Source organism: Perca fluviatilis, chromosome 8 (assembly GCF_010015445.1).
Source record: "Perca fluviatilis chromosome 8, GENO_Pfluv_1.0, whole genome shotgun sequence".
In the NCBI taxonomy this organism is placed as follows: Eukaryota; Metazoa; Chordata; class Actinopteri; order Perciformes; family Percidae; genus Perca; species Perca fluviatilis.
In genome coordinates, this window is record NC_053119.1 from 11,256,632 (window position 1) to 11,400,810 (window position 144,179).

A 144,179-nucleotide genomic window follows, 5' to 3' on the forward strand; every position below is an offset into this window, starting at 1 on the left:
ATCTTAAAAAAGATCACTATACTAAGAAATAACTTCGGTCACAGGACTGTACATTGAGATTGACATTCTCAGTCATACTTTGACCAAAAATACAGAAAATAGAGTGAGATAACTTACTTTTGGCCTTCAGGAGACTCAAGTGATGCTACTTCCTGTTGATCATGTGACTTGTGGAATGACCCAACTTTTTTTAGAGAGGAGGAACATTTTATATGGGGAGGAGGGGATGCATCTGGTTAACCGGACTGAGTGAAAACCTGGGGACACGATTAAAATGTGTATTTTTATATTATGAATGTTCCATTGAGAAAAATCTATTTTATGTCGAAATGTGAAACAGTTACACTATTATACCAACAAAATGAAGGATTCTAATAATTATATTTCATGGTGAAGTGTACATGTAGTGTTAGACATTGGGGACGGTCTTCATTTTCTTAGTGTTTTTTATTAAAGGTCCTGTACATAGACATTCAGAATATTAATAAAGCAGACAAATATTTGCTATGTAAAGATATAGTGGAGTAATGGCGTCCTGAGCAGAGAATGAAGTCCCTCTCCCTTTGTGTGTGTTCTAATAGCGTGTTCCATTTGTACTCGGAAGTCGAATTTTCGAAGGTCAAAGTCGGAAAAACACACCCCCTGACCTCGGATTTCCGAGCTCTTAACTCGGACAACCACCGAGTAAAAATCCAACATGGCTGCTCCGTGCATCAACTTTTGTGAAAGCTGTAGTAACATACAGTTATAAGCACTTCTGTCTTATTTCTGTCTCACTAAATCAGTCGTACACACAGTGCTGTCCATCTTCTATCTGTGGACATGTTGTTACGCTGTTTGTACGCACAAAAAAACAGCGTCATAAACTGGCATTGCTAACAATGGCTAACTTGGCTAGAGCTAATGAAAACAATGAAAATCCGTCACTTAAGTTTTTATTTGCTGCCGACCCGTATGTAGACAAAAGTGGATACAGACGTGAGGAATCAGCAGGGAGAATGGGAAGACTGTGGGATCCTGACAGTAAGCTAACATTATGTCCGACGTTGCGTTTGCAGCAAGCATATCTATACAGATACTTTTTATGTCCTGACACTGATTCAGCAGAATGGCCCAATACCTCTTTATCATTTCAGGAGTCACTTCAAAGGTGAAATTTTAAAGAAGGAAAATACAAGTCCCAGATAGCATTATCAAACAGTGCACAAATAAGAACGTGATTTACAATGCAGAAGTGTACTTGCTGCCGAGGTTAATCTGCTTGCATCACACCCTGTGCAAATGTCAGAGCTCAAACAGAGCAAGGGGAAAAAGATAAGAAGAAAAAAAGGTTCTGCTCTGGTTGTTTGGCTGTGAAGGCAGGCCAACATTTTTCCCCTCGAGTCTGCAGCTCTGTGATTTGTTTCTTCCCCACACTCTCTCGACTGTGGTTTTAGGCATTCCTGGATGGTTGGAGACCAAACTGTGAACAGATATTACCAGAAATTAGACAGATCCCAATGAATCTTCCACGGTAGCAGAGAAAACTTCCACCCACTTTGTAAACAAGTCACATTGCCAGCGTTTGTAATGACCACAAAGCTATAACAGTAGAAGTGTTAATACATATTCTCGTGAATGTTATGTAAAAACTCAGGAGCAGCTCGACTCTGGATACGTGAAGAAGGTTCGGGAGATTTGATGACTTACACAGAAGCGTTTAATGAAATCTCCATCGAGAAGAATTAGGATTAAGCAGTACAGTTTAACCACAGTGTAGTGTCATGTAGTGCCATCCCAACTCTGAAATTGCTGTCTTTCTGAAAGTGTATTTAAACTCATTCTGGACATAGAAGATTTAGAGATTACCAAATAAGGTCCTTCTTCACTCATCTAAACTTGTTTGAAGATGCTATTGGATGCTTTACAACTATTGTTACCTACATAACAAGTCACGTTGTAGGTACCCCAGATCACATGCAGCACATTCATCTGTGACCGTCTGGGTCAAAAACATTTTATCCAGTGTTTCTATGTGTGCGTCATGTGATGCATCCTTACTGCAGTTTCTGTGTAAATGTAAGTGTGTGTGCGTAGGAATGTAAGCCGCTGCTCGACACCCTGCAACGCCCTGCTTCGCCCTCCACTGCTACTACTATTATTTCTAGTCATAGTTCTATTATCTTTATAGTTACTATAATTGCCACTGTTCATCATACCAACTGCTATAATTATTATGAATCATATTTCTGTATATCTGTATATCGGTCTCAGTGTATCTGTGTCCCAACCGGCAGCGGTAGATTGCCGCCCACCAAGAGCCTGGTTCTGTCTGAGGTTTCTGCCTGTTTAAAGGAAGGTTTTCCTCGCCGCTGTCGCACCAACAGTTGCTGCTATTACGTCATGTTAGAAACGAACATGGCTGTTTTAAAGTAACCATTGATGAACGATAGAAGCTAGTGGCCTTGTGCAAGATAATGCTCATTCATTTGTTAAAAGCTTTTAACATTAGTGACACTTCATAAATGTATTTATGGATGTCTCATGGTGTCCACCCACCTTTTTACATACTTCAATTATAAATTCAGCTAATAACATTTTTCTTTTTTTCTTCACTTTTTCTTGCTTACCTAATTTTGGGTTTGATGTGTAAAGAGTCACGTGTGAAGTACATATTAGACTATCTTTCAAACTCCATGCTTGTTGTGTAAAAATGTTTGTTCAAATAGTTCCCAAGCCCAAGCCAAGATTACTCAGTGATCACAAAGCTCCTCCAGAGCCACAGGAAGCCATTATACAACTGTTTTCACAGGCTGCGTAGTACTCGACATGACCAGTAAACTGAAGTTGACATGTACAATTAGTGTTCCTTTAAAGTACATTCGTAGTTGTATAATTAGTTCATTCAATTTGGTAAATTGATTGCACACATTGTAAACATTGTAAAGTTCAATTAAAGGTGCCCTGCCACACGTATTTCATGACTTTGTGGTAATGTCTGAAGTTCTACCATGGACTCTGTAACATTTCTTGCGGAAAAAATGCCTTGGTTACCTTGTTTCAAGCCATTCTAGCGTGGTATAGAAAGCCTGTAGGAAGACTCAGCTCGATTTGTGCCAGTTCTCATTAATATTCAACGAGCTAAGCTGCTTGACTCTGATTGGCTAACAGCTAGCCAATGAGAGCCTGTCTATCAGCATCCTTTACCCACTGCAACTGGGTGAGCTAATGAATAGTAATGAGCTCAGACAATATAATGTCAGACTGACCAGCTTTTGTAATTGGCCTAATTTCTCTGCTTATTTCTTTTCGGTGGCTAGAGCTGACAGAGGAGGTAGCAGTTCATTTTCACATTCACGACATAATACATCACACAACACATATGGATCTAACATATTTCAAAAATCGGTTTTGTGTGGCAGGGCACCTTTAACCATTTTTTGAGGAACACATTTTTTTCCATCCTCTGTATGACTTGAAATTGTTATGGCCTGGCCTGTAGAGCAAAGTCGGTGATGAAAAGCAGTGGAGGCAGACAGCTCTGAGTGAATTTCCAGAAGGGCTCTCTCTTAAAATAACTTCCCAGTCCGGTCCTGCATACCATGTCTCTGTGTGTGCTGCTGGACACCGGCCTGCGCCGATCTGACCACCACCTCCTCCTGCTCATACACCTTCATCAGGACCACCTCAGAACCACACTTCCTCTGGTCATGTTACAGTTTGGTGCCTTCATTCTCCAAAATCAACAGGGAGACCTTGCACAACTTATAAATAAATAACAAGGAGTGAAACTAAAAACAACTGCCTGCCAACATGGAAAACATCATCACTGTGTGGAGTATTTGTTTTGGAAAAGATACTAAAACCTGCTTTGCATTTTTCATGCTGTGTACATTCAAATTAATGCAATTTGTTTCCCTGCTTCAAGTAGTGACACAATAAACCCTGGAGGGACAACTCCACCCTATCAGCTGGACGGAGCAATGACATAAGCCAGATCAGAGGGCTTTCAGGGCGGGGTGACGGGGGTCCATCCTGGTGATTTCCTGCCCAGTCCAGACTCTTGGCCTTTTTTAAAGGGCATCAGGGCAGATGAGGGGATGGAGGGTGGGTAGTGAAGGAGGGGAGAAGGATGAGGTCCATTGGAGGGAGGGATGAAAGGAGGGCGGGAGGCAATATTAGACCAGTGCTGTGTTTTTCTTGGCTCTCTCTGTAGTCTGTCCCACCCTGCTGCAGGGTATTACACACACACACACACACACACACACGCACGCACACGCCGCATACACACACACACACACACACACACACACACACACACACACACACACACGCACACACACACGCACACACAAGGAAAACACAACAGAGATTTCCATGACAATAGTGTTCCAGCCAGTAGGAGTAACAAAGCAGGGTGATCACAGTGCATTTCTCACAGGGGAGGAGAGGGTGAAAGTCTCTCTCAGCGTTGGAACCGAGGAATCATCTGCTCCGCTGGTCAGGCCACAAAAACCAACTAAGTGCGATGACTTCAGAGGCAAGCTGGCGTCTATGCAGCCGAGGGTCTGTGGCAAGCGGAGGAATGAATTGTGTTTTAACTAATTACTTATACTAAAATGAAATCTAATTCAGTAGATATCATTATCATCATCTCTGTGGCGAAACTGTACTTTACATAATCTTGTTCTGAACCATATGAACCACAAGAAAATTGGACTGGGGTTATGATCATCACTCAGATTGGTGTGTAAGAGCCTTCCTACAAAGAGTTCATGTAAATCTAATTACATAGTTACATAGCCTACTGTGAGTGGAATGTAGCATGGAGACGAGGTTAATGGTTCGAGGAGAGGCGCTGCAACCCGGTCTCACGCCAGGTCGTGAAATAGTCACGTTATTTGGATTTACTGATTGGTGTACAGGTCACTATTTTGACGTTATTTTGTGTACACGCCACGAATTTTGAACGTGTACAGGTCATGATTTTCGAAACTGCTCTGGGGGACGCAACAACGGGTCAATGAGGCGCCACACGCCGGCCACAACAACGGGATGGGCCGCCACTCGCGGGACGCGCCGACTTTCGCCTTATCAATACTACTCACTACCGTCATCGTTCTGTGATCACGAAATATGCTTCCCATTGAAATACATTGCTTTAAAATTCGTAATCACCACACGAAAAAAGCGACATTATCGTGTCCTGTTCACGACTCAATAGATTCAATAACGTGACCATATCATGAACTGCCATGAGACCGGACTAGGCACACACACTACAGTATCTATGGTTGTCACAGTACAGAATACAGCATAAACAGCATAACTTAAAGCCTTAAAATTATCTTTGTCATCTCCCTCTTGTCTTCTTTCTCTTTTTTTCTGTTATTTAATCCTTAGCAAAGTCGACAATAATATGTCTGCAGTTAACAGCCAAAAGAACAGTGGGATATTTTGAAAGGTTGTACAATTAGGTGACAGAAACGTATGTGTAGTAAATTCTGAAGTGTAAGGTATCATTGATACTTTACTGTATTAAACAACATGCTAATCTCCAGCTTTACGTAAGCAGAAATTCCACAGACTTAGTCAGTATTCAGGATAATTATCTAGATCATTGGTAATCCTACTTCCTGAAATATTTAATAGGGTGCAGCTAGATGGTGGCTTCGGGGACTGACTGAATGCTGATCTTCCAGTTTCTCAATACTTTCTAACACACACATAAAAAAATGCTAAAACTAAAAGTCAATGTATCAAATTCTCACCCAAGAGGTTTATTGGTATACAGTTTGAGAAGGTTTAAGATGGGTGGAACTAAGATATTTTTAATTTTGTCTTTGACAAAGAAGAGCAGCTGTGGCCAAAAACAATTTTGTCAGGCCTGTGGATACTGGTGGTGACAAGGTTTCACAGTGCAAAAAGAATCAAAACAGCCGCAGATACTTCATCAGCAGATATTATTTCTTTGCTGTCCATCCGTATGATGTTCTGTTACGACCAGCTCATAGGCTATGGCAATAAATGGCAGAGACACAAAAGCTACAACACACACACACACACACACACACACACACACACACACACACACACACACACACACACACACACACACACACACACACACACACACACACACACACAATTGCTTAAAACTTTAGCACTTACAGTAAGTCATGCAAATACCGTGCAGAAAAGTTTCCTGAAAATTTTATCCAAGCTCTCAAAAATATGACAACTTATCTTGTGTCAAGCACAAACATTTACACACACACTGTACAGTGGGCAACAGGCTGTTCACACATAAAAAAGAAACATGTATCCCTCTCCCAGCTGTCTGTGTGTGTCCTTCTGACTGAAAGGCCTTTCTTTCTCTAGGACTGACTGCAGCGACATGGGCTGTGTTTGGCTCTCACCCTGGCCCTAGCCCAGCACATTTGACTGCTCTCCTGACCCCAACATATGGCCCCGGGGACCCACCTCCAACCCTCTCTGACAGCTGTGTGTGACCACAGGCTAAGTAACATGTGGTCGATATGACTCTGGATACTTTTACAGTACATGCGCAAAATATGTTTTTTGTACCTAGTAAATGAAGAAACCTGCTTTAGTAAAATTAACCAGTACAACAGCACAATCTGTTGTTTTACTGGTTACTTTTGCATGAAAACATTTTACTACACATTTTACTTATTGACTTATTGTCATTTGCTCAAACTCTCAGACTCCAGGGAATACACAGTAAGTACATTTTGATGGTAATAAACAGTATATTTGCCCATAATGTCAACAACATGATGGTGGGTCTACATATAACTTTTGACTAGTCTCTTAACTGGTATATTAATGAAATGGGCAATGTAGTGATCCCTTTTGCCTATCAAAAGAAAGGCCACCATGGTTCCTGATTGATAGCCTATTTGTTTTAGACACGTGCAATAGATGAAAAAATGTCAAGTGTTTTCCATACAAAGACAATTTATTTCTTATCGTTCTTAATCAACTGAGTACAGCCACTTCGTCTCGTCTTAGTTAGTAGTTAATTAGTCTATTTCAAAATCATAGACAAACAAAACGTAACATTCAATTATCATTGTTACAGCATGGTCAAAACACTAGCAAAACAAATTCAGCAACACCTATGTGCAGTAGTCTGGATGGGAGAAAAACGTGCTCTGGTTTATTGGCATTTCTTTAAACCAATCACAGTCATCTTGGGTGGCGCTAAGCGCCGTACGGAGCAACTGTGCCTCTGCAAAATAGCCTCGGGAAGGAACTTGTTTTGGTGGAACGTGTACGTTCAAAAGTTGCTTTAGTCGTGCAACAGAAAACTCAGATTGGACAGATAGTCTAGCTAGCTGTCTGGATTTACCCTGCAGAGATCTGAGGAGCAGTTAACCATAGTCCTCATAAATCCACCAGAGTTTAAAATTCCAACACAAAGGAAGCCCAAGACAACGGATATCCGGCCTAAATGAGTGAAATTTCCGTCGCAATGGAGCAATCCCAGAAGTGGAACATCGTGGCTCTAGACTAGTGTGCGGTTACCTCTTGATTATAATACCTTCTGTCTAACAGACAGCAAACGACTGTCCCAGGTGGCAGGTTTTAAAACAAAACAAAAAAAATGAACCAAAATGGCTCTTAAAGGGAATATTAATTTACACTGATGACACACTCATGTTGATGTCACCAGTGAGTGCCTAAATACATGAAAGCTTTTACGTGTGCAGCTCTGGGAAAAAAATCTTCTGGCACATACCATGCTTGTTTTACAGCAGAAATATCTGTTTTATTGAAATAAATAGATGAATACCACCCACAGAAATTCATGAATTGCAGGGCGGCAACTACACAGCCTAACACCAACTATTTTGCCAAAATGAACTTGTAGATAGCCACATCAATTAGAGAGAAGTTGACTCCGTGGAGAATTACATTTGACAGCCGTGCTGCACTAATAAGGCGGAGAGGTTTTCATTTACAGGTCGTGACTCCTGCACTGACGTGAGAGATGTAAGGTGAAGGTGAAGGTGGGAACAGCATGCACGGAAACACATCCTTATTTTGAGGTTTGTCCTTTTTGAATGCCACTTACTGCATGTCAAGAGCTGATGGAGTCTGTAGATCATATAGCAGAGTAAAGTCCAAAGAAAACAGGCATTTCCCTTCCACTGAGGCTTACTCAGAGCCTGTCTGTAAAAGCTAAAGCCAATGTCAACACAACCCAGCTCAGACCTATATTGAAGGTTAACAAGCAAACTGATGTCCTAAAACTCAAAGAGGCTGAGAATAATGCTGACTTAATTGCTTGATGCTTTGCTTGTAAAGTAACTTGGGTTATCTGGAACATTTTCTACACAGTGAAGTTTCTGACAGATAAGGTGAAAGGTGAAAGATCTGTCAGAGTTGATATCTTTATTGGCAGTTTTATTAAAAAAACAATTATACCGTCTTTTGCAATTCTGACACCCTTTGTTGGCTCTACATCCTCAACTAGAAATATGTAATCCTCAAACACAACTGGACAATAATATATTTCTTCACTGACATGTTGAGAACAACAGCAAACTTTAATGAAAGCCAAAACAATCAGATATGACAAAAGAGTTTAAGCATTTCTCTTAACGGGATCTTAAGAATGGTTTCTCCTCCTTGCTTTGTGTGTTTTCATTCCTGTTGGTTGTTAGGGAGTAAGGCGGAGTTAGCTTGTTCCAAACTAACGCTGGATAACATCAGCCAATCAGCGGCTCATTCTTTCTAACCAGGCCAAACACGTAAGAGTGCTGTCCTGTGTTAAGAAACACATTTCCATCCAAAAGGAATCTGAAGCAGAACTCAATGATCCAGTAAAAAGCCTGTGGTCATAAAGAAATGTCCAACTCTGATATACAAGTACATCTGTGGGAGTGGACACAGTGAGAGATGTCCATTGTCCATGTCCATGTCTCTACACAGAGTTGAGATTTCCAACACCGCAAACATTTCAATGTCAGAACATAAAGTCCTTCTTCAAGTTGCTTTTAACCCTTCTTAATACAAGGTTTTACAAGGCATGGCAACAAAATAGAGTTCTATTTTTTTATATTTAGATTTTCTTTTCATTCTGATCAGATCAGGCATTCACATCAGCTAATAACACACTTTTACATAATATTTTATTTCTGGCGAATTCAAGGAAAACAAAGTTGCATTTAGGCTTTGACATACTCACAATGCCCCCAAGATACATGTTTGCCCTAATTTGAACTGAAATCTACATTACATCTGTGCTGTTTAGATATTCATTATGGTTGCTAGAGTTGTACAATTACTATCTGTTTTATATTTTCTTTATTTAATTACATTTCAGTTTCAGCTTAGCTTCAATTACAAGTTTTATTTGCATTCTTTGGAAGATGCAGTTTTTTTTTCTCTCATTTTGACATCCACAGCACAGTGACTGATCAGAGACAATGACATAAGCAGACACATGTGGAGGAACAGCTGTGCCAGCAGCTTATGAAAGCTGCAGGATGAGCAGAGGCAGACCAGTGATACCGGGAGAAGACAGGAGAGCAGGAAAATGTAAAAAGCTGAGAGAAACACTGAAAAGCAAAGGCCATTCACTGGAAAGAATGACGGATGGAGAGAACCTTGTTAAATGCTGACGAATGGCTGCAAGAACTGTTCTGGTCTCTTCATTGGCCTGTTTGCACCCTAACACCACCTGGTGGTCAAAAGCACTTATAGCATATATAAAAAGCAGACAACAAAAGGTGGACAAAAAGATGTTCCCCTGGGAAAGATGCAGCACTATCTTCTATTATAAATCATTAAAACATAGACAATACTATGTCTTTGTCTTGGAAACTGTATTTTATATAAAATGAACAGTGTATTGTCTCAAATTTTTAAATAATATAGTTTGAAAGTAAAATAAACTACAAATACATGACAATTAATCCTAATACCCTCCCTAACACCTTGGCCAGAATACACAAGTTTTCCTTGGAATAAACATGCTCTGAAAGTAAATAAAATTTATAGTGAAACTCTAAATATACTATGATATTATTCACATCATGAGCAGCAACTGCTATGACCACAAATCAAGGAAATAAAATTGAAAAAAAAATGAAAAAGATAATTTTTTTTTCTTTTTAAAGACAGGCAGCCTTTTATATTGTTATAATTTTCTGGCTAAAATTATGTGAGTAAAGATTTTGAAACAAAGGTTAATGCGTTCTTCACAATAAAAGCCTTTAGCATGAAATATCAGACAGGCACAAGAGCAACAAAACAGAACTAAAACAGAAATGACATACTACTAAAGAGCAAAAACATCTGTTCAGAAAAGCAAAAGCATATGTCAATGGATTTTGGAAGATCTAATAGTGACAATTAAACTATTCCAAAACTTTGTGGCAAAGACAGCAAATGCACCGTCTCCCTTCATTTGAAGTCAGGCTCTGGAAACGAACACTTGACACTTGTTAACTGACACAAGAGACTTTAAGTTACTTTAGAAATGTGCCTTGCTGTTAAGTAATAACTAAAATGTCATATTTAGTTTTAAACTTTACTGAGAGGCGATTAAAACAGGCCATAACTGTAGAAATGTGCTCCTCCAGCTCAAATGAATAACTAAATCTAGACATGAAGGATGAATAACTAAATCTAGACATGAAGGCACACAAACATGGATGCATTTCTTAGCACTTTCAAACATTTAATTGGACGAAAAAAGCAAATTGAGAAATGTGTAAAGAATTAAAGAGCTTTTAACATAAGAACAATCAAGTCACTGACTGAAAACAATTAAAGCAGGCTTGTTGCATTAACGTTTTTATTTCCATTAGTGCCGAGAACAAGCTCAGAGGCATTCCGCAGCAATAGACATTTCTCTTGTTCCAGAATCTGAACATTGCTTTGTATTATTATTTTTTAAAGGTACCTGCAGTTTACAGATTACAGTTTAATCTCTGAAAAAGCACATAACTTGAGTATGACTTGATGTATGGGGAGTGACAGAAATAATAAATAATGAAAAATGAGGGGTGGTGATAAACTCCAATGAACTCAGCCTTTAGCTAGCAGAAAACAGAGCATGATGGGCACCTTCACAAACACACAGCACAAACAGACACAGGCATACTTTGTGGTTGATCAGTCTAATTAAATGTAGTTACATGTACCTTTGACACAAAACATGATATATATATTTCGAAAAAGTTAATCAAGCTCAAAAAATCTTACTCAAAAACTAAATATTTACACATAAAACTGGTAAGATGTGGACGTAATATCCTGAAGGAGAAACCAATACTTTTATTTCAGCTATCTGTAAGAGATGTCACTGGAAATACACAGTCTCCTGCAAACGCATCACTTCCTGAGCTCTGTGCTGTCTGTAAAATCTCAACCTACATTTCCTGCTCTCAAAACATTACAAAAATATAAGATCAATAGACAAATACTGCAAAGTAACTATTGTATATTCAGTATATGACTAGCAAAGAATAAGGTGTCATCAGTATACAGTTTGAGAAAAGAAATATACAGCAAATAGTCAAACACTTTTTAGAAAAGAAATAGTTGAGTCTTTCTTTTCTTTAGTGGATGAAAAAAGTTATCTGATCTTCTCATTGTACACTTTCTACTTCACTAAAGTACTTCATTCAACATTCAACAACCAGATAAATGAAGTCTTAAGAAGAACAAAAAGAGTCTGATTAACATTAACACTCTTCCTAGTTTCAACATACAAAATAATTCTAAAGAGTAAAATAAATCACATGATTTCAATTCATGACAGGCTTTATATTTAGCTTACATATGGAATGCTTAAAATCAAAAATAGCTGTGAAGAAAAACCAACTGTCAATGTCTTCATTTTAAATCAATGTAACCTAACCAGTTGAGCATTTTATTCATTATCCCCATCCCAGCACCAACCAGTTTTTATGAATTCTTAATTGCAGATTTGGAAACTGAAAACATCCCAGTCAGAGATGACCTCACTCCTGCCTGTCAGCCAAAAAGGATGTGTTAAAGACCAATACTACTGAAATAACCTCCTGCCTGTGGTCTACAAACTGTGTGGTAGTGCGGTCAGTGCTGTGCCAGTCCAGTGAATATTTACAAGCACTTTGGAAGCATGCAGAAATAATAACATATGGCAGACGATGACATAACTCTTGAGCTAAATTCAATCAAACCTGTGCAAGTTGTTGCAACAAGTTCTTCATTTTAAACAGTTTTTAGTATCAAACCATCTTCTTTCCACACACAAGTAAAAGTGAAATACTATCGTGTGACGACATTAAAGTCAAAGTTTGACATTTCGGGAATTAAGCTTATTCGCTCTCTTACCAAGAGTTAGTAGAGAAGATAGATACCACTCTCAGACATTAGAGTGGAATCTATCTTCTCATGGAAGATAACAAGTGAATTAGCATATTTTCCAAAACCTTGTTCTGTTCCTTTAAACTGAATTTAGCCCTGAGAAACACAATACAACGGTACCTTAAAAACATTGAAAATTAAAAGAGAAAACACAAAGAGGCAGTTTTTGATCTTCTTGATAATGCAGCATATATTTACCTCATCGTCTATGTACAAGGCTTGTCAACTATCCTGATGAACCAAAAACTAAAACCAATCCATCACAATGACTGTAAATCACCTATCCACTCAAATTAATAATATTGGCCTATGATATCATATGGAATACAATGACAGAGCACACCCAAGATACGTTTTGCAAACACATGGCATGTTTATGTCTTCATTTGTGCCCTTTGACAAAGAGGAATGATACAACTAAAATAAATAGACATGGCCTGAGCCTCCTTAGATAACAAACTGCCTCTTTCTTTGCCAATAAGAATTCAGTGTTTCATTGCCTGAGAATTTTTCCACAGTTATGCTGAGATAAGTAAATAACCAATGGTTTCAAAACATTATTTTCATTTAAACTGGTGTGGCAAGAGGTCTTTAATACTGAAAGGAAAGATTTTAGGAGACTTCCAAACACTTGAGGATCCACCTCCATCTGTGTCTTATCTCAAAGTGTCTCAGACCCAGTACTGGTTCTTTTTCAAGGCCGGGTTTGTTGTCCGACAATGCTGCAACAACTCCGGGTCTGTGGCTTTGGAGTCCATGTTGGACATTGGGATGTTATTGGCCGGGTCAGTTTTGCGAAAGGTTTCTGCGCTGGCTACCTCTCCATTTTTGGGCTTGGTTGCTGCTGTCTGGACGTCGTGCTTGCCTGTCTTGTTTTTACGGATCAGGTAGTAGGCCAAGATGGCTGCCAGGAACAAGAGGAGAAGGATTACCAGGATTGGGATGAGAATAGACCAGAAGTTGCTGCGCCGGTAAACATGTGGTTTCCCATGGGAGCTAGAGCCAGAAGATGTTGTGGTGGGGGCACCTCCGTTGGGCCAGTCCATGTTGCCCCGCCAGTGGGGGCTAGCTGGGGTGGAACGAGGAGACCCAGTCACATCAGGGAGGTCATTACCGTCCTTTGATGGGACTTCTGAGGGAATCCTCAATAGAGTGGCAGGGTAGACCCCAGAGGCATTGTAAGGGCCCGTCTGGAAGGAAAACACACATTCTGCAGGAGGAACCCCATGGGCTTTGAGCAGGAAGCGGGCCTCATCCTGACTCACACTACCTCGTGATCCAGAAGCACTATTTAGGATTTCCATAGCTACACGGCCCTCGTCCAGCTCCTTCTGGCTGAATGTGTCCACTGGCTGACCTGCACCAGGACCTCCAGACCTTACAAAACGAGCCCCCTGGGGTTGTTGGATGACAGTGAATGTGGGGGAGGTTCTGGTCTTGTTTGCCAGGGGAGTTGCATCCAGAAGTTTCCTGTCCAGTTGGACAAGAGCACCTTGGGGTAAGAGAGGATCCTGAGCGATGTTGGCCAGAGGCTGGACTGTAATGTTGAGGACAGAGGAGACATTAGCAGCCTTGCTACGGGCTATGAATGCAACGCTGTCTCGGGGTGAAGTGGACTTAACAAAGCGGACACTGACTCGACCTTCTTTGATCTGTGTCTGTGTGAAGGCGGATGTAGGCTGCCGGTCTACCATGACAGCTGCATACTTAGGGACACTTGTGATCTTGTAAAGGATGTCCTCTTCAACAGGGCCCCCGGTTGTAGCCCTCAACATCTCCTCAGTCACCAGGGTCTCATCATCGCCTTGCTTCACCTTGATCTCCGGGGCTTTGTCTAGAAACAGGTTGCGAGCTAAGACGCCGATGTGGAGCGTGTATGGCTCTGTTTGGTGTTCTCCATCGGACACGATGAATTCCATAAAGCCATCGGCAAGGCTGCCATCGCTGATGAAGCCCACCTGCCCGCGATTGACCATCTCCTGTGTGAACTCAGAGATGGGGTCCATTGTAAGTGAGTCAACCAGTCGACCGTTGATAGGGGCTTTGGTCACTTTGAAGTGCACCTCATCAGGCGGACTGTCCTCGTCTTGAGTGTTAAGATGCTTCTGGGTCAAAATAGTCATGGAGCCTTGAAGAACCTCCAAGAGCATGTCTATAGTGACTAGGTCGGGGGAGTCAGAGCCCCGCCGTTTGATTGAGATGTTAAATATCTCCTCCAGGACCACGGCTTCGGCAGGTGAGGCCACACCCTGACCCTCAGACTTTAGACGAGCTCTGAAAGAGAAGCTGTCAAAGGAAGCCCCTGAGTCATCATGGAGATACTCCAGCTTTCCTTGAGCTACATCTTCCTGCATAAAGGATGGGGCATTACGGGGCAGGTCCTGACCACCCAGGGTGATACGACCGTGGTCAGGGAAACGCTTAATCTCAAAAACCACATCCGCATCGTCTTGCTTAACTTCAGGTAGGATAGCCAGAAGGTTTGAGGCATCAAGAATTGAATCGTCAATGACTTCCCTCTGGCCTTGCACAATTTCCAAACCTGAGAGGAAACAATAGAGGCAACAACAGGCATTTTATAAATGTCATCAAATTCAGTTTTGAAAGATACTTTCTATACAGTTTTAGCTGTCACCTGTCGATATTTATTCACACAGCACAGTATATTTCTGCTGTTAGCACATTAAGAAAGGCTTGTTGTTTTGGCAGTAATAGAAGCAGAGGTGATAAGTCCCTTAATGGCTTTGGACTATTCCTGCAATATGATACCAAAGTTATTCTAAAACTCTATTAAAACTAAATTGAAGAACAAGCTGCAATTTCCAAGCATAATGGCAGATTAATCATAAATGTACATCACCGTGAATTTGACCAGAATGGACATGTTTGATCATGGAATGATTTTTTAAATGATTGAAAATGAATGATCAAGCTGCCATAGAAACTTGTTGACAGCAGATTTGTTTTGAATCCTTTTATGAGAATTTCACATACAGTATTAGTCTTGAAAAAACATGGAACAATATACAACACTTAGCCTACTTTAGACATTTACAAATTTAAAGTGATACTCAACCCAAACTGTACTGTATCAGGGTAACAGGGAGTTGCTGTATGTGTGCTCAGCAAATCTACACTGTATGAATAAAGGTTAAATATATAAATAAATGAATAGACATACAATGTTACCACGGCTGCACCTGGTGTAAACAATATCTCCACAATGTAACTCTTGTGCTATTATTTTAGACGGAGCCCTATGAAGGGGCTTTACAGGCTTAACCACTCATCTCTGTATTTCAACATCTGCGGAAATCTTCATAAAATAACTACAATTGTGGGGTACATTAGAGTGGTATTTATTTAGATTGTGAAATTAGATATTAGATTGTACCTTTGTTCTTCCACAGCTGTGAGGAGATGTTGCTGTGAGCAGCATAGTAAGAGATGGTGATGGGCAGAATGTGACGGACATCTGGGGCTGGTTGGGATGACAGAGTTAGCTCTACGGAGTCCCTCATCACCCAAAAAGGCTCCTCAGGTAACTGGTGCTCATAGTAGACTGCTCCTAACTCCAGCTGTGTGTCAGGGGAAAAGAAATATTATTCAAAATCACTAATTATGTTAAAATACCTATAGGACACTGAGTATTTTGTTTAAGCATCTACTATATCCTCAACAGTATGATTTTATCCGTCAATATGAGCTTTCTTTTTGACCTCCCATTTGCAGTCACTTGTTACTGACTTAGTTTTTACTTGAGGGATTTTAAAGTTAGTTTGCTAAAATATATATTATAATAATATATATTGCTCTTTTTTCCCTCTGATGTTCGTAAAAAGCACAGTAAAATGGGAGCTCAAATGGCTGCAGCAGTGGTTTGGCTCAGCTGTAGGCCTATACTGGGACACAAACACGAACACACACACACACACACACACACACACACACACACACACACACACACACACACACACACACACACACACACACACACACACACACACACACACACACACACACACACACACAGTGTATTCATGCATGCACACACAAACACACACTGAACAACTGAATAACTAAAGTCATCATGTTTTCAGCTCGACGTAGTGTTAGATTTTCCGTCACACTCTAAACAGAGCAGTTTTGCAGGGCAAGGATTTGTTCTCATGCTCATCCAAGCACGGTCAGATGTCAGGAAAGAAATCAGACAGAGACGGAGTGAGAACAGACAAACATTGGGCCTACGGTGCATGGGTGGTACAACATGATCAAGTTGTCTACCTGTACCTAATAATCCTTGAAGGGGTGATAGAATGCAAAACCTGTTACCCTGTCATAGTTGAAAAATGACAGTTTGGAGGGTAAATAGGACATACATAGAACCTCAAAATCCCATTGACACCTTTTTCCTCTGCAAATCTCACAATTTGAAACTGCCTATGAAAACGGGCAAATCTCAACGAACCAGAGTTGACATCAACTCTAGTCTCTAACTTTGTCACGCCCCAACATTACAACACTGACCTAAGGTCAGCTTAGTCTTCTGAATCTAGTTCACGCAGATCTCAGAAATGTTATACATTGTTCATCTGCTTTTTAATTACTAAATTCACTTCTGAGACTTTTTTATGCGAGAAATCAACTATGTAGAGGTCAAATATGGGCCGTTTTATGAAAATTGATGGCTAATTGCAAATTTTGTCCGACTGTGTGTCGCTGTTCAGCAGGAGCTCAGCAGGCTAACGTGACAGCGGCCGGTGCTGCCTCGCCGCCTGGCGTGTCCTCCTTCACAGACCATGGCTCGCTGTGAGCTAGATGGATCTCCGTCATGACCGAAAGCCCGCGGCACTCCATACCCGCGCAAAGTCACTGTTTCTGGGTTACTGGACTACCAAATGCCGAGGCCCTGATGGAGCTCCAGGGTCTGCAGCTGGCCGCGATCTTTACCCATAGAATTGAAGGGACACTAGCAGCTAACGAAACCCCTTATATTCACAAAAATGCATTAAATTGAAATCAGACACAAGCGTTAGCTTTGTAAGACCTTATGGGTAGCTGTAATATAAGTGGTGTGACGAAATTCAAACTGTAAATATACTATAGTTATGCACGCAGCCGACCAGCTCCACGGAGCCCCGAGCCCCGATTGTCCAGTAACACAGAAACAGTGACTTTCTCCTGGGTATGGAGCGCAGCTGGGCTGTCGCTGTCTTGTCAGACTGTGTGGACCTCCTGAAGTCCGACACGTCTTACCAAATTTGCAATTAGCCATACATTTTCTTAAAACGGCCCATATTTGATCTTTATATAGTTGATTTCTTGTATAAAAACGTCTCAGAAGTGAATTTAGTAACAAAACATTGCAGTGTCTGAAATAAGAGACCTGCTGTCTTGTCTCCAATGTATGTGTATGTCAACCAATCAGTGCGCAGCTCATCTAAATATTCATGAGCATACCATATTTGGAAGAAAAGCTCTCGTTCCAAATAGGGCCAAAACACAGGGATGCATAAGGGCCCATAAAATAGCAACCGGGCAATTTTCAGCCCAATTAATGTTACATACCCTATTAGGGGACCTTAAGGAACATTGTGAAATACCCTATATAATCATTCTATCACCCCTTTAACCAAATAACCAAATCCAGTAAATGCAAAAAATACCATCAGTAATGTTTTAAGAGATAAATCTTTGGATATTTGATTATGTAATCTGAGTAAACTGAAAAGAGAAGTGCCTCTTTGTTTTACAGACAATAAGTAAACTAAAAATAAATAAATCACGGTCAATGAACAAAGGAGCTCTTTGAAATCAGGGGCCACACCCTGATGAAAGGTTCCTTTCTTAAGCATGTAGGTGTAAACCATTACTGTTAAAGCCTAAGGCATTTTATTATACTTCAGGACTCAGAGTGCCTGGAATTTTACTTTCTTTTAGCATGTTACTTGATTATTGCTACTTACTTTGAGGTTACTAAAAAATGCTGCAATAGATTTCCTAAAAGTATCATTCTGTGCCTATGGCTCCAGTGTCTATTTAAATCCTCTACCTTTGACAGAGAAATTTCTTTTTTTTTAACAATGATACAATTTAATGCAAGACTGCGGTCACACAGTCTTAAAAAAAAAAGCTTATTACCATGAATGCTCATACTAATGGTGACCCTAAACCTCACAATGGCACAAAGTCATATTCAATGAGGCTCCCTGCTGGTGAACAAAAGGAACATGTTGCACTCATATTGCACACGTGTACAAAAAGGACTGCAGTTATAGATTGTGTTAATGTTTGGTACACATTGTCTTATGGAAAACAGCAACAGTGTATGTGAAATTAACTAAACATAAAAACAAGTGTCTGTGTGCACAGTTTCAGTACCTTTAAGTACATTTCAAATAGGAAAACACTTTATTATGTGATGTTAGGTGAGACAGAAGAATGTGAGGACATTATTTACAAATTTATACATTTTCTGTCATGTCAGCAAACACAAGTTTTGGCTGTTTTAGTCTAGATTGAGTGAGCTTTACTATCACATTTATTGCATTGACTTTTCGAATATAAAAGAAAAAATCCTGCATGCTGAGTAAAATATACGAAATAACAGCACAGTTCTGAGCAGACCTTTAAAAATATTCAGACGAGTGAAAAGCTCCAACCGCAAGCATTTAAATGACTTTATTTCCACTGGGAGAGGGGTGAGTTCCACAGCAGTCTGTGTTGAAAGGAGGATTAGCTGTGTTTCTATGCATTAAAGCAGCATTATGTCTTCTCACATGTCTGTCTGATGGTCTATGCAGCAGACCACTGGAGTGCCTCAAAGAGCTATGACTGCTTAGTAACAAAAACCTGCTATTAATAGCAATGTTTAACCCAAAGATTGAGAGGATTTATTTGAATAATAGTTGAATTTACAGGGCCCCCTTAATGCAACTGATTATTAAAGAAAAACTTCCATCGAAAGATGCTTTGTCTTTTGTCGTTCCTGGAATTCTTTTTTTATCTACACAGTTTTTCATTGTTTTTCTTCTTTAATGTGTTTTACTGTTTGCTTTTTTTTTTTACTGTTACTAATAATTTGATTTTGATTTATTTATCTCGAACAATCAACAACGTTTCAAAAGAAAACAAAACTACACAAATTAAAACCACACACAGAAAAAGTAATTACCTGTGTTTGTGAGAAGCGGGTAATTTCTTCATACTGGTTCCTGTCATTGGCCAAGATGAGCCTTCCCAAACGAGGTGGGCGGATAAGAGAGTAGCTTATCTCATTTCCATCCTCATTGGTTACAGCCCCCAGATTGGCACTTGTTATAGACTGCCTTGTTCCTGTGAAAACACACACACAACGCACACAACACACACACACACACACACACACACACACACACACACACACACACACACACACACACACACACACACACACACACACACACACACACACACACACACACAATTGCTTAAAACTTTAGCACTTACAGTAAGTCATGCAAATACCGTGCAGAAAAGTTTCCTGAAAATTTTATCCAAGCTCTCAAAAATATGACAACTTATCTTGTGTCAAGCACAAACATTTATTATGAATGAGCTGAGGTTATTGTCTGTGCTTACACTTATGATAATTAAATAGATTCACTTCTCAAAAGTTTCACCTGGAGAAGTTGTGATGTTTTTTAACCACTAGAAATAAAGTTAATGAATTAACTTAGGTTCGGGAGCAGGGCCACGCCTCAACCTCACCTCTAATCACTGACCAGCCTTTCTATTCCAAGCCAACCCACTCAGTGCAGTTCGCCTCTGCATTGTCGACCCACCCTCCTTTCCCATTTGGCGCCTCGAGTACTCGTCTACCTAATCCCTTTATCCGCTCTTCCATTCGTCCCTCATCCATTCACTTTCCCCCTTATCCCTTCATCCCCTCACCCCTCCTACACTCTTGCTTCCTACTCAGTCCAGCACATTCCTCTCTCATTTCTCATTCTAACGTCCAGGGGGGCATCTTATTTCAATCTCACCCACCATCCAAATCTATTCCTATGTTCTTAACAATCATTATAATAAAGCATTCATTAAATCTTTAAATTACATATTGTTGTGGCATGGTCCTTGCTAGTGAAGCAACATTTTAACAGGCTTGGAACAAAACAACTTCTCTTTGGTGTACTGGAACATTTTAAATCAAGTTTGGACTGTAAAAGGAAGAGTACACTTAAAGCTAGACTATATCACCTTTGTAAGACGCAACTAGACAATCTTCCTCTTGTGAATGAAATGAAATGCATCCTCGTTGTATTCACCACACTCAGGGTTTTTGCTTTTTCTTGAAAAAAAATTTCTTGAAAACAGCGGACTGAAGAGTATCTTAAGAAATTAAAGCAAAATAATTGTGCTGTTATGTTGTAATTACTACTTCTGGCCACACAGTAGCCGCTCTTTAGCAAAAGTAAGTCTCAAATCAAATTCCTTCAGCTTCAGTATAAAAATTGATTGGTACATTTACTTTGGCACAAAATTAACACAACGTCTGAGTCAAAGTCTGCCAAATGTATATTTATAATAGAGAGGAAGTTTTTTTTTTTTTTAACAATGTATTATCAAAGTTTTAAAATATACAGTTAAATGTTACTCCATGTACTGTAAGTGTAACATAAGATCAAAACAAACACCCCAGACCAACTCAAGAAGGATAGAGGGACACTATATCAATATTCTGTAATCAAAGATATTTGGAGGAAAGGTGTATTTTGTTTCTTGTATTGTTTATTATGATCTTCCTTCATGTCCTGAATATGTTCACTTGGTACAGTATCTCACAAAAGTGAGTACACCACTCACATTTTAGTAAATATTTCATTATATCTTTTAATGGGACAACACTGAAGAAATGACACTTTGCTACAGTGTAAAGTATTAAGTGTATAGCTTGTATAACAGTGTAAATGTGCAGTCCCCTCAAAATAACTCAACACACAGCCATTAATGTCTAAACCGCTGGCAACAAAAGTCAGTACACCCCTATGTTAAATTCCCATAGAGGCAGGCAGATTTTTATTTTTAAAGGCCAGTTATTTCATGGATCCAGGATACTATGCATCCTGATAAAGTTCCCTTGGCCTTTGGAATTAAAATAGCCCCACATCATCACATGCCCTTCACCATACCTAGAGATTGGCATGGGGTAGATTCCATAAAATCATCTCTCTATCATCTCTTTATCAGGATGCATAGTATCCAGGATACTATGCATCCTGATAAAGTTCCCTTGGTCTTAGGAATTAAAATAGCCCCACATCATCACATATCCTTCACCATACCGAGAGATTGGCATGATTTTATGTCAGTTAGCCTAATAGCTAGTTTGATTTGCATTGAGACATGATTTTATGGAAAGTACCCCATGCCAATCTCTAGGTATGGTGAAGGGCATGTGATGATGTGGGGCTATTTTAATTCCAAAGGCCAAGGGAACTTTATCAGGATGCATAGTATCCTGGATCCATGAAATAACTGGCCTTTAAAAATAAATATCTGCCTGCCTCTATGGGAATTTAACATAGGGGTGTACTCACTTTTGTTGCCAGTGGTTTAGACATTAATGGCTGTATGTTGAGTTATTTTGAGGGGACTGCACATTTACACTGTTATACAAGCTGTAAACTTAATACTTTACATTGTAGCAAAGTGTCATTTCTTCAGTGTTGTCCCATTAAAAGATATAATGAAATATTTACTAAAATGTGAGGGGTGTACTCACTTTTGTGAGATACTGTATATTCCTACTATCTGTAACTTTTGGAGTGAGAAGAATAATACGCTGAATATACAATTGTTGTGTCTCCACTAAAAAACATTGGACAAACTGTACATCAGTTTTTTCTCTTTTGACCATGTTTTGTATGTCTGACATACATACAAAACAGAAAAATACAACCGTTAACAAAGACCTATTATTATACTGCTGCAGTGAGTGGGTTGTCGAATGAGTGATCACACACCCGTCACTGTGGTAATCCTTCCATCACTGCCGTCTTCAGAGCTTAAAATCTGAATGATTTTGGCATCTTACCTGGAAATACCATGAGCTCCTCCTGCGTTACCATGGTGATGGTGAGAGGCCTGGCTGTGACAACAAATTGGTAGAGAGGAGATGTGTGCTCTCCGTCTGTCACTGTGAAACTGAAACCACCGGACTCCTCACCTGGAGGAACACAAGGGTTTGGATATGCCATACTGGTCATACTGATACTGATACTAATTTATATCTACTACATGTTTATTATATTACTAATTACACAACATAATGTAATTTAAAACTGCTATACCATTGTAGTTTTTCGTTCCCTTTTATTTGGCACAATAAAGGGGCAAATAGATTAACCTCAAGTATACTTTTTACTGTCCCATGAGGCACAAAAATGTCTCTGGGGGTTTAATAGGGTTGTTGATCAATACAAGTGACTTACTGATTACTTTGCCAGGTATTCACAGAGGGGGAAGGAGTACAAAAATAGTCTACTTGAGTAAAAGTACTATTACTTTGATGAACATTTACTAAGAGTACAAGTAAAATTACAAGTAATAATTAATGTAATGGACAATTCCGCTTCCAACCTGTAAGGGGACCGAAGTGGGAAAAGTTACCTAGTGTTGCTTTAATATCCTATTTATAGTTATTTAATGAAATTGTAGTCTTTTGCGATTAGAAAAGGGCACAAAGACAATTCAATTTTAGATTGTTGACAGATACTTTGCCAAAGCAACGGTGCAAAACAACGTTAGAGACATTTTTTATTTACTTTTTTTACTCAGTAATGTATGCGATTTAAAACGTAGCAAAGTACAATATTTTCAACAAAACGTACTTAAGTAAAAGTAAAATTACAGATTTTAAAAACTACTTTAAAAAGTAAAAGTACACAAAAAAACTACTCAATTACAGTAACATGAGTAATTGTAATTCGTTACTTTCCACCTCTGGATATTCAGATTTCTGCTTAGACACTCAGACACTGTGATAGGTTTAAAAAATGCTGTTGTAATACCAGCAGTCTAAGATAGAGGCCGGTAGTAGTCATAGATTAATATACAGTATACCAATGTAACAGGAAAAAAAATTTCAGTGGCCTCACCCTCGTGAATGAAGATGACCTCCCCTTTGTTTATGTGAGCCTGTGTGAAATTTAGGATGCTCTCCTCAGGCGCCTCTTTCAACGCCACCATCCCATTGTTTGGCACATCAATGTGGTAAACCAGTTCCTCTGCAGGGGTATCAGCATCCTCAGTGTTTAGCATGCTGGAGGTGATGTCCGCTTCCTCTCCAGCAAGAACCTGTGAGATATCAAAGACAGTAGGAGAGAGACAGAGAGAAACAGAGATGAAAAGACACCTCAGATGACCCAGTCTGAGTTATGTTTGGAGGAAGGTAATTCAAGGTAATTTAAGGTGTCAGGCATTCATTTGAAAATTATTGGAGATTGCTTTGTGTATAAAAGACAATATGATGCTGTACATTAATGTATATCCAAAGAGTAACAAAGTAATTTCCAAAGAAACCAACCAAAAGTAACAAAAGTAACAAAAGTAACAAAAGTAACAAAAGTAACAAAAGTAACAAAAGTAACAAAAGAAATTAAGAAATAAAGAAATAAAAAGAAAATAAGTACAAAAGCTGTCTTACAAACAGCCACCTCCAAAGAAACAATTTAAAAGGTTAATTATTTCTCAGTGCAGTCTGGTCGCTCCTGTTATCAGAAGATGGAGCACAGCAGCGAAGGCTGAATGACTCTCCCTGGGTGGAGGGGCTTTAATGGACTTCTAATGGTCGGCTGGCTGAAAGGAACATTAATTGAAAGAAATGGGCCAGATCTCCAGAAAGACATTCTTAAATAGCCGGATTCAGTTGGGAGAGTGAGCTCAGGGTGCCCTGCGGTAAGAAGCACATATCGATCTTGAAAACCATTCGCCCCTGATACCTCTCTTCCTGCCATTTTCTCAAGACTCAAAATGAAGAGCAAGAAGCCTTCTGGCAGGATGGAGAGGAGAAAAAAAGTCTCAGTTGTGGACATTAAAGCTTTAGGTGTCAATCACTGAGAGTCAGTTATATTTAGAAGTTAATTTATGATATGTTGCACATATAAGCATGTATCATCTACGTATAAAACATATGCAGAGTATATAAGAGTTGAAGTACTAGAAGTGGTGTAATTAACTTTTTTTTCTTTACTTTCACTGACCTTAGAGAGTGGGCATGAACTTGTGGCATTCACTTTGTGGGTTGCATGTGTAAATAAAGAGTGAAAAGAGAGAGAAATAACATAGATAAAGCATGAGAGCAAGACGTTTTCCAGCTGTGAAACTGCAAAACTTAAAATTCAACCTGTTAAAAAATTAATATCTATGAAGGAGTAACTCCTGCTTTAAAAAAAAAACCTGATATTAAATTGCAGAAAATGTTGCTGCTATTCCTGCGGTTATCATAGCTGTGCTATATAAACATTTGTGCGATGTCACATTGTCTACATATTCACAGTTTTCCATTGGAATTTGAAAATGCACCACCAAATAACGCAAGCGAGCCAGAAAGGCATATGGTACATTAACTAGGCTATAACTGTTTTCAACAGTGATTAAGTGCTTTAGGGAGAGCTTTCTTTTTAATTGACTGTAATAGCAGCCTAAATACCAAATTTAGCATTTAAGTTCACACTGTAGGCTATGTAATCCAAATGTAGATCCAGACACTTAAGTTGAAAACAATACAGCACTAATGCAGAAAGTGCCTAGTCACTCAAATATAACACATTAAGCAAAAGAAGACCAAAAATGTACAGCTACGCTAGCGACTGTGACAGGCTGTACTTTTGCACAGCTGGTGCTTTGGGCTAAATGCTAATGCCAGCATGCACAAAATGACAATGCTAACATGCTGATGTTCACCATGTTTTAGCAGGTATGTTCATCTCTACCTTAGTTTAGTGTGTTAGCATGCAAATCAGCACTAAATACAAAGCCGGGGATGATGGGAATGTTGCAGGTATGTGGTCCTAAAAGAAACTATTACATTTTGAACAGATGATGGAAGTCTACAGTAAGTTGTTACAATTCACACTGAGGGGGACATGGGTGCGTGTACTAAATTTCATAGCAATCTAGCAAATATTTATTGAGGTATCCACAATCCAAAATTTCAGCAAATGACCAGCTGACATCCCGTTAAAGTGGCTACAATACATATGCTCCATTTCTCTGTTTTTCACACTTTCAAAGTGAGTTAAATTCTCTGAGACAGTTGTTGTAAAACCAACACAATTGCTGCCTCTTTCAGTCCTCTCATTTCTGGTATTTTAGACCCATCTAAATTATTTCAATACAACACATTTGTTGTGAAGTGTATAATTTGGTTGCCTTGCAGTCCACTTAACATCCCATTCAGTTTGACACTCCATCAAAGATCTATCACCAAACAGTTCAAAGCCATAATCCACCATAACACACTTTGTGCTATTTTTGCTGGTACATTGCATCATTGTTCCTCTCAAATTATAATTTTTAACAACTGATGATGACTTCACAGATAAGTAGGGTTTGAGTTGAAGTGAAATCAGTTCTGTTCATGTTCATGGCACAATTTATGCTGCTTGTATAGCGACTGCAGAGGTAATTGAAAGTAGGCTGTCATTTTCTGTTTGAAGGTCCTGACTCAGAATTGCATGTATGTGTGCTGAGTTTCTAGCCTGACATGGTCATACTCAGATTCTAGTCCCGACCTCGAATGTTATGGGCGGGGCTAAATTCGGCTGGCATCCAGGCTACTGAATTTCCATACAAAAGAGACATAGGTAAGATATAAAGAATAAGCAATATGCAAACTATTAAAATTATTTGGCAGGACAAAGACAATCTTCATTTCATTCAGACTTCATTTTACACTTTTTGGCCTCTGGTTGGATGTGGTTGTAAATGTGCTGCTGTGCTCCAGGATAAGGATCTTCTAATGTGGCTATTGTGTACAAGCTTGTTCAAATCGGATAAGCACTGATTTACAGGTCAAAATATCAATTCCCTCAGGAGTGTTTTCTGTCCTCATACCTAAACATAACGGTTGTGTTTTTAAAAACGTTAACATTATGAAACGGTTGCATTTTGATAAACTTTAGACACAAACCTTGGTTAAGTTTAGAAAAAGATTGTGGTTTGGATTAATATCAGTACATTTGTAATGTTACTTCACTTCCATGTGTACTTACATGACAACATAATTATGCAAGAGAACGTGACATCGTTCCATTTGCTCCATAAAGTTAAAAATGACTCGCCATTAACTTTAAAAAATGTAATGCAACACAAACACGAGTCTCCTGGGTGAAGTTTGTTTGACATATACACCACCCATCCCACCCACCCATAACAGACATTCTAGGTCTTAATACCACGTTACATGACTTCTGTCATACTTCGGCCACTAGAAGGCGATGCCTAACAATAAAAAGTAAATATGGGTGATAATTGCTGCTTGTACAAACAACCTATGGTTTCGTTTTTGGGGGAGGACAGTCTTCAGTCTTTATCCCTGTTTCACTCTGAATATAGTCATTTAAATTCTTACTGGGCTGCCTTGGGTGCCAGTGTGTGGAGAGCAGAGGTGCTGATGTTTGGAAGTAAGCAGGTTGCTAAATTTGGGATAATCCCTGACTTGGAGGGGATTGAGGCCCCCAGCTACAAGCCCTAAAGTACAGCATCTGTATACAGTATATATTAAGAGTTCAGCTGGAATTTTGTGAAACATGGATTGATACCAGAAGTTGGCAGCTCACCCCCTGTGGTCCCACCAAGACTGCTGCACATTAGATACCTGCAGTCAGAGACATGTTAACTCTCGGGATAATAACCTTCCATGTGTCAGACACCTCCATAACAGAATGAGGGTAACCTGCCTGGATGAACTCGGTAGGTGGCGTGTCACTTCAGAGGAAGAAAGTCACATCATCCTACTGGAAATGAGGGTTCTGGCTCACTTCAAGCCACTGATAGGTTGCGAGGATATTTCAGGTAGAACTGACAGCAGCATGATATCGGCAACATACATCAACAAACGGGGCAGCATTTTATCCATCCTGCTGTTAACGCCTGCAGAGAACCTGTTATATCAGGCCTTAGAGAATCACTACCTCCTCGGGGCAGTTTATCTCAGGACTGCAGAAAGCAGAGCCTAATATTTTGTCCGGGAACACACCCCTGGTGGGGGAGTGGAGACTGAACCCAAACATTTTGAGCCAAACCTGAACTCAGTTGGTGAGGGTGGAAGTGGATCTGTTTGTCTTTAAGGCAGGAAACCCACTATTGCACCATGCATCATAAACAACACAGATGCTAAATGCCTTCCTTTCCCTCTGCTGTATCCCTGTCTTTATAGAAGAGAGACATGAGAGGCTATATATATATATATATATATATATATATATATATATATATATATATATATATATATATATATATATGTGTATATGTATATGTATATGTATGTATGTATATGTATATATATATATGTATGACTATGTATGATATGATATGTTATATATATATATATATATATATATATATATATATATATATGCAAAGGTAACGAGCAGCATTATGAAGCATTATTGCAGGCACATTCTAGTGTTCAACACATTCTCATGAACGGGTGCATTACTTCACCATCATTCTCCCATGACTACTAACTGAGCTGATGCTATCAATGATTTATTTTCGATGAGGGTGGGAACAATCTCCTTACAAAAGGCAACAGAAAATATGGTGTTCATTTTGAAAACATTTGCTCCGACAATACCGCAGCCTCGAGACAAAAGCTTCTTGTCATCTCAACCATGGTTTTATTTGTTTACAGTGTCAAAAGGTATCACCGTTTAATGCCAACTGGAGGAATTTTAAAAGATTCACAGACCTAATCAGAGAGCAACATAAAACAAGGCTGAAAAGCAGTTTGTCGCTGTTATCTTTGGTTGAAAGTTTCACCTTTGACCACATGTGACATCCCTGATGGGAGTGTTTGGGTGTGGTCAGAAGTGTGCTCTGTCCCACCTGTAACCACTTCCACCAGTGATACCCATGTGTTCCTAGAGAACACCTGTACATCCCGGCAGGAAGGTGGGAAGTTAAATAACTGAAGGTCAGCAAAAACAAGATTTTCAGGGGGTGTTACAGTAAGTTACTCTTTTATCTTCAGGGAATGCTGCAATTTGTTCCAAATATATCGAGCCCAGAATCAAATAGCAGCACTTCCCACATCAGCATCACAACTTCTGAGTATACATACAGTATATAGCCACATGGGGAACTCCAACTCTGCATTTAGTGTGAGATAGAAATAGTAGTTTGAGAAAAGCTCTTATTCTACTTATTATTCACTCCTTCCTTCTTGATATCTACCACAGGCATTTTCAGTTAGTGTTTTAATTAGCTGATGACTGCACAGTAGCCTAATTCAGAAACACATTTTTAGAATCTTCTGTTTAGAACATGTGGCAAATTATATCTGTTTCTATTTGTTATATACATTTGCACAAATAATGTGTCAATAATTAATTGACATTCAAGCTAAAGACAAAGAAATATAGAAAACAGCGCTAATTACAGTAAACACCCACACAGCAGGTATGATGTCCCGTGGGATAGACATGTTAAAATGCCTGCAGTTACAGTAAAAGGCCTTTGCTTATTTTCGTAGCTTGTCTTTCCATTTATAAACCACTTGTGCATTTTTTAAAAGAACATGTGATGAGTGTCTCTGAGCAGCTGATGTGAGACAGTACTTTCTCACGGTTCTTTTCTACACACATGATTATACTGGCTTGTGATGTCCATGACGGGGATGATAATAATCACCATGTATGCTACACTAATTACCTATTATGCTGAAATGCAACTGTATACACCAGACTTTCACTGGTGTCAAAATTGTAAATGTGGTCACATCACTAAGGTTTCATCAGTACTAGTTCTGATGTTTTTCTTTTACAGTGCAAAACCCAATGCCTGACACTAGATGGCCCCATCAGCCTACTCTACACTCCAGGAAGGCAGCAGGCAATCTAGGGCAGTTAGTCTGAAAATGGCCTTGTAAATTGATGGTTTATATAACAATCGATGCATATAGCACCTAAGAGGATGGGCTGCAAATTCAATTTGATTGGACACAATGGCTGATATTTCATTTGGAGGCAGTAATGAAGGAGCTGCCATTGGCCAATGACTTAGTTTGCTGATCACTCAACAGGATACCGCCATCTTTTAAATTTGAGACTCTAAAGGGCGCCATATGTCTGAAACTGTATTCCAAAGTGCCCGGGCATCTGAAATCTTGGCTGATTTAGTAAGTTCAGGGGACAGCAGTGTGTTTCCAACTCTATATTTGGGACTGGGGAAGTAAAGGCAACAATTATTCTCAATGCCTAAACTGTAGTCTATGGCCATGAAGAAAAGATGGGAGTTTCCATTTTGATTTCAGCTCTCCCCCGTTTGCAGCTGTGGTATTTCTCTCTGAGAAACAAATTAATTATCCAAATACTTGGTGTGACACCTCTCCTGCTCTGTGTTTTGATGGGGGATAAAAGAAAAATACTGTGCTTCAGAGAGAGAGAGAGAGAGAGAGAGAGAGAGAGAAAGAGAAATAGATAGATGGATGGATGGATAGATAGATAGATGGAAACAGACTGTGAAAAAGTTGGACTGACTCAGAGGGACAACATTTGAGATACAGCTAAGTCAAGTACAACCAGAAAGAGACAGACAGAGACTAGGGTAAACCCTAATCGAGACCAGCTGTATCCTATAGACTGGGCTGACTGGGATCAATGGTGAGCTTAAACAGAGCCTGATCATGGCCATGTTAGTCACCATGTCTGATCATCTGCTGCAGAGGTCACTACACACACACACTTCCTGCTTTAAATCAATCCAAGTGCTGCTGCTGGGCCAGCCCTGGCTCTGTGTGGGGAGACATCCACATATCATTATATTACATTCTGCAGCCGCAGCAGAGGAGGCACAGGGATTGGATGCCGCCCTCACTGTGCCAGAAAGCCGTGGTCTCATCGACCATCTTGGTTTTCCAAAAATACGGGTTGCCAGGGAGACGCGGAGCCGCAGGCAAGAGCAGGGAGGGCTGAATGACACAGTTGGTTTCCAGTTCTGTGAGCTGATTACTGCTGGCTTTTTCCAACTGCCTGCCTACTCCTACAGTAGATTCTACTTAATTGATCCTCTAAAACTTTTCTTTCTGATGTAAATCAGTTAGAAGGTGAGTTCCAAACACACTCTAAAACTAGACTCAATTACATAAAAATGTTATTCAACAAACACCTTTCTGTTTTAATAGTCAGTACATTGGGATGAAATTGAGCGTATTTAATTAGAGAGGAAATATAAGTGAGATGTTTTCTTTCATGTACTATTTTGCTATTTTGGATGTATCTTTTTGATCAACTTTTAATGTATTATTTTCTCTGTGCTTCCACTTTTGGGGATTGATATATTGAGGAATTTTATTAGAGCTTTCAGTGAGTACTTAACAGTGAGATATCAGTGTCACCGGCATATTGATATGAGTGTGGTGCACTCTTCTACAAATATCCGACTGGGAGTCAAATGTTGTCTATTTCAATAAATAGCAAATGAGTCAAAAAGCTATCAGAATGATCATATCTAAGAATCCAGCTTACTTCTAAATCATTATACCGTAATTTTACTTGAAGCCTGATCACAACAACAACTTTCATTTTACCCTTTTTCCACAATTTTTTTTGTAAACGTGGAAAAACCCGCTAAAAACAGGCAATGGACTACTGCAATTGCCAGTAGACGAGTGAGCCTTCCTGTTTTTTCTTCTGGCACGTCATGTTCAACGTCATGAATGTGCCGGAAAACAGAGTCAACAGTAAACATTAGAAAGCAGCATGGAGGCCAGTAAAAAAAGTTACTAGGTATCTGTTTAATATCTGCTAGGCTACTTATTCAGTCTCTCTTTCAAACTGAGTGCCAACAAATTTGACATGATGTTCAAGTGCTGCTTGCTCGGAGACGGACGGAATTTGTGGCTTAGATTAATGTGATGAATAATACTCTCAAGTTAGAGTTATACACAGTTGTATTGTGTAAAAAAGACAAATATAAATCACAAAAATATAAACTAATGTCAATTGCAGATTACATATTACATATTTCACATTTTATGAAAGTTGACTATTCAGTATGGAATTTTGAATAATGCAATAACAGTTATCTTTGAGATACAGGGATAAAGAGGTACTGTGATAATAATATTGTGTTCCCTCTGTTCTAGTGCAAACTAAGACTGTATTGAAATGCATACAGATACTGTTATACTGTACCTAAAATACAGCTCAACGCTGCATTGAGTGCATACAGTATTGAATCACTGCCCTCTTATACTTGTAGGGCTTACATGATTCATTGGCAACATTATGGAGCAGTCAAGCTGACAATATGCTAATTCACTTCTATTTTATGGCTCTTTATAAAAACAACCATGCTGTGGAGGCCACTGCTATTTTCATCGTCTTCGAGGTCAGTATCCTTCATTGTCTAAGAAAAAATTCACTGCATTTATTGTACTTGCATCATTAAGTGAAATTTATTCTCACTTCATCCAGGATTCATGACAGCGGACTGTAACTGCAGCTGAAGCTATACAGTATAGATGTGAGAAAGTTCATTCCGAGTCCATTAATTCTTAAAACAAAGTTTTCATATCAGCTTGAACCTCTAATGAAATAATCCTTCCAACACAAGGCCTTTTGAGTGTTGTATTTCTCGGGACTTCTATATTAGCAGTTACACGCAAAAATAAAGCAGTCAAGCAGCACTACGAGGTAGTTAAAGAAAAATTAAATTACCCCTTTTCAACATCTCAGAATCTCAATCATCATTATTATTGTAAAGCCATTTGTCTGCCGTTCTTTTATATTTTGTGTGGCTTGGGCATCAGACCAATCATGCAAAGTCTGGAGCATGTGGGAATACCCACAGCCTGTCAATTATATGGAGTTGGACTAGTTGTTATTTTCAGCATATTGCAGGAGCAAAAAGCAAATATATACACAAAGGTAACATGAAGTGAACAGTTTTGTCTTCTCAGTATAAAGTACTCCCTTGTTTTAAAAGGTCGCAATAAAATGTTTGCTCTTTCCTCTTCGCACAATGTGAAGCTTGTGGTCAGCTTGACTTCTCATCAGTTGAAATGTGCTAAAGGAAAAAAAGTATTCAACAAACTAAACATGTACTTTTAATAGATATATAGATAAAGATTTTCCTACAGCAACAACGTTTACCGTTGGAGGGAAACTCAAAGTAAGAGCAAATGCACAAAGAGCAAAACATTACCTCCAGTCCCGTATTACGTGTCAATTGTGGCGGCTCATCGTTGACTGGTATGACAGTCACCGCGATGGTGACAGGGAGGCTCTGGCGCTCAATCTCATAAGCCGAGGCAGAGAGTGTAAAACTGTCCTCTTTGCTCTCGGTGCTGTCATGCATGTAGTAGACGTGTCCAAGTTTTATCTGGAGAAGACAAAAAAGGATCCTGTTGTCACTCAATTTTGAATCAGACCTGAATGGTAGGAAACATCATAAAATAGGCAGAGCCTGGGTGGGCCTAAAAGGTGGAATACAATTTTACAGTGTGACTGTGTCTCTTAATGCCCATATCCAAAGAAAACAGCTTTTGAGAAACCACAAAACCATCATATGTGGGTTAACCTGGACAAACTCCACCAAGAATTAGAAGAAACTCAAATTCATGACTTGTTTCCATCGTAAATTCTAAATGTTTTGGAGCACAATATGATCTTCTCAGATAGCTGTCTTGCCCCTGAATTCTAATAAATATACTCATAATAGTCAGTTTACTAATCATTTGGGGTACTAATCTACTCTGTCCTTTGTGTCTCTTGGAGAACTTATTATCTCAGCTTTTGCTTGGAGACTACAAATGTATAACAGAAAGGCTGTGTAAAGTGGAGTTTGTCACATGGGCGTTTACTAGACAGGGAGTATCTAACACAAAGATGCTGCTGGGAAAGCTAGGATCTAGGGTTTGGACCTTTTTCCCATAGCCAAAGTCAGAATATCTTGGCATCTGCTGCTTCAATTTCCACCAATGTTTTATAAATCTGTCTCTTGTGAGCCCACCAACTTTATGGAAAAGAGTAAGTCACTAGAATACCCATTTCTATCCCATATTATCTCCATATACAGTACTTGAGGATTATTCTTTAAAGCAAAAGTTGGTTCACTCGGATTGTTAACTTGCTTGATCTTTCAACACCACAGTATTACCTAATATAATCATGAATAATGTAAGCATGTATCTAATTATGCTTTTTTGTTTTATTGCCTGGAGTTAGATGAAAGTTAGCCAAGCGATAGTTAGCCTAGCTTAGCATTAAGACTGGTCTTCTGTTGCCCAGTTTCTCGTATGGATTAAACAAACAGGAACAAACGTGTTTATAGCTGCTGGTTGGTGGATGTCTGTGGACAGAGCCAAGCTAGCTGCTTCCAGACTTTAGCCTCATATTTAACAGACAGATATGTTCCTTTTAACTATTCCTTTAAGGCTTTACAGTACAGGCCAAAAGTTTGGACACACCTTCTCATTCAAATGCGTATCCTTTTATTTTCATGACTATTTACATTGTAGATTCTCACTGAAGGCATCAAAACTATGAATGAACACATATGGAATTATGTACTTAACAAAAAAGTGTGAAATAACTGAAAACATGTCTTATATTTTAGATTCTTCAAAGTAGCCACCCTTTGCTTTTTTATTAATAAGGGAAACAATTCCACTAATTAACCCTGACAAGGCACACCTGTGAAGTGAAAACCATTTCAGGTGACTACCTCATGAAGCTCATTGAGAGAACACCAAGGGTTTGCAGAGTTATCAAAAAAAGCAAAGGGTGGCTACTTTGAAGAATCTAAAATATAAGACATGTTTTCAGTTATTTCACACTTTTTTGTTAAGTACATAATTCCATATGTGTTCATTCATAGTTTTGATGCCTTCAGTGAGAATCTACAATGTAAATAGTCATGAAAATAAAGAAACACATTGAATGAGAAGGTGTGTCCAAACTTTTGGCCTGTACTGTATGTTGTCAGGAGATAAGAACATTCTGTTTCTGTTTAACAGACCTTCATTTCTGTACAGTATACACCAGGGCAGGAATTTCACGGCTGTTTACATAGGGTGATCATGCTCAAATGTAAATAAAAACAATGATGAAATCCAATTTTTGACTTTGATTGACTTTTATACAGAACGCTGTGTAGCCTACAAAAATAATAACACGATAAGGATTCCCCCCCCCACTGATAGTTATACTTTGTATTAAAAATAAAATCATTCTGTACACTTAAACCAACTTAAACCGTGACAACAAAGGCCAAGTGGCCTTGTCCCTAAAATGATGAAATTCCAGGCCTGGTATACATTATCTCTTTTGTTGTCCTAAACAGATATATATATAGGTTTTCAAAAGTTTTGAGATAAAGGCTATAATCAGGTCTCTTAAAGTCTAGCAGCAGCACATGAACAAAGAGAATCTCCCTTGTAGTCCGAAACCTTGAGGGAAACCAGATGCACAAAGGAATCCGTCATCCAGTGTCATGAGTTAGATGGAAAACAGCACCTGCGGCCGGGCCAAGCTAACTCTGTTGACTTTCTGCATACAGAAGAGGAATCTCAGCACCCAGCATCCTGTGTTCTTGTTTCAGAGTCCTGTAGTATGAATCAAATAATCTGCCTACATAACTTTTTTTCATCTTCAGATACTTTCTGACAAATTTCCAGAGACTCTGGATCTTTCTCTGCAGGAGGACAGTTGGAACTTTGTCTTGATGAAAGCCAGTCAATGGCTGTGAAGAGAGGACCCGCTCTGAGAGCAGGAAGTGCCAAATGGATCCCATATGACGGGCATCCTTCTGGAATAACAACTGCCATCATCATTACTGATCGGGGAAAGTGAGCGAGAAAATCAGTCTGCTCACTGGGACAATAAACACTGGGTGGTTTTTGGACACGTGGCCTTCAGATTTACTCAGAGAAAGACGGATGCAGGTGTCAATATTTATTTTATTTTCAGTTTTGATTGATGTAAGATCTCAGGCTCTGTGCGCCTACTGTATTTTGGAAAATTTTAAATATAAACTGTATACAGTAAGCTTGCTCACTTTGTTCCAAAACCATTATGTGGAAAATAAAAATGCCTGTTTGGACTGTAATAGTCTTCCACAGATGGAAGACCTAATTGAGACCCGATGGAGCTTAACCTGATTCAAGCAAAAGGTGTATCAGAGTAGTGTTTCAGATTTCCTACATTTCCTCAAGTTGATCCCACTCAACATTGCATATGTTACTAAATGTGTTCATGACTTTTTTGTTCCAAGCCGGAGTATATCAGTGCTGTGGCTACACAGAGTAGCTTTACATTTTTGTGGTTTCCGTTCATGTAGACACTATCGAGCAATCTCAGCTTTTCTCACTGTACACCCCAGATGTAACTGTACACTTAACATGACCTCAGTGAACTACCCCAACTGATGACTTTATCGCAAAATTACACAGTTAGTCCAATGTCTGCTTGAAACAGCATTGAACTTAGAGGAGAAAAAAAACAACAATACAGAAAAGCACACACACATCCGACTTTACTTTTGAAACAATTATGGTCTGGTTTAAATGCTGCGCCGACTGAGGCTTGGACATTTATTCTTCAATGTGGTACTCATTTGGGAGAACTGACTGTGTTTCATTTTCTGAGTATAACAGTAAATTAAAACAGAAAAAAGTGTACACACAGAGCACACATAAAAAAGCAGTATAAAGAAAAGCTTTTTTCTGTGACATTTCCATCCTGGCAGATGATGATATCTATGTTCATTTTGGCTCAGTTCATCGTTGCTATGCACTAGACCCATTCGAGTTGCACATTGGGATATTTGAGCGACAGTATGACTGAGTCTGGCAGTAGCAAAGCGCGGGAAGCTTGTGTGCACTCACACATTATTATAGGAATATACTGGGCCAGTTATTTTGGCTTCAGGTGGTCCAAAGGCATCGTCAGTTTTTCCACAACGCTTCAGCAAAGTAGAGAGGAGTAGAGGCAGACCCGGGCTCGATGTTGGAGCTATAACATATGTGTCTAACCATCTCCAGTAAGCTATGTGGTCTATACAGAATGCATGAGGTTTTTTTCCACCGGTAACTAATCGTGCATTTTTAATATTTTCCAAACACCGGGGCTTCTGAACCATACGGAGAGAGACCAGATAACTGTGCTACAGCAGCTCCCAGATTCTCCCTCTCCTCTCTATCTGGTACAACAAAACACATCCAAAACAGCACTGAGAAGTAAACGGGGAAAGCTTTATGGTGAAGCGTGCAGCGGTAATCCTCCTGAACAGCCACAGTGATCTAGTCGTGAGAGGAAGATGTTATACTCCCTGGAGCTATTAAAACAGGATCAAATATGGATTATTGGGTTTTTTGGGGTCTTATGGGAAGGTTTTGGTCGCAGACTGACAAAAACACTGTATAAGAATCTCTCTCCACAGAAAATCTAGGAGCTTTAAAGAAATGATTAATCAAATCAACTTAATCCTAAAAATGTTAGTTAAAGGACCCAATGTTTCGGGTATGTTGGCAACACATGTGATACACATTTTTTTGGCATTTTCCTGCCAATAACCAGGGCAACAACAAATGTCAGAATTCATGGAATTCTTTTTTTTTTTTTTATGATTCAAGATTTTGCAGGTACTCCTGTAGTATTTTGTGATGATGTAGGTAGTTCAAAGTGGCAAAATATGCTAATTAAATGCAGTTATAGAGATTGGTACATGCATACACAGAAAATATCATATTTTAAAATAACGCAAAAAGAGAAGAGGAGCTGGATCGTTGACCTTCCTCATTAACCAGCGGCTAATCAAGCCAGTAATATAACAGTAGCATAGCATGTCACCATATTGGCAAACAAAGACACTTTACTTGATTGTTGATTAAGAAGTCTCATATTATGCTTTATGTCTTTTTCCCTTTCCTTTATTGTGTTATATATCTTTTTTGTGCATGTTTTAGGTTTACAAAGTGAAAAAAACCAATGTCCACCCCAAAGGGACTTACCATCTTCCAGAGAAAACACTGTTCACAAACTGCTCCAAACAGCTCTGTTGTAGTCCAGCCTTTACTTCAGAGACAAACGTGCGTCACTTTGTAACACACGTTCTAATGCTCACCTAGCTGCTAGCATGGCACTTTCTCATACTCTGCTTCTGACTGGCTAGTAGTCCTTACCTAGCTACTGTGCATGTGCAACTCCCAACAAAGATGGAACAGAAGTGAGATTCCTCACTCTGTAGCTTAAACAGAGTGCTCAACACACAGGGTGAAAATAAGCGCTGCAGCAATATGCAGTACAACAAAAATATGGTAATTTTTGAAAATTAAACCATGTAAACCTATTCTGATATAACCTCTAAATACAATTATGAACCTGAAAATTAGCATAATATGAGCACTTTAAAACCAATGGTGATATACAAGAGAAAAAAAGAAGTAATCTTTCAGTAAGGAGGAAGGGAGATGTGACTGTTTGGAGAACTTTGGTGATTTTTTTTGTTGGCATATGTAATTGATCATTTCTACATTTCTTTTATTATATCATTACGTACCTCTTCCCATGTAAAGTAAGTAAGTTTGTCTCCATCCAGGTAACGGATGTCCCCATGCTGTGGTGCCTCTTCCACAACAAAGTAGATGTTTGCTAAGCTGTAGAAGGGATGCAAGATGTTAAGAATCTCTGCGTTAATTGCTCTGCTGAGGCCTTCCTTCACTGTAAAGTTGAAGGTCTGGATGGGGATGAGCTGGGGCACAATGTTCACAGAGATGTGCAGGTCCTCCACTGTCGTAAAACCATTACTGACATCAACTGTGAAGGCGTCATTGCCCTGAAAGAGATGGATGTTCAAATAAGTTATTGATATACTAAAAAGAGACCTTGAACCTTAGACTCATCAGAGACTGAGGTTGTCTTTTGTCTGATTTTACTCTCAGTGTGAAAATCACAGAGAACAAGCTGCCACATATGATTAACGTCAACGGAATACATTGAATGACAATAAACCTGGATGGATGCAGACACATAGAGAATGTGTCCCTGATCAATGTCCTCTTGAGTGAAGGAGTGAATGTAGTCGAGGACAGGCGAGGCTGTGCTGTCCGAGCTGTTTGTCAGCTTGACCACATGGCCGAGACGAGGAGGGTTTTTAATGGTGAACACCATTTCTGTAGGAAGAATATCAGCTTGATCCACCTAAAAAACAAAGGTCCATTAACATCTTAATATTTCATCTCTTTTTTGTATAATGATCATACATACATACGTACATTACTCAGCTTTCTGGCTAATTAAATATATATACAGTATATACTAAAAGTGCTTGACTTTTAGTTGATGACAGACACTGTTGTCCCCCAGTGCATGCTGCATGCACTGGGGGACGCCCAGTTGGATGCCCTTTCTCATTTCCTTTTAGTACAGGAATATTATTGTAGTATTAGTAATGTGAATGTCAGCATACTATATTCATTTGTTGTATATTAACCACCAAAATAGAGCACTGCCCACTTTATTACAGTATATACCTAATATACATGCATAAGAGTATTTAATTGTATAACTGTGACTGTATGGTAAACAGAAACTTAAAAAAGACATCCGTGACATTTGGTAACGTTTAAAGTCATGCTGCAGATTTACACACAGGCAGATTTATGGTTACCCTACTGAGAAGCTTTAATAAACTCATTGGAGCCTGAAGCCATGGGGTGTTTAGCAGTCAATCTTGCATTTCACAATATTTCTGAAGATCTTTCCATTTCTTAGTAAGGACACACATTGAAAAAAGCTCCCACAAGCCAAGTCAATATTTTACCTGATGTAAAAGCCATGCTGTCAAGGCTATATTCGATAAATATTTAAGTAGTATGTGTACTGGGTGTCTGGGTTCTTCTCTAGTCAAGACCGCAGATTTAAAATGTGTGGTGAAATTAAAGTTTAAATAAAAGAACATTTTACTTTCAGAAATGTCATTTTAAAAGTCAAGGTATATATATATATATATATATATATATATATATATATATATATATATATATATATATATATATATATATATTTCAGCCATGTTATGAATGGCTGAAATTTTAAACCTCATTAATTGCCTTTAAGATGGAGTGCAGGCAGGCTCATCTTATAAATTACAGTAGGCTTCAGGAAGCTCCTCTGGGGATACTTAGTGCTCTGTTTTCCACACTTAATAGACTGTAATTTAGTACATAAACTAAAAGCAGCAACTGCACAGTCATATTTAGCCCTGCTTTCATGTGGCTACAATGTAGATTAGAGAGAGAGAGTATAAAAAAGACAGTATGCTTCAATGAGTCATGTGAACAATCTATTTCACAAAGAGAAAATAAACTTGAAAAAGACAAAGACAACGTTCTGTCACATAATTACTTGATAAATAAAAACAAATGTGGGCTTTAAAGATTATGTGTCAGCAAACAAAATGAATGATAGATTTTTGAACTGTAGCTCTTGATCACATACAAAAATATAAAATTTCGCTCAACATATTGTAATGAGTCAGTAAACATTACCTTGAGATTATCCTGGGTGATTACGGTGTGCTCTCCCTCATAGGAAATGATGACCTCATTGGTTATTACCTCAGGCTCAGATAAGTAATCTTGCTTGAATATTTTAATTCTGAATGTGCTCTCTTCAGAATGTCCTCTTGCTTGGACAGAGAAGCTGAAGGAGTCCTTGGACCTCAGACTCTCATAATTATGTTCATATGAGACAACGCCTTTTTTCAGGTCCTCCTGGGTGAACTCTGAAGCCTCAATCCCACTCACAATAATCCTGCCGTCGCTGGGTGGCGATATGACCTGGAACTTGATCTCACTGTTATCTCTGATGTCCATGTTGGTGTCAGCGCTCAATAGAGTGGTGTTAAGGGTCTTGGTGCTTCCATGGTCGATGACAATGATTGTGTTGTTTACTATTCGCAGGTAGGGCTCGCCTGCCTGGATATCAAGCAGCGCGGTGGTCTTGTGGAAGCCATCTGACACCTGCAGTGAGAAGCGTTCCCGGTCTGCTCCGTGGTGAATGAAGAGGATGTTCTTATCTCGTAGGTCGGCTTGTGTGAAACGGAAAAGGGGCTGAGAGGGATTAGTTGTTGAGACAATGTTGCCTGAGAGGATTCCCTCACGAGCGTAGACAATTTGGGTGTCATTGAAACCTGAGTCGTCATCCTTAAACTGGATGACATCTGTTGTAAGCAGACGCTGACCGTGGCGGACTATATTGAAGACTTTGTCCACAACCCTCACAGGAGCATGCTCGTTCTTGGATTGGATAGATATTCTGAAAACACCGTTTACTATTTCCTCATTGTCTGAACTTTCCGCTGCTTGATCAAATGCTGAAAAACGGAACTCATCACTGCTTGTCTTGGAGCCATCGTGCTTGTAAATAAGCCTACCAAACTGGAGGTCTTCATTGCTAAATACTCTTATTGCCCCCTCAAATCTAGGCTGCCCGGGTGGGGAGTCCCTTATCAGTCGCCCATACTTTGGCCCCTGTGTGACCCGGTACACAAAATCTGTGGAACCTGGAGAATGCATCCAAAGATTGTTTTTGTTCAGATTATGCTCACCACCCTGCAAGACAACCAGCCTCTCATTGGTCAAAAAAGGAGCATCTGCATTAGCGCGGATGGTTATCGGAAAGGTGTATAGAGGGGAATACTGATCATCAGCAAAAACTCTGAACTGGAACTGGTCTATACTATCCCCAGCTCTTCTCACACGCAAAGCACTGTAGCTAACAGCACTGTTCAAAATGTCCTTTTGTGTGAAGATGTCACCCTCAGCCAACTGCCTGTCTGACAACTGTAGACTACCGACTGTTGGAGGCTTGACAATGATGTACTTTACAGTTTGTGGATCTGGGTTTTTCCCTTTAACTTGGGCTTGAAGCTCTGTGAGTCTGATTGTTTGCTCTTCACCGGCCTCCATCTCCAGTGGAACCAGGTTAGAAACTTTCACTTGGGAAGGGATGATCTTGACCAAGAAGGTGTTGTTCCAGAGGGAGAACTGTCCCAGGTGGACGTCGAACTGAATACGCTCGCTCACGATATCTTCCTGGTTGCTCGAGTCTTTGCTGACGTATCTAAGGCGTTCTTGATCCAGATCAGATTGATGGAACGTTGTAACCTGCTTGTACATTCTATCACTTGTCATTATCTGGAGTTCTCCAAACATCAAAGGTTGTGTGACGTTATACATAATATCTCCATTACGAGGATGAGCGATGACAGCTAGATTTTGAACACCTATGGATGCGTTGCTTCCTTGAGACAAGAGAAGGCCGGTGTTGGTGACAATAGTCATATGTGGCTGGGTCACAGATAACTTAAAAGTAGTTGAATGGCTTACTGACTGTACATCAGACACCTCCAAGGTAATTTCAGCAGCACTACCCCCTCTGTGTATGAAATATATATTTCCATCTTTCAATTCCCTGCAAGTGAACTCTGAGATGCTTCTTCCTGGCTGCTGACCGTTTTCTAAGTAACCAACTTCCATGGAAGGCTCTGAGGTTACAGTTACTACTAATTCATCACAGCGTGTGTCAGAATCCACGATTTTGATTAAGCTGGGACTCAAACGAGTTCTGCCGTTTTCTGTAATGGTGATTTCTCCTCCACCAAGTTGTGATATATCATTGACGGGCAGAATTTCAACTGGGAGAACATAATCCTGAGGAGTTTTTAAACATTCTGGAAGGTAGTCGTCACTTTGAGCAACTACCTGCAGCTGGATTTGATCTGCAAGCCTTTCATTTCCATCATGCATATACTTAATTTTCTTATTGACAACATCGAGAAGAGTGAACTTTTGTGTGCGTTTTTTATAAGTGTTCATATCAATCAAGCCATACCAGGGATCATTCTGGAGAGTAAAGATTATCTGAGACTGACGCATTCCTGCAGCACTGAGGTCGAATGTAGGGCTTAGGTTGTTGATATCAAGAGAAGCTTCCCCACCTTCGGTTACAAGCAATGGGGTGACATCAAGAAGTTTTGTCACATTTTTGAACATCTCTGGCATGCCATCTGTAGGGTAACAATGCTGATCGTTGATGTCGACAGGTGGAGAGGTTGCAGTTGCTTCTGGGTAGTCATAATCCTCTCCTTCACATTTAACGTGAACATCTTTGGTCACCAAAGCATCCTGAAGGCTTCTATCCTTTTGATTTACTTTGATTTCGCTTAAACACCCGATGAAGGATTCGGCTGTCATGTCCTCCTCTACGTGAGTTAAGGACCCACTCTCACGAAAGACATCCTTCATTTTCCCCTGGATACCTCCTAAATACAAGTTTCCCACCAAGTCCAATTTTTGTGATGAGTCAAGAGGGAGGGAGGAAGACTGGCTATCTACATTAATGACAAAAGAATCTGAACTGATGTGAACCTTAACTCTATGCCACTCATCATCATCCAGCTGCACATGGGTATTCTCCAGTATCTTCAAGCCACTGCCGATATCCAGCATACCTTTGAGAAAGCCTTTCACAACACCAATAGCAATAAAGTCTGAATCTCGACCAGGGTGGAAAACAAGTAACGCATCCTCAATGGTGGTTTTCATTAGGACTTCTAAGACCCTTGGAGCACCACTTGCCCTGCTCCAGGTGGGGAAGGACACAAAGGAATCAGGAGTGCTGAAACTAGTTGCCTCCCCATCACCAGCCTCAAACTCACTGCTGCAGGATTCCTTTGTGTCGTGGCATTGTTTAAACGCTGTGCTGAGAATATCAAACTGGTGGGACTCAAATTTGACCTGAGTCATGCAGCCGCGGAAAGGGGGAATGGCATTGCTGAGGTAGGTAGCATCCAGGTCTCCTGTTCCTCCAAGCCGAATGCCCTGGTCAATATTGAGCTGTTCGCCATGGTCATCCACAGGAACATATGTCGGGAAGAGCTCATCAATTGTCATTGTGAGTTTGCCATCTTGCAGTGTGAGTGATATTTTGTGGTCCAGAAGGTTGTTCAGCTGTACTCCTTGGGATGAGGACAGTGTCACCTCGCCAGCACCCATGTTCATCCGTGCCTAAAGGAAAACAAAAACACTGTACGTATTGTAGTTGTGTAGTATTATTGTGTCATATGGTGGTTATCATTATTGTGTATTCCATTGGTAGCCATTATATAACACATGGGCAGCACATGGATGGGATTCAGGACTAATGTTTAAAGAGAATGCTTTTCATAAAATGAATAAACACGGGTTACAACAATTTTGTTCAATCCTGTCAATATTTATGAAGAAACTCCCTCTTTAATAAACAAATTACAACCCAAATATCCTTATCAATACTCATTTCTGGATCCTCTCACCATTTATGTGGGCTATTTTGCTGACACATAAAACACTTGAGTTTAGGCTTAATGTTATTGTAATATTTCCATTTATGATCTAGGCAGTGTATCTACAACCCCAGAAAATTCCTCAGGTATACTCAAAGTGTTGACTAAGCTGTATTTTATTATTTAGTTTTAAGCAGTTTCACTGGTAACATCAGTGATCTGCATTTTGTTTCAATAAAGTTAAAAGACATGATTCCTACACATGCAAAACCGATAAGGCTATTTCAGTTTTTACAAGGCATTAAATGTATTTGCTCAGTGCATCTCATATCATTTTGAGGAACAGAATGAAGAAGACTAAAGATAATTATTCCTTTTATTACACATACCCTGAGACTTCACCTTATTGAAGATGCAGACATGTTGTGCTTTCTGGGGAAATTAATCTCTTTCATCGCACACCTGATGTTTTTCAATGCTTTTGTCAAACATTTAATTTTAGATGTAAAATGTCACAGTTCCTCATTTCAGTAGTACAACTAGAGGAGGCAACAGAACATTTAAATCAGTTCAGGTTGTTTTCAGATATAGGCATCTATGGAATGTGTCGTATACATGTCTTGAAGCGGAATGCCTCTCAAACATTATTTTTAAATAAAATGTTATTATCACATTTTAAATAAATTATTTAAATTTGACCATATGGCCTTCACCATAAAAACGCCATTCTTTAATGTTGCTGACTGTCATTTTGTGTGTTTTTTTTTAAAGGTATCTGTTCAAGCACCGTTTAGGCACTAAACTTTTAAAAAGATTTTAGTTTAAAAACCCAAACGATACCCAACCCTAAACACGACTCACTTTTCCCCTCTAAAATCAACACTGAATCTCTTTGTGTATTTTAGGCCATTCTTTGAAAGTTATGCAGGTTTTGGAATGAGTTGTTTTAGCCCCAAGTACAGCCATGATCGTCTTGCGTCCTCTATTGAGCATATTTAGTGATATTTATCTTCTATTTTATTTTCATTCCAGTAACTTTCAAGAACGACAAAATTGATAATGTTAGCATAGCAAACCTTGGCTGCACCATGTGAGCTACTAAACTCAAAGGGTGCAATATTTCAGCCTCCTTCACAGTTTGTTAACCATTTACCTGAATTTTCCCATTTTGGAGCTCAAGGAACAGGTAGTCCTCTCTTCCTGCAGCCAAAAACAGCAGCCCACTTCGCCGATTTGTCTTGATCTGCAGTGACAAGTGAAAGGAGGAGACATCTTGGAAAGCTTGTAAACTGCAGTAGCTGTCCCCAAAGTAGGATTCTGTGAAGAGTGAAAATAAGACATTGCATTTAAAGATGAGAAAGAGGCATAATGTCAGCTTAGAACTCAGACATGCTGCAACAATCAGTGATTTTCACTATATGTCATCCTACACACATGTATATGGATATTTCTTTTTTTTGACTGTGCACTTCTGAAGACAAAATTCCACTTTTGTCCATATTCCCTTTTGACATAAAATAGCCTGATCTCACAAGTTGCATTCTCTACACCGTGGCAACATAACACGTGTCACTAGAAAGGAAGAACACAAAGAGGCACCTGAATATGAAGCTATAAACTCATCCTACAACTGCTAGATGGTAACTCTGTGAATTCTAATTTGGAAGATTGAGAAACTAATTACTATATATGAGCATTTTTCTCATCAGTCTCACATTACAGTGCAACTTGCTCAGGACAGATTTTTATTATCAGGTGTCCTCCAGCTGCTCCTGGCTGAAGAGGAGCTCCTCTTGCCTCAAAGGGATTCTCTCGCTGAGACTTCAGTCATTACCCCTGCAGAGGTTTTCCGGGCATATAGAATCTTGGGGTGCAGGATTTCCCAGGCTTGAGCTGTCTCGTTTTCAATGATATGCAAATTCAGCCACATGCCTCGGAATGTGCTCTGCGAGGCCCTCGACAAAATGTAAACTACTGAGGCAGTCAATTATTTCCCAGTGCACATGCTCTGAAATTAAACTGGACCACCTCCAAAAACCCTGTTTCCTCAGCATGGGATTTCCGTGGCCTTAGCCATGAGATATGGAAAGGGGGCTTTCCATTAGGCAGCCACTCGCCCTCACAAGGGACAAGACACAGAAACTCATTGGAACACAGCGAAGAATGCAGTCTTCTCATCACACAATGCTAATGCTTTGGAATATTTGGAATAGTGAAGCAGAGAGAGATATTGCTGTGTCAAAGTTAGAACATTCTTATGAGATCATGAGGACCAAACTATTCCCTCCTAAACAACAGTAGCATCCAGTAGCCTAGCTGGGCGGTGGGTTTAATGCCACGAGGCAAACATCTCACAGAATAACTTCTCAGACACGACTAAGTCAGGGAAAATAAGACATTCCAGTTGATAGCTATAAATGGAAAAAGTATTTTCTCAAGACTTTGTTGGGAGGTGGCCTTCTGTGTGTATGTGTGCCTTTAAAAGGCAGATTGTGTCTATGTTGCATCTACATTAATGCCACGCTGCCAACTTCAAAACACTGAAGGCTACATTTGTCCTTTGGTTTCTCATCCTGTAAATGAACCCCTCCATCCCAGATCTGCAACAAACACTGGGAAACGTGAACAAAGACAATCATTTTGATTTCAGCAAGGACAAAAGCAAAGCTTTTATCATGGTGCCCGTGCTTTTGTGATTTCACCACGAGGCGTTTGCTTTTGGTTCCAAGGCTGCTCTGTCATGAACAAAGTCAGTGATGAACGGTCTCAGCACAGGGCCAAATACACAGACATTCAATTATACACAGCAGCATAGCACCAGTCTCCTGCAGCCTAAGAAATACCATGTTGGTGGCTCTGAAAAATAAATGTCACAGAAAATTTTTTTTTGCATGATCACATACTGTATTGTGTGAATTATAACTAATGAACTGAAAAAAAATAGAGAAAACTATCAAAACTAAAGCAAGGAGATCCTTCCAGGCAATTCAAAATGAGAATGGAGCTGAACATGCAAATACCAGTTGTATTACTGAATCACTTCAAATTATCAAAGTTACACATCATCCATTTTAAAAATGTCCCTTTTCAGAGGATATTGTCATTAGCTGTTATTGACTGTGCCAGAGGCTATTATGGTACAGTTCAGAGAGTTTCTGGTAAGGCTAAGGTATTCCAAATGAAACACTAGTGCTAATTGCACAGAAGCCTTCAGGCTGAAACTGAAAAATGGGGGAACAGAATCTTTTCTTACAGGCAATTGCAATAACAAAGAAAATCGCAATGAGCTCCATGGTTCTTAAACCCAAGCTTTTGCTGGCTTGTTCACTGAGCATGGGGATAAAAAGCTGAAGGAGAAAGCGATGCCAAGACAATTCTGCCTGGGGATTTTCTGGTTCAAATTCAGCTTGCTGCTGTTGCCTTCAGGAAAAGGAGCACATTTTCTAATGATACACACAATAGCTTTACTCTCTGCAGTGTACCTGGACCTGGAATTCATTAGTTCCTCAGCTAAGCTCTGTAAAGCTCTGTACAGAATAGGCTTTGTGGAGGAAAAGCACATTTTAAAGAGTCTATCTGTATAAATGTCCTGCTCTGTGACACTTCTTTTGTCTCTGCACTCTTGCTTAAACCTTTGCTGTGTTCACACTGTCTAACAGGTATGCAAAAGATTACTCACACCTACAGGATGAAGGAAAAAAATAAAATAAACGTAAACATGAAGTGCTTTTGAGAATGAGCATCACAAGACTCACAACATAACACTCAGCTATACTGTCCATCTTCCAGGGACTTGGGGCTGGGTGTAGATAGGAACTAGCTGAGGTGATTTTGCTGACAAGGCATCATTATCTGTAAGGGATCATCCCTGAGTGTGAGCTGGAGCTGTGACGCTGCTGCCACACTTGGTGTCAGTCTGTGTGTGGAGGTTTAACCACCAAAGAGGACAGCCTCTGATCCCATTTAGCTACCACACCGCACATCACACTACTTTATTGTGTGTCAAGCAGAATCCTGGTCTCAGGCCAATGCAGATGGCTATAATTTGATGACTGACTGCGCTTGTATTTATAATGCTCTGAGGAAGTCTTCCTCGCTTTCACCAGTGACTGAATGAATTACCCTGTTGTCTTTCTTTCCCTTTCCTCCTCCTCCTACTCTTCTCCATCCTCTTTTGGTCTCAATCTAGAGACACATGTCCGGAAAAGCTATAGGGAAGGGAGACACGCTGACCACAAGTGCAGGAAGATTGGAGACATTCAGACGACTTTGTGTCCTGTGACTTGACTGTGCCGATGAGTCAGAGTAATTTTAAATGAGCGTGAAGATGCACAGACAAGATTTGGGACTTTGGGATGCTTTCTTGTTGCTTGTATTGTCACCAAAGAAAATACTACAAATCACAAGCACAATACCATGTCTAATGGTTTGATTTATCATTATGAGTAGGCACATTTCTTTAAAATAATATGATTTACATGTTTAAAATGTTATGCAGAAGTAAAGTTGTTCCTCTACTCCAATTTTGCCATGGTAACACTGCCTGGAATCCAAACAAACCACCTACTTGCGTAAGTTATGGTTAAACCATGGTTAGCTTTACTATAAATAGTGGCTATGTTGGTCATTTGTTTCCTTTGCTGGGCTGTGTCTGTTACAACAGTACATACTGGCTCTTGGATATAATTATGCGAAGGATAGGGTGTTGTTAACCATAAATAGAATTGGAGAGCTTTTAAGGGAGTAAAGGCATTTACCTCCATATGGCAACACAACCATTACCATGATGAGCAATTACATCACTCACAAGGGTCAATAGCACTTGTGCTTGCGATAAACATTAGTTTTCCAGTTATGTTTGCAGATAGCAACCCACTGGACTATCAGAACATGGATTATGAATAGTTGTATATCAGACATCTACTAGGTGCTGGGTCAATTAAGACAATTGATCAACAATTTCAATAATTGATTCACTGTCATATATGAAGCAAAAGTGCCAAATATTTGCTAGTTTCAACTTCTCAAACTTCTCAGAATGTGCTGCTTTTGAGCAGACTTGGGAAAATCTTGAAACAATGGAATGTGATAAATTGTCTTTTACAGTATGATTATGTTTAGCCACACAAATCACCTGGTTATCTTAAGCAAAGGTCGAGGTCTTGGTTAAGGTGCCCATATTGTGCTCATTTTCAGGTTCATAACTGTATTTAGAGGTTGTACCAGAATAGGTTTACATAATCAAAAAACATAATATTTGTGTTGTACTGCACATTCCTGCAGCTCCTCTTTTCACCCTGTGTGTTGAGCTCTCTGTTTTAGCTACAGAGTGAGGCATCACAATTCTATCCCATCTTTGTTGGGAGTCGCACATGCGCAGTAGCTAGGTAAGGACTACTAGCTAAGCTAGCGCTGCTAGCGGTTAGCCACCTCGTTCTCAATGGCAAAACACTGCTACAACACTATATAACTACTTACATGTCCCTGTTCTTCAGGTATTCCACGCAAAGTTGGGATTGCGCCCTCGTTTAGAAGAAGTCTCCCGGCTAATCCTGCCTTGTACTGACCATAGACGGAGTTGGAGAAACAGCTAGGTGATGTGGTATTAGCTAAAGTGGTTAGCACACACCAAATATTTCGGCCGATGATGTAGAAGATTTTGACCAGCTCACCCGGAGACTTAAGGCAGGATACATTCAGAAACCCATATCTCACTCAAAACAGCATGGATGTATATTTTTTTTTCAAGTTTGTATGCATGTGGAAGCACCAGAGACACAAAATAACACCCCAAATATGGGCACTTTAAAGTTGTTAGTGACTTGAATGATGAGCCAGAACATGTTGTACTATATTACCATTTGACCAAAAAACACGATTTTTCCTCAAATTTAACTAAAGTACTTTTGTAGCCTAAATCGAACAATACCTGGGAATCAAGACACCTGGGGTTTTTTCTCCCACCATCCCGACCACCTCCCTCTGACTTGCATGCTTTGAAAAAAACTGAAAAAATACTGCCACTGTACATAATCCATGTTGCAATTACATAATTAGCAAAACAAATGAATAGTATATCTATTTAGGTAACAGAGTTGTCAGAGCATTCATGTGGACAGTCAACCCGTTCTCATTCCCTACTCGCCAAATACTGACGCTTGGTCAGTGGCTCTCAGCGTCAGATACTGATGCAAAAATCACCCTTAAGCGTCTTTATGTAACGCACGGGGCAGAGCAGCGGCTCCACCGCTGCACTGTAAGATGACGTTGTATTAAGAGCGAGGGGGTTTGTGTCCCGTTCTTGTCCCACGTGTCACTTAAACGTACATTTTTTAACCCCACTCACAATCTTTCCCTAACCCTAAGTGGTTTTACCCTGCACATTGAAAGTGACGCCAAATCGGTCCCAACCCAGAGCATCAAAAAGTGACACCAAGAGTCCCGACTAAGCACGTTGAAAAATGCCAAAGTGGCTACCATAGGTTAGTGTGTCAAAATGTTTATTGATAATTCTTTGATAATTGGAAAACAATTAAGTGATGAACTGAAATGAAATGAATAACTAGAAAGCCAACAAAACAATATCAATATTCCCACAATGATCACAGCACACTAGCTGCTTTGAAAAGGAGATGATCATGTTGGTGCAACATGTTTACAGATCTGACTCTGAATACAGCAGTCTGTATAAAACATACTGCTAACTCCAGCACTGTTAAACAGCGAGAGCAGAGCCACAACTCTGCATACCTTGACAGCGCTGCTTTATAAGGACCCCCTCTTCCCCGCTGACTTTTCAGAAGTCCCCAGGGACACACTTTTACAAGCTTTACAGAGCTATTTCTTAGGCCAGACTGTGTCAGTGTGAAAGCAAACACAACATTATTTTGGTCCTCTTTCAAATCCCCAGCTACATCTGCATCCCTCTGAGACACTCCAGCGCTAGCCAGAGTGAAGAGGTACAATACATAAAAAAAACAGGCTTGTGGAGCCTCAGCGGGTGGCCTCCTCTAGGGCAATAATTAACTTTTCAGGCTCCCTCTCTGTAAAAATCGCACTTGCACAGCAGACAAGGGGTGGCAGCAGCAACGAAAAATTATGACCTTTCCTTGTGAAAGGAGACTGGCGGTGTAATGTAATTTCAGTTTAGGAAAATGGACCTGTGAAAAAAGGGAGGGAAAGCATGGAAAGGATGTGAAAGACTCAGTGTTGTCTGGGTTTGTGCTGTTAATGCGAGAGGGGCTCTGAAGGCCAGGTTTCTATACAAAATGAATAGCGAAAGCCCACTTTCTTTAGAGGGACACAGAAAAAAAGGAAAGGGCCTTGTTCCTCTATAGCAAACTGGTTTTGTTGAGGATGACTGACTTTGTATGTGCTGCCATTTTCTTCCTTTATCACTGGATCGAGATGAGATTGAGAACAGGAAATCAGAGATGTGGAAGGTTATGGAGGAGTAGTTGAAGACCACACAGCATCCAATCATATCATTGGAAATCACTGTGGAATAATTCCGAAACTTGCCATGAACTCCTCTCTGCGGTCTGTACACTCTCCTGCACAGCTGCCAGTGAAAACATTTAAAATGTTGGCTGCATTTCAGTTTCATGTTAACTTCGCTATATATACTGTATTTCAACAGCGAACAAAGAAATAGTGTGCTACTTCAAAACTTCACAATGGGACATTCTCAAATTTTCAGGTCGGGCTTCAGCTACAAGGTAAACATCTTTCCTCAAACCCAATATTCCAGCCGAATAAGGCGTGTGACGAATTCACAGTTTGTTGGCTCATCACTCTCAACTAACAGACTTGTTGGTCATAATGACTTTGGACTGATGATCTCACTCACCTAACAACATAGTAAGACAAACACAGCGGTGAACAGAAGCACTGTAGTGACTCAGGGCTCTGCTGTAGTTTATGACTGGCTAATACAAAGCGTGCCTCTGTCAGCCCAGCCGAGCTACGGAAGCCATCAACCGCCAAGGTCCCAGTGGGTGGGTCCTGTTAAAATGAACCCCCCGTGACATCAGAGGACTGACCCTCCCTTCATACTGTTTCAACCTATATCCCTCCTCACACCAACTGACCCCCCTCCACACTCATTTACACACGCACTTTCTTTTGCCAAATACTCATGCACTACAAGTACCATTCTAACAAGTGACTGTTTATACATCAACTGTGACTTTCTCTGTTTCCCCTCAGATAAAACAAGGCTGTTTACAGACTAAGCTGAAGTACATTTTAACACACCGGTAAGGAAATCCAGTATGAAATCTCACCATGTGGAAAGTGTGTCGAGGGAGAGAACAGGAAGGTAGAAAGCAGTGCCACATAGCGATGGAAATCACATACAGACTATTAGACTTTAACAATGATACATCTGTCATCTTGCAGAATACAAAGTGCCCTGTACTATTTAAAGGTCAAAAAAGGATTTTCATTATCCTACTGTACTTTATATAACGCATGACTGGCTAGACTGCTCTGGCTTTGTTCTACGGCAGTGACCGTAGAAGCCTAATTGCAGGAGGAAATTAGACAGCAGTTAAGTACACCCACTTAAATTTCTAATATTTACAATGTCAACACAAAATGGGAGAGCAAAGAGGGTCTGTGTCCTGTTGCTACATCTACTGATTAGTACGGATAATTAAACTAAATTATTTTAATATTAGTTATTTTAGGCCACCAGTTTGAAGCCCTCATTTTCCTATTTGATGCCACTTGGTTAAGGGCTTTTTCTATTTTTTATGACCTGTTCACTTTGTGTCCTTCTAAATTGCATCCGTTTTTTTGCTCCTTCACTCATAGCAACATTAATTTATTTCATTATCAGCAGCTAAATACATTACTTCCTTATGTGCTATCACTGTGAGTATCAATGTGGATTATAGTGCATGCATGGAAGTCCTATAACATTTGACAATGTTTACACCTGGTTATAAAATGTGTCTTGGGCGATCGGATCACAAGTGGATAGCCCTAAACACAAGTGTAAATGACCACCAAGATGCATTGTGATCCGATGACTCGTACCACTTGCCAAGACGGTCACCACCACACATCTTTTGTAGCGTAAACGCAATTTTACACTGATTTTCAGTGGAGTTACATGCTCTAACTATTTAATGGAGAACAGCTGCCAGGCAGAGTAAGCTAAGCTAATAGCCTTCAGGCTTCATCTCCATACATACAGTGCAGAGGCGTGAGCGTGCTATTGATCTTCTTACCTATCTTTTGGCAAGAAAGCCAATAAGTGTATTTTGTAAAATGTCAAACGTTTCTGTTAAGAGCACTGAAGAGAGCACAAATATATAATATTATAGATTTTCAAGTATTCTTTTAGTCCTGAATTTGGGATTTTCCATCTTTGACGTGAGCATGTAACACATTCTTCATGTAGCCTGTGTTCCTGTGTTGTGACTCAAAGGTCCCTTAACAATTCCTGGTACTTCACTTAATGTCAGCATACTGCACTCTTGAGGTATTTTTGTGGGTTTTAATGTTTCTATCATACATACAACCGGTACACTGCTGCACACTATTGAAAGGGTCTGAGGCATTATTTTCACTGTCACAATTTCAAGTATGACTGGGCAGAGAACACTTAACAGCACTATGGTTTGGTCTCGTCATTTTCCACCTTAACACTTCTTTGTGGGTATTGAAAAGGTATATGTTTGCTCTCATCCTGATTCTTTCTAGGTCTGGCTTATTCACCGTTAACAGTCATTTCGGATATATCAATAGATCCATTCAGCTTTCGCTGAGTGCCCTTATGACTGCAGTTATGAGAATCAGTGCAGGCATCAGTCACTACACCACTAATTATCAACATGACATTGGCTTTTTTTCAGTGGGCTGGAAAACACTAGCAGCTCACTGTCATAAATCATTCCACCTGAATGTCAGCACAGGGGAAGAGATTTAAGACCTGGACCCAGAGAAACTTTGCTCAGCTGGGGTCCGATGCAGGGGAACTTTTGATAGAGATGGGGTTTAAGTTGGGCTTGGCTGCTGCAGAGGCTTCAAATATTTCCCAGCCAGATCTCATAAATTAACAGACTCTCTCTTTTCTTTTTCTCTGTTTTCCCCTATTTTTGTATTTATCTGTCATTAGGGTCTCATTTATCAAAAATGCCAGAAGATTGGTAGATTGTAGATTTTGATATCTTTGATACAGATACCGATACCAGTATTGGGTTTCGGGTCCGATACTGTGCTCACTGCTAATGTAGGCTAGTCATAGCCTACTCATAAAACTACTTTGTGACCAGACCTGATACCACTTCATGCATCACTGCTTGTGACGCTAGTTAGCACTACACTTGGCAGCAGGCAACGGTAACCTACCGTTGGCTAATCGCTTGCTTAAACACGGTTAAAAAATCTAAAAGCCAAAGGGTCTAATGAGTGGCTGTATTTCACTTGAAAGGGGATGTGCAACAGTCTGTAGCTATGACAGGTAGCTTACCCGGTAGCCTACAGATTCATTCTTCCAGACACCATGACCACTGCCAGAGTCGGAGATGATGGGGAAACAACAACACTGTTAAATCCTCATGCTTCCCTTAAGTCACCCGTGGCAACATTTTGCCTTCCCCATGTAAACAAACCACCGATGGAACTTGTGCACTTGGTGCATTAAGTACACCTCGGAAAGTCATTTTGCATTAAAGTGCAAACAATGCATGTTTTCAAATTAATTTTTAGAAAGGTAATGGTATTATTAAGTAGGCCTACTCATATCTGTACTCGGTATCTGCAAGTACCTGAATGTAATTACTTTCACTTGTACTTGTAGCCTACTTGGTCTGAAAAAAGTGGTATCAATGCATCCCTAACTACAAAAATACTTTTTGGATACTTACCTAGAGAAATGTAAACAATGCTTTTCCAAACTATATTGGGCAGCTGTAGCTCCAGCGGTAAAGTGGTAATGAAGCTAGGTAGTAATGGAAGCTTCATCCCTGGATTCTCATGTATCCACCATTGACTTAACAGTCTATGGTATCCACAAGTTTAAGTGTCCTTGAGCAAGACCCTAACCCCAAGTTCCTCCCAATGGACTAGTCAGCGCTTTGCATGTGTGTGTGAATAAGTGAATGAGAGGCAATTTGTGAAGCGCTTTGTCTGCCAAGGTAGTAAAGCAGTCCATTTACCAAAACAAAGCCCCTCAAATTGACATAATTATGATTTAAATCAGTGTTGAATACATGTTTGGTCCAACAATAGGTAAAGAAGTGTCTGAATATAACCAAGCATTCAATGCTAAGTTTTGGTACATATTTCAGGCAGTGTCACAAAAGTAGCCTTAGTTTTCTGTTGAATTCAATTTTAGTATGCATAAAAAACCTGTATATAAAACTAGATACTCTTTGTCACATCACTTTCAAGCGTCATTGTTACACACTTTTCCATGACCAGATTTTATAGTGAGGCCTTTCTATAAATGAGGCCCTTAGTCTCGCTGTGCTCCAAGGAGGGAAACTGTGATACAGAAGCTGCAGTGAAGGGGCCTCCCAAAACCCATATCCGGCTTTAACCTGGGTCTGCAAAGTCAGTGTGTGTTTCAGATCAGAGCGTCACATTAGCCCCATAATAAGAACCAGCTGAAGACACACACCACCAGACTGACCCTATCCAGCTCAGACTGGCCCCCCACCCACCCACCTCACCCCTTCCCCCCAAACCCTGGAGACACCTCTCTCCTTCCTTACTCTGCTTAGGTCCAGATAAATGCTTTATCCAGATGCTTGCTCTTAAACCCTTCCATCAACCCGCGTTACTCTAAACTATTCCATGCACACACCCAAAGACAGAGGTACATGGTGCAAACATAAACATTCACCCTTGCACAAACACACACACTCACTCACTCACTCACTCACTCCTCCACTCACTCTCTCTCTCTCTCTCTCTCTCTCTCTCTCTCTCTCTCTCTCTCTCTCTCTCTCTCTCTCTCTCTCTCTCTCTCTAATATGAGTTTTCGTATTTTTTTTACGTCACCAAACCTGGCAGTCAGTTCTCCACGGCCTGCTGGCTGAGTCAGCCCACCGTCTCTCACCATTCACACAACTGTTTTCCAACAGGCTACTGTCGAGGAGGCCCGCCCTGCTCCACCCAACCCATAATGCCACTTTTCACTGAACAACAGCTCAACTCTCATACAGGAGAAGTAAGGAGTGCTCTCCACCCCCCTCCATCTCTCTTTCCCGTCCCTCTATCCTGCTCTCAATCTTCCTCTACCCGCCGCTTTCAACCCCCACAAACAGCCTATAAGATGGAAAGCCCGGGAACGCTGCGAAACAACTTACATGTAAACAGCACTCTAATCTTCCAGCTGCAACTTGTATATCCATTTAATTTTTCCACAGTTTGCACAGTTTGGTTTCATTATTCAAGTACGGACTTGAAGATGGATAGCTCTGCTTTCAGTGGAAAAAAAGTGGTCCATGGGTGAAACCCTTTGGAGATTTAAATTTTGAAACAGGCTCCTTTCTCTCTCCTCTTAACCACAAACAAATGTAATTCTGTAATTGATTTTTAGATTTTTTTTTTACATTAAGAGAGAAGTTCTTTATTTACAATCTATGTGATTTTGAGCTTCATGTTAGTTTATTTTGGTTGTGGCAGTGACATGTGAATTACCAATCTAAAGTATGACTCAAACCAAAGCAGTCAAAACAGTAATGATTATTTGGAAAGGCACTAAGTGGCAAAAGTGGGGATTGGGAGCAATGTGAAAAATTTGTACTTTGTTTATTTAACCTTTTTTTAAACAGAGTAGATTCACTGAGCGTGAATTACTTTTTCCAGGAACGCCCTGTTCCACACAGTTACATACACACACATGGAAGGTAACAATGGGGGGTACGGTTCTTGCTCAAGAGCTCCTTATAGTGGGTAATGACGAACGAGCAATCACTGCTCTTTGCCGTCTCTCTCCCGGATTTATTCAGCTGGTCCGGGTTGCAAACCGGCAAACGTCTTTTTTGCATCTGAATTGCCTCAGTCCAAAAAAGACTTGTGCCGTCTGTCTTGTGAAGTCATCCCTGCCTTCACAGGGCATATACGGCTTCAACATAGAATACACATTTAATGTAAACACTGGACTTGTTGGGCCTAAACACTCAGGCCACAACTGTGGTAATGGTTTAAACATGTGGTGACAAAATTGTCCCAGGGGGGAAACTAACTCTGCGTTCCTGCCAAATCATTCACTGACAGCAGCCACTCTGCACACCGCAGTGGGCCTGGAGGGATGTCCTGGCAACATGCATCCTCTAACACAAGCCACTGTTTATGGTACATAACTCACGCCCTTTGGCAGCTTGTCCTGTGTACAGACGTAGCAAGAGAAGAAGTCCAGCAGTGTAATCTACAATGGCTGCACTAACCTTCACCTTGCTGGTAAAAGAAATGAAACTCTTTTTTTTTTCTTTTTTTTTTTTTACAGCCATCTGTCATAATTTTCAAAACAAAGGCATTGCTGTTGCTGATAACAAATTCACATATATGTGTTTCCTGTCAAAAACCACACAAATGTCACAATTATGTTTAGATGTTTTTTTGGTCTTTTACTCAAGGTCTGAATACCTCCGGTATGGCTGCCAGCCATTACTTCACGTGGAAGCACTTTCTTCACTTATAGTTTGCAACATTTGAGGCAGAATCATCCATCTTGGACACGAAGGCACAGGATAAAAGCAGGGCGGGAAAGTTCTACTTTGGCTGCTGCATCCTCCCTAAACTCCAAAGGTGTTATTTGAGACAGGAAGGTGAAGATAAACATTTTTTTGGTTGTATACAAAGTGACTCTACATCCCTCTTTGCTGCTGACAGCACAGTCATTATTTGCATGACCTGCAAAACACTCACCAAGAAAACGCGAACAGAGATTGTCCTGAGCATTTGAATGAACAACGAACTTTTTTTCTAGTGAAGATTGAATGTGTGAATCCTCAGAGAAAGGGTAACTTGTGACACGGGTCATGAGTCAGATTTGAAGCCACAGTGCCACGAGTTCATGTGCATCATAGCTTTGCTGAACCTCAGGGATGGCTCAAAGACAGAAAGCACAAAAACCTTCAGAAAAATTTAGAAAGACAAAATGTTCTGAGTGAAAAAAATATGACGAAAAAGACCCAGAGAAACTGAGAAGCATGCTTCTGGGAGGCTGGAAAGAAAACCTTGTGAAGTACAAAAAGTGAGTGCAGAAAAATTAAGAGCAGCATCTTCATACAGTCTTTTTCTTTTTCCTGTTCCTGTAAGTTGGCACAGAACATTAGCAGATAGAAACACAAGGTCCTTATTACACCCAATTATCATTTAGATGATAACAAGAGAAGGGAGTTTGTTGTCCCAACAACTTCACACAGTATCCATGAGATGTAATTACGAGTAATGCACCTCATTACTTCTGACTGATTACAGTGTTATTTCTTCATTTTATCTGAGAGAAGTTGTTCATAATCTTCTTTTGTGTTACCCCCGAATGTGCATGGCTGATTCAACTAAATGCTCATCACGGTGTTTGACACGACCATATGTATTGCACGACTGTGGAGAAATAAAACTCCTCCCATATTGTGCCACCCATATTGATGATGACAGAGGATCAGCACAGCTATTGTTAGAGGTTGACTGCTTCTCAACTACGGGACTGATCTACTGTATGGAGGTGTGTGTCCTTAAAGTGAAACTATTGTACCACAGTCACAGATCTGTCTAAAGTGCCAGAACACTGGATAGAAGGATTATTCATTTGTGACAGCTGAACGTAGCCTTCAGGTATGTTCAAAAGCTATAACGCATATTCCCGTGATCCTAAAAGGGTTGGTTATAAGAAGAAGAAGAAGAAGAAGTTGTGAACATGTTGCACTATTTATGTTGATCAAGACATTTATTAGGGAAATGGTAATAGTTATTTCAGGGGTCTAGGATTTCTAGATGTAGAAGTCCCATTAATTATCTGCATAGATAATGTTAGGTGACTGGCAGTTGGAGCACTTGGAAGGCCGAAAGTCGAAGGTACTGTTCAAGTCAGTGTAGTTAAAAACATAAGGACAGAGGTAATAAGACTCACCTGGAACATTTTTGGTCAGATATATCTAACCACCAAAATTCTGTCAGTGAAGCTACAGAATGTGCTTTGTAGAAAACTGATAAAACACTCAGATTGTGGGTCTATTACATGCACTCAGCTACTATGGTGCAGGGTTTTTGCAAAAAGGAAGCATTTTGAATTTAGATAAGCTGACAAATATTTTGTTCAACAACAACATACAACAACAACAACAACAACATACAACAAACAATATATTCCATGAATCTTAGCCATAGGCTGTTGAAATATCATGAAAAGTGCTGTTAAGTGCTAACAAAAAAATCATTGTTTTATCTTTTTTACTGCCCAGTACATTAATATATATCCATTTAGCTTTGAAACGGCTGGAAAAAAAACAGGAAGATGTGGGGTGTCCCTGCACCTTAAGGGCTGCGATGATCACCATGGACCACAGTGTTAGAAATTAAAAAAAGAAACCAAAACAGGGGCATGTTTCAGCATTTTGGAAAGACAGCTGATATAAAGCATCAACAAGACTGAGTTACAAAAAGCTAGTGGAACATAAGCTAATTTGGATGGAAATTTAGTTCTCCACATCTGCGTTTAGTGAACAAGATTTGCCATTCTGCCGATTTCGTTTCTCAACTGTCTCAAGACTTTTGTATCTCAAGGTTGCTTCATCAACAAACTATCATAGCATCCATTTAGATTTACGGTTTATGTTTCAGGGTTGTTGTTTATTAACTTTGTTGTGTACACTGTGTTAAAATGTATCTGATAATCCAAACTGTGTGCATCTTGTGAGCCATCCATCATCTGTGAGACAATTCTTTAATCTTGCCACAGCACAATTGATGGTGCCACAGGCCATAGGCACAGATGGCTTGCACAGATTTTGCGCATAACACCCAAATCGCTACACATAGTTTTACATACAATGCTAACAGCTCCTCAGCTATAATTGGATATATGAAGACACATTTGTTCATCTCATCAAGGTGCTAGATGGCTTGTTGCCCCCTTTGTGTGGTGAATATTGACAAGGCTGTCAGACCTTGATGAATCCCGTTGTTGGAAGAGCGCAGTGTTGAAACATAGTGTGAATGAGAGCAAATGAGAGCGAATGAGAGCGAGAGAGAGAGAGAGAGAGAGAGAGAGAGAGAGATCATCAAATCATTAACGAGTGAACTGAGCACTGGCAAAAGGGGATGTGAGGAATGTGTTTTTTATTCACTGCTTGAGGCTGAATCTCCATTGAAACAGAGTCACTGTCTTGACTGAAGACTAAAACAAAGCCCATGACGACTAAAATCAATGCTTGCCTTCACAAGACCCTGTAGCCGATAACACAACAGAACCAGATAGAGGCAACCATTGTAAACCTTGATGTTGTGGAGAAAAACATAAAAACAAACCCCAGAGGGTTTAAAGTATATTCCTTAATCCAGATATTGATTGTATGAAAGGTTTTACTTGTTAAGTGTGGGTCTATAATTCACTCCTGTTTCATACACCTCCCCTGCATTTATGTACTGCAAGACTTGTCACAAAATGATCTGAACAAAAAACTGTTGGAATCAACAGCATGTTAAGCAAATATGCAGTAAACGCAGAGCTACTATCAATTAACCCTTCCCTTAATACAGTCCTCCGTAGTTACTGGTGCTATGCCAATCAAGCTTTCCATCCCAGCACTATATTGAGCATTCTATAATTACAATGGTGGCAGATTCATCACGCAAAAATCTTGGCAAATCAATAAACAATGTGTCCTTGATTTCAGACAGAAATAGACCAAAGCTGGCGTCTCGTTTCTAGCTGGTGACCGTGTGTTTTTCCGGATGTTATGGCAACTGTTGCTAGCACATTTGAATCTTGTTTTAAGATAAGAACCATGTAAAATGGTCTTAAATATGCTAAAAGCAAGTCCTAGGCATCCTCACCAGTTAATACATGTAAAAGACATGGAAATAAAAAGACAGAGTTAACCCTCGTATTATAGTACAGTATGATAAGGAACATGTAATGTAAGACTGTTATTTCGTTACAACATATTCCCTGTTTAAATCGCTGGGTTACTATAGAAAAACCCTTGGGCAGCCAACAAAAGTTAAATTTATGAACGTGATTGTAATTTCATCGTACTGTGAAATGCAATTACATGCACATGAGTCGTGCAGTCTACAAGCAGCATACTAAGAACAAATTGTGTACCTTGTTTAAAATATGTCAATGAATTTAATGAAGGAGTCTACTTCTCTGCTCCTGCTCACTGTGGATGAGTGAAAGTATGTCATGATGGTGCTATTACAGATAATGTCCCCTTCTGGAGCCAATGTTCTGTCCTTCACCTTCTTTCTTCTCCATTTCCCTCCTAATGTTTTATGAACATGTGCTTAACATGCTGCCATTTGGCAGACATTGACACTCTGCCCACATGTCTTGTTTAACAGACTTGCAGGTCAATTACACAGTACTGTATGTTCAACAGATCGCCTTTCTGATGGAACATTTTTATTTTATATCGAATGCTTTTAAATGTTGACAGGCGGCTACAAATGGAAGCAACGGGTGCTTTAAACGTCAAGATCTAACTTTGGTATTCAGAAATCAGTAAGCTGCACCAACTAGTCTGTGATTGCTTTAAATCAAAGGATGCCAAAAAATGATAACGTGCGGCCAAAGATCTAACGTTTTCTAGACAGACTGCTCATTGCTTCTATCTTTCTCTTAAGTTTCAATCAAGTGACAACCACCATGAATCGTACAGCGTCTTAAGATGCAGGAAATTAATGAGGACTCTTCTTTAGTCGATACAAGTTTTTCCCAAGAAGTGATGGCTTCAGTTGCTAACTTCATGCCGTCTAGTGTGTATCAAGATGACATTTTTGACAGTTGCTGTTTCATTGAGATGACATCAGGATGTGTAGAGGGTATGTTTGCTGGTCGTGTGGACTTGATTGACAGGTCTTCCAGGATTCAACTGTTAACCATGGTAGTTATGACCTGTTATGACAAAAGCTTGAACTCCATCATGGTTCCTTCGTTGTTTCCCACATTTTAATCTTATGAACAATTGTAGTGAGTAAAACAGTGCGTGGCATCACAGTACATCAGATAGACAGTAGAGAAAAGTCCCATACTGTATTCCCAACATCACAATTTTACTTCTACAGTTAATTATATTTCTCTCTGTTACGGTCCCACTTTAGTCACATTTGTTCAATAAGAAATTGAAATTGTAATATACAGTGACAACTTGCCTAATGTAGCCTTAAACAATACAGCGATTTCACAGTGATTCACTTTAATCAATGTCTATTGATGTATGACTTTTAACTTCCTCAGCTCACTCATAATCAGTGTGTGTGTTAAGATGTAATACAGAATAAATGATTGTTACAATAAACTTGATTGCCTTTATATTCCCTCTGCTAGTAGGCACAGAGGAGCACTTCAACCTGTTTAAGAAACACTTTGATCTCAATCATGGAGACAAACATCCAAAAGTCAGGAAAATGGCGATCCATTTTTTTTTAAGGTAAGATTTTTTGGGGGCTTAAAAGGCAGGCTTTCCCTTTTGGGCTGTTATGCTCGCTCTTCTTTTGACCTCCTGTATAACCCCCCCTTGCGCACCTACAGTATGTGGAACTCTCATTGTGATTCATTAGCTGTTACTTGAATGTTGGCCGCATATAAAACTCCTTGAACTTTTTCCAAAAAGGGAATTATCGTGCTTTATGTTCCATCTGGCGCAGTTGGGAAAAGGAAGAATTTGTGAGGATTAAACTTTTCCGTTCTCTTCTTCGCCTCATTGAACAAAATATGATATACTTTCACCTGTAAAACATGCGGGAAAGTTGGACAGGAGGCCTCTTACAGTACAAACCCAAACATAAGCCATCTGCTGATGTGTTCACTGCCGCTTACGCGCTAAGTAAGCAAACGTTGCAGAATGTCAATATGTGTGAGAACTGATGCACCACATGTTCCGAGCATGCATACATTGCATCTCATACCTCACAGGGAGATCAAATTCCACGCCAGCACATGCTAATCATAAATGCGAGGATTAGCTTTTTGAGTATCTGGATGATCTGTCAAGCTGGCAACATACTTCCTGTAAAAAAAAGTCACGGGTCTCTCACAGCCTCAAACAGACAAACAAATGATAAAAACCCAGTTGCTTCATTATATAAAATAGATCCCCCACAACATTTCTTACACTTGATGAATGGAGAAATTAGATGTTTTCTTCGTAGATTCTTCTTTTTTAAGTCAATGAGAAAAAACTAAATATTTCACTCATTTCTCAAAAGATGCCTCTATCAAAGAAAGACAGAAACAGAGTGACGTGTTGAAATCATTTAACCAACCAGTCAATCAACTGATCATTACCAGTAGCAGACATTCATCTAAGACCACTGAAACATGAAGAGACGTCAGTATGTATAAAATCGAGACTGGATTCAAATACTCAAAGTCCTTTGACTGGCTAATATAATATGGTAAATATGTTTAAATGTTTTTTGATTAAAAGAAGTCACCGACATCACCTGTGATGTTGTTGTCTGCTTGTTTACTCCGGTTTGGAGTTTGCGTATGAAATGAAAACAGCTTACAAAACCATTAATTAACCATCCAAACAACACAAGCTAACCCAGTTAAAAGCTATCTGAGTGTAATTAAAATTCCTCTGGATTTAAATACATTCTCGAGTGTGCACGCTAACGGCCCTTTTGGGAGCTTCTTGGACTAATCAGAGCGACTGAGAAGAGTGTTCCTTTTGCTAATGGGTGAACACATGGATTTCACAGCTCCCAATGCGATTATACTGTTATTAGGGTCAGACATTCATAAAGACTCATTATCACGCAGTTTTTCCCATCATGTGTGTGGGTGATATCATTTCTATCTCTTTTGATGTGTGCAGCTTTGATTCCAGTGACTCAGTCCCTTTGAACCAATTTGTAAGTCACTGAGAGCTTGCACTCAAACATAACCCAAACTTAATAACAAGCAAAAGTCTAACCAAAAAGACAAAAAGGCCGAGAGCCTCTCTTGGCTGGTTTGATGTTGCAAATGTTCAGATGGTTCCATTCGAACTTACTTTGAGGTATCGTGAGATGGTTGAGATAAGATGGTTTCTGACTAATTAAAACCCGCTATTTTTGGACAGACAGCTTGTACACACTGCTGTTTTAGGCAAATAACATGCCAAGCAATATACATGTTGATGTCAGGAGGAAGGATAAGGTTGGAAAAGCCAAATCACGAGCCTCAGTCTGAGGAAACCTAGCTTCACTTAACAATTATAGTTATTTGTGACAATAATACCTTTCTTTTTTCAATACTGCTTTGTGCTCTCTTTTAAATGAAACTGCTAAAAATAAAGAGCCACACTTCAGAATATTGGCAGCCCACCTGCAGAGATAGTTTACATTCGAGTTAATTGAATAATGTGCAAGTGCTCAGCGATGGCAGGGTTATTAATGGTTAACAAGCCATCACTACAAATAGTTGGCTGCGTATGTGGCTCTCTTTCTCTGACAAATGAGACTGGGTGCTTAAGGCAGTTTGGTCAGCAGGTTTTTTTAAAAGCTGCAAGACATTTTGTTTCCTTTCTTTGAGTCATATGAAGGGTGTGGTACTTGATCCGGCACAGATAATTCTCAGTAAGTTCTTTATTTGACTATATTTGTTAACGCTGCATGATGTCAGTGTACCATTTTATAACTTGTATTATCAACTGCACAGTTACACTGTCTAAACATTACCTGATATATTGATGTGGTGCTTTTTGTGGCTGTCCCTAGTGTATGCACAGATGAACTGGTAAAGACAATAGACTGCTTTCACCAAATGCATAATGGTTGTCATTATTGTGAGAAACTGGTTTGTTATAAAACTTTTTCACAGAACAACAAAGGACATACATATAGTTAAAAATAAAACAACGGAACTGAATATATTGGCAGCATCAAAAGTGAGAAGCTTAAAATGTATGACTCATCCATCTGTCTTCATGCTTCAGATGGCCACACATGAAAACTCACACATATAAACACACAGGGATCCCCATTTCCTGTTCTCACAGAATCCTCCCAATGAGCCACAGACACGCTCAATTCAATCCACTCAGGCAAAAACAAGCACAAACACACAGCCTTCGACGCAGATAAAGGAACTCCTGATTAAGAGAAAGCATAAGCATGTACTGCTGGCATGAAGGTTATAGAGGATGGTTTATGACTGCAGGGATGTCAGTTTGAATCCCCAAATGAGATGGGGGTTGAGTAATGCCGTTTCCTCCCACTAAAAATTTCCAATGAGGTGCCTTTGAGCAAGAAATGTAAGCCACAGTTAACACTGGTGGCTCCCCAGTGTAAATGTGCCTAATGACATGAATGTGAAGCCGGGTGTTGATAAGTGTTGAAAAATGACTCATCTCTCAAATTCTCAACCCCGTATACACCTGCCGTATGGCGAAAATATCAACATTATTGGTTTTGCCGCATGATAAACAAACATACTGTACATACAGGGTGTGGTGAGCAAACATAAAGTGTGAGACTTACAGTGAGTTGACAGAACCTTTGGAAAACTGAATTGCACACATGGATTTAGTTCACAAACACACAGCCTTGCAAGCACAAGCAGCACAGTTTTGCGTGGCTGATGACATGGAATGTGTTTGCTCCTTTTTACTGCGTTCGTCCTTTAGCTTTGCCAAGCTTTGAGGTGGTTTTGGATTAAGAAGAAGACTCTTTTTTTAAACATTCATAAGCTGCAGGGCAACTATGTTGTTGGCGATCCAACCCAGGCTGAAAAGAACCCCAACCCCCCCAAAGAAAAGCAAACAAAACAAATGACACTGAAAGTTATTTTTCAGATGGCTACTGTAAAAGGAGTCTTTGTGTCCTAAAAAATCTGCTCCAACCGACACTTGACTAAGTGCAGCAAAGGAAAGTACAAATGGAAAGAAAGACTCAAAGAAAAAAATATGCAGTATACCCAGGGGGAGGTGGGGATTTTCTGGTGAGCAGCAAAAGATGTATTTTGGGCAAAAGAGCTCCTTCTGGAGGCTTCTGATCTGCTGTTTCACCATAAGGCCTTGGCGTTGTGTCAGGGCGTTGGTCTTGTTTCCAATAGCGTCACTTTCTGTGCGACAGCAGCTTCACAAGACCTTAATAATGTGTTTTATTTTTAACTGCCGCAGTTATCTGATGTGGCAGCGCTAACTGCAACAGTCATGTTCAATGAGAAGCTGTAGTTAAACTGAAACACACACAATCTACAAGTGTGAGTGCATTTTGACAGACAACTCTATGGAGAAATGTGCTGTACTGTTTATCCATGGGGAACAAACCCGAGTACACTGAGCACCTCTCTTTTTGCTGCAGTGCTGAACAACGAATGGACATCGATGCTGTCAGCCGTAGCCGAGCGACAACAGAAAAACCCCTTTAAAGCATTTTAGCCATTTACAACTAAATATATACGTGTAACTTCAAGCCTTTGGTGCTCTGAGCACTTAACAACATGCTCTAAGAGCTGTCATGAACATACAATAAGCCATCCTTCCTACCAAAGCCTGAAAGCATATACAGACGTGCTGAATCCCCCAGTACAGACATCCATTTGAAAATTAATATCACTCACTTTGTAATGCAGTTCACTCAAAGTTCTCACATTTCTTCTTCGCATGCTTGTGAAATCAAAACATATCTAAATCAAGCCATTGCTGTAACTGCCTTTGTTTGATATGCCTCTGTTGATGATCTTGTATTATGTCAGGATCCTAGATATTACATTATAATGGATGTGTATGTAACGCAGTATATGTGGAAGCTTTTTAAAAATTCATGACACTCGACCTGGGAATCCGATGTAAATGAGTTCTGGCCTTTAGTTACGAACATATTCACAGTTGTTTATTAGAATTGAAATTAGGCTGAGGAATTGAATTCCGCAGGCCAAATGAAGCCGCCTATATATTTCTGACTACTAATCAACGCTGTTCCGAAATGTATACTGATTCTCGATAATCCTGCCAAAGGCATCCAATGCCATCCAGCTGGCATTCAGATGTTCTGCGGATGCACTCGATTCACCAAGAATAAGGCCCATGGATATTAATGCATCAAGAAAGCAGCACTGCACAGTATGGAATGTGCGAATGATGCATTCTCATAAACATACTTAGCTGTGTGGCTTCCAGGCTAACGGTTTGGATATGAGTAACACTGTAGAGATACAATAGTCTTTTTGTTGTTGAGTGTCTTGGTTCCGCAGGTTCATGTAATGCCCCATAAAGTCAAATGAGGTAACCAATGTTTTCAACATATTTGTTGTTAATATCCACTGTGTATATTGTAGTGGAAATGACAGAAAAACATATTTAAACACCTATGTTCCAGAATGTAATCTTTCTGGAAAACATCTATACGTATTTACATGCTCTGGTGAAATTGTATAAGGATGTGCTGCTGTACACTGAAATATCTGTACACCAAGAAAGGTGTTCATAAGTGTATTTCAAATGTTAGTTATGCAAACACTTCTGGGACATACAGTAGGCAGAAATAATTTCAGTTAGTTTAGTGGAATGTTATTGGATGAGGCCACAAAACCACAGACTTTGGGATAAGTAAGATGGAGGGGAAGTGTAGTGAAAAAGCCAAGAGAGAAAAGAGGAGGTAGCTATTATTATGAAGTCTGCCTCTTTGAATTGAAAAACTTTGTCAAAGCTGTATTTTTGTTATTTCATCATGTATGTCATAGTTATTATTATTTATAAAATGAAGTCACGGCATTCATATTTGTCATGTATATGTTGACTTGCATGGCGTGTGAGGAGGAGGCAGAGAAGCGCTGACACAGAAGGGCGAGGCAGGGTGGAGCACGGGACGGCAGGGCTGCTCCTGTTGGATTTGGCAATAAAATGTCCAGCTCTGCACCACCACAGCATCCACCTCACACAATGTGTGTTCCATGTCTTCACAGTGATTCACTAAAATCATGCCATGTGCCCGTATGGGATTTTGGTACGCCTGAGTTTCAGTGGCTTAACATCATTTATATAGATATATTTCACTCAACAATGCAATGGGACTTTTTTTTTTCTAAACAATATATATTTGTAGCTCACGACTCACAGGAAGGAAGTATATAATGTCTCTAACACAACACACCTGCTCACAATTAAAGCCTCATTCATAAATCCAGTACAACAGCCTGTTACAGTACATGCTATCCAACTCCTCTAATTCTCCACAGACAGTTTTGGGGCCACTAAGTTTGTTTCCAAGTGACCTCACCGTGGAACAATTCAAGAGTCAGCATTGAGTTCACATGGAGACCACCATCTATAGTTTATGACTTGCATTTGAAAGAGGTCTGTTCTGGTCAAGGTAAAAGCATTATGGTCTGTGAATGAATCATACATCTGATAGTAAGACTTCACATAACCCCACCACACAGGTCTAAAACCATATGCTTTGGAAAAAAGCCGTCTGATAATAACGATAATCAGGCGGTGTATTATCTCAGTATGTAAGGGGGTCAAATAGAATTTGTGACTAAATGTAGGTCCTGCAGTAAAGCCCTTATGTGACTTTTGTGATTAAAGTAACTTTTTACATGCCACATAGCTCCATCATCACGCATTCCCATCAGCCTCAGCTGTACGTTGTGTTTAGTGCTAAGCAGCAAATGTTAGCCTGCTAACACAATTAACTAAAATGAATATAATGAACGTTTTAGCTGCTTAGCATTAGCATGGTAGCCCATACAGATAGAGATACAGAAAACTTTATTAATCCCCAATTCATTTTTACAGTCTATCCCATCCATGTCATAAATAAGTACAAAGGTAACGACAACAATCAGCATCCACATCAACATCAACATGCCAGTGACAACAAGAGCATAGATCAACAATTTGTGCTCAGTATGGCTGAAAGAATGAAAGAATTTGCATACCGATTTGTTTTCCGTGCAGGAACATAGTAGTGCCAACCAGACCTGCATGGTCAGGTTAAGTTAATATTTTATCAGCTTTCAGGGGCACTCCCATTAGTAGCGTGGTAGCATGATGACATTGGGATTCAGCTCAAAGTGGCCTAGTGGAAATTTTGACCTGAAGGTGGCACTAAACAAAAAGTCAGAGATTCTTAAAAATCTGTAGAAACTGTTGGGACTTTGAATATCCATACAAAGTTATTATGGTGATGTAACCAGTAGTCATAGAGATAACTTGCTTTGGACCAAAGTATTGGACAGGCTCACCTCACCATCCTGTTACATTTTTGGCCCCATAGTAGGGCAGAAACATAAATCATTTAAGAATTATTTACAGCCTCCTTTCAGTTTATTCTGAAAGTTCAGAATAATTTTTTTTGCACAGAACAAGTACTGTGGATTTCATCCCACATCTTTTACAATGAAATCACTTTAATTATTCCAGTATGCAGGAAACCATACAGGGCCCAATCAGTCTAAGTATTTGCCTCAATGTAATTACAACTAAATACTAATACTAAGATAGACTTAAAAACTCTTTATAGTTTTTTTTTCTCTTTTAAGTTTCAGAAACAGCTGCTTCAATGTTGTGTACAACACAAACTCTTCAGCCAGATCAAAATCCTAACTTCACTGACACCTCTATGCAGCTGTTGAAAGTACTTCTGAGCTAATTCCCTGCATCAGCTTCCAAACTCAACTCATCAACGGGCTCAGGAATGCTGGTCTGCATGCACCAAGACAGATGTCAGGTAAAGTCTGAACATTCCCTGGCAACAATGCACTATTTCAAATATCCAGAAACAACCACATCATGTTTTGTTAGAATGTGCTCTGGATTTTACCTTTCAGCACAGCACTATAGGTGTCACGTTGAAACCAGCCTCTTCTACAGTGCTACATGGAGGCCAGCGTTCCCAGTAAAAGATTGTGAATACATTTTTTGGGGAGGTACAATTGGCTGCTCAGCAGAGTAGTCAGTTATAAGAGAGACTGAAGTTTTCGCCATTAAAGGAGAAGGGAAGGTTACAGCGATGCCAACATGAACATACTGTAATTTGTTATGAGCTGCAAGCAGAAGTGGTAGCCTGAAGTGGTCCTGTTTGTGTTCAGATTGTGCAGCCTCTAATGAAGATGTCTGTGATTAAACCTAATCAACGATCTATTATTTAGGCCTATTCTTGATTGTGAACAATTTCAGTCATTGTTATGAAGCTGATTAATTTTACTGGCATAGGATGTTTACTTTCAATTACCAGGATAATTGCAATCCCTGTTGTTTACTTGTCATGTCAATGCATCGGGAAAGCAGAAATACAACACATACAACCTTTAAAATAACATGACAGTCTCCTCTACCTTTGACAACCATGTTTAATTACGTCTAGAAATGAAATCCACAATTTGGCAAGGCAGTGAACCCAGGTTATTCCACTTTCAGTGGCCAGGAAAAAGTAGCTGCATGTTGGATAACATTTCTCTGCAACAACAGCTGCTGAGCGAGTTAGTGTTAAGACTTCCACCAAGATACACTATATGACAAATTACCGAAAGCAAATCTTTACTTGTGCAGAGATGGGAAAACATCTTGCGGTTATTTTTATTTTTAACTTTTCATATTTTCTCTTACTATGATTGCTTGTATCAAATCTCATTTCTGTCCTATCACCACCACCCCTCAACAAACTGATGTGCTATCTGGTTTGATAATGTCTAGTTGCAAAGTGGGAAACATACATTTTGTTTAGATAAAGTGTGTTGAGGGTGATGAGAATGAAATCTAATCACGGGAAGATATTCCTATTTTAAAGTTTGGACCACATTTTCAAGGGATCAGATATTTCTATTTGAAACTGCTGACCTCTCTTTCACTGTCTGCTACAGTAAAAGCCTGTGTGTGTGACCCACCCTCCTTAAACTTGCTTCCCCATCCATCATGTCTCAATTGAGTCATAACTTAAAGTGATGGTTCGGAGTAATTTCACCCTAAGGTCCTTTGCACCATGACCTTGAGCCAAACACCCCCAGAAGTTTTTACCCGGCTTGAACATTGGGAGCGTAGAGTATATTATCAGCTGAATAGCTTAGCGCGCGAGCTAATGGATCTGAAGTAGAGTTCAATAAGGTATACTTCACTATAAACAAATGGATTGAAAATTAGTATATTATAATAAAATAACACTTGCCTGTTGGCTTCTAGTCTCTGCTGCTGCTGCTGCTGCTGCTACCTAAGGGGCAGTAAGAGTGCTTAGGGCCGTCTACAAATTACAACACCGAAAAGAGATGCAACAAAAATATTTATTAATTTAATTTTTTTTTTAAAGTAAGTGCTGTAGTATAACTAGCAGGAGACACGTTATAATTGAGGTAAGTTTGGAGACATTACCTTATTTAATCATTAAATTAATAAATATTTTTGTTGCATCTCTTTTCGGTGTTGTAATTTGTAGACGGCCCTAAGCACTCGTCTAATTGCCGGCAGAAGCAACAACAACAACAGCAGAGAGCAGAAGCCAGCAGGCAAGTGTTATTTATATACATTTCTGGTGTACTTACAAACTTTCCAATCCATCGTTTTATGAGTGCATTACCTATTTGTACTAGTGTTGAAGTTTGGTATCATTTCGGGCATTATTAGTGGGGTCATTTACGAGATACATCACTGGATCCATTATCCCCTGTGCCAAGCTATTCAGCTGATAACGCTACTCTACGCTAACTCTCCCAATGTTCGAGCCAGGTGAAAAAAGCTTCTGGGGTGGTGTTTCGTTCTAGGTCATGGAGCAAAGCACCCCAGGGTGAAATTACCCGAACCATCACTTTAAACCTGATTAAAAGGGTATTCTTCTCTTCACTAACATCTCCCATTTGAGACTAAATTCAGGATAATTAGTTGACTCAATTAAGGATCATAGCTTTCACTTGGATCCACTGGCTGATGTGGAAAGAGCACATGGTCTTAATATTAGCAGTATATTGACTTTCACAGATGAAATAGTGAGTTTAAGTGTTAGTTCAACACCTCATGGATCTAAACCATTTTAAGTATGTAACAGTAAATGCCACTCACCAGACAGTCCCTTAAATAAACTTTCACTAAATGGCCCTGCAGTTACATAACATGTTTTAACTTTTTCCCTTATGCATTTAAAGCGCCCATATTATGCTCATTTTCAACTCTAGAGACAGTAAAAGAGAGCCTGTTTCTCCAACTTCGGTCAGTTACAAGGCAGGATTAGCTGGGAGACTTCTAAATGAGGGCGCACATGTAAGTAGTTCTTTTGTAGATTATTGTGAACTTGTGTGTGTTGTAGCAGTGCTTTGCTATTGAGAACGAGGTAGCATGCTAGCGTTAGCATTAGCGTTAGCATGCTAACGCTAAGGGCCGTTACAGAGTCAACGCATCGGTATGTATATGCGCCTGCAAGGCTACGCATCGCTACGCTTCGGCCGCCATTATGCGTTGATGCGTAGCCAAATGTGTCGTCCCAGTTTTTGATACGTGACGTGCCGATGCGCACAATACTATGCGTTGTCGGTGGGGGCAACACTGCACGTATTGTACATTACAAAAATATTGAATCAACTTAGCTGAGCAAATTCATCAAACATATTACTACTGAGTCACATTTTTCGGTATGTATCAACGTTGTGTGTGTGTAGTCTATGCTGTGTGCCCTCCTCAAGAGGCGAGAGAGAGACCCAAATGTATTTATATATTTTTAAAACCTGCTAAACCATGTTTACCCAATCGTAGCACACTGTACTGGTGGGGAAACACGCCAGCATCTGATAAAAAGAAGTCAGCCAGCCAGCTGCTCCCTGACAAGAGCCACTCTCCGGGAGGGTCTGGCTCTGCCGACCGAACACCGTGGAGCACTCTGCTACCCCCTATTGCGTGGGCGGTGTATTGCATTTCACGCATCGCCCGTGAAGCTTGGGTCTACTTGCGTCCGCTGTTCAGACTATGAAAGGGAGCGCGTCGCTCGCGTTGCTTGTTCGTGTTGCTTGTTCGTGTTGCTTGCGTTGACTCTGTAAAGGCCCTAACGCTACGAGCTAACGGTTGCGGTCAGCCAGCTCGTTTCGGATTGTGATGTCACAATCCGGGCCGATTTTGAACAGCTCACCAGGAGACTGACGGCAGGACACATTCAGAAACCGTATCTCACTCAAAACAGCATGGATGGATTTTTTTCAAAGTTTGTATGTGTGTGGAAGCACCAGAGACACAAAATAACACCCCAAATCCCAGAAAAAGTGATTTTTTCATAATATGGGCACTTTAATGGAAAGAGGGCAAAGAAACACCAGGAGCATGCTCATTTTTCTAATAAATGAATATGCATTAAAGAATCAGGCAGCCAGAAAAAGCAAGTTCATTACCACCCCACCTCCCCTCAGGCTGGCCTTAAGCTAATTGCCATCCAATTGTTTTTGGTACCCTTATGTGTATCAAAACGCTCTCTCACACTGCAAATTATCTATACAGCCTCTGGAGGTTATTAAACAAGGGTTGGGGCACATTTCTGTTATATTGGAATACCTGAACAGGCCATGTGTGTCATTGATTTGCTTGAAAAGAAGAAGGGACTTTTTTTTGTTGGGGTGTTAAAATCTACAGTACTTTCCCCTCAGAAAACTATAAAACATACTCTGAGAGAATTGCAATTAAGCTCACTAAATCTAAACTGAACAACAATGTTAAAAACATCTAGAGTGTCTCCTCCGTGGTCACTTATACAATAGAGATTTGTCAGAAGAGAAGCTTGGGAATGCATTTTTGGCTGTAAAGTGACAAGATGCACCGGGGTCACGCATGGTCAGCTTCCCTTCTCCGTAGCTTTACATTCCCCAGAGCATATTCCCATGGCCTAGTCTGGCACACTATGAAACATCAGATTGCATAGTTGGCCACAAAAATACTAGTTGTTCTCGGTGCGCACTCATCTCTTCTATCATCTGCATTTCTTCTGGTTTGGCCGATCATTTGTTGACTTCAGCTGCTGTTGTCAGTTGCTCAAAGATTCCAATTCTTTTTCTCATTTCCCACAATCTTTTTTTTCTGATGCACAAGATAGTTCACATTATCCGCCGTTTAATCAAGCATGTAATCATTTTTGAGCTTGGTCTCCCCAAAGGCCATGATAATGTGAATATTGTCTGGAAATGCAAATATGTGTGTGGAGGCGAGGCACGAAAAATTAGACAGACATGTTTTTTTTTCAAGGAAGAATGTATGAGGCAGACTCAACTAGTGTCCCTCATACATTCAGCTAGAAGTGTGATGACAAAGCAACATGTTTTTTAAGATAAGAGTGGTGAATGGATGTTTTATTTTATTGAATTTATTGATAAGTTTGATAGAGTTTTTATATTTTAATTTCTGTGGATCAGTGTTTCAGCACATCTTGTCTCCTTCAGGATAAAAGCCAATAATTGCCGGACTGACATTGTGTTCAACTGGAGTTTCAAATCAGAGAGAGGTCATTTAAAGCCCTAAAACATAAATATTTCCACCTTCTAAGAACTAGCAAAAGGAAAAATTGAAAAGAAGGGAACATTTGTATACTTACTTACAAATTAATAAATAAGTGTACGAAAGATATTAGCATATGTTGTCCTCTGCACTTCTATCATAAAGGGTCGAAAACATTGATCCATAGAATCCAAAATAAATAGATTGCATCATCATTTAAAGCAATGGTTCAACATTTTGTGAAAGATGCTTTTTTACTTTCTTGCTGAGAGTTAGATGAGAAGATTGATACCACAGCAGCTGCTTAGCTTACAGTAGTTTAACACAAAGACAGGAAATGGGCAGAAACAGCTAGCCTTGCATTATCCAGCGGTTTTACACTTTGTTTAAAAAAAAAAAAAGGATTACACAAATGAGATATAGTGAGCTAAGGCAAATTTTTACCTTTGGGCGGTTTCCAGTGTGTGTGCTAAGTTAAGCTAACTGGCTACAGTAGCTTTAGCGTCATTGGTATTTTACAGACATGAGAGTTGTTATCAGCCTGCTTGTGTAAGATCAAGAAAGCGAATATGGGTATTTCTCAAAATGTCTAAATATTCCTTTAAGGGCTACTTGTGCACCTTAATAGAATATATGTCGTTTCCTTCAGTTCTTCGCTGATGACTTTATGTCCTGTCTCAGCCACAACCCTATACATGCCTAAACGGATTCATGAATTCAATTTTCTATGTGACAAACGGCAAATAATAGATTCTAATAATTTAATTATCATAAAATTGACGCCCACAACACATAATCTGAATCTGTGCTCACTTCACAATTTTCTATGAAACTACGCAGAACTTTTTAGCATCTGTTTTGCCACAACTGTGTGAAAGATTCAACACATGATTGCACAAGGAGCTTGGCTGTCTGGCTTGGCAGACCAGTTACGTGTGCTTCAGCTCCACTGTGCAGCTGTTCTCAGCTTCATGCTACTGCAGGCGGCCGTACAGTCAGTCCAACCAAACTTCATGGGACACATCCTTTCCTCTGGTTATTTTAAGCCTTCGTAACCAGCCGGATGACGACATTTGCTCGGGCTCCCTAACATTGGGATCTGTGTGAACCACAGCATGCACACAATACACACCCTCACACACACAAATAAACACACATGGATGAACGCACACACAAAAGCCCCACCCTGGATCCCCTTCCCTCCCCCTTCCCTCTTTCGTCAACCCCATGTGAAGCAACATACTCTTTTGTTGGTTCTCTCGTCTAGCTATATTTATCTGGTGCAAGCTATTCCAGACTGTCATCTGCCAGATCCCAGGCCTGGTGTTACCCCCAGCCCCCTTGATTCTGTCTGAACCCAGCCTGTAATGAGGCCGCCTGGCGTCAAATTACTCCCAACACTTTATCGTCCCTCTGCGTTGCTGATGAAGATTTTCAACCGGATGGAAGCTGGCGTTGATCAGTGCCAACATGCTGAGAAAATAAATTGGCCCTTCTAACTGCAGCCTTGCACTGCCATGTTGTGGGAATGATAGAGAAGGAAACTAGCTATTTAGATAAACAAAAGGGGGATGTTCATATTTTTTTTATTTATTTTTTTACGTAGCCCAAAAGCATCCTCATGTGAAATAAAGACAATAAGGTAATTTTCTTGGTGACGTTAGCTGTCAGGTGTTTGCCAAATCTCAAAACTTTGTTAGTGTCGAAACTTTGTCTGTGACCAAAGACTGAGAGAAATATTTTATTTCTCTCAGCAGATTAACATATCATAGCCCCTTGCGGCTAAAGCTCAATCCCCGATATTGGAGCAAAGGCTAATAACATCTCGGAGTCGAGAACTAATTAAAAGCACAAAAAGCTATTAGTTTGGAGTCAGATGTCTCATGATTAACCACAGCGGCCTTGTGCTTATGAGTCATGCACCCTCTGGACTGGAGGGAGTCCCCGCACTTACAGTTGATTTCTCTATATTTAAAATAGTGAGTCATATTCATGTGCTTAGGTTTCTAAGGGATAGTGCTATGTAGAATGAAACTTAACACATGTAAAAAGCAAAATACAACGTATTAATATTAAAGATATTTTACAATTTTGCTCTTTTTCCATTTGATGTATTTGAGTCACGCCTGTATGTGGCTTACTGTATTTAGAACTTGCTATAAATTAGTTCTCAGGAGTTTGAGGATTGCTGAGAGAACAAACATGAAACACATCTGATAACAAACTGCACTCTCAGTGCCTGTTGTAAGAACTACTTCAGATCTAACACCGAGCATTCTTCCGAACTTGGCTAATTGCGGCACGCTCACATTCTTTCACCGCAGTTGTTTTGTCTATATTTGGTAAAAGAAGCGGAGGGACAATATGATTAAAGCCTCCAGCTTTGGCGTGCTACTAACTGACCAAGCCGACTCCAGATGTTGGAGTGGAAACCTTAGGCTTTTCCTAACACGTCTCAGATGAGTCAGCCCAACACTGGAAACATTTCCCATGATTCACGCTGCTTTTCCAGTGCCTGAGCAGCCTTTTGTTACCGCACTGGCCACATCGGTCTGATTCCACTGATCAGGGAATGCGAGTTACATATGATGCAGAGGGTTCAACAAAGCAAGTATCGTTCCTAAATCTGATATAGATATTCATATATATCATATGATGATGTAAGATGATATTACCAGTTGATAACATTCACGATAAACAGAAAGGGAGGATGTTGAGAGCTGATCTTGGGGGGGTAAACTGACTGAGTAGTTCCATAAAAGTGCTTTGGGGTAAGGGCACATTTTGTTTTTCCTTTTTCCTTTCAATTTATTTTCACTGAATAAGAAAAACAATGACAGTCAGAATAGAACTGATTCCCTCTCTATTCAAGCAAAAATGATAAAACAGACTATTCTCTTTAAAAAAAAAGGAAAAAACCCATAGAGGCCACTCGTATCGAGACATCTGGTCATGCATAATTCCTGCTTATTGAAAACTTGGCAGTTCTGTGATGATGAGCATTTTCTCTGGAGTTTTCATTTTGGGCACTAAACTCCCCAGCAGCTCTTATCAGAAATAAACATGCACAGTTCAGTTGCTGCAGTGGGGGAGGAATATAAGCCTGTGATTATCAGGGTCATAACACACACACACTTTGATTTTAAATGTTCCACTTCATGTCTTGGCTCCTTTGTTGTCTGACAGGTATCCTATGTGCATGATGGTGGACCTGGGTAGGTAATATTTGTCTTTCTCATCTTTTTTTTGAAGCGCTATTGGTTTGTTTTATTGTTATTTTCTTTTATTTCACAGCATTTACTCTTTATTTTGTTCAGTAATTGACATTAATCTGATTCTAATCCATATCCTGTTGCCTGCTGTTTCAAAGACCCAATATCCTCAAAAACATCATGAACCAAATCTAATCCACTTTCCAGATTTCCCATGATATCAAGCTTTTGGTCAAGGACACAAATGTAATGTCGCTCTGTTTGATTTTTCTATGACTAGCAGTCTCGGTCTGTCCACCACTTTGGTCCCGACTGAAATATCTCAAAAACTACTGGATGGATTCCATGAAATTTTGCACAAACATTCTTGGTCCCCAGAGGAAAAATCCTATTAATATTGGTGATCCTCTGACTTTTCAAGTAGATTCAAGTATCTTTGTGAGAAGTATGATGAGCATACAGTAGCTATTTCTGTTCTGTGTCCACACAACAATCTGGCAAATGAAAAAAAACAGCTGTTAAACTTTATTATCCTGTTCAGTGGACCGACACAAAAAACATGAAAAACCCTGGCTGGCCCAAAGCCTATAACTGTAAAACTCCAAATATTAACAAATGTGAGGAGAAAGATTTCTTTTTTTTTTACCGTGCAGTCCTCTGGAGTAAATGTTGACTATTTTCCTCCATCGCCCACGCAGCTATCTAACCCCACGCTGCTACTGCTGTAGGTAGACTGTGTCCTTAGAATTGCCTAAAATTGCATGGCGACAAGGCAATCACAGTTTAACAACAATTTGAAATCCCCAAATTGCCACTTACACATAGCTCATATCTGGGTGTAGGCCATTCGTCACTAAATTGCAAAAAAAAAACTTCCACTGTCTTATCTGATTGACGTGGAAAGGGCTAAAACAACACGGTAGCACACCATGAGATGGCCTTTGACCTTCCACCTAGGGAGAGAATCTGGGCCTGTGTTTATGTACAGAAACTCTTTTGTGTACACACCCAGGGCTAAATGAGGTCTGTGTGTGGGCTGTCTGCCTGCTCTAAGCAGATCATGGACCTAAAATATAATCCGAGCAGCCTGCCGTTGACAGCCAGCAACCTCAAAGAGAGCAATGTGGGAAAGATCATCTGCCAGGGGACTATAGAGTCCTCAAGGCGCGGGATATGGTTTTATTTTTTTAATTTTTTACTGTTCTTGCATCACAATGAGAGTAAACTGAGTTGTGATATGTGCTTTTGAAGTCACTAAGTCCTCTGCTTTAAGTGTGACAACAATGCCAGTGATGCATTCAAAAGGAAGGCAGAATGTCTCTTTTATTTTGGGTGAGGTTGGGATCTAACAAACCTTTAAAAAAAAAAAAAAAATCTTTTAACTTTGATCTTATTTTTGTAGTTTGGCCCTCATTCCTGTCAGTAATTATTCCATATGACTCTTTGGGCCCTATTTTAACGATCTGAAACGCAAGTATGAAACGCAAAACGCAAGTAGCTTTGTGGGCGGATCTCGGCGGGATAAATGACTCTTGCGCCCGACGCAAATCTAAAATGGGTTGGTCTGAAGTAGCTAGGTGTGGTTTGGGCGTAACGTGCAATAAACCAATCACAGCGTCATCTCTCATTCCCTTTAAGAGCAGGGCGCTTGTTCCATGGCGGATTACTATTATGACGGTGGATTTGCCTGGCGCACGCCAGCGGGAGCTGCCGATGTGAGATGCGGCAAAGTAATAAATGCCCGTCTTGGCCGGGTGGCGATGTTGCTGCAGCCACTCGGGCGCATCTCCTCAAGTCTGGAGAGGATTGCTGCAGCCATGGAGCGTGGGCCTCCAAACGCACCACCTGCACCTGTTGTGCCCCTTCCTCCTCCCCCCCACTCCATCTCCGTCCACCCACTCCATCAGGAGCGCATCGCGCATTACTCCCGGACCAGATCCCGCCGGAGTTCAACATCACGTCTCCTTAAGTCCTCTAATATTTCCTCATTTATGTCATCAACACATCCATGATTCATGGAAATGTTGTGTAAAACACAACAAGCCACAAAGAATGCTACGACTTTTTGAGGACTGTACTGTAAAATGCCTCCTGATCTATCCAAACACCTGAAGCACATTTTCAGTAATATTTTCCTTTGTAATTATGTATGGTTTGCAAAAATGGGAACTGCTGCATCCATTTAGATGAGAGAAGTGTATGCGCGTTGTGCACACGCTACATTATGGCCAAGCATGCGCCCCTAAAATAGCATCTGAATAAGGCGCTACTGACTTTAGACTAGCACCACTGACTTTAGACCAGGTTTTTCCTGGTCAGTGGCGTAATTGTTTTCTGAAACTGCAGAATAGCACCAAGTAACGTTTGCGCCGGAACACGCCTCCTCTTTTCGCTGAACCGCCCCCGGGAGCGCAAATACATTCCCTAATTTACCGACGTGCGTCTGTGGAGGGAAAAGTCCGCTGTGCGTCGGGTGCAAAATAGGAATGATACATGCGTTGGTGTACAAAGGCAATTGCGCTGAGTGCAAGATAGGGCCCTTTAAGTTAATCGTTTAGATGTGGCAGGCTAAAACAAAGGAGAAAAAACATGAGCAGTCAGATAATCAGACAGGGCTATAAAGAAACCCATAGGCGGGGGCAGGATTTACTAACTATGGGAGCCTGGGGTATAAATGTGCTTGTGGGCCCCTATCGATCAACACACAATTAACAACATACAATAAACACAATTACTTAAAGGTATGATATTATATAACTACAATCCAAATGAAAATAATAAAGGTGTTAAATGTGATTGTAACTATTTGGACCCCATCTACAAGTCAGTGCCTTAAGAATACTTAATGATACACTTGTATTGTGTTTTAGAGGACCATGGATTATTATCAAACTATCAAATTGCCACTAAGTAATAAGCACACAGTGAACCTGGAGCCTTTGGGACTCCTGAGCTTCCGGGGCCCCGGGCAGTTGCCAAATCATTTATCTAGCCTTGTCCCAAAGTTAGCCAAATTTATTTGAAAGAGAAACCAAAATGATTCCCCAAACTGTCGGCTGTAAACAACCATCACAGTTTACAGACCGTTTTACTAGTTCAACTTTGACCTACCATACTAGTCGTAACCATGTGCATTCTGGGCTTGATCGCTTTCAGTTTTACCTCCAAATAAAGTTGTTTAGATAATCTTGCTAAAATATTGTCTTATTTACTCCCTGTCAGATTGTTAGACCACCGGAATTTTTTGCCCTGTGTTGCTTTCTTTTTGTAGAGATGTCACTGAGTTACTTTGGTGAGTATGTATTCATTACTGATACAAATGATGGCAAAAACAATGGAAATAAGATTAAGTAATAAACCGGAATTATCCTTTAACTAACTGTTCAGTGAAATAAATGATAAAATGGTCATCAATACTGTCTTTTCTTAGGCACTCTTTTGCATTTAAAATTTCTGGCTTTATTATGTATTATGACATGCTTACAGCAGCTACCAGTGAAAACATGTCTGAGTGTCTTGCTTAAGGACACCTTGAGGAGTTATTGCTGTTACAGGAGTCAGACCCCTCACATTTCCATCATGGGACCGACCAAGTGTAATCACAGACATGCTGCCCACCCTGTTGCTGCAGGTCAGATATAAACTTCTACCTGTAGTAACAAGATGAAGGTATAGAGAGGAAAGGAGCGGAGTGAGGCAGGTTGCCAATACAGCTAACTTTAGATTCTTGCAATGTTTGCCTCGGGCCAGAATCCCCCCAAAAATAGTTAATAAACCATGACTCACTGAAACTTTCTCTGTGAAAGTGCCAGGATAAAACATCAGGCAGGCAGAAGTGAGGGAGGTTATATCATATTAGAAGCGTTATCAATATTGATCGTCTTCCATGCTCAGAGAAGTTGTGAGAGTCTCATTTTCATGAAGCCAAGGACAAGCTCATCAAAGCGCAGGATGTCTTCCAGACTAGAAGAATGACGCACGTACTGCACGTAAGTTAGTGAAGAAATGCACTTCTGCAGCAGAACCAGAGTTTATTCTCGTTTAAAGAAACAACATACGTTACTTTTGTGCATATTTTTTGCAAGTTCACTAAAACTATCTATTGTTTTACTAATTATTTTCATCTTCCTGCTCCTTTTGGAATGTCTAGTTTGTTACAGATTACAGATTATTTTCGATGTTGTGTTAGAAGTGTACCTTGAAGTAATTGAAAATAATATGTATAACTCTCTCCTTAGACATTTTTCACAAAGCTGAAGTGACCACAATTCAGTCACTTTTTGAGGGATTTCCATAGACAGAAAGCAGGCCAGGGATTGCACATTCTGCTCTGCATATATAAACACTCTGATTTTCTTGTTTGGATTTACTCCAAATGCCCCATTTTTATTCTGTCCTAACATTGCGTTGTGTTTAAACTAAGAGGTGAGGGGAGGGTCACAAAGTGTGTCTGTGGGACCAGCACAAGCAGCAGAACACTAATCTCATCAATTTCCCATTGCAAATATTGGATTTATTAATCTTCTGTGCAGACACTTGTTGTCACACCATTCTCCCCGCCAACTCTCAAGGAACACATGGAGACCTTGTATACAGACACTTCACAAAGCCCAGGCAAATTTCATATTTATTTTCTCTTGTTACCATAGTAACATTATACTCTAGGGGAGATAGCGGGCTTGTATGCAGTCTTGGGATGCAAATGCTCTCGTTAAGCTTTGCAAATGAAAATGCAAACACATTCAGGAGCAAGACATCTCTAAAACAGTTACAAATATGCATAAACTATTAGACAGTGTTTGTAGTAGACGTTGTTGGCTTATTATATGTTATTTGAGCAATATAAGACTAGCATTTGCAATTAGGCATGTGGTTATTCAATCAATGCTCTTTTAGTGTCATCTGGTAGCTTTTTCACAACATACATGATTAGTTCTGCCAACAGAGTTGGACAGAAGTTTTGTTTTCTCTCCATTTTGTCTGTTTGCCTGTCTCTTCATCTGTCGGGTCTTATTTGTATTGTAGAAAACGTCAATATGTTATAAATGGATTTTCAGACAACACAAGACAAAACAAAATAACAAATAGGAGAAAGTAAAAAGGTTGGTAATGGGGCAAGAAAGATATCATTAACTTTTCACACTGTTTGGCCAACAGAGAGGAGTGGCAGTGGCTTTGGCTTCCTTAGGAACCTCAAACTTTGTGTGCCTTTCAACAGACAGCAAAACAGGAAAAAACCTCTATCACCAAGCCAACCAAACAACATGTAAGCACTGGAAAGAAATGTATCTATGGTTCAGAAATAACTGCCCTGCCAGTTTTTCCAAACTGTGGTAAATGACAGCCTTAATAATGGCCACTGAAGAGATACAGAGCTACTTTTTTAAAGACTCTGCACAGGAACATGTCATGTCCAATTTCAGATAGAGTCGTTATAAAGTGAGCATCACTTGATTTGAGAAAGAAAAGTGCTCCCATATGGCCACTGAATGCAGAACCCTGCTGGTCATCTACTTTTAATGCCAAAAAAGATGTGTCCCTGATAAATTCTATGATGTAATAATATTCACTGATATACAGAATTTGAAAGAGTTGGCAGGTGCTCAGTAAGCTTGGCTAGGTGAAAGACGGTGTTCAATCACAGGTGCAAATGTTGAATTGGGGGCCATGACATTACCAGAAGGCTAAACAGGCTGATCGTCGAGCATCTCACATCTTAGCCTGCTTACATTTTCTTCCTATATTCTGCATGCAAAGAAACTTAAAGGATTGATTTGGTGAGCTCCTGCGTATGCTCACACTGCATCAATATTGTTCTTGAGGCTGTTATGTGGGCAGAAGAAACACAATTGTGGATGACATCAGACTATGGGAAAGTGGTAGGTTGCATCACTGAAGAACACTTATGGAACAAGCTATTATATGGTAAGGCTCACTGTGGTAATGATTTTGCTCAAACCACTTCTGCTATTGAACAAGACTTTCCTGACGGTAGAGAAATATAATAAGAGTGGGTGCAGGTAGACTACCTACAGTAAAACTTGGAGAACAACTGCATAGTGCCTCTGTAAAGAAAAGTGCCAATGACTCGAAGAACGCCCAGGGATCTGGTCGTCATGTGGCGCGTGGCCTGTGACATTTGAAGATGTAAACACGGGGAAGAAATAACACCCTCTGTAAACGTTCTACGTAGTTGGTGGAAGAGTCCCCCGACAGCTTGTGGCAGGCATTTTGTGGAGCGGGGGGAAAATCTAATCAGTGACTCGGTACATCTGGTCAACATTAGCAATTAGTTCTCCTGGGTCAGTGGGTGAGTGCTGTTCACACTGAAGCAGTGAGGATTGTGCCAGCAGATAATTAGATGAGGAGAAATTTTCCCCGTACAGTTTTCCTGTTTTATTCTGCCATCATTTTTGATTAGAAGAGCATTTGGTTTGTGGAAAACTTCATCTACTGCACCTTTTAGCCAGTCAGCACTAACTATAATCATACTGTATGTACTGTGTATGTGCATTAAGATACTGCACAAAGGTTTCTATGAATCATCACCAAATGCAATGTGACCACACTCAGAGAGCAGTTACTGTTTGCTCAGTGTACGGCTAATTCTTTAGCGGAGGTGTCGCCGTCACACCAGTCGGTGGGGTTTATCTATAAATGAGCAAACAGAAGGGCAGATGACTCTCCTCATGCTCGTGGTGAACAGATCACAGCGCAGACGATCTGAATCCAGCTCTCCAGCTGAGCTTTGATTCTGTGCCACTAAAACAAAGCGATACTCCCCTGTTCAGATCAAAAGACACTTTTTCACTTTAGCTGCCAATGAGACACTCATGGAGAGGTTTGCCCGGGCTTAATTGAAGTGGAATTTGCAGTGAGAGTTTGAAGATGTGACAGCCGGCAGAAGACAGTGGGCTCAACAGCTGCTCTAAGTCCAAGGCTGATCCTGCCAACTCGCCATATGTATAATTTTGTGCTGAGGTGAGTTGGTTAAGCTGTTTGGAAACACTTTCAAATTCCCATCCACATACCAGATTTGCCTCACCCAAACACTGTAGCTCCCACATTAACTGTACTCACACTCAGGGGGAATAAGTAGAAGAAGTAGCTGCATCATGTCATACTGAGAAAGGTACATCTGTATCGGACTTTACTCATGCACTATGGGGCCATTGTATGGGCCTTGGCCTCCCAGCATCCTCCTCCCCAATACACACACTGCCTCTCTCTGTCCCCTACTAGCCCCCTCTCTCTCCCACACTTTCATCTCACCTCTCTGGGTGTATCAGGAGCAGCTCTGCCTGCCACTGTGTACTTCCCTGAAAGAGCCATTCATAGCTGCCGGCTGAGGCACCTCAGCTCACCTCCTATCCATAGAGGGCTTCAAATTCACTACCTCCTGCATTTTGGCAACACGCCTTTCATGCAAACATTCTCAAGGTAAATGCTCTTACACAGTCAGCTGGGCACAGACTGAAAGGCAAAGAAAAAAACTGCTTCAGATGAGAAACCTACAGATGTTGTCTCAGACCTTGGTCCAGGGTTAGACCCTTGGCACATCTTTTCCCCCATGTATTAGAAATGTAGTTTTATCCAGGAAAAAGAAGGTTTCACTGCTGAGCAATAAATGGCACTAGGACTGTGAGGGTGAACAATAAAAAAGTACAGAAAATAAAATAAAGAAAACCTGATTTAGAGTTCACTCCAACTTTTCGCTCAATGCAATATTCGTGAAGGTTAAAGTTTCACTACTTTAAGTTTGATGTATTAACTCATCAGCTTGTCATGCTTTGATTTATGCATTAGGGAAGCCTCAGGCAAGAACAGTGATCTGATATCCTCCCGTGCATCTCTGACAGAGGGGAGAAAGGGAAAAGGGGGGATCAGGACAGAGTGATTTGTAATGGCACTTACCTCCATGACTGGGACTGGGGAGGCAGAGCAGCAGGGTCAGGAAGGCAGCGACCAGGACCGAATGCATGGCTCTAATATTTTCGTGCTGAAAGTTAAGTCCTCCACTCTCACGTTAAAGACACTCCATTCAGAAGGGGACTGAATGAGTTTCCAGTTTTAGGACCGGCTACGGGATACTCCTCCATGGTAAGGGGCAGGGCTGGGGAGGGACCATGAGAGGGACGCCCTCTTTCAAACTCACCCTCTTTAGCACTCTACACACACACACACACACACACACACACACAAAAATTGAAAAATCATATTGTGTCTCTTCCTCCTGCCCCTGCACCTATACATTCAAAAGCGCAAGACTGATTACCGCAATACACACATCACACACATACAAACACATTTGCAGACACACACACACACACACACACACACACACACACACACACACACACACACACACACACACACACACACACACACACACACACACACACACACACAAAACACACACACACACACACACACACACACACACACACACACACACACACACACACACACACACACACACACATTTTGTCTCACTCAGTAATTGGAGTGGCCTTTGGAGACCAGTTGCTGCCTTCTGCAAGGATAAACCTTTTGCTTTTAATTAAAGACAAATCAGGTTGCCCAACTCACTTGGTGCTTTATCTTCCTAGCCTTTGGCTTGATCAATGTCTCGTTCTCTATGTTTTTGTTTAACAAACCTGCTCCCGAAGCTAATTAAGCTCACATCTTAGCGTGGAATAGAGGTGGTTTGTGTTGGCTTTGCATTCACTATCTCTCCTCTATTGATAGGACAGGGACAATGGAAAAGTTTTACTGCTGAAGTTATCTAAGACACTCAGAGAGAGACTTTCATCGTGGTTAGTGTCACTGATTGTTCTCCCCTTGGCTTTCCCTTTTATTTTTTGGTAATGAACATGCACACACTCCTCACAGGGATTAGTACTTTCTGGTTGGATGCTAAGATTAAACCTCAAGTTCACTCTCAAAGCCTGAACGTTCAATTTCACCTGTCTCACAGTCAGCTGGTTGGCAAATTATTTCTCGTTCTCTCCGACAGCTGAAATGGGAATACAATTAGAATTTTCTAAAGACTTCCTCTCAGGTGTGGAATAACTTTACAACAGTAATTCACTGTTGAGCGCAGCCCATGTAGTTCAATTCGAGTTTTTCCCTTCCAGCTGAGCAAACAGTTCCTCAGAAATTATCTTCAAAATAGGTGCATATAAACTAAGATAAACCATTCCAAAAACATGAAAATGAGAGGGGCATTTTAAGTAAAAAGTGGAGATATTTTTATCTCAGAAACTTTTCACATTGTAACAGAAACACACCCAAAATATCACATTTTACTGAAACTGATATCCGCACGGGGAATATGGCTTTCATCTGATCTGTGCAGACAAGTTCTCCCTCAAACAAAATCTGAATGTTTTTCCTTTGATTCAACAGCACCTCTAGTGGCAAATACCTTAACAGCTCCACGCTGAGGTGGCATTCATTTGTAGTGGACAGCTCATCGCTTTACCCTGCAAAAGTGTTTGAGGCTGTAAGAACACCTGTACAATAACACATGGCTCCTGTAACACAACACTATTTATTGCAGGCAACCTTTTCTGACACCATAGCCTCCCTGATTATTTCAGCATGACACGAGCTACAATTAAAACGCTCCCTCTGAGCCTAAGCCAAGCGCTTGCACCGATGACATACTCTCGTCTCTCTGGGGATGCATAAATTGCCCTGGAGGGATGTCACCCGCTGATATGAGTGGGCTCCTGCACTATGTATGTGAGAGCACAAGCTGTTTTATGTAATCCACAACACCAGTGGCCCCCCCTTAGCACATCTGATGATGCAAGTAGATGTGTGTGAACCCGCTTTTATCAAAGAAAGTTGATGCAATTCATGAGATTTTTTTTGGGGCTTAATAATGCATGGACATGCTTTGATTAAAGGTGTCCTGTGGAGTCTTTATTGTAAACAAACATGGGTTTGTTTACATTCAGCTATTCTCACCAAATATATTATATGTATCCTTGAGGCTTAAAAACACATTGAATTAATTCCCCAACGCATAAAACATCTGCAAACCCTTTTTGAATCTTTTGAAACTTGATTGTTTACGTCTTAATCTTCTTATCCTCTTTTATAGCTGTATTGCTACATTTTACTGTGAACTTTGTATCCAGTTAAGCCCCTGCTCATGTTGTGCATGTGCATCCTTATTGTGTGTACTCAAGATAAAAACAGTATGAAAACCCATTTACAAAAAAACATTACATTACAAAAACACTAGTGGTCAAAAACTACATTGCATAAAGGAAGTTTAAAACTGCATTAAAGGTCCCATGACATGCTGCTTTTTGAATGCTTTTATATAGGCCTTAGTGGTCCCCTAATACTGTATCTGAAGTCTGTTTCCCGAAATTCAGTCTTGGTACAGAATTACAGCCACTAGAGCCAGTCCCACAATTTCCTTAGTATGTGCCATTTCTGTGTCTTTAGCTATTGAGGAGGAGAGAGGGTGGGGGTGTGGCCTTGACCAACTGCCACTTTGCTTGTTTGAAAGCCATGATGTCTCTCTCTCATGGGCGGGCCAAATTCTCTGGGCGGGCAAAGCAGAGAAAGGGGAGGTAACCTTGCTCCTTATGACCTCATAAGGAGAAGATTCAAGATCGGCCCATCTGAGCTTTCATTTTCTCAAAGGCAGAGCAGGATACCCAGGGCTTGGTTTACACCTATCGCCATTTCTAGCCACTGGGGGGGCCATAGGCAGGCTGGGGGAACTCATATTAATAGACCTTTAATTTTTTTGGCCCAGTTGGGGCAGCAGAACAAGCTCAAAAATACATCTGACTTTTGAAGTTGTTGCAAAACTGAAAGGCAAAGAAAAAAACTACATTTGACTATTTACACATCCAGCAGACAACATTGGCATTCATTTGGAGTCGTGTTTTCGTCTATCTGAAGAATCTAAGTCCTACATTGCCTGCATTTTCTGCTCTGCTTTGGTGTCCAACAACTACTGAGGGAAATTTCTGGTTTTCAAGTTGCTAAATGCTCCACTATGTTCAATACAACCTGCCCACCAAACAGTACACTGATAAAGAGACTATCAGAGCTTTATTTGCTGAAACAACTGCCGGTTGCTTCTGGAAAGGAGATTGATGAGCTCAATCTGCAGGCCATACAACTAAAACAATGAATTTATGGAGGCTAAAAGGCTCCACATAGTTGGTGATAATTCCCTGTTGGCTCCTAACTATGAGGGCCACTTAGTAATTGTAAACATTGTTAATATAAAAAATATTCATTGCATAATCTTAAAAAGGTAAATTTGCATTATTTCAAGTCTTTCTAAATACATTACTCCCATGCCCATATGAACACTAAAAGAGTTACTAGTCACTGTAATCATTCCTCCTCTCCATAATGGCAGTGAAGTGATCCCTTCCCAGCATAGGTTTAATCAAACAGATTGGGGACAAAATCCACAGCCCTGTTGCAAAAATGGCTTCCAAAATTAAGATGAAGCTAACACAAGGCCTCGGCAGTCTAACTTATACATTCAACGATGGTATTCTTCAAAATGTTTGATTCTTTTAAGAATTAAATTCCCTCTTTGTTTTGTCCGAAAAAACACCAAGGCAATGTTTTTACTAAATAAATTAGAATGCCCACTTGATTGGACTAACTGAGATTATCCCCCATCTTTTACATGGTCACTTTTCTTTTTTTCTTCTTTAAGATTATTTTTTGGCTATTTTTAGGCCTTTATTCATACAGGACAGCTGAAGGCATGAAAGGGAGAATGACATGCAGCAAAGGGCCGCAGGGCGGAGTCGAACCTGCGGCCGCTGCATCAAGGAGTAACCCTCTATATAGGCCTGCTCTACCAGGTGAGATACCCAGGTGCCCTACATTGTCACGTTTCTTCACAAAAGAAAATCTAAACCTGTCCTTTGAGTTGAAATATTTGTGCACTTCTTTGTGCAATATATACTATTTGATTCTACCATCCCAGCACATTACCTCGCAGTTATATCACAGTAAGGAATTCTTATCAGATCTCAGTTCCCTCCCAGTTGATGTAATCTATCACACAGAGCAGTAACGTGGGACATTTTGCCAAAGTATCAAGTCATCTTGGGCAGAGCAAAGAAGCTCAGCTTTCACCACACGGTCTCAGATATCACCTTTGTGTGTTTCTGCAGCCGTCTGGCCAGACCACCGCTATGCTCTCAAAGCTCCAGACTTGATTAAACCGCAGCAAGTATGTCAGTGTTATTCTAAACCTTTTTTTCCCCCACTGTCAGGATAAGAACTTTAGCCAAATGCCAGAAAATCACAGTGGTCTGTTTTGATCACCATGATTTACTGCTTTTAAAATATGCTGTAATAATCAAGTGGTCCCTGAACAAAGAGCTTTAGTGGCATTGGCAGTAGCAAGGACCCCGTTGTGGGAAAACAGAACGGTTTCATTATAAGAGATTCTTAATTTTGTAAAGAGGTATCACTTTTCTATGCTTTTTCAGCTAATGTGAGCCCACTCACTCTTTGTCTCTTTAGTACAGTATAATGGCTCACTTTTCATTAGCTCCATTGTTTGACTAAATTCATAATACAAATTAGTAATTTTTTTCCCCCCCTTTCAGTGACAACCTAATTGAGAAGAAACTGAAACCACCTGCATAACATCAGCACTCCCCGTGCGGTATATGCCTCAAGCATGGTTGCTGGACAGGATTTTATGAGTGGAAAGGTTTTTTTTAAGGAGGTTGCAGGTTGCAGCCCCTGTCATTTAACTGCAAAGGTAAACACTTTGATGAGTAGCTTTGAGAGAAAGCAGCACACCGAGAGGCAAAGTTCATGGTGACATCAATTCTAAACAGGGCAAAGAAGGTTACTTTCAAAACGTAACCTGGTAAAGATCAATTATTATTGTAAAATAGCTTTAACATATGAAGTGGTGAAAGGGGAAACTAGTACATCATTACAAACTGAGGCTTTTATTGGTATCTACAGCAAGTTTGTTGAATTACAAATAGGATTAGTCGTTCAATGGATTAATAATCGCTAACTATTTTGATAACCAATAAACCACTTCAGTAATTTATCAAGTAAAATGGCAATACATTGGTGTTTTGGACTGTTGGTCGGACGAAACAAGACATTTGAAGATGTTGCCTTGGACTCAGCAGATGAATCATTAATGAAAAACCATCAGCCTTATTACATATTGTGTCAAATAATAGATGAGTTATTTCGAGAATATTAATCTCAACCAATAACTCTGACTTTAAAATCATGTCATTTTAGCATCTGAATCCATATGTTATACTAACTTTCTACTCTCACTACTTGTGACCTGATGCTTGGCGGAGATTTAATGAATTTTAAGTGTTTGTGTCCAGGAACGAGCTCTGGAGTCCAGAGAGGAATGTGTCACATACAGTAATAAGATAAGATGAGCGTTCCAGCGTCTGTATATAATTCTGTACGTGGGCTCGCTGTCAAATAGCTAAATATGTCCTACACTGGAGATGTTAACAGGCTTATATGGAGACATTTTGCTGGAATATATTTCTTCAAATAAGCTGTGAGAATGCATGTCCACCCAACCCTCGGATGCAGAGGTGTTACAGTGTGATTAACAGCCTAACACTGACACAAAGGTGTTGATTGCACTCAGATTATGATGTTGTAGCCTGTTTAATGTCAAGTAGGTAAATTGAAGCTCTAAGAATTGATTGAATTCATTATTAAGGGATTTTAATCAACAAATGGTCCAAGATGCATGTTCTGTACCCACAGTGATGTTTTAACGTGACTGACAGTCACTGATAAAGTCAGTTCACTCACAGGCCACATTTTTCCACTTTCAAAAGGACTCCCAATGACCAACAGCCAACATTTGCAGATAATGAAAAAGCATGGAAAATACAATTTTCCAGGCTTCTATTTTGTGCTGCAACATTAACAAACGCTAGTTGTCAGAAGTACTTTCTTCCCGCTGTAAGCCTATTACAGTCCTTCTTTGACAATTCATCATCAGTGTCAACTTAATTTGCTTTTCTCACTTCAGCTAATGCATGGCACCACTGGGAAACGGTTGACTCCTTTGCGATGTTTACACATTGAATGCTGTGTCCCCCGTATTTTTTAATGATGTGACAATATTTGTTTCACCTGCAGTTTTTTAAAGTGAAATAATCATCTTATTTAGAGATGGTTGCTCAAGGAGAGGGGAGGATTAAGCTTGCCAATCAAACAATTCCAGAGCAATTTAAAGCAATGAAACTTGATAATAAGTGGTTGCAGCCTAAATTGTGTTTTGGCACTTGCTGTATCATTTCAGGGTCTTAATCTCGATTAGCATGTAGTGTTCAAAGGCACAGGGCTCCCTGGCTAAATCCTCACCACATACAGTTTGTTTATCTTTTCCCTGACAGCTTTGTGACTTTGAATCTCCGTCCCTAATGCAACGCTCTGGGGCGCATTGTCTGCAGATAGATGGGGATCCTCAGGTATTAAATGATGCTTGTGCAGAAAAATACACAGAAATAATTTAAACACATAGATGCATGGAAAACGAAGGACACATAACTAAGGAGAAGTGTTATTGAAAACAGACTTAAAGCTGTCAAACTAAGCACATATACCCAAAACATCTGACAGTAAACAGAAAGCATTTTATGTTCCATCTGTTTCCGATACAATAGCTAACTAGCCTAACTAACCAGCAATTGTTTTTACTCACCAGGTTACCATTTGAAGCGGTACCAAATTTGTTAGAATTTCAAGGTTAAATTCTAACATATGCTCGCTTCGTTGCCGAAAGAAAATGTTTTCCAATCTAATTTCTTGACACACGCATAATACTTTGAGGCATAACTTCACAGCTGATCATCTAAAAGTGGATTTTCCCTCCATCAAAGCCAACAGATCATCAGTGTGACAGAGTGGGACAGAAATCTTTCTAACAATCAATTGTGTGCCAGTCAGCGTGCACACAAAACTAAATTTAGAATTTCACGCGCCGTTTCACTTGATAAAGAGAGGAATGTCAGCCGTTCGAGATGCTCGCATATGAACTTGCTAAATGGAAGGAAGGAAGGATGGGAGGGGGCAAACATTGTTACTGTAACACTGAGTCCCCCTGCTGTGCTCTGGACATCACAGTGCTTTAAAGCTGCAAACATGCAGCAGGAAGTAGTCAGAGCATATGAAGCAGCTAGTTCCCCTTGGAGAGTGAGCCAGGCAGTGATTGAAACACTCAGAAAAGAACAGTCGAGCCACATGCGACTTTTTTGTTTGAAGTAAAAGGAAACATCCTTTGATTTCTCACCTGAAATCAATAAGTAATGTATTGCAGCCAATTCCTGAAACAGCACAAACAGGGGAAGACTGCAAGCTGTGCATGAAACGTTTGTTTCTGCTGTATAAAACTGAATCCACACGATTCGTAAGAAACTAAAACTAATTTTTCTAATTTATGTCACGTGGTTTTTGTGTTAGGTGTCTTGTGTCTGTAGGGTAAAATATATTCTACAGCCAGCAGCCGGTTCGCTTAGGTTGAAAACGAGTGGAAAAGCTAGCTTGCAGTCCAAAGCTAACAAGAAATGACAACCAGCACTTCAAAAGCTTTGTATTTACCCTACAGACATGAGAGTGGTATCGATCCCATCCACATCTATGAGCAAAGAAGAAACTATATAAAATATGATTCAGGATGTAAAAAATGTGATCAAAGATATCCAATATACACTTTCAGACTTAAAATTCATGTTGGCTAGAAACTAAATCTAACCTTGATATGGACTGGCAGTTATACAGATGTTTTCTCTTTTCAGATTTATATATTTACTGTCGAGTGGATTCCATGTTGAGGAACTTTGTGGATTAGCACATCATTGCTCTCTGAAAGACATAATTCTACATTTAACTAGACATATTTGTCCTCCAACATATCTTCAATGTTCCATTTTATTAGTTCCGGAATAGAAACCATATTTCTATCACATAATTTGAAGTGATGGCGCAGTTTGAATGCCATGATGTGGGTGGGCAAGTCGGTCGAGGTCAGGGCACAGCGTTATATTAAGTTTGCAGTTATACAATTCAAAAAGAAACTATTGACAAATTGTTGTTTTTATATAATACACTTAAGTGCAACAAACAATTTGAAATATGAAAAAGGCTAGAGATCAAGGGAATGGGTTTTCATTCTTTTCTAATATTCCTATAAAAAGTAACTCTAATACTTCATAAAAGCAGCCTTGTAATTTCTTCCGAGCTTCATTGTGCTCATAGGAGACTTAATCGACTTAATTACCTTCTCTTCTGTAACGTTGATTGAGGATGCCATGTGGAGCCAAGTATCATTCATTTTTTAAACATTTAAAGAAAACTTGCTGGGAGCCTTTCAAAATCTTTTCTCTTTCTTTTGTGTTTGGGCCTGGCTTGTTCCGACACAAAAGACACACTCAAACACAAAGCTCAGCACAGTGCGACGAGCCGATTATTAAAAAAAAGCTCACTTTCTACGCTCTCAATGATTCTGCGAATCCCTCTGTTCTTGTATTCATTTCTGAGAGGTGCTGGCACACATCCGAAGCACCTCCCAGCTACGCTTTGTGAAAAAGGAACAAGGGTTTATAGGAAAAAGAAAAGTTTCATCTCACACTGTCTGATAGTCAAAGCTGCACAACACCTAGGTAGTACTGTACGTTGTAGGAATACAGAAAACGCCATCAATCTATTGGACAATTTTTACATCTGCAGCAATTAGTGGATGTTTTGTTACTTGATCCCATCATGCACAATATTCTGAGCGTGCCGAGTACAAATTACCACAGCTCTGAGGCGCAGTAGTAGGTGGGATGAGATGCAGCCGCTGCATCACTGGGGAGTCGAGCAGTGCTCTGAGGTCAAGAGAGCACTTAGCACTGCCCTCTGGTGGAGGATCAAATGAGCTTTGATGACCACCCATCAGGCCTCTTTGCCTGCCCTGCACACACTTGAATGTGTAATTATAATTATTGTAATGAATAGATAGTTTTTCCCTATATTAGAGGCTAATAGATGACTCACCAGAATCTGCTCCATGGGAAGAAAAATTTACATTAAATGATTGCAGTTCACAGAGTAGATACTTTTAGGGTTGTCGAGTGACATCAGACCCGCTCATGGAATGAATCAATGTCAACAAACATTGTGGTGAATAAACAAGTCATTTCCGGTGTTTTTTTACATGCAAGTCAAACTGAGATGGTCATGAATGCAATGTCTATCTCAGGGTCCCTGGGAAAGAAACAGTGAAGGATGCTTGTCAAATCAATTTATGCATCTTTATGTAATTTAATTAGCTAGCTGCAGTCGAAGGTTGCCATGATTGAATGGGACCTGAATGAATCAGAGAAAAAGATCTTGTCTCACATGCGCAGTGTACCCGTGCTGAATTAAATTTAAGTTTTTCTTTTAGCTGATGTTGATTTCTCACTATTTGCAAAGGACAGCTGCTTCCATCCCTAAAATCATGTTCTTTTATTAATACAAATCTCTTCACAGCTCATAATGTCAGTGGCATTTAACAGTGTAGTGAACAAGAAACATTAATCATCATAAATATTTGACTTAAATGAAAAAAAAAAAGAGGAAAATCTTGTCATTGTAACTTAAAATGCTGAATATATTAGTTGGGCAAATAGTGGGTTTGACTGTAGACATTAAGCACAAATTATTTGGCTTTTTATGTATTGATTACTTTCAGTGCAATATAGTTCAAATCACTTTCACTCAAACAAATCAGTTTCTCCATTTTCTAAGTAAAGTCAACTAGCGTAGGTGTTGTGTGAAATCAACACCCACTCCTGTGTCCCGCCAGCCTTGTAACTCAGCTCTATGAATACACCAATGTTGAGACAATTTGTTATGTGTTTTTGATAGATGGTGTTTTTTTCCTTGCAGACCTTGGCCGTCTCAGTCTCTCTCAATCGCTACATCTCTGTCTCTTTTCTTTCTCTCCCTCTGTCTCTTTCTCTTACTCCCTCTCCCTGTCTCTTCCTCCCTCTCCCTGTCTCTTCCTCCCTTTCTCCTCAGTGCACCGGGGCCATTGTAAAACACTGGCCTGAGTCCCAAGCCCTCAGGAGGCTCAGGGGCTCAGGGTTGACTGATCGCTGGATTTCACCACAGGATCCAAGAATGAGGATTGTTCAAGAAGCTTTTCCTTCCCACTGAGACCCCTGTGGATTAAGGATTCCTGGCTTCTGTTGCAATAATAAGGCCTCACACGCTGCCAAAAGAAAAGACTGCAGTAAAGCTCTGCACTGCTTCATATGTAGATGTTCTGGTACCTCAGAGTAAAAGACTGGAATTCAATTCAATGTGTTTGTAATAACCAACAATCATGTTGTTTTTTATTTATATATATATATATATATATTTATACACATTGTTTATTATTTACGTAAAGAAGTTCCATGAAATGGGTGATATTATCAAAATAATATGCCCATTAATGGCAATTAAATGCTTATAGATTGGCCTAACTATTTTAAAAGGTGCAACATGCTGTGCATATGTGTTTGCATCATTACTATTATGAAAGCTTTCATTTTATTTTATAGTTTGCAGCTGAACAAAACACACAAAATAGCATGTAGAGTCAGTATTTATAGTCTGAGTATTATTTCTTAGAGTGAAACACCTTGAATAAGTAGATGCAGACTGTAGAGATTATAGACTTACACCCACATGCTGACACCAGTGCCCATGTATATATAAACACATCGATGGATGTATATATCACATACGCAGACGCCATGTCCTTTCTGTGGGGGGAACATATGGATCTTTGCAGCTAAACTGCTCCAGAAAAGATCCATATGTTCCCCCATGTCCATCTTCATAAGAACTTTATTACTCACTCAGCACTCTCAGCTGAGTGCCAATAGTTTGAATCAGAAAGCAAAAGTGAGCCAAATGCAATAAAAATTAACAAATCCTGAAGCCAATAAAGATAGTAAGATGTAAGGAACAATGCTGGATCTGAGGAAGAGCCTAAAGAATGTTTGCAAGCATCTGCTTTTTTTCCTTGAGGTTCCTTGAGCAGGTAGGAAGATATGAAGACACTTCCTACCTGCCCCAAGGGGTGCTTCAGTGCTCACATGATCAATAACAATATTTCTTTCAGAAAACAAAACTCTTTACAGGAATATAATTAAAAACTTCACTAAAATGGGAAAGAGATTTCTGTAAAAAGATAAGATGTTGTGGAAATCCATAAATAATATGATTGACTTAATGTATCGCACAGCTCAAGTAGATCAGTAAAAATTAAATTGTTAGTCTTTCTGTAGTCAAATATAATAAAACAATATATTTAGTTAATTATAACTGATAGGATGAATAAAAAGGTCTTTGGAGATTATAATACTCCTATGTAACCGGCCTGGCCTCAATACCGGTTATCTGCGTTGTGTCTAACGTGTGAAGCAGATGACTGGAGACTCGGGCTTTGGCACAGGACATTTATTGCTGCTGCAAGCTGTTCAGTGTTTTAGAGAGGAGAAACACAGCGTTGGTCATATGCCCCGACACACGCCGCTCTCGGCCAGATCCAACATCGTCTCCGAAATAATTTAATTTCTCAATAAAATAAAATTCCCACATATGAAACAATAAATGCAAAAATACAACATAAGAATATACAAATACTTTTGTAATATATAGCCTATGTAAAACTGCTCTCAGATGTCTCACACTCACACTTTAAATGTAACCTCACAGCATTACAAAATACACATTTTAAATCACAATAAGTCCTGTGCAAATAACATACCTGTTCAGTGTTTTAGAGAGGAGAAACACAGCGTTGGTCATATGCCCTCAAAACACGCCTAACAACATAAAGAGAATCTACATATACTTATACGGGCGCAGTGCACAAAATTTGTAAAAAAGGACACAAAATGGCGAAAGCCAACGAAGATACATGTAAAAACATAGCATGTAAGCTAGCTCACCAAAACACTCAGAACTGAATAATAAACAAAAATACACAGAAAAGAATGAAGCAGTACAACTGCTAAAAATCTATACTAACCACAATCAGCCTGTCTAATCACTTAAATATACATTAAACATCGTATTTTATACATCCGTCTCGCGCTACACAAAGTACCTACCGCTCTCGGCCAGATCCAACATCGTCTGACAAACAGTACGTCCACAAAACAAATAAACAAATAATAAACAACAATGAATACACAGTAAAATGAAGAATATTTGGTGGAATACAAACACTTTTCCATACCTGCTACACCTATACTCTTCAAGCCTCAGCTGAGTTAGCAGGGCCATAAATACACAATGTAAAGCACTGCGGATAACTACTGTAGCTTACAAGCTAAGGACGGTGGTGCCGAAGAATAAGAACCACATTATTTACTATATAAAACAACCGATGTTGACATTTTTAGGCATAAGCTTTTTACAGTAATGTGTAGCTGACTAGCTAATTAGCTATCCAGCTTGCAAACTGACACTAGCAGTGTTTTCTTTTCTCCGTGGGTGTTTGTTTGCTAGCTGGTGCAGGAGGCCAAGACATGTCCTAATGCTTGTGAGAGACGAAGGATAGTGTGGGTTGCAGTTCAAAGTCCGAGACTCTTTTAGCGTTTTATCACCGCCGCTTTGTCAACTGTCACCATCATCAAATGATAGAAAATGGTGACTTACTGCTATATGCAAATACGTTTGAATAGAAATGATTTGATTGGCTGTGTGTAAACAATATGTCTGTCAACGGCGACAGAAAAAGAAAAGCAAACTTGAAAGGGAAAAAAGGGACCGGAGCACACTGATTTGCAGCCTTTAATTGTGCAAACAGACTAATGTTTGGACACTACTGTGTCTTCATCAGAGTCAAAATGGACAAAGACAAGGTCCTATAAGTCCTGATTTTTTATGGCCTGTCCAAAGTACATAAATCCACTAATAACCCCCCTCCCTCTGCCCGATTGTGGCAAAAATCAGTATTCTTACGGAGCCTCTGTCACAATATGTTGACTTCTTCGTGACTTCAATGAAAGGTTGCAGTGTGTTCTAGTCCCCTTTTCCCTGTTGGACGTTTGTTGTCCTTGAACAATAGAGTTAAAATCTCGTAGAAATCGAGAAAAAAAAGATATGACACAGAGAAGAGATGGAGCAACCAAGACTGAGATTGGGATCAAGCCACTGCCAGCCGCCACCACACGGTGGGCTCCTCATGTGATGTTGACTGGCTTAGGTACAGTAGCAGTACTTATTGCTTATGGCATATTCAGGCCGCTGCCATTGGGCTGCAGTTCCAGATGGCTCTCTGCGGTGATTTTGACGCCACAGCCTTCTCCGTGCAAATTAGTGGCAAAGGCTGACCAACATTATGGAAGTCAGATTCCATTAACACCATTGATTACATTATTGTAGAGTGCTTCAAACAGCCATTGCCCCCTCATCATCATGCTGTCTTTCTAGCCCCACAATAAAACAGAAAAAAAAATCTGCATCTTGGGCACAGTTATGAATGCTCATATGGAGCCTTCTGGAGCCAGCATTTCAAGCTTGAAATAACCAGTCAATACAAAGAGGTGACATTTAATATAGAGGAGGAATAATTAAAAAACTGGACAGTAATGACAAAGTTGGACTTGAACAACATCAATAGCACTTCTGACGTGACCAGATGCTAAACCCTTCAGACTGATGTCTCCGACTGAGTTTCTCCATGCAGAGGTTTTCAAAATGCATTGATCTTACTGGCCTCCATGAACATGAGCAGTGAAATTCTAATGTAAACTGGTGTGAATATAACGAGAAACCACTCCCATCGCGCAATAGCAAGGATTACAGAAGCCTACTTCTACCGATATCCCTAAGGCCCGAGGAATAATAATTGCTGGACTTTTGCACTTGATAAAACCAAGCCAGAGACAAATGGACATGGTTTCTGCTCAAAGTAAAACTAGTTAATAATTCCTCTGTTAATCTGCTCTCCTTGCTTTGCGATCTCTAAAGAAGGACTTGAAAGACTATTAAGAGGAGGTGGAGAGGGAAAGAGGAGGATCATTATTTCTCTTCTGAGAATGGAGTGAAAGAATCTGCACTCCATAGTTGTTTTGTGTATTTTAGTTTTAACTGGATTGTTATTAACTTGGCATTCTGCTTTCCACTGTAGACATGTCAAACAGCGCTACACAGGTCTCCTATTTCAATACCTATCCAGATGCTATGACTGTGGAGAACTTGTTTTACTTTCTAATGACTGCAAAGTAGTATTGCTTGCTTAGTTTTAGTACTGCCCTGTTGACTATACTTATTTTACATCCCTCAAAAGCAGATCTTGTTTGCAAATGGTGATAAAATAGCTACGTCTGTGCAGTCGTATGTACACAAGCATACACCTATGCAGAAATTCAAAGAGTTTTTCAAAGGCTCTAATGTCTGAATGCCAGTGAGTGCACAGAATAAAATTTGATGTAATAAAGGCTTAAGGTTTTTTCCACTCATCTATCTGCACCATTCTCACTCCACCTAGATTTTTGCAAAGCTTGTCCCAGCACATTAAATTCAAAGTCACATAAGCTCACACGATTCTTTTCAGCTTTGAAAGTGATTGCAGCTCCATCCTTGTCAGCCTGCACCCACAATCCATTACTGCACAATAAATGTTGCTGTAGTGAAAAAGATTTTTTTCTTTCTATTGAGACTGAAAACAAACCCCTGCCATGCAGCAGGTGGTAAAAAGTATACCGAGGAGGCAGGATACTTTAATTTCACATATGAAGGCTACAGCTACAACAGATATAAGACAACAAAAAAACAATTGTTCATTCATAAATACAGATAGATTGATGTTACTGACAACAACACATGAATAGATTTCAAATTGTAGCCGTGGTGGTTTGCAATAACCTGAAGCTAATGATATTTATAGTATTGATTCTCAGAAAGGCATTTGATTGATAAATCAGGCAAATACTAGTAGATAGCAGAGATAATGTTTGGGAGAATTATGTTAGAGAGGTGCTCAGAGAGACACAATACATTCTCAGCTTTAAGCTGGAGGGAGAATGAGAGAGAGAGAGAGAGAGAGAGAGAGAGAGAGAGAGAGAGAGAGAGAGAGAGGGGGGGGGAACGAGACACAAGGAGACAGAAAAATAAAAGGACGTATGAGGGCAGGTACCGCTGGCAGCATAACAAGTATCTCAGGAGGAGCAGCTTGTGCGTCTGAACTGCTCTGATATTAGGAACTGAAACAGTGGTTTGATATTTACAGCTAGTAGGATATAAAATCCATTTGGGTCATCCCTGGCTCATTAAGGATGAAAACAATGACAAAGAGTTTTTATACTCTAAAATACATAAAGTGCAGTGTACTGAGAGGCTTTGCTAATCTTAATTTTTTTTTTTTACATTTATATATGTATTGTACTGCAATGTTAAAGTTATTCTATGTTTGGTCCAGATACTCTTGAAACACTCATATTGTCACAGACCTGCTCTGTGGCGAGTGGCCTTCTGACTTTTTGTGTCAGTGTGACGGTATGTCTTTAGTCGCCTTTATTCCAGTGATTATTTCTTGAAGGTTTCTTTCCTGTTCATGTTCCTTGTTTCATTCAATGTGTCATGTTGAGTTTTCAGTGATTGCTCTGTGTTCCTTATGTGTATGCCCTGCCAGCATGTCTATCCTTGGACACCTGTTTTGTGTCTAGCCTCGTCAGCCTGCCTTTGTGTTGCCAGTCCTCGTTGTCTGGTTACCCAATCAGTGCTTCCCACTTTAATCCTGTTCCCTGCCCACTCCAGCTGTGCCTTGTCATGTGATTAGCTCCATGTGTATTTTTACCTGTCTGTTCTTTGTCAGTTTGTTTGTTGTGATTCCATGCGTTGCTGCACATGTCCAGCCTGTCCTAGTGGTCCAGTTTGTATTCCTTGTTTGGAGAATAAATAGTTTGATCTTTATTTCATGTATCCTGCCTGCTGCTGTCTGTACATTTGGGGTCCAAACCTGCAAAACCCCTGACACATATGAAAGTAGAAACATATATACATGACACATCATCAAATATATATTTGACATAACACAGAAAAAGTTTACCTAGCCATCGCCATCACAAATGACACCTGCTTCTCATGAAACAGAATGATACTATTCAAACCGAATGACTTATTTTATCCTCATCCATATAAGAGTTTGGCTAAAAAAAAAATGGTCCAGTTTACACACACAATAACATTATTCAAATGAATTAGAACTTTAAATGATGTGTGCATTTAGTGGCATTTTTCTCTATAAAAGTGCATCTTTCATCTGAGAAAATTTTGAATTTAACTGCACTTGATAGCATATTCCAGAGGTAATGACATCTACAGTAGTTGGTATGTGTTAAGGGATCTACACACACATAACTTCTAAAAATCACATGAATCTGAGCACAACTACAGTTATGAAAACAGGCCCACAATAAGAAAAAGACTGAAGACTCAGTCTGCACACAGATTAGCCTCCCATCTGTCTAACACAGTGTGGTCAGTAGAAAGATGTAGTATGTGTTCAGATATCCATGGCTGTCTGCTCTGTTTCAGGAGGGAGAGAAGAATATTGCAGTCCACATTCCCCCTTAGGGCACGTCTGAACAGTGGAGTTCAATAGTCGTAACACTAATTGGCCTTACTTCCTCCTACATTCTTGGTGACAAATTTCAGAGCTAACCATGCTCTGAAGGGGAAGCTGTTGCTTAAAGCTCAATACCTGTATGTCGTAATCAGCAGAGCCCCACATTCTGACATTTTATCAGAATACAGCATAGAAAATCTGTTTAGAAATATAGGAAATATTGGATAGGATAGAACAACACAATGTAATTCTAAATAAAACATCACATTCATTATTAATTTCACTTGTTTTCATTTTAAATAAATTATATATCCGAATACAATACACATTTCCTATACTATTGGCTCAGTCTGCCACTTTAAAAAAAAAATTCCATTATCAGAATTTTCGATAGTCATCATGGAAACATTAATTGGTCATGTGACAAGGGCTGGGAAAATTGGCAGAACAGGCAGCCAAGTGACAGTACTCTGATCCAATGGAAATTACATTTGACAGATTGACAGCCCAGTAGATTGGGGGGTACCAATCATATCATCAAGGGGGCGGTGCCACCTTGTGCCCCCCTTCTAGCCCCGCCCTTGGCTGAGCTGAGAGAGTTTGTCACACCACAGCTCATGGGATCTCACAGACCTCATTTGCAGTCAGACTGTCAGGAGTTTAAGCACTTAACCTGATGGAGATAGCTCAACAGCTCACCACAAGATCCATACCCTCTATAAGACTCATGGCCTTTCAGAATCTATATACAAAGCCTTGTTGCTTTAACAAATGGCAAACTACTCATTTGACAACTGTTTGATTTTCTAAACTTGGAAAACAAAATTAATCTGTTGATGTAGGAAAAGCCCTCAAAAGGAAGAAAAAAAATTGACCATGGCAACTACACTTAAATTACTTTTTGTATAATTACAATTTGAGCCACTAAAACTTAAAACTACAGGAAAAGCCTACATGAAAAGTCTTTCAATTATATTTCACAAAAATAACACAATATACCTCAAAACGTTATGCAGAAATTAAGAAACATTAAAGTTGTGGGCCTTGAGCTTGTTGGATGTTTGACTTTCTCCATGAGCTACTTGCTAACTGTACTTGTCTGTCATTGGGTGCTAAGCTTTAGCCTACAAATGTTAAAAAAAAAAAAACATCCGCCTCCAGCTGACTGAAACAGGGTCCATTAAAGCAGTCACCGAACGTGCTGTAAAACCAAAACAACAAGCTAAAAGACGCAATGATATGCTCTAAAGTGGTAAACATTTATATACTGGAGTTATTTCTTTAAGTTCTGTGTGTTATAGTGTTATAGTGAATCATACACACCTTAATTATGATACTATTTCAGGTTGAAGCTAGTCTGGCTATAACCAGACCAAGCTCAATCTTTTAAGATTAGTCTGGGGAGGCTGCTCTGTATTTTCAACTGCCCAAGAGGCGTGATCAATGGGCATAGTTTAAATGACTCTGTACGCAATTGGATAGTCCTTCAACCAATCAGACCAACAATCCGGGTGACGTAGCAGCGACAGTGGCATCAACGGGTTGCTGAACTTCGGTGGCTGAATGTAAACAAGAAGCTGCTTGGTTGCTTCTCTTATCGTCATCATGTTAAACCTGCCAATAGCGCGGCAGGTGGATAAGCTAGTTTGTGGTTGGTCCCCGCAAAACTGTAACGGAAGCAGGATAGATAAACGTACAAGTTTCCAGCCTGAGCTGCAGGGCGAAATCAAATTGCCGGCAGCTCGGGCTGGGTTTACCCAGTTTAGGTTGAAGCATGAGTGACAGCAAGAATCAACACTGCTGCTGAATAGGGGTGGAGGAAAAAATCTATACAGCATAGTATCGCGATAATTTCCGTGGCAATACCGTATCGATACACAGACGCCAAGTATCGATCTATTATTATATATGTGTTGGTCAGTGAGATGAACAAACATAGAAATGTATCTTTTTAAATAAAAGGGTTGACAAAGTTTCCTTTTGTGGTTGGAAAAAAGGTAATAAATTGCAATATATCGCAGAATATTAAAATCGCAATAATATCGTGATGATATTGTATTGTGAGGCCTCTGGTGATTCCCATCCCTGTGTCCTTAAGTTGTGAATTGAATCTCCACCAGCTTCTCAGGAGCTGTCCTGTACCTCAGTTTTACTTCTGACCTCCATGTGAAAGTAGACAACATTCCTCAATGAATGGATTGATGAAAGAACAATAAACCAATAAACAGGAGTCGGCACTGCTCCTGAAGTGACCTAATGATGAAACACATTTTACGAAGGTCCTTTACCAACAGGCAGTGACATTCACATTTAACAATGTGTGCTGAGACACCAGAGACACTGCAGCTTAACAAAATCACACTGAAACAGATCTACTGTGACATGCAAATTAATATGTAAATGACAAATTTTCGAGCCTCTCATCCACTCAGCTGAATTAAATATCTGGTCCCAAAGCATGACAAGTGACTTTTCCTACACGGACCTGGGACTTTCACAGAAGAAATGCTACAGTGAGAACAGCCGTTTCCCTGAATCACATCGTTTTCTTAAGGTGGAATACATCAAACCTGGCCATTATTCTGGGTTTTGTTGGTTTAGGAAGTGTACTTGGTTCAGTAGTAGTTTCAATTATATTCCACATTTTTAGATTTTAAATATAAATACATATTAGGGTTTCTTTTGCGCTTGGGAATAAAACCACAAATATGCCATTTCCCTGACATGACAGGTGGTTTCACAAGAATTTAACATCATCTCATTCCTACAGCTCATGTAAACATTATTAAGCCGTTTCATGGAGAAATTAGTTGAGTATTACATGTTTTTCTGTATGTACCGTACAGTAATAGACAAAATGTCCTGTGACAAAACAGACCTGGGTGTTTATTTTTCCTCGTTTAAAGATGCCACAAGACATTTTGGAGAAAAGGCTCCAGTAAAATGGAGGTAAGACACCACCAGCACTTCAGTGTTGGCAGTTTGTTGTGAGTCAGCTGGTAATCACTGAAACAGATTGCACTTTTCTTTCACACCTCAAAAAGACTGAAAAAAGCAGAACTGCCATCTTTTAGTCTCAAGGAGATTGTCCTTTTGAGTCAAAGCCTGATTCTAGTGTGTGAACAACAACAACAACATGCTGCATCTCCATATTCAGCTCTGTGGGAACAAAGAAGTAAACCATTTGAGACACATTTCCATCATACATCTTCTCCATGATAGAAAGTAAATTTGAGTTTGAAAGCCTTGGAACCTTACTTAGGAAACATCATTCTTAAATGAATAAATTAATGAAAGTGCAGTAACCAGATTGTAATGTCTGAGTGACAAAGTAATGACAATATTTCTGCTTAGGTTCAGCAGGATTCTGGCTTTCAAAACTTCTTATCAAACTTTTACCTAGATATATGACAGACAAGTATTAACACATTCTTATATATCGTGATATACAGTATAACTCCCAATTGATAATTCATTGCTGCTACAAAGAGCTGGCTTAATCTTTGTCATAAAGTTGTCACATTATAATTACTGTAATGTCATTTGCCACCACAAGGTTGGAGATCTTCTCACCAATAGAGGTTGTCTAAGTCAGGATAACTTTAGTCTATATCCTTGACGTTCCACTTCCAGGATTGCTCCATTGGCGCCGGAAAATCCGCCGGATTTTACTCATTTAGGCCGGATATCCGTTGTCTTGGGCTTCCTTTGCGTTGGCATTTAAAACTCTGGTCGATTTATGAGGACTATGATTAGGATTGGGCATCATTTAGATTTTAACAATTCTGATTCCAATTCCGATTCTTCCTTTCGATTCCGGTTCTTATCGATTCTCGATTCCGATTCTTTGAGGGGTGGAGTTGAAACGGGTCACATGCTTATTTCACAAATAAGAGGAAAGTTTTATTTTGATTCAATGGTGGGTTGCAGTTTTCCCGGGCTTTTTCAACGTAAAGCCACACTAGAGCGCCGCTTATTGTGCTCCAAGGCTGCAACACAACAAGTGCCTGGACGCTACGGAAACCAAAACTTGCGTATGTTAAATTTGGAACCCATGATCAGATTTGAAACCAAATCCTCCAAACAATTCCAATAAAGAAACGATTCCACTGGAATTGCAATTTTTGAATCGATTCCAAGTAGGAATCGGTTCTTGATGCCCAAACCTAACTATGATTAACCTCTTCTCAGATCTCTGCAGGGTAAATCCAGACAGCTAGCTAGACTATCTGTCCAATCTGAGTTTTCTGTTGCACGACTAAAACAACTTTTAACTGCACACAAGTTCCTTCTGAGGCTATTTTGCAGCGGCACCACAGCAAGACAATTGTGATTGGTTTAAAGAAATGCCAATAAACCAGAGCACGTTTTCCTCCCATTCCCGAATGCTATGTGGAGTAACCAGACCCTCCTTCAGCGTGCTTTGGAGGAGGGTCTGGCAAAGCGAGACTAGGATAACTTAAACCTGCAATTGCTAAATATATTTGGCCACTTGGAGGCAGCAGAAACGCAGAAAAGTTGTAAAAACAACATTGACATAACATCACCTTTTGAGTTAATATTTACACATCCAGCAGTTACAGAGCAATATAATCATTCATTTGGTAAGTAAGTCTAGTATTTATGCTGTTTTAGCTCTGTTTTTAGTCTCTATAGACTTGTGAGGGAGTCTCTGGCTCTTTAGCTACTAAATGCTCCACAATGAGCTGAAACTTGTTCCGAGGGGGAGATTTGGGTTGATTGATTGAGTTTGGGTGATAATTCTCTGTAGGTTCATCACTATGAGCGACTCCTTTCACATTGTGTTTTATTTTGTTGTAAATTGTTGTGATAATAATAATATTGGGTAACACTTTATAATAACCATCACTAATAAATGGTAAATTGATAGTTAAAGTGATGGTTCGGAGTAATTTCACCCTAGGGTCCTTTGCACCATGACCTCGAGCCAAACACCCCCCCCAGAAGCTTTTTTCACCTGGGTCTAACATTGGGAGAGTTAGCGTAGAGTAGCCTTAGCCGCTGAATAGCTTAGCGCAGAGGCTAATTGATCCGAAGTGTCTCTTAACATTACCCCACTAATAATGCCCGAAATGATACCAAAGGTCTACACTAGTATATATATAGGTTATGCACTCATAAAACGATGGATTGTAAAGTTTGTAAAGTACACCAGAAGGTTATGTAAATAACACTTGCCTGCTGGCTTCTGCTCTCTGCTGTTGTTGTTGCTGCTGTAAGACGAGTGCTTAGGGACATCTACAAATTACAACACCGAAAAGAGATGCAACAAAAATATTTTTTAATTTAACTTATTTTTTAAAGTAAGTGCTGTAGTATAACTAGCAGGAGACAAGTAATAATTGAGGTAAGTTTGGAGACATTACCTTATTTAATCATTAAATTAATAAATATTTTTGTTGCATCTCTTTTCGGTGTTGTAATTTGTAGATGTCCCTAAGCACTCTTACTGCCCGGTAGTAACAGCAGCAGCAGCAGCAGAGAGCAGAAGCCAGCAGGCAAGTGTTATTTACATAAACTTCTGGTGTACTTACAAATTTTACAATCCATCGTTTTATGAGTGCATAACCTATTTGTACTACTGTAGACGTTTGGTATCATTTCGGGCATTATTAGTGGGGTAATGTTAAGAGACACTTCGGATCCATTAGCCTCTGCGCTAAGCTATTCAGCTGATAACGCTACGCTACGCTAACGCTCCCAATGTTCGACCCAGGTGAAAAAAGCTTCTGGGGGGGTGTTTGGCTCGAGATCATGGTGCAAAGGACCCTAGGGTGAAATTACTCCGAACCATCACTTTAATTAAACTTTAGGTATTTTACTGTTAAAAGACAATGAAATGGTGATTTATAATGTTCCCTCATTATTAGTAATGTTATAATTAATGTTATTTTATCATTAGTTTAGTGTCATGTACAATAATAACTTTATAACTTCAGATAGATAGGTAATACTTTGTCAGTGGTTAATAATTGTTTTGTAAATTGTCTATAAACATTATTTGAATGGCTATTATAAAGTTGCAACTAATCCTTATAATAATAAGGTAATGATTAATAAATGGTTTATAAAGCATCAAGTAAAATTAGATCTTTATTTGGCGATCTATAAAAGAGATGATTATTTTATTATTTGAACACTGATAATAGCTATATAAATAATGTTTATAGATGCTTTACAAAGTCTTTATTAAAACATTATTAATTATCAATTTGTTGTTAGTTAACAGTAAAATAACTATTAATTTAAGTTTAATTAACTATCAATTTACCATTTATTAACGATGGTTATTATAAAGTGTTACTGTTATACCATTGTTCACACCAAAGATTATTGCTGTAGCATTGCTACAACAAAGTCGAAAGAAGCACGAGCAGTGACACAATCTGATTGTTGTAAGATTGTGAATAGCTTTAGCCAGATTAATTACTTTGTCTGGAGATTAAATAAAAAAGTGAGAATATCCAAAATGTCAATAATAATCATTCATTGCAGAGGAAAACTGTATGCATGCACAACTAAGGCAAGTGCAGTAGGTCAAAGTTGACCACAATGGAGAGTTTTCATGGAAGCCTATAGGGGACTTTATTCAAATGATAATGTTAACTTGAAAATGAAAATGTAATTCCACAGTAGCATTATTCTTCCTCATCAATAAATAAATGTCAATATTCTGATTATCATTTTCCACCAGTGCATGTGTTTTTTGAGTCAAAATGTAAATAAAAAATACAATAATCCAATTTTCATTTTCACATCTGTGTATAGGCATTATATGACATTAAAAACATAATGAATTTTAATAACAATATGAAAATTTAAATGAAAACTCCATTCGACTTTTTTATTTTCAAAGTCTTAATATGCTCTATGTTTTGATACTTATTTTACCGTTCCTCTTGATTTTATCTCCCAAATGAACCAGATTCATCCTTTAATGCCACTTTTTACTTTAAACATGTAACAACTAGGTAGGAGAACTTGAGAGATCAGTGTTCAATACAGTATTTTGTGATTATGTAATAAATCTGACATGAAGGCCCAATACTAGGTTATAGGTAGATATGGATGGTAAAGCCATCAGGAGATCCTCACACAGAGTTGAGGATGACTTTACTTGACCATAATGTGAAGTGATCATGGGTAATCCCATTTTATCTGCCACGTTTCAATGTGAAGATAGTGTTTTGGCTGCTACATAAAATACAATCATATTCATGGCTGACAGCACTGCTGGAAACCTCTCCATCATAGATGCAGGCTGCCATTTAAGTGTCTTTACACATGGCAAAATAGTTGTAAATTGAAGTGTATGAATTCTTTTGCTGAATGTCTGTATTCATTGCTAGACGCAGATTACAACCTCCACTCATCTTGCATCTTTTGCGGGAATCTGTTCAGTTTTGCATCCATTTTGAGCTGTGTGTTGGCATTCGTTTATGTAGCCTACGGTATTCAGCAGAGGCATTGATTCAGGCCATCATTTTGAACTGATGCACTTTACCCTTTCATTGACATTTAGCCATTAGTATTTTAGGCTATATAACCAATTAATTGCGTAAAAAAGCAATATACAAAAATACAAACGCAAAATACAGCAAGATTTGTCGCAACCTGGCCACCGATTGGTTACACCTGTGGTGTTACTGCTTTTATGTACCAGTCTACCCCTGGATTTAGGCTACATAATTGTTTGTCTGCAAGGCTACAACAAAGCATTCTTATTTGTCATCACTGCCATTGAGATCTTTTGTGCAGTCTCTAAAACTACTATGGATCTGTTCTTACCAATGTTAGGAAACCTCACTTCAATGAAATATGTAAAGACGAGGTACTTAGGATCTGCAATTATTTAAAAGTCCACCAAACATCTTACAATAGGACAAGTGCATACACACTTAAAAAGACAGTGGCAAGAAAGATCATCTATCTGAAAAGGCATGGCATCACTAAGTGTTACTGCTACAATGGCAATGTTTAAACAATGACTTTTCTTGCAAAAATAATATATGCTCTTATTTTCCACACAGTACCCATGGCATATTCAATTTTTTTTACTATTTAATAATAAATCTCGCACAGTTTTGTTTAGTATGTGGTGGTTTTACATTACATCTTAATATCCATTAATATGCATTGTTTTATGCATGTTATTTTTCCTCTTTATTATTTCCTAATATTACTAGTATGGTTACTATAGTATGATACTAAGTTTGTGAGAGGCTGCTCATGTCCTTATTTTCCCTGTTGTCACCTGCATATATTCGTCTGGATGTGGCAGAGCTTGTTTTTGCTGCCATTCATTCTTGTACAGTATGAACAGTAACAAAAACAACTTCCACCGGAGTGAAATAATCCATCACAGCAAACACTAAGCCTAAATTTGGGTTTTTGGCTGTCTATGTGTGCTGTTTTATTGTGCTTGAGCATTTTTACATCATTGCACACATTATGTTATGCTCTACTTCCTGTCAATCACCTGATACCCACAGGAAGAACTGGAATCCTCTATTAGCATGTGGACATAACATACTTTATTAACACATTCATTATTTTGTTATCTGGAGCAGCAGTTCATTTTAAAATAGGTTTAACAACATAAAGTTTGTGGTTAGAAGCTTACAACATAAGAAAATGTTAGTATATTTATTCTTTGATTGCATTTGGCATGCTATAGTTCTAAGTAGCAACTGTAAAGCAACTATTATAGTTGTTTATAGTTATAGTTTACAGTGCCAAAAATCCCATGGCTTTGACATACTGTAAATATGTGCTGTTTTAAGTTTTGGCCGTTGGACTGTTAGACAAAACAAGACATTTGAAGACGGGGCTCTGGGAAATTGTGATGGGCAATTTCTACTATTTTCTGACATTTAATTGTCAGAAATTAACAGATGAATCAATATTGAAAGCTGTTAGTTGGAACTCTAATTATATATATATATATATATATATATATATATATATATATATATATATATATATATATATATATATATATCAGTATATATTTCAAACAGACCATTGACTGTAAATAACAGTCTATGGTACAGATACACAGTAAAAAGAACCATTGGGGGGCCTGGGTAGCTCACCTGGTAGAGCGCGCGCCCATATACAGAGGTTTACTCCTCAAAGCAGCGGGCGTGGGTTCAACTCCAACCATGGCCCTTTGCTGCATGTCATTCCCCCCCTCTCTCTCTCCCCTTTCATGTCTTCAGCTTTCCTTATAAATGAAAGGCCTAAAATGCCCCAAAAATATCATAAAAAAAGAACCATTGTGAGAACACAATCAGTCCATTGGGTTGCAAATGCACATAAGCCCCTTAGGGTTCCACCAGTGACAGAAATGCTAAAGCTACGATGAAAAAATATAGAAGTAATAGCTGAGAAATGTATGTTAATATTTACAACGTACCTCAGGTTATTATGACTTAGCCTGCTGTAGTTACTATTTCTGTTCCCTTATGAAGGGCAGACTGACTTTTGGGACACAGGATGTTTTTTTACACTTTTTTACACACGCAGTGGATGTTGCCCTCTTGAACTGCATGTGAGGCCCTGGTGGCCCTGTACAATGTCTCCTGCTATGCACTAATGTTACACACACCATCATACTTTAATTTAGGTATTGGCATATGTATATGTAAGATATGACAATGTTTCTTATTTTCAGAGGGAATACATTCTTGTCTTGTCTTGTAAGCCATATACATTTACAGGCATTGTACTGCATGTGGCCAGGGAAATCAATTCAGATATGCCAATGTTTTATTTTAATAAAATATATCCATGCACCCAGAAAATGATACAATGTTACTGTCACCTTTTCTACCCACACAGAAGTGACACATTGTGTCAAAAGGATAAAATCTTACCACAGGAACTATAGTTATAATGCATGTGCATTTAATTCATGTAGGCTACATACTGATTTGGTCACTGTGTCAAACTCATATTTTAAAGCTCCATTGTGTAAGTTTTTGAGTTGATTCTTAGCAAAAAAAACTTTGTTCTTTCACAAATTTGTGCTCATTCATGTGTAATTACTTCCACCAACTAATCAAAGTATTCTCGTACGAGTAGAATCTGCCATTTAGAATCATTCAGAATACAAACGAGCGAGTAGCTCGAATGACAGCCGCCATTTTGCGCCTCCATCTTTAAAATACATTAGCCAAAGAGGGACATACCTCCGCCTTTCGCGCTTTTACACTCAGTGGCACTGTGACGGATGCCAGGGAGGGGGAGAAGATTACTCGCGACTCACTGCCGGCAGATTTGAAAGCCTGTTGAAGACGTAGTATCACGCCTATTCTCGAGGACATGTAACGGAGTCGCCAAGGAAATTAAAAAGAGAATTAAAACGACAACGTGACAGGCAAAGCAACAAGATAATATTGGAGTGGCTTTTCCAAGATGGAAAGAGCTTATTAGGAGAAAGGATTTTAAAAAGGAACGCCAAAGTTGCATGCTTTCTCTTCAAAAGGTAATTCTGCCTATTTGTGTAAATTCAAAGTTTTATAGTTGCTTGGCTAACTATAGCATGGTTGTGCATAACACTAGAACGACGTCTAGGATACCTTTCCTTCAGAGGTGTCAAAAGTATTCACATTCATTACTCAAGTAGAAGTACAGATACTAGGGTTTGAAAATACTTTTGTAGAAGTTGAAGTATCAACTCAAGCTTTTTACTTAAGTAAAAGTGTAAAAGTACTGGTTTCAAAACTACTTAAAGTATAAAAGTAAAAGTAATGTAAGGCAGAGATCTTCAACAGGAGGTCCTCAGAGTCATTGCAGGGGGGCCTCCAAATTATTGTAAATTTTTGAGTCTTTAAAAAGAAAAAAAAATGAAAATGCCTTAACATAACTCCAATATATTATTAGCAAATATAAATTCCCACTGATGATAGGCTTACTGGCCTATAGGTTAGGTAGTCACTAAGATATCAGCCCACAGATACAGTTAATCCTAGATTTACTGTGCCACATATGTAACATTCAAATATGATTTATAAAATAATGCCAACATTAATATTTTAATAGCTTATGAAAAAAGGGTATGTAAGAAGGCTTCAGGTTGCCCTAACAGTTATTGTAGGCCCAGTTTAATATGCAACTTAATTTCATACAATATGTAATAGGGGGTCCCTGCTACATCTCACTTTAAGTTAAGGGGTCCTTGGCTTAAAAAAACATTGAAAACCCCTGATGTAATGCCATTAAGGACAAAAGCTTAACCCCAAAACGTGGGGACAAAACCCCACTTCCACAAAAAACATTTTTCTAAAGGCCATAATGACTATAATAGCTAAGGTTATATTAAAATCATACCTGCAGACTCAGAAGGGCTGAAAAAGGTGACACATCTCTTCTGTGTTTTTCAGACAAGGGCAGCTACAGTCTGTTGTTAGAATCCTCTCCAGTGAAATACAGACACACTTTTACACCGTTTAGCTCTCAGAATTTTAACCGTGTTTACTCCAGCTGCTAGCTAACGCTAGGCTAACGTTACCTGCTGCCAACTGTAGTGTTAACTAGCGTCCCGTGCGGCGATGTTTCAGTTCCCTCTAACGTCCGTTTTCGGAGCATCAGAGAGAAGCGCAGTTATTTAAGTGGCACCTAAATAAGGCAACGGAATCCGCGTTGCTATTCGGTCCGGTAGATAACGGTCGTTAAGGCACCGGTGCCGTATTAGCACCGGGTCTGTGCAGGTGCGATTGATCGCGTACAAACCAATAGGGTGTCGGAATGGTATATGTTTATACTTCTCATCCAACCACAATCACATTCACTCTCTCCGGATGGAGCGATCGGGATAGTTTTTTTTGTTTTTTTTTGTTTTTGAACAATGACAAGCCGGAATGAAAACAAGCCGAACTGAAATGTGAGTAACGAGGCTATTTTTAAAATGTAAGGAGTAGAAAGTACAGATAATTGCGTGAAAATGTAAGGAGTAGAAGTAAAAAGTATGCTGTAAAATAATTACTCCAGTAAAGTATAGATACCCAAAATTTCTACTTAAGTAAGGTAACGAAGTATTTGTACTTCGTTACTTGACACCTCTGCTTTCATTGCGTCAATGATGAAAAAGGATTGTCTACCTTGTAACATAAATGTAATCATACAGTATTTGTTGTGATTTCCCTGGTAGACAACTCATATCATGTGCAGTTGTAACACAGACTAGCTACAGCTAGAACAGCTGCGTGTAAACGATGGAGATACTAAGAGCTAATTTTGGTTTCATTGACATTGTTCATACTGCTCAGAGAAATATATTAAAAACACAAACCTCCGTTGCTTCTCTCCTACGCTGTAAACATTGCCTTACACTATTAATCTCGTACAAAATATACAGAATAATGATAGCACTGATACTTTACTAACATTAGCTTGCATATTTTTGGGAACCTGATAGCTGATGTTAGCAATGAAATGCTACCAAAATAAAGCTTTAAAGAGAGTACACTAAAACACATCAAAACACAGAACATATTTTTCTTCGGCGTTGCTAGCACAGTTTCAATCATTAAGATCCCTGTTAACAAAATCAATACAGGACATTCGGATATCAACTGTGGTGATTAAAGCAGCCGTCGAAATATAATATGCCCTTGATACAGTTGGATAATGCTGGTCTGTGTTCAAAATATGGCTGAATGAGGACTTATCAATGTGAGTGGTACCTGGCTACACTTTAATCACAGTCATTGTGGAGGGAGAGCAAGCCAGCAAGATATAAGACCAAGAAGGAAAGTACTGTAAGTGCCTCAGGGAGAAAGACAGATAGAGAGATGGTCAGAACGTTAGAGAGAGATTGAGAAAGGAGAGTAGACACAGAGCCAGAGGAAACCAATTAGGACAGTGATAGGCACTTAAATCAGGCTGTTATTCAATACTGCACAGTCTGTGTGGGAGTATTACAATTCCCTGAAGCTTGATGGAGTATTGCTTGTCTCTAGTTGACAAGGGCTTAAAAAGGAGATAATACTGATTTTTATATTTGTGTGTTGCTCTTACACTCCAAGAAAACTGTCTAGTGAACATTTTCTGTAGCCTCTTACAGTCAGAATGGAAAACTTCTTGCACTGCTGTCTTAGCTAGGATATGACACCTTTTGTATATATCCACACTGTACTGAACACTTTTTAAGAAGAAAAGCTACAATTTAAAAAATTTTGTATTGTAAACTGCTTTTCTTTAGCACTATTTAGTCATAAAATACAACAATGTTGGGGATTTTTGAAATTTGAGCAAAAAATTTACTCGTGCCTTATTTATTGCAACAATTATTTCAGCAAGCCCAAGTTTAAAGCTACATTTAATGGTTTTGGCCACTTTAGGGCAGCGGAAGAAGGCTGAAACACACCATTGTCAATATTATGTAATAATAGTAACATAATTACTATGTTAGCAAACAACTGCCTACTAACACATCTGGCAGACACATTTCAATTGAGTTTGTGGTCCTAAAAACCAAAATAATGAGCCTAAATAAGTTTCTTTTGAACTGATGGGAACTGCAGAGTTTGGTAATAATTCTCTTTGAGTTCATCACTGTGCAAGCAAAATCTTTCACATACATCTAGTCACTTAATCTCATAAATATGAACATTTTCATTAGTGTCGCTTTAAAATAATTAGCTGGTTCAGTAAGCGTAAATGTGGATTCAGTTACTTTTTTCACCAACTCATCCAAACCTTAAAGCTTTCTCAAAGTTGCTACACTGCACTGATAGAAGCTCAAACTGGATGCAAACTAACTTTTGACATGTAAGGTGGGACCTTAAAGCAGTATTATGTTTTTCAGTCTCCTGTGGGCACAAGGACAAGCTGACAAGCCTTATAACACATCAGGTAGTGGATTGGCTGCAAAACTAAATCAGATTCGAAATGTGGCTTCTATAGCAGTTTTTTCTTTGTATTATAATACAGTACATTTTGCAGTTTGATACCTATTAAACATATTATCCTAAACTCTCTTTTCATCTAGATACAGTGCCTTGCGAAAGTATTCGGCCCCCTTGAACTTTTCGACCTTTTGCCACATTTCAGGCCTCAAACATAAAGATATAAAACTGTAATTTTTTGTGAAGAATCAACAACAAGTGGGACACAATCATGAAGTGGAACGAAATTTATTGGATATTTCAAACCTTTTAAACAAATAAAAAACTGAAATATTGGGCGTGCAAAATTATTCAGCCCCCTTAAGTTAATACTTTGTAGCGCCACCTTTTGCTGCGATTACAGCTGTAAGTCGCTTGGGGTATGTCTCTATCAGTTTTGCACATCGAGAGACTGACATTTTTGCCCATTCCTCCTTGCAAAACAGCTCGAGCTCAGTGAGGTTGGATGGAGAGCATTTGTGAACAGCAGTTTTCAGTTCTTTCCACAGATTCTCGATGGATTCAGTTCTGGACTTTGACTTGGCCATTCTAACACCTGGATATGTTTATTTGTGAACCATTCCATTGTAGATTTTGCTTTATGTTTTGGATCATTGTCTTGTTGGAAGACAAATCTCCATCCCAGTCTCAGGTCTTTTGCAGACTCCATCAGGTTTTCTTCCAGAATGGTCCTGTATTTGGCTCCATCCATCTTCCCATCAATTTTAACCATCTTCCCTGTCCCTGCTGAAGAAAAGCAGGCCCAAACCATGATGCTGCCACCACCATGTTTGACAGTGGGGATGGTGTGTTCAGGGTGATGAGCTGTGTTGCTTTTACGCCAAACATAACGTTTTGCATTGTTGCCAAAAAGTTCGATTTTGGTTTCATCTGACCACAGCACCTTCTTCCACATGTTTGGTGTGTCTCCCAGGTGGCTTTTGGCAAACTTTAAACGACACTTTTTATGGATATCTTTAAGAAATGGCTTTCTTCTTGCCACTCTTCCATAAAGGCCAGATTTGTGCAGTATACGACTGATTGTTGTCCTATGGACAGAGTCTCCCACCTCAGCTGTTAGATCTCTGCAGTTCATCCAGAGTGATCATGGGCCTCTTGGCTGCGTCTCTGATCAGTCTTCTCATTGTATGAGCTGAAAGTTTAGAGGGACGGCCAGGTCTTCGTAGATTTGTAGTGGTCTGATACTCCTTCCATTTCAATATTATCGCTTGCACAGTGCTCCTTGGGATGTTTAAAGCTTGGGAAATCTTTTTGTATCCAAATCCGGCTTTAAACTTCTCCACAACAGTATCTCAGACCTGCCTGGTGTGTTCCTTGTTCTTCATGATGCTCTCTGCGCTTTACACGGACCTCTGAGACTATCACAGAGCAGGTGCATTTATACGGAGACTTGATTACACACAGCTGGATTCTATTTATCATCATTAGTCATTTTAGGTCAACATTGGATCATTCAGAGATCCTCACTGAACTTCTGGAGAGAGTTTGCTGCACTGAAAGTAAAGGGGCTGAATAATTTTGCACGCCCACTTTTTCAGTTTTTTATTTGTTAAAAAAGTTTGAAATAGCCAATGAATTTCGTTCCACTTCATAATTGGGACCCACTTGTTGTTGATTCTTCACAAAAAATTACAGTTTTATATCTTTATGTTTGAGGCCTGAAATGTGGCAAAAGGTCGAAACGTTCAAGGGGGCCGAATACTTTAGCAAGGCACTGTAAAGACACAATATTGTATGAATTCACTCAGGTTTGATAATGAGATGAGATAAAAATTTACTTCATTGCTCCCTGAGGGGAATTTTCCTTGTCTAGCTTAAAATAAAAGCACCCACACATACCATGAACAAAACACCACAACAAATATGATCTAGTAAAGAGCCAACAAATTAAACTGCCTGCACTTGTTATCCATTTAAAATACAAAGGATGTCAGTGGAGGAGTGTTAGTCTGTAAACTGATGCAATGAATTGAATTGAATTGAATGTGATATGTTTGTTTGGCCCACAAAAACTGATTAGTTAATTTAAGAATAGAAGTGTTCCTTCCTTTTAATAGGGAAACTTAGAACAGTAACTGACATTTTTTTTTTTACTGTAACTGAGACAATGACATGCCATTATGAACTGTGAGCTCTGCAATTCTCACAGATAAAAGCATAAACTGTGTGATATGTTGCAGTTGTAATTACCTCCAACACTGATTTTCCCATTGATTACCGCAGTGCACCCTCTCGTGATAATACCTCTAATCCAAATTCAAACTGATGTAAGCTTTAATATTTACTGCCATTAAAGCTGATGCACCTAATTAAACATGAGCAGGATTCAGTCTTTGTTTGTTCTACTGGCACTTAAATCCCCCCCCACACACACACACACACACACACACACACACATACACACACACACACACACACACACACACACACACACCCTACTTTCCTGCCGCCATGAGAGATCTAGTAGAAATACTGAGTGTAAATAATAAGGTATAAAGGGGAAGGCTTTATGTCCAATCACCTAAGATCTGTGAGGGAGGACACGATTAAATGGACAAATCTCTGGGATGGAACACAGTCAGCGTCAGTTTTTATGCTTAAGTGACTTGTGTTTGTGGACCTGCCTCTCTCACAACCCCGTCAGATTGATCCGTTAGTGGAGCCAAAACTGGAAGAAGCAGGGGCCCATTGCCCTATTTCAAAAAGACATCTTCATTTGTATTGATTTGACCAAAGAGTCTGCCAAGAGCCCTCTGTATCCCCTGTCATGCATTCTTAGTCTTGTCCTCAACAGACCTATATTTGGGCACAGGGCACGTCATTGCAAGCGTACATTTCTCAGAGGTCAGCATTTCGGAAACCGCAGAAACGGATGCAGGATGCAGGAATTTCATCTGTCTTGCCACTCAGAGGGGCCATAGTTGGTTTGTTAGCAGATGATCCTGGACATGCACACACATAAACATACACACACAGATCATTGGCTTCAGTTTCTATAATCCAAGTCAAAATATCCTGTCAGCAGCTAACCAAGTAGCATGAGCCGAAACAAAGAAATCACTTATAGACATTAAGCAGCGAAGGAGTTTACCTAAAAGTAATGGTGTTCCCTTCATTCACACTGCAGCCATTTTAAATTGATCACATGGCCTGCATGGAAAAATTGGCCAAAATTATAATTCAGTGATGAGCAGACCCTAGGCTTGATCAAATCAAAGGCTTCATATTAAAGGCTATAAAGAACAGTCTTGTTAACTGGTTTACCATTACATTATATTAATTAGCAATATTTTTCTCATTTATCTCAAGACCAATTCTAAATTCATATTAATTTGCAGCAAAATCAGCAAACTACACCTTTCAGCAATGTTTTTTTGGATTAAAATGATGTATGTTATGTGTCTTAGCTGCATTGGCTAGAGATAAACAACATCAGTCCGGTAAAATTGCCACTGCAACATAACAGAAGATAAATACAATATTAACCACAAGAAATAAGTTATTGGTAATGCAAACAGCCAGCGGAACTAAGCAACTATCAATTGAGTTGGACTTTTTGGGTAAATTGGTGTATAAATTCCACTCATATCTTTTGTTAGACACATTTTGAAACAGTACTTTTTCAAATAGAGGTTGCCCCTGTTAAAATGTATTGTTATGTTATTGATATATCTAATGACGTAGTCCACAGAAACTAAATATAGCTTCAGCGTGGTCACTACAAAAGCTCATCCTGTATGGGTTGTAGTGTAGGTTTACATGTCCCTCTGTACCTCATGTTAGCATTGTAAGCCTTTGTTGAAACTGAATATCACAACTATGTTTACAAGGTAATCAATCTCAGGTTGCCATGGCATTATGATCACATTGTAACAGAGTTTATGATTCCACTCACTGATGACTCCAACAGTGTTGCACAGACAGATCAGACATGGTAATCCCGCGGGGTAAAGCCATCATTATTTCCATTTTAATAGCCCTTATTGTCATTGTCAAGGTTACAGCTGCAGCTATGCTTGCTGACATTTTGTGTTTGCGAGGTGTAGATGATGCATATTCACCCTTCACTGCACATGGTTATTGGATTCCCCGACCATATTTATGTTTTTAATCCCCTGCGACAAAAGTCACCAGAGGGAACACGCACATATAACCAGCCATATCTGCTGCTAACCACCGGGTCCAGTAAGAATCTGCTTCATTTTACCTTCAGATATATAGAGCAATACGGCTGGAGGCCTTGAAATAAATAGCTGTACAAGTTTGTTTTGACTTCATGAAACATAGATATACTCAGTTAATTTTAGATTGCCCTGAGTATGGCTGTTTGGAATCACAGGGAATATAACTGTCACTATCTCTAACTGTAAATGACACAGCACTTGAACTGACAAACTTAAGATATGAGGATTTTGAATAATCATTCGTCTGGAAAATGAAAGCCTATAATTTTGCCCCTCAGGGCTTCACTTGTTCCTTACCTGCAAAGCTTTATCTCTCATGATGTGTTGATAATGGCAAGCCAAGCACTTAAACATGTTGAAGAAGAAATGGAACTATTCAAAGAACAGTTTTGATCTCAATATCAGCAATCTGAGGATGGAGCTGATGAGGTGTTAATAATGTAGTTAAAAAAAATGGTCTACAGTATTACTTTTTATGTTTTACTCAATAATTGATAAATGTAAAGCTACACCAGGAATATTCAATCGAGGGTTGCTCCAGAAGAAAACAAGAACAACTTTAATAGAGAAAGACTTGGTTTTCCTCTCTTCTTTTAAATTTGACCACTGCCTGTGCATGGAATTCATTTCATGGAATCAAATTAGAACTGAAAAATAGTGTCAATCTTTAATAGTCCGAATCAATAGGGATAGGCCACTATTCACTGTTGCAGTGTTTTTTTTTATGATTTGTGTTGATGAGTAAAAAGAGGAAACACAGATGTAGTAGGTAGGTGCTGGAGTATAACAGTTAAACATAGATGTAAACATTCAAATACACCACACAGTGTTCATTTCCTCTGCATTTGTTCAACTGTGGCACATTTGAGCCCTACAATAGTTAATAAATAAATAAGCCATGATGGGCGCCCTCCTTGTTTTTGATCTACTTAAGAAGACATGCCTTACACATTTATTTCATGTTAGGTTTCCTTAATGTCATGCGAACATATAAAAGTCTGCATAATTGAATTTGCCTGCACACAGTTGGAAGGTCATGAGTTATTGATAGACTGGTAGATTAATCATGATGTAGTCTGGCTCTGTTATAGTCAGTTAGGAATGGAGTATATGGAGATGTTTCATGGATCATCATCAATCATCAGTTTCATGAATCATCAAGTTCATTGAAGCATTACAGTTACGAGCAACAACCCTTGAGTGACACTACCTGATACCTTCATATCATTGCTCTTATATGCTCATATTGTGCTCTAAGAAAGGTTCCTGAAGATAGCCAGAGGTGTCAAGTAACGAAGTACAAATACTTCATTACCTTACTTAAGTAGAAATTTTGGGTATCTATACTTTACTGGAATAATTATTTTACAGCAGACTTTTTACTTCTACTCCTTACATTTTCACGCAATTATCTGTACTTTCTACTCCTTACATTTTAAAAATAGCCTCGCTACTCCTATTTCAGTTCGGCTTGTTTTCATTCTGGCTTGTCATCGTTAAAAAAAAAGAAATAAATTGCGCCATCCGGATAGAGTGAATTTCATTGAGGTTGGATGAGAAGTATAAACATATACCATTCCGACACCCTATTGGTTTGTAGGCGATCCATCGCAACTGCACATGACACAAATCATGTCACACTCCAGGAGGAAATAGCAGACGTATGTACCCTAGTACGAAGATGTCCGTGGCAGAGACTCAAGAGAACTCGAGCGAAATGTCCCAACAAAGCACCAGCAAGGAGGTTGGTAGCCAGGAAGACCAGCCAACCCTTCTACATCCCCGGCCGTACCTGGAAGAATTTTTCGAAATGGTTGAATGCAAAAACAAGTCCTTTTGAATGCGCTGCAAGCTCTGCACACCCAAGTACCACGAGCTAATTGTTTCCAAAACTCATCGTCTAATTTGAAAATATTTCCCTTACATTACTTTTACTTTTATACTTTAAGTAAAAATCCCCAAATTGGTCCAGTCGGAACACGAGAAAGAAAGGGTTCTAGGAATTTTATGTTCTAGGAACTGCAAAAATCCCTCCGGTCGGAAAGCGGCTAATGTGAATACTTTGACACCTCTGAAGATAGCATCAGTATGTTCAGGTGTATAGTGTGATGACCCCTCCCAATCTGCCTGCCTGTCATGTTCTGCTCCTTTGTTTGCAGGTACTGGGAGTGTGCGGGTAGGTGGAGCTGGGAGGGTCTTCTGTACCTGGCCATCTGGGCGTGGCTTACAGAAGGCATAAAGGACTGCTGGCCAGACGGTAACAAAAGGGAGGTCACACACAGATAGATTAGTCAAAAAGTAGTTTATTTAACTAAATAGACTAATAACACAACTTAACTCAACATAAGTGTAATGTTGGGGTGTGTAAGTGTAGAAGACATCAGTCATGTTTGCCATGTGTGGATGTGTGAATGAATGGTGTGATGTGTGCTGTAAGGTGCAACAAACCAAAGAACAAAATGGTGGATGGGTGCAGTACGACCAGCTGAGAGAGAGTGAGACTCCCAGGAGAGCAGTCTTTTATGCCTTCTGTAAGCCACGCCCAGATGGCCAGATACAGACGACCTTCCCAGCTCCACCTACCCCCCCAATCCCAGCACCTGCAAACAAAGGAGCAGAATGGCAGGCAGATTGGGAGGGGTCGTCACAATAGTTTCTATGATACAGTATAACGTATGTTGTCATGCAGATGCTGAGCTTGTGTCTGTGGCTCTCAGCCAATGGGCAGCTGGCAGCCAAAGGACTTGTGTGGCTGATGAGGTCGATGCGGGTACAAAACAGATGGTAAACCAAGTGCCATGATTCATACCTGCAAAATGTTAAAGGTATGTGATAAAGATTGTTATTAGAATGAGCTTATGTCACTTCCTACTGGGAATGCAATTGCTGAGAAAATGAAGATTCCATTTTTTTTAAAAGTAAGCTATATAAAATGCAAAATAAGCAAGGACCTCCTGAGTCATATAAATGCACCAAATCTATCCTCATTTAACACCCAAACAGATGTTTTTCTTTTTTTATGCTTACCATCCAGGTCAGGGTTGATTTCACTAGCCTCTGGTGCCTCATTAAAGATGCAGTGCATCTGCAATCTATACAACACATTTGTGCCTTGATATATAGCCAAAATTGGTGATTTCTATGTTTTTCTGGAACTGCCTTTTGTAAGTTTGAACTCCACTAGCAAGGACCCATAACCTTTACACACTGCTGCATCCTGTTCTCCGGCGCTGCTAGCAAAATGAAAGTAAAGCTACTTTCTTTGATGTAGCTGTTGAGGCCTGTGATCTTACTTAAACTAATTAATTAATGGCATTCAAAGCCTTTCAGTCGTCATCCCGGCAGATTTACTTACAGCCAAACCACGTTTGGTGTGTAATGATCAGCAGCTCTGGTTTTCATTTGACATTGGCTGTCTGACTTTTCCTCTCTCTTTTTCTGTCAGTCTTACTTTCGCTCCTACAGTTCCAGCAGCTAAACCACCAGTTAGTTGCTTGCTTCTCCCTACAGTGTGGTGGCTGTTAGGGCATGTCTGAATGTCCAAATGTGATATTTGTCCTAGAAAACTGATCACTTCAATCAGAATATATCTACATTATTCTTGCGAGCCCCCACACTTCTCCACAGTTCTCTGGCACAGGGTTTTTGAAGGGAAAGACAGGGCAGCTGTTGTTGACTGGGTGGATGAGACCTAGTTTCAATGTGGCTCTACTCTGTCAAACCTGCCAGGAGAGGGAGATGGACTCTTACCTTGGCAGAAGTTGCATCCAGCTGGGGGTGACGAGGTAGAGCGGGTAGCAGACTGACAGCTGTCATCAATCACTCTCCCCACCAGCCAGATGCAGGTTGACAGGAAGGGCCACGTTGGCTAGAATAGCGATTCGTACACAGTTTACCGGAGATGTCTTTTTGCCAGCCAGTCTCTGGTGTAATGCTGTCTGTCATTAATCCATCCGACCATATATCAATCAATTACTTGTCCAGGGTCAAGCCTGTATGTGACATGCTCCATTTCACAACGATGTTACGGAGCTGTGGCACTGCTTCATTGATATTTTCTAAGCCAACATGCTGAAGAACAAAAACTGCAAGTGTCCAACAAACATCACATCAGACTTTGCAACCAAAAACAAATCATAATCATGACTCACCAGACAATACAATAAACCTTTCTTTATGCTTAAGATAGAGAAAAACTTTGAGTAACCTCTGAAACTTTGTCTATTCTTAAGCCTATACACTACCATGCAAATTTGGAGACAAGGCATTATAAATGTGAAAGAATGGATTACAAAAGCCAAGTGAAGAGAGGACTGAAGGATAGACTGTAAGACGACCAGAAGCTAAACAATGCCAGTCGAGGTCAGTTGGATAGACAGGAGAGAGATACTGCTTTGTCTCTTAGGAGTTTCCATTGGTTGAAGCGCACTGATGCTGAACACTCCAGACAGCTTGAGCTAACTCTCAACAAATCTAGTTTTCTCAGCCTCCACTATATAGGTATTTCTTCCATTTCCCCAGACGACATGTATTCATGTTTACAGTTGGGCAAACAGCAATGAAATGAATGCATCCAGGGCATGCGGATATTAAATGTGAAGGCCTAATAGTTTACAGTATAATGCAAAGTTGCATAGTAAACATTCATAATTGAACACTTTAAAATTATAGAACATCTAGAAAACACTCTTTAATAATTAATCATATAGTTTCGACTTAACTTCACTGCGTAGCACATCAAAGCCTCATTCCCTTGTGCACTGTTATTTTAACCCATAATGAAGTTGTTTTCTCAGGATTGTCATACTAACCAGGGCGGTCACAAGATCATTTTTAGAGGTTGAAGTAGAGCTATCGCATGATTTCATGTCTAGGATCTTTGTCAACGTCCTTAGTAAGTTGAAGAATCCCCAAAGGCACCGCTTATTCACAGGCCTGGCTCACCCCATGGCAATGTAATGCAAACATTCCTGCTTCCACTCTCCGCTCGCTGCAGATGCCTAACAGGGTCGTGTCTGTTCAGCGATGCCGCAAATATGCTGTTGATTACTTTGCCTTGCTTGTGGTTTAATATGTGTGTGAAAATCCACGTGAAGTCAGTAAAACTGCCAGATGATACCCTTAGAGATACTTAATCCACAAGTCCTTACTAAACTTAAATTGGCCACACCAGGTGAGGTTTGATTCATGCTTCTTTGTTTAGTAGGATCATGCATGGTATTAACAAGCGCTACATGGTGGCAGGGTGAAACAACATCTCATTCAAAGGGCACTGGAACCTGCAGTTTACCTGAGGAGAAGAAGGTCAACTTCCAGTTTACAAGTTTGGGGTGTATTTATTGGGTTTAAGTGTCACAAAACACTAAGGTGACAAGCTCTTTGGGATGTGATCAAGCACAAATATGATTGGAGTGCAGTGGAGCAGTGACGCCGCTGCCTCTGGGATAGGCTTTGATTATGACTGGAGCTGGCTGCTAAATCAATAGACCCTGACGCTATCGCTGTCTGCACAACAAACACCCGAGTTTTCATGTACCTGTCTTTTCTGGAAGCAGCAGACAGTCTGTCCAAACTAACTCACAATTCTGTGAAATGAAATGTCTCTACCAACGCATTTTCAAATTTTTTTGATTCATTTTTGCACAGGCAGCTGGTCACCAGGTTGTTTTCATCTTAAATGTCACATCTACTGAAGTGGAGGATGCACAAATGGAGGAAACAGACTTTAAATGTGCTGTGATTCTGCACAGGCGTTCAGCCATGACCAGGTTCATCAGCTGGCCTGGTGTGTTTGAGCAAAATTTTTAATAACGCTGTCTGTTCACAGCTGAATGATGACTTTGTTGCCCTTGGGCAAAACGGTGCCATACACAGAACAACAGCATGGCACGGATCCTTATTACTTTGTCCTGAGGGCAATTAGTCTTTTCCATTTGCTCAGCTGAAATTGTGCTTTTGACAGCAAAAGACAAAGGACAACCTGATGTTGCTTAGGAAAAATTTGAAGCGCTATCCTGCAGAAAAATCTAAATCGCACCCTGTGCGGTGTATTGAATAAAAATAAATTCAGTTTTTACAACCTGGTCCTTAGTTGTTATCATTTTTTCCAGTTGGACTCTTGTACAGTTGCATCATCACATCCCCAGACATCAGCTGAAAATATTTCTTTTTGATTTACTGTTAGTAGTTGGGTGTCCCGATCAAGTTTTTTTGGTCCAGATCATGAAGTCCTTTAGCGTTAAGTTAACATTGATCTGCAGGTTTCTGATCCAATACTTGATCTAAATACTGAAGGTCCTATTTCAAAACAATCTACTTGATGAGCTTGAATTATTGATATGATATAAATAATGGTTTAACTCGGAGAATACCACTCCTGAAACTAACGTGACATTGTATGGTTGTAATACAGTGGTGGTTCTTCCCTCACAAAAGATATTTAGCTGAGTACCGACTCCGGCTTGCAGAGAGAACAGAAAAAAAAGTTTGTCATTTTAACAATTAAAAGAAGCTGTTACTTGAATGTCTTCGCTCATGAGAAAGACAGAGTCAGAGGTTATTTTTCCAATCCCAGTGCGCACAAATACATTCACACATTCTATTCTCACAGAAGGCTCACAGGCTGGCAGTAGATCGAGGCTGCAACATTTGCAGGATGAGGATGAGGGGGGACGAAAACACAGTGGAGGTTGGTAAGGATCACATTTAGATTGGCTTTATTTTAGCCGATACAATCCTTTAAAAAATGCCTGGATCAGCCCCAATACCAATCTTTGGGTTCGTTCAGAACATCTCTAGTTACTGTGTTTCACTTAACTCTTGTACATAAAAAGGACATTTAATAAACAAAGCAAACGTTTAGAATGAGATGCATTTTACATATGTAGGATGCACGGGGAAAAGTTGAAATGACATATATCAACATCATAGTTTTGCTCTGCAACAGCCATTTTACAGAGATACAGATTTCAGAATATTGCAGAAGTAGGAGAAGTGACTGTTATCTGCCAGTGGGAGGAATAAAAGGAAGCAAAAAGCAATTAAAACAAGACAAGGAGAAGAAGAATTTCAGCAAATCTCAGACTGGTGCTGCACTTCTTTTTTACTTCCGCCTCCTCTGTTCTTTCTTCGCTGACAAATAGGGTTTAGCAATTCAATTTTCACTTCAATCTCTTCTATGTCAACTGTGCTTTCTCTACGCTGTGGGTATGGTGCATATTAGTGTTGTGTGTTTGTGTGTGTGTATGTCTATGTGTATGAAGAAGATTTCTGCAATATACCTGGTGCTTCAGGAGATTCTTTTAAATGGTCCACAGAGCAAAAAGATTAACCGCAGTAGAAAACTTTCTCACTTGATACTATTGCATTTCCCAGTTGCTTTTGGACTTGTAAGGATCTTTTTTACTAAGCTACGATCGCTTGTTTACACAATTGAATCCTTTAAGAGCACCACATGGTGTAGGCCGAGCTGAAAGTTACTTATACCTGCGTTTAAAGTGCCCATATTATGCTCATTTTCAGGTTCATAATTGTATTTTGAGGTTGTACCAGAATAGGTTTACATGGTTTAATTTTCAAAAAACACCATATTTTTGTTGTACTGCACATTTTTCACCCTGTGTGTTCAGCTCTCTGTTTTAGCTACAGAGTGAGGCATCACACTTCTATCCCATCTTTGTTGGGAGTCACACATGCACAGTAGCTAGGTACTAAGTACTAGCGGTTAGCCACCTTGTTCTCAATGGCAAAACACTGCTACAACACACATGAGTTCACCCTAATCTACAAAATAAATTGTATATAACTACTTACATGTCCCCGTTCTGCAGGTATTCCACGCAAAGTTGGAAGTGTGCCCTCGTTTAGAAAAAGTCTCCCGGCTAATCCTGCCTTGTACTGACCGAAGTTGGAGAAACAGCTAGGTGATGTGGTATTAGCTAAAGTGGTTAGCACACACCAAATGTTTCGGCCAATGACGTAGACGGCCCTGCCGATTTTGACCAACTCACCCGGAGACTGAAGGCAGGATACATTCAGAAACCCGTATCTCACTCAAAACAGCATGGATGTTTTTTTTTTTTTCAAGTTTGTATGCGTGTGGAAGCACCAAAGACACAAAATAACACCCCCAAATCCCAGAAAAAGTGATTTTTTCATAATATGGGTGTGTGTCAAGGGGATGTTGCCAAGACCATTTTCATAAATTATGAAATAGTTACTACAGTATAGTAGCTACATCCTCATGTCCATTTACTGTAGTAGTGATGATGAATTTTTGACCAACGACTCAGCTGATGATTTTAGTCTACATCTGCTAGAGATTTGTGGGCAGATTCATCATTGTGCCCAGTTGCAGAGCTCATAGTCATAAAACAACAGGCACAATGTCTGAGAACTGTGAATAACAACTTGTCATTTCTGCCTTTTTTTTACTGGCAGTATCTCCTCTCCTTCATGGCCTGTTTTATAGAATGAGTGGCTCCACCGTGTTTAACGCATCATTTACCTCCTCATTGTGAGTGGGGAGGGGAGAGCTGGATGATGGGTGGGGGGTGGTGGGGAGGGGGCCCAATGTCCTTGCATTTTATTGCCCAGCTCTCGTCCTTCCAGCATGGCTGGTCAGAGCAGTGCCCTGGGTATTACAAATAAGCAAATGCCCTTTTCATGCTAACACTAAATTGAGTCTTTTGTTTCCTGTATGACCAAAACACACACATGGGTCAACTCTGTGTTTACAGTGTTTTATATATATATATATATATATATATATATTTCATTCTGACGATATGGCTCAGAGGGATAAGCAGTCAATGATTCATGAGAAACAAGAATTTGTGAAATTAAGAGTGCAGGATTAGATGTGGTTACTAGAGAGCATTAAAGGAATTAAACGCAGCTTCACGCTTTCTTGGAGAAGGAAAATCATGAAGCTGCTTGGCCAGGTCTGCATCAAGATCACAGCAAATCATGTTCACTTAGCCTGATCAAAAACTGCTACTTGAAAACTTGGTCATGCCCTCTGCAGTGCCTATATTTAGTATTTAGACACTCATATCTGGACTAAAATAATGAACCCTCCTTGAACTAAAGTTTCAAGCTGGTTTCTTGCCTTTAATGAGCCATGACTAACTGGTTTTACATTTCACTTTAATTACAGATTGCTAATACGCAACTGCCTGAAATTGTTCATAGCTGGGTAATTTTAATTTTGTCTTCCTAAATTGATTTATTTAAGCTTAATGAAAGTGTTATCTTTTAAATGCACCATCATCACTATGGCATCTCATTATGGCCACACATGAGTGCAGACCAACAGCCTTTTCTGGGAGGGAAATACAGTAAGTCAAAAGGAAAACCCTATAACTGCTTAGTATAAATATGTCAGTCTTTATTAATTTTATAGCTCTGTTTTCGTTATAATAATTCCAGTACATTCCATCTGCAGGTTTACGGTCATGATGTGCTGGAAAATATTGTTATTACACTGGGTGTTTAGAAGGACGTAAACCCAAGCTCTCCACATATAGATTTGATCACAAATCAATTCCTAACTACACCATTAATTAAAAGACTTAACAACCACAAGATTAAGTGTGGTTTCAAAAGGTGGAGCTTCTTTTATCAGCTTAATTACACACAGTTCTGTCACCTATAATTTATTTGCCAAGTCAAATTCATTTATATAGCTCCATATCACAAATTACAAATTTCCCTCAAGGGGCTTTACAATCTGTACAGCATACGACACATTTCATCCTTAGAGCTGGAACACACCGGGTACGTAAGTGTCGCGGAGCGTAAATACGTGCCTGATCGTGCGCCTGGCCATTCATACCGGACGCGTATTTCTCTCTCTCTCTCTCTGATAGAAAGAGACAGGTTGAGTGGGGAAAACTGTGGTAATTGTAGCTGGCTGTGTGTGTGTGTTGTGTGTGTGTGTGTGTGTGTGTGTGTGTATCACTCTCTCTGTCTGTCCGTCGGTCTCTCTCTCCGTGTGCCTGATCACGAGTCTCGCTGCAAGAAGTCAAGACAGCCACAATCTCCATGAACCTAGGTGTTTTATTTTGAATGTTTTATTTTTGTAAAACATCTGGCTGCACTGTGGTCTTCCGGTATGTGATTACCTGCCTGGCTTGACACATACGCTCGCGTCTTGCTCAAGAGGAGACGCCAAAACTATCGCTGCAGCGCGCGGGCCGACGCTGATGCTACGCGCCCGGTGTGAACGGACAGACTGGATAACATGCGCCGAAATAAAAATAGCTGCGCTACGCTACTATACGGGACGCTTATGCGACGCTTATGCGCCCGGTGTGTTCCAGCTGTAAGAGATGATTCGGTTAAGGAAAATGTCTCCTTTAATCGGCGGTAAAAAATCATTAAAAGGTCTACTCCAATTACAATTGCCAGTTGGTATTGTTTGACAATATATTAGGGCTGTTAATCGATTACACTTTTTAATCGCGATTAATCGCATGAGTGTCCTAGTTAACTTGGAAAAATATGTCCGATTAATTTGCAATTAATCGGACATATTTTTCAAGTTTTTAATGCTCAGGTGGTATTTGAAACAGGACGTACTCTGGTGGTAACTCAATTTGCAGTGGACAGGGGGGGGAGCTGCGCGGTTTTGTGTTTAACCGAGGATCTGTGGACTGCATGCATGGAAATGAATTACAATAGAAATATATTTGAATATATTTGTAAGTCACTAAGAGGGTCTGAAAAGTTGCTAAATCTAGCGAGAATGACGCCAAGTTGGCAACACTGTCCACAATGTTACTGATGCAGCTTCCTGATTTCCCAAAGGATGGGGCAAAACCACAGAACATGCGTGCGTTAATCAGCCGTTAAAAAATGTTTTATGTGGCGTTAAAAGGAGTTTGCGTTAACTCGTTATTAACTACAGTATATACAAACATAAATATCCACAGAACTCTACTAGTATAGGAGATTAACATTTGACAGAAATCACTGCTTTCAAAGCCCATATCCAGGGACGCCTACTGTAGTTATTATGAGCTGTTGTATTTCATGGACACTGAAAAGTACTGTAGTGCTAAAACAACAATATTATGTTTCACTGTGTAAAGGAATTACCAGGCATTGTCTGCCTTTAGCAAAATGATAGTGGCAAACTGAAGGCCAGGCGTCTATGTCTTAATCTGAGTTAATCAAAGTCTCTTCATCATGGCGAGGACAGCTAAGTCATCCTGAACACTCCCCTCAATTTTTCATTTCTCTTCTTCCTCTCTCTTCTGCCAGTATGAAGGACAACTGTGACCTAGTACATAAGGCAGTTTAATGGTCTTCAGTAAGATTAGAATGAACAACACAGGACATATGTTCTGTCACTTTGCTTGTGTAAGGCAAGAGCTGTTCAGTGTGAAATAGATTGAAGGACTTCATTCTCAGTATTTCTAGGACATGTTCACATATATTTATACAGTTAAATAGTATATCAAGGCCAAAATAATAGCTCATCCTTCTTTCTGTTTTCATTTTCAAAAACAATTGTTTTGTAATGAGGGAATACATTCTGTTTTTAAGGTTTGATTTGTTTCAAATGCACAGAGAATGCCTGTACAAGACACGAGGTGGAAAAAAGCCAGAAACATTGTTTACCATTTTTTCTTGCTGACATCTTCAAGAAAAGTATGCCCTCAAAAGTAACTCAGAGAGGAAGTGTATTCAGCAGCCCTTCCATGTATCTGCCTACCAAAAATCCTGAGTTTGGGGCTAGTTAGGCTGTAAATGTTACGGCAAAAACAGGCACTGTCAAGTAAGTCTTTGGGAAAATAACCCCATCAGAAATCCAACAGCTTGTGTCAAGCACTCAACTGACACCTTTGATACAGTAGAGCTCAGCCTTGCTGCCGTCATGGTGGAATTGCTTTTAGTGGAGCTGAGATTTTGAAGGCTACTTTGTATTGAGATATTTTTCCTCCCCCTTCCTTTCACACCCTCTCTGACAGCAGACACATTGATAAGGACAGACAAATGGAGAGACAGAGGGGCAGAGCAAAGACGGGAGAGGGGGGCAGCCTGTGACGAGGAGGTAATAACTCCACACCTCGTCGGTGGGAGGAGACATCAAAACACCCACGACTTAAATGAATTCTGACAGACTCTGGGTACAGCCCATCAATATCCACCGCCGCCATTAAATCAACATCCAAAAACCGAGATGGATACCTGCTCATAAAGCCATGGTCTTGTGACAAAGGATTTGGACCCTAACGAGAAAGCAGGTGACGGATGCACAAACCCTTAGACGGGTAGCTAAGTGACAAGTAGAATCGCTAATGAAAGGGAAGCCTTTTAAATTCCACGCTGCTGCTTGCTAGAGCAGCATTCAAACAGACAGACAAAATGAATAAATGTGCCCGAGCTGTACTGATTAGAAGATTACACAGTAAACATCTAAAAGATCAGTGCTACTTGGCTGTGCTGAAGGACATCGCTGTTCTTATCGTTCAGTCCCTGCAACACAAATTTCACTTCTAAGATGACACAAAAGAACTTTAAATGTGTAGATGCAACAGCAAATGCATGTATCAGGGCATTTCATTAATCACTGTTGTAGAGCGTTTATCTCTAAAAAGATGCCATTTCCAAGATTATTTTCTTAATTGATGAAGTTTCACAGACTAATAAAAGGGTATTCATTAACAAATGAAAAGTTGTGAGTTACGGCTTCACAGATTACTGCACTGGAACTCTCCAAAAACTACAAGAACTCAGAGTTCTGCCCTTGTGAAGAGAGGAGGAGGAGGACTAGGAGAGGCACACGGCAGAATCAGTCACAAAGACAGCCTATGCAGGTCCAAGTCTGTAATGTAGATCTATGATGCTGGACAGGGTCAGTGGAGGCAGTGGAGTGTGTTTTAGTGCACCATAACCTCAGACGAATGGGTAAGGTGGGGTAGTGTTACGAAAAAAAAAAAGAAAAGGAAGAAAAAAAACCACTCTGCTCTAAGTGACTCTCTGTGAGAGATGAGTATTTAACACAAACTCTCGGGTGTGTTTTAATCTTGAGTAGTTATCTTTAATTTACAAAAGCTTTTATTATCCTGTCTATATTTAACTAAAACGGAAAGTGACCAATAGTCATGAACACAGATGATTACTTGCAGATCAGAATATATAGATGGATTCTAATTACTTGCATATTGTTAGTCAATATCAATGCACTCAGTGTCATTTAGGTTGCAGCTCATCACGCACACTTCCTGTAGCGAAATGGAGAAAGTTTTAACTCTCCAATACATCCAGCTCTCCAATAAAGGCTTCATGCTTGCAAGCATATCATTTCGATTGACAACAGAGGCAGAAGCAATTGAAGTGAACTTAGGGCTACCCCCTGCCCTATAAATAATATTTAATCCCTCTTTGGAAGGGAGAATTGGTAATGAGTCCCAGAGCTTTTTTGATGCATCGCATTGCCTTCAGCTACAGCTGACACCATAGGATATAAACCAGACAGCTTTCTGTGGCCTACAATGGTGAGATACGACAGCGTTTTCAAGATCAGATCAATCAAATAGTTGAAGTCTGGTTAAATCAGGCTATTGAGACTCACCGATTCTTTTGTCTAAAATGTAGAGAAGAAGGTGAGAGTGTGGGAAACACTACAAAGCATCGCTGTCCTTTGAGGTATTATTAAAAACCTTTGGGTGAAAAAGGTATTAGTTCAGACATTTGAACTTTCAGCTAGAAGAAATGGTATCTAAATTTGAAAATGGCTTACTGTGCAGAAATCCAATAAAGAGAAGGCTAAGTGTGTAAGCTTACTTTGTTGCATGCTAATGCCATTGAAGGCTCTATTCAACCTTATTTTGTCAGAGCACTCGCTGTATTTGTTGATGCATTTAATGTTTCTTTCTTTCTTTCTTGCATTTAAATGTCTATACAAATGCCCAGCATGCTGAACACACTGACTTAAATAATAATGCCCTAACAAAACACGTCAGCTCTCTGCTTCCCCTGATTTGAACCAGACTCCAGACATCAGAAAGCCAGTGCATTTATAATTACCACAACTGATACGGTAATATTTCAGTTTTGCATAATTCCTCATCTAGCCTACAGGAACGTACCAGCCAGTCCATCCAGACTAGTAACATGCTTATCTGTTATCCAGCTAATATAACATTTTGCCAGGCTTAATATACTATCCTCCTGCTTCGAACTGATACAAAGTAAGTGTAATATTACCTAAATGGTGAGTAAATAGATTCCATGGGGAATAATAGCTGTCAGCAGTCGGATCCAATAAAGAAGTAAGCAGAGAGAGCATGAAGGGAAGATGAATGAATCTTATTAAAAAGTACTGATGCCTGGTCAGCAGGAAAATGAAGAAATAGCCAGACCGGACTGCACCTGCAACTCACTGATGAGAGCCTCTGTGCTGTCTTGCTCCAGTTTGCATTTAACCTGGTTATCAGCAAAGGTTTTATTGATTAGAACGCTGATTAATTCAATTTCAAGATCAAATACATATTGTTTTTTATCGACAGAAAAGGCTTACCATTTCCCCAAGAGCTTAGTTTTTTTTTTTTAAGTCAAAGGCCACAAATGCAGTCTTACGGTCTGTCACCATTTTACATCAGAGACTGCTAACAACAACCTCAATAACATATTCTGGGTTACTGTCAACGACCACTGGGACTGGGACTGACACCCTAAAACACTTTATGACACAATTTATTTACTATGTATCTCTTATAATAAATAAATGCATTTAGTAGTAGTTCTGTAAGAGACATGTCTAAAACATGAACATTAAACTGAATGACAGGTTTTGTTGTAGTACCTCAGAGTGAAAGGCTTTCTTTGTAGACTCACCATTGTGCACTCATGCTCACCTTATAATGCCGAAATCCATCATAGAACATCCACATTTCTACCCTGACAGAATGCTCAGTAGACCAGAATGCAATGCAGCCACAAGACATGTTACATTTTGTGTGAGGCACGCAGCTTTCACCAGAGTGCAAAAGCTCATGCTCTCTTGCTTTTTTAATGCTGTTGCTATCTGTCTGGCTCTCTCCACCTACATGCTTAACCCACAGCTGAATGCAATACGTTCCTTCCTGTTCTCTGGGGATTTTCCAGTCATTCTGGGCAATGTGGGAAATTGCCCACTGAAGTAGAAGTGGACGAGGTTGAGGCAAAACGCACGCCACAAAAAAAGTAAATGACACCATTTCTGCTGGAAAGAACACCTGGAGATCACAGACTGTGATGTGTAATAATATAAGAGTACCTGAGGGTGGACGATTCCTGTGCATGCCTTGCCCAAAGGAAACTCAGTGTTTGTTGAGGGAGACGGGAGTCTATCTTGTTCAGATTGCTTGTTAATTTCACTCATGTTTACAGTCAGTCTGGAGATTTGAACTAGCCACTGGCTGTCTAATCATTCAACTACTACTATCTCCATATGAAGGATTGATTCCCATATTATTGAAGATTAGGTCTCCACTCTCTGTTTCTGGTGTTTTCTCATTTGAATAGTATACTGTAAAGGTCAGGAGAGAGCCACGTGGAAATGACACGAGACTCACATTGTTCTCAGAAGCTGTTTGAAATCCAAGGCTTACAGAGCCAATGCTCCTTTCAAATGAGCTTCATCGTTGTCATGTTATTGCCAAGTCACTGAAACTCTAAATGCATCTTTACACCTAGCCTCTTACCTTAGCCTTTTACACCTTTTCACCTCAGATACATCAACTGTCTTGCTCTGTTTGCAGAGAGCAGCAGTGTCCAATTTGTTGGCAACTGCCAGTGAATTCAATCTATGAATGAATATATTCCATTCACTTCAATTCCATTACACCAATATGTGCAAACCCCCAAGAGAAAAAGCGCCAGTTTAGTCAAAATGCCTCTCTAATCTAAACATGATGTAGTGGGTGGCAGAAAGTGGTTGCGGTTCCTTGCGTTTTGTTGGCGGCCTCTTTTTAATGCCTGCCAGCAGACATACAGGGTGTCCAGGTGCACAGTGTGCAGACACCCCTCTGAGAAACCAAACCTTCATTATTTATTAAGCTACAAAGTGAAGTTGCGAGAGGGGGGTCAGTCAGCCGTGAAGCTGGCAGGAGGGGATGTTGCTTCCTTGTTTGCCAGGGACGCAGGTTGGAGAACTGGGCATGTGCTGCTAGTAGCTGCACGACCGGAAGATGTGGGATTCAATTCCACCTACTGCGTTTGACAGACCAAATTTAGACCATCAGATGGAGTTGTTAATTTCAAGATGGCACGCCATAACCCGAATCGACCATTTCAGGTCCCACATAATCTTTAATCGTGCCGACTCATTTTCTCGCCCTACATTCTTTCTGCCTCTATACTATTGTAATGGCTTAGAGCCGGATCCAGACTTGATTTTTCTTCTTCTATTTGAGGCATTTTTCTTCGCTTTCATGAGCAATTTTCCATTATCCCTAGCCTAGCCTTATAGCCTCAATAAATGCCATTTGACTTCCTTTCCCCCCTGGATTGTGAAAAATGTGAAAAAAGAAAGCTGTTTTCAATAATCCTGCCAGCCAATATCATGATTCTGTTGATTTTTCATCCTGTTGTACTTGCAGTGAAATTGCATTGTTCCCAAACTCTAAATCTTTCCATCTAATAATGCATACCAATAGATGCCTACTATGCAGTTCCAACTTGGGACTTTTAATGTGAACACTGAATCATTACTCAATCCCAGTCTCCCCCATACACAATAGTCACCAGAGTCTACAACATTATGGTAGCCATAAGTTTGTTCTTTTGTAAAGTAATTCCTATTCATTTTTTGGCCAGAGAGGGACATACATTACATTCTAATCTCCAGGAGCTCCAGGTGCGATCTTCACATTCCTTACTTTATCCAAACCAAAGATATTTAATTAACCATAATATATATATATATATATATATATATATATACATATTTAAAAAAAAAACACAAAATCCTCAGCTGAAGAAGGTAAATGTTGGCAATTTTTCTTTGACAAATACTTTAAAATGATTAATCAATTAATCCAAAACGTCGACTAACTTGCTTAATTATGAAGCCAACGTTTATATTGACTAAATGATTAATTATTTCAGCACTAGAGGCAACTATAACAAATTTTAAAAACTGTATGTACCAACCCGTTCTCATTCCGAACTCGTAAAATAAGTACGTTTGGTCAGTGTCCTGCCTTCACGAAAAAGGCACCCTTCGGCGTATTTGTGTAACGTACTGGGGAGAGCCGCAGTTGGATGAGATTTAGCGAGTGGTATGTAACGGGAAATTGCTGGGTAAGGACGGTGGCTGGGGGTAAAACACCGGACTTTCACTCAGGAGACTCGGGTTCGCGTTTCCCGGCTTTTGAGGCGTCCTTTCCCCGTTGTTTTTCTTTTGTTTCCCTCGTCTATGGCGTTTTGTTTCCCCGTCTCCGCGTGTGTTTCCCGGCTTTTGAGGCGTCCTTCCCCCGTTGTTTTTCTTTTTTTTCCCCAGTCTACGGCGTGTGTTTCCCGGCTTTTGAGGCGTCCTTTCCCCGTTGTTTTTCTCCTAAACCCAACCTCCGCGATTCCGTTATTGTCGCGCTTCACCCCGCGGTGTGTTTCCCGGCTTTTGAGGCGTCCTTTCCCCGTTGTTTTTCTCCTAAACCTCCGCGATTCCGTTCACCCGTCCCGACCAAGCGCGTCAAAAGGGACGAAAAAGGGACGGCAATAGTGGCGACCAAGCACGTTTACATGAGACGCTAAAGGAGACTTTTAACGTCAAATAAGAACGAGAAAGGCTCCTGACCGAACGTCCTTATTTTACGAGTTGGGTGTGAGAATGTGTTGTATGTACTCACTGTATGATTTAAAGTGATTAGACAAAGATTCATTCACAAAATGTATGTAATATATCCATACTGCATATCCTCATATCACCACAAAAAGGTAGATATTTACATGAATGTGTGCATGAATCACGTAGTTTTTGTATCTTGCTGTACTTGCTGATTACAGAATTTACAGAACGCACGTACTGTGCCACCTGAACCTCTTGAACCCCATTTAGCATGGTAGCTGCTACAACCTTTTAGCTCATCCATACTTTCCTACTAAAACCAAACCATCATTCTTCGCTATGAGGTTATTTGTGAAGGACATGAATAAATTGAATGGCAAACGAAAAATGAAAAACGCTTTTACTGTATTTGAAGCTTCTTCAATGTATCTAACTGCGACTTTGTATGTTTAGCTTGACCTTGGTGAGGGACAGTATCTTCTTATCAACTTTAGCCAAATAGTGCGAAAAAAGAAATGAATTGGACAAAATAAGTGTTTACTCTTGTCTCTGCTCTGAGTTGTTTATATGATTTATGCTGCTTCTTCATCAGCCTCTTTCACACAACCTTGGTGCCATAAAAGGATGCAGTCAGTTTATGTTAAACTTGTGTGTCACTGCTGTGGACACCGATTTAGATGATAGTTAAACTTCTGTACTGTATGAGACCAAATAAGGCTAAATCAAATCAATAATCTCAGCTATTTTAAAAGGTCACAGTCTATTTTGCCTATTGCTGTTATAGTATGCTTTGAAATTAATTTCACAGTGGTATATTGCAGCAAATATGTTAGGGCTTTATGAAATGAAATTGAAAAGGAACAGTGACAGAAGAAACCGAGGGCAAATGTGTACGCTCATCTACCATGCTGTCCTCCACAACTTTAATGTCAATGTCAGCTGTTTTGCCATCAATGGCACCATCCTTTGTGGTGTGAAAATGTATTTCTCTCTCTCTCTGTGCACAGAGTATTTTGCATTTAAGGACATCATGCTCGCATCATAAAATCTCTGAAGAGCAAGCTGAAAAGGAGCCAGAGGAACATGTGATAATGCCAGCAGCCTTTAAGGGAAACATGTTTTCAAAGAGGTCCTTGGTGATGGTTTGGCCTTTGGTAATAGAGCCATTACTGCATGTCTGCAGAGGCTGAGAGCAACTTGCCAAGCCGTAAATGGACGGTCCCTCCTGAGCACTTCTAACCTTCCTCCCTCATGTCTTCTCAGGCTCCTTTTGTCCTCAGTCCCTTGCCTTCTCATCCTCTCTGTCCTGATGTTCACTTTTCCCATTCTCCCACACTCCCCTCCTGTATCCTTACCCTTATCCTCCCTCACAACTTCTGACTTCATTTCTCACCCTCACCTCCCTCACAGGCTCTCGTGCTCTTTCTATCTCATTCCGTCTTATTCTCTCTCTCCCTTTTCAGCCGTCAGTGTGGGAGTAAAAAGGATTAGTCGAAACCAAGAGAGGGAGCAAAGCACTAAATGACGGTATTAAATTCTGGCAAAATAAATTTGGGCTTCTCACGCCAAGTGAGAAGTTAAGTCTCAGACAGTGCGGTTTCTAGCACATCTAACATGATAAAAGTGCATAATGAACTCATTTCAGGATGACAGTTATATTATCAAAAGCCTGCCGCTATTTAGAACATTCAAGCTACAAAAATAGGGTAATGGAGAACAATGAACAAATATCTTTTAAACTACTCACTGCAAAGTATTAGGATCAGTTTCTTATCTAATGAACACATTTTTGTTCCTAACAAGTACTTGTTGCCGGTCATCTGGTGTGTTCAGTTATTGTGGAATATAGTGAGAACAGGAGAAAATGTTAAATAAGTTGTTCAAAAAGGACTGGACGGTAGTATAAGCAACATAATCAACACTGAGCTTTGTACATAAGCAAAACTTATCAAAATCACACTTAACATAAAAAAGTAATTGCTCAAGCTCTCAATAGTCAGTCGCCCATCAGCAGAAGATAAGGGTGAGAGGCCAAGCCTATTTAAATCTTGGATAAACAAAGCATGGGCAGCCCTTTATTAAGTTTGCCTCAAGATCCTTCATAGTTAAGTTTGAATTTGCCAAGAGAGGCCAGCTCTGTCAGTAATATCAGACTGATGGGGCGAATGACAACAACAGTCTGAACTCAGAGCCAGCACTCTCTCGGTGTAAGGTTATGTGCCCAGGTATGACAGGCGTGTAATGAAATTCCTCTCCTCTTTACACTTAGCATCAGTGTTGCTGTGGAGGCCCTGATAGCATCAGCACTGCAGACACACTGTCCTGTGAGAGGTAGAGAGAGGACAGTAACTGCAAAGTCACTAGTTAGATGCCCAACCATAACAGTCGCTCATATACCAGCACTGTGTTACTGGTATTACAATCTGCAGTTCCTGTCATTGGGTAAGGCATTTTGGTAAATAGGGCTGTATTGGAGGCTACTTTGTACCTAGAAGAGATGTTATTATACGGTATAATTGTACAAGTCCTTTAAACCATACATTGATATGGGTCGTATATTCCTACCCGCTTATCTGACCCACAGAAGCGTTTTTTTTCATACTCATTTCTAAACCAGAGAATGTAACGGTCGTTGTGAAACATTGTGAAATGGTCACAGTGTGGTTAGGTTTAGGCACAATTTAGTTGAGTTTAGAAAAATTGTAGTGCCCTTCACTATACTTCATCAGTGTGAACGCACTATGAATTAAAAATAGCCAGTGTAAGTACAGAAGTGGGCGATTTTATACAAAGCAATAGATTACAAATGCTTTGAGATTGTTTAAGATTGCTTGACAAATGTTCAAAACATTCTTTCACGTCTAGGCTAAAGCAGCTACTGTATGTGTAGAATATTTTGTGTCGTCATTTATGGTTTCCAACAGATTGTGGAGGACTGGGTTTTGTAGGAAGGGTATGCCTCAGCAAAAACAGGAAGGGAACTGCCTCATTATGAATGAACAGTGTGAAACTCCTCAAAATGGCAGATGGTGGACCCATTGAAGCAACACTCTCCGAACAGCTGTATCCTCCTCAACAGAATGCAGAACGAAGCTTTTAATGAAGGAGGCAAAACTGACGTGACAGGGGCCAGGGGACGACCAGAGCCATTAGTGAGCAGCAGACTTTCTACTGGACAAGTCAGCCATATAGGAATAAGTCTATATTATTTTGTTGCCTAAACTTGTTCCACACCATTCACAATAATGGGTCTTGTACTTCTTACAGAGTGAGCTGATACCATTGGGATAGTCTTAGTCAGCCAGTCTGCAGTTTTGTCTATTGTGGGTTTTACTGTGGCTTAGTAAATTGATGAAATGTTGAGATTATTGACTTGCTAGACAGAGGAGTACATTATAAGTTTCTGCCTCATGTTCATAATTTCACTTTGTCATGGGTTGGTCTCTGCCCACTCAGCAGTTTGGCAACTGAGGACAAAATGGTTGAAGTTCAATGTTGTGTATTTAAAAACATGAATTCCAATGTGAAATGTTTGAAAATATCTTTAAAGAATGTATTAATTAGGCCTATGCCCAGTGAGATGCAAAACCCAGTTCCCTCGATGCATGTCAAATTCATGCTTAATGAGTTTTGGCCTTATGTCAGACCCTGATTTGAAGTCATACACTATGTTCTTTTTAAATGCACAATTTACAAGCAATTAATAGAAAACTTCCTGGAGCAGGGGACAGATGGGTTACATAACCCAGTGTTTGCAAGGGAGAGCTTTTTAGCAATTTCTGTTTAGTTCCACCATTAATGATCAGTAAAATGTGGATATTTTTAAATGGTAATTATTTTCACTCCATAGCTCCAGCATACAGAATATATTTCACTCAATGGCTTCAGCATACAGGAATGAAACTCAAACCATTAAGGGACTGAACCGTTAAGTTTGCAATGCTTGCCCAAGTGTCAAACACACCATTTAGAGTATAAGCTGATTCTTTTCACAACTATTAAAATTTTTCTTACCATCTGAGTAGTGTCTTGGAAGGTTCCCAGTCCACATAAACAAAAATGTGCTTGCATGTATGTTTCTCCTTCCGTTGAACTGACTCACTTAACAAATCCTCTCTCTTTGTGTGAGCTCACTGCAGAAGATGCTACAGAAACTAACCGGTGCCACAGGGTCCCTCGCTGCGCCAGAAACAAGGGAAAGGCGTGGCTGCGAACAGCTTGCAAGGAGGTTGTAACGGTTGCAGGGGTACAAGGTGTGGTATGTAGGTGTGGCTGTGGAGATGGGTGGTTGGTGGGCGATAGGTTGTGGGTGGTGCGTTTGGGTGTTTGCAGGTTGGACAGTTTCCTTACTGAGCTTTCCTACTGCCATTAATGCCAACTGAGTTTTTTTAATACACAGTTGAAAAAAACAAAACAGAAATTAGTTGCTTTCTTTATCGACTATCTCTTTTCCTTCCCTGACTGCTCTGTGTACAGTATTCCCTGAGTGATGAATCATGCTCATGTGTTGTACGTTGCTGCACTCACTGGCAGATATTGTTGGAACTATGCAGAATGATATGTTTTTACATTAAACATGGAAACTTCTGCCTTAGGCAACAGTGGTGTGGGCCTACCTCAGTCTAGGTGGCGGCAACGCTAGTTGCACCCTGCCATAAAATAGAAAAAAGAAGAAGAAGCGACCTTGGTGCACTTGTCAGTCGTTGCAGAGAGTGATAGGTAGATGGCAAGGTAAGGAGAAAAATAGGTCAGAAACTGACAGGTTTAATAACAGAATGTTAATTGCTCTGAAATTCTGCTCAAACCGATTTTAGCTTTAAAAAAAGTATAGCCTATTATAACTTTTATCAGTGTTTCAGTTTTCTGAGCAGAGGATTGTCTCTGTCACTGATGATAGCAATCAGTTTACACTTGCACCCATGGCCACCCTGAACCCTAAATCAACCCCTTTTATTTTTTATTTAGTTACCGCTCGTTAATGCTCTGTGTGATGTCTGTATAAGGACGTGCCTTGCACTCATGTCTCTCTCACACTGTCACCGCCCTCAGTTTAGATCTCCTCATGTTGACAGAAAACCTGCTATCCAGCTTCAGCATCTGAGGATGGGGAACAGAAAAAAAGGAAATGGCGCAGGCATTGTCAACATGTCTGCCTGGCTGTCTCTGTGGATATATTGTTTTCATTATGTCACTGTGGCTTATAGATGCAATCTGGAATTTATTTTGTCATTTAAGGTTTAGCTGTATTCAAATATGACTTTGGCTGAAAACCTGGCTTTTAAGGATTGTATGTAAAAAAAACCTAATGGGATGTAGGGCTGCACGATTATAGCCAAAATGATAATCACGATTATTTTGATCAATATTAACATCACGATTATCTACCACGATTATTCATTGATTTTAGGGACAAAATATTTTTTATTGCACTTTCACATTTAAATAAACAGCACTGATGCATTTCCATGTTGTGCTACATTCCTGTGATGAACAAATCTTTGTATCAAAATAAGTAGATCTGGACTATTAGTATATTTCTTCGTGTGATAGATATTCGGTTTTTATATCGCAGTTGATAATCTTCATTTAACTGTGGGAAGTCAAAATTGTGACCGCAATTAAAGTGATGGTTCGGAGTAATTTCACCCTTTGCACCATGACCTCGAGCCAAACACCCCTCCAGAAGCTTTTTTCACCTGGGTCTAAAAACAAGAGTTAAGCGTAATGCGTATCAGCTGAATAGCTTTAGTGCGGGGGTAATGGACAGCGTTTTTTTGTATTAAACGACACATTTAATAATGCCCGAAATTATACCAAACTTCTACACTAGTACAAATAGGTTATGTACTCATAAAACGATGGATTGAAAAGTTTGTAAGTACACCAGAAGTTTATGAACACTTGCCTGCTCTCTTCTGCTCTCTGTTGTTGCTGCTGCTGCTACCTGCAGTTAGAAGAGTGCTTAGGGCCGTCTACA

At 39.8% G+C, this 144,179-nt stretch overlaps 1 protein-coding gene across 1 annotated transcript; it reads right to left on the reverse strand.

Annotated features, from left to right (window-relative positions):
• Window positions 1–8,536: 8,536 nt before the first annotated feature.
• On the reverse strand, window positions 8,537–85,738 carry cspg4 (chondroitin sulfate proteoglycan 4). Its single transcript, XM_039809532.1, has 11 exons — window positions 85,607–85,738; window positions 45,059–45,222; window positions 40,127–43,648; window positions 38,589–38,777; window positions 38,137–38,412; window positions 32,782–32,958; window positions 23,508–23,706; window positions 22,445–22,576; window positions 19,544–19,704; window positions 15,764–15,947; window positions 8,537–14,911 (listed from the first exon to the last, which is right to left on the reverse strand). Exons 1-11 carry the CDS (start codon window positions 85,671–85,673, stop codon window positions 13,041–13,043), a joined length of 6,942 nt encoding a protein of 2,313 aa, XP_039665466.1. The 5' UTR covers window positions 85,674–85,738; the 3' UTR covers window positions 8,537–13,040.
• Between the last annotated feature and the right edge of the window lie 58,441 nt (window positions 85,739–144,179).

Bases quoted from the DNA above. Each gene is read 5' to 3' on its own strand.
- cspg4 (XM_039809532.1), bottom strand. From the start codon at position 85,673: ATGCATTCGGTCCTGGTCGCTGCCTTCCTGACCCTGCTGCTCTGCCTC. The intron at 32,959-38,136 runs GTACGTAATGAT...TGTCTTCTCCAG, and splicing joins CTTACTTTACATGGGAAGAG to ATAAAACTTGGACACGTCTA. The intron at 14,912-15,763 runs GTACAATCTAAT...GTTTCCTCTCAG, and splicing joins ACAGCTGTGGAAGAACAAAG to GTTTGGAAATTGTGCAAGGC.